At 36.6% G+C, this 144,179-nt stretch overlaps 1 long non-coding RNA gene across 1 annotated transcript; it reads left to right on the forward strand.

The window, feature by feature from the left end:
* The first annotated feature begins 57,061 nt into the window (after positions 1 to 57,061).
* Positions 57,062 to 112,112, forward strand: LOC120239109. The gene is made up of 4 exons (XR_005530368.1): positions 57,062 to 57,803; positions 66,626 to 66,741; positions 67,165 to 67,253; positions 112,008 to 112,112. It is a non-coding gene; the product is annotated as an uncharacterized LOC120239109 (long non-coding RNA).
* Positions 112,113 to 144,179: the final 32,067 nt, after the last annotated feature.

Raw genomic sequence — 144,179 nt, forward strand, 5'->3', positions numbered from 1 at the left:
ATGTGCAAAATATGTCATCTCATCCCAAGATCTCCCAAAATCTGAAACCATTACAACATCAGTTCAAAGTCTAATTCTGATCTGAATCTCGTCATCTTAAAAATCTCAAGTGTTATCAGCTAAAACATCTAAATTACATATGAGTGAAATTTTGGTTATAATCCGCCCTAGGACACAATTTCTCTCCTTCTTTGGGTCCTTCAGTGTTCAGGCTTGGTTTCTCTTCCTCCAGAAATTCTTGACCTAACCCACTGTTTTGGTTAATCTTAAATGTCACCTTAACTGGGCCATATGGTGCCCAGACATTTTGTTAAACATTTTCCTGGGTGTGTCTGTGAGGAGGTTTCTGAATGAGATTAACATTTGAATGGGTAGAGCAGAGTAAAACAGATTGCCATCCGGAATGTGAGTGGATCTCATCCAATCAATTGAAGACCTGAATAGAACAAAAAGATTGATTAAGAGGGGACCTCTTTGGCCTGACCGATTGACCTGAAACATTGGTCCTATCCTGCCCTTAGATTGGAGATACTTCATTGGATCTCCTGGGTTCCAGCTTGCCAACTACAGGTCTTAGGACTTCTCAGCCTCCATAACCATGTGAGCTAATTCCTTATAATAAAGGAATTGTACTCTCTCTCTTTTTCTCTTTCTGTATATATATATCTCTATACACAGATCTATATCTATTTATCTACATCTTTATCTATCATGTCCTATCGGTTCTGTTTCTTTAGAGAACTCTAATATCCCTATTATTTCTAGGGTAGCTTCATCTGTGAATTTATACCCTTAGCTTCCTCTCCATCTCTCTATTGAGCATATCACTTTATATTATAACTCTCCCTCGGTTTTAAGTTGAGAAAGAAATAATTGCCTTTCTTCCACGTTTTTTATACATAGTCATCAGTATAGTGCCTGGCACCTAGTGTACAATGAATGTTGAATAAATGAAAAAGTTAGGTCAAGTTTTCAATCAGAGATATATCTAGATTGCTTTCATCATGTAAGCCATTTCTTCATGTATCTTAGCTATAGTTGGCCCATATGTAACTTGTACTCAGGTAAACATCACTCAATGTGATTCTTAAGTCATTAAACCCTTCAGTCTATGTTATGTAGGAATTTAGTGTTTTCTGTTTGCCTATTCAGGTTAAAAGGTCTGAAGGAAATGGCTTTTTGATACACATTTCTCCTTTTTTTTAAGGTTAATTATTTATTTTGAGAGAGAGCCTGAGTGGGGAAAGGGCAGAGAGAGAGGGAGAGGAAGAACCCCAAGCAGGCTCTGCTCTGTTAGCACAGAGCCTGATTTGGAGATTGATCTCACAAATTGTGAGCTCATGACCTGAGGTGAAATAAAGAGTCTGATGCTTAACTGACTGTTCCACCCATGCATCCCAACACACACTACTCTTTAAAAAACTAGATATTCTAATATATTTGCTCATTTCCATTCCTAGTTTTGTATGAAAACAACCAAGGCCCAAATATGGAAAAGAACCATCACATGGACAAGAAATGTTCCTCTTCCAATCTCCTCAGCCACTTGTTCAAACTGAGACAATCATCTTCCCATAATAATTAAAGACAGAGAAGGCTATAGCTAAATAATTATCATGGTTGAAAATTCCTGATCTTAAAATAATTCCAATTAGAGTTCGGTCATAATTGCATTCATTGCCCTAGAGAAAATAAGAAACTTAAGTTAGGAAATGTTTTGGCATGTAGACATACATCAAGATTTTTTTCTTTTGTTGGGGTATGTGTATTAAGAACAGAATGGAATTTTTTTGAAGTAGGTCAATGATGGTTAAAATTACTGTTTGCTTCCCTATTCCTTCTGTTAAAAAATTTTTAAACAACACTTAAAACCAAATGTCTAGGTTTGTACACATCAATAGAAAATACAAGCAAGAAATAGAACACAGAGACCACTATTGATCCCTCTACACACAAAAGGAGTTATTTTCTTTGGTATTGGCTTTTAAAAGTGGTGTTTCCCCCTCCTCCCCACACCCCTTCAATAAAGAAGCCAACAATTCATTCTGTGTGAGCTAGAACTGCGAGGAATTATTGAAAAAGAAAATAAAAAGCATTATACCATTATACCAAAGAGAGAAACACATTTCGAAGGCCGACTTAGCTACTCTCTTGGATTTAGGTACTTGCATCTTTTACTGTGTCCTGAAAGAGTGAGGGTGAATACAAGCCTCTTGATGGTGCCTTGCACCCAACCAAATTATGAAAATCCCTTTTCTATAGAATTTGCTGCATTCCTTCCCTTTTATTCCCTGCATTGTTGTACCATAAATACCTAGTTTAAACTAACATGCAATGCCATTCTAGTAAGCCTCTGAAAAGCCATTCATTTAAGTACATGATACAGCAAGGGGAACAGGCGGTACCCATAATACTAGCATACTTGTCCATGTAAACAATGACATATTCCTGTCAACAGTGGATAATCACGATTCTATATTTTAAACTAAATTTGCAGGAAATAAGCTATCCTTCCCCTCTGCCCCCAAAGACTAATACAGTGTTTCCTACTTGCATATGAAAGTATCATTAAAGCATTTTTCTTAAAAAGTTACCTATGGTAAATATTTATCACAACGAGATTCAAGTATTTTTACATTTTTTTAAAAATTTTATTTTTGAGAGAGAGACAGAAAGACAGAGACAGAGCTTGAGTGGGGGAGGGGCAGAGAGAGAAGGAGACAGAATCTGAAGCAGGCTCCAGGCTCTGAGCTGTCAGCATGGAGCCCAATGAAGGGCTTGAACCCATGAACAGTGAGATGATGACCTGAGCCAAAGTTGGACACTTAACTGACTGAGCCACCCAGGCACCCTTGATTCAAGTTTTTATTAAAGCTTGGTCCTTGGTCCTCCCAACTAGTACTTCTTTCTATTTTCCTATCTTGTCTATTTTAAATAGAGACAGTTTTATGGTCAGTCTTCTTCACTTAATACAGTATCATAAACATTTAACTCTGCTGTTAAATGCTTTTCTTAATATCCCGTTGCAAAGATATGCATAATTACCATAATCATTCCATCTAGTTACATTTTTTTCTGTTATAAATCATACTGTAACAAACCTATTTGTATATGTAAATTTTCATAATTTAAGTAAGATAAATTCTTAGGAATAGAATGCTCTTTTAATGACCTTCTTTCCTGAATGTAAAAAAATTGAATCAGGATCCCAAATTTAATCACTTCCTTTCCAGAATGGATAATTAAGAATCTAAGCCTCCTTTTACACAATTACAAAACAGGCTAGTAATTCAGACTTGGGGTAAGTAGGCCCAGGTCTCAATTCTGTCTCCAATACTTGTGTGATCTTTAGGAAGAGACTCCTCTCCTACAGTTCTTAGTTCTCTCATCCTGAAATGGGAACAGTGACTTCTTTCTGGTCCAGCATGTAAAGAGCTTACAAGTCATTGCGCCACCCTAAGAACCAGAAAACGCTGAGGAAAAGGAAAAGTCAGCTTTTCTTACATTTGTCATAAAAGTGATGACACATGGCAACTGTTGCCCCTGAACTGGAGAGTCAGAGCGGAGGAGACAGGGAATCATAGTTTACAGAGCAGAAACCCAGAAGCGCCATGGGCACCAGTGCCGGTGTGGGGAAATGGGAGCTATAAGTGATGAACTGCTGGAAACTCAGTGTGCACGAGTCTGAGAGTTAAAGGCTCCAGGGACACCCCATCATTGGGAGGGAGGAGCTCACTTTTGTGAGTTTTACCTTCAAGAGCTCCATCAGATCCATATGGCAAAAAACTGTGAGAGAAGAGGAAATGGAATCATTCTGAAATGCATTTTTCATTGGGTTTGGTTTTTTTTTCTAAATTTATTTACTTTTGAGAGACAGAGAGAGACAGAGCACAAGTGGGGGATGGACAAAGAGAAAGAGACACAGAATCTGAAGCAGGCTCCAGGCTCTGAGCTGTCAGCAGAGAGCCCTATGTGGGACTTCAACTCACAAGCTGTAAGATTATAACCTGAGCCAAAGTCGGATGTTTAACTCTGACCGAGCATCCCAGGCATCCCAGAATATTCTGTTCTTAACAAGGACTGACTTCAAGAGAAATTATTTTACCAGAGCTTAATCTGTTGGTTTCGAGTATTCTAAAAACCTAAAAACGTGTTTAGAAGATTCGTAGAGCTTTAAAAAATACTCTGATACTGTAATGATGGATACATATCACACAGAGTGAACCCTAATGAAAACTGTGGTTTTGATGATAATGATGATGATAAGGTGATAATGATGCGTCAATATAGGCTCGTTGATTATAACAAATGTACCCCTCTCGTGAAGGATGTTGATAATATGGAAGGTTGTTTGTGTAAGGACCAGGGTATATGGCAACTTTCTACACAGCTTTGCTTTGAGGCTGAAACGGCTCTAGGAAATAAAGTGAAAATGTTAATTATTAAAACATCGGGAATAGTAATGTTTATTTGCCCATATAGGTGATTATGTGTAATTAGAAAATGTGATATCAATACATACATATATAAATTATTATGTTGCTATATATTCAAGGTAATTGTAATATTTCAGTAGTTAGTAAGCACTTGAGTAATGTGAAAATAAAAAACAATTCATGACAGAAGAGAATGTTAATGCAACTGGATTTCATTTAAAACTAGCTAAAACACAAGATCACCGCATGCTGGTGATAGTTATACAGTTGTTCTGGATGAAAAACAACCGAGTTTTTAGGAACTATTTCTGAGTTTTGGAAAACTGATGCTTCCAATTTGGAAAAAGTATTATTAGAAAAAGATGCCAATGAAAGAACAGCTCACTGATCTTTAAATTATGTTTTCGGCCTCCCTTGGGCAATAGTTTCTGAAACCTTGACATCCCACGTTTTCCTATATGGATTTGGAATATCTCCAGAAGAGCCAAGAATCAGGAGCATTTTAGAAAGGTAAAGGGCTATAGCTCTTGTCTTTAAGGCAGGTCTCTCTCCTAATAACTTTTCCTTTCTCCTCTAGCTTGAAACGCAACCAGTTTCCAACACTTGAAATATATATACAGTTCTAGCTGTTGTAAGACTATGTTAAATACAAATAATCTTTTTTCAGTGAAGGCTTCTACTAGATTCTTCTTTTTCACATTTGTTCAACTTTATTATTTCAAATGATTTTCATCTCGAGAATTAGCGATTAATGAACAATCATTTAGAATATGTCTTATGATAATTAGACATCCTACAGCTACGACACAGTATTTATACCTATGTGTCTTCCCACATAAAGTTTGCGTTTCTATTTTATTGTCTGCAATAATGGTTTATTTTACAAACTTATTTTAATTTATTTAAAATAAATGGATTCATTCACTGATAAGGGGCTGAATGAGGTATTTCAAGGAGGTTGAGGTGAGTGGGGCATGGGCACGATAATGACTTAACAGCCTGACTATACTACTTTGATGGAATAAAAGCCATTTAACTTGGGTTTTACTCTGGCACAATACTAACTGGGTTCCCACTGTTCAAAGATAAAATGAGCCATGTTAAAAATGTTAAGAGTTTAGTTGAGCAAAAGTCTATCTGACTGGGCAGCACCAAACCAGAAGTGGTTAGGAGTGCTCCCCTGATAGGAGGTAGGGAGAAACTTTGATAGAGAAAAGGTGGAAGGAAAGCAAAGAAATCGAGTGGTTGTAGCTTAAAGCCCAGTTGGATTTAAAAAAGCCCTTTGTGGTTGGTTGTCCTTAGGTTTTAGTGTCATGACCTTGAAGCATTTATGGGCTTAGATTTTTGGTTTGCTTATGAGTCCTCCACAACATCAGAGCCACCTCTGCCGAATGACCTTGATTGTGGGTTATTTTCAGTTTTCAGTTTTAAGTCTGAGGCATCTACAGATAATTTTAGAGTGAACAGAATCCCTCCGTTTGCACATAAGCTGACATAAGAAAGAGGAGTGAAAAATGAAAAGAAGAATAAGAAATATGGAAATGCAGTTGTGAAAACATATATGAATAAGAAGTGATTGTCAATTTGTTTAAAATGATTGGTAACATTAGGATTGTTGTTCAAACAAAAGGCAGTGTAGATGACATCAGAGGAAACTGCCACTGCTTGGATTCTTTATTTATCGGTAATCATCTATACAACTAGCAGAGTCCAGGGGACTGGCATGAAGGCTATAATTGGGCTGTAGAGCTGTACGATATGGCTACTTAGGAATTCAGAGATGATAACAGGTGTTTTGGAGCCCTGCTTTCAGGAGTATTTCATCGGCTTCTTGGAAGCATGGAGAAAGATTTGGTGCCAAATCATCAGGCACCTCAGGACTTTAGAGAGGAGAAATGGCTGTGAGAAGCTATGTAAAAGCATGTCCTGAGGTCAGAGTGCTGTGGGGGATTTTTCAGCCTATTTTTGGCCTCAGACACTAGCCTTGTGATCAATATGAAAAACACACAACATCGGGTTGTAACCTTTAATTCTCTTTGACCGTATTCCTTTTCTTACTTAATAAACAAGATTATAAAACTAAAACTTTGGGCAGCAATCTGTAAACCTAAAGAGCTAAAGGGCTGAAAAGAAAAGCAAGTTATCTCCCCACTTTAGGGCAGTAGCTCTGGCCCAAGGAATGAGAAGGGTGAGCTCAGGTGGTGAGATAGTATCTGTGTATTGAAAGTGTTAATCTTAAAGAAAGAAAACTGCCAGGTTTTTTTTTTTTTTCATAACAGGGAAAAACTTAGCATGTCTGACTCCATATTGCTTCTATTTTCCTTGCTGCTGTGACCTAGCACTTAGAAACTTCTGCAAAGCCCTGCACACAGGCATGCTACAGCTAAGATTTGCAAAACAGTGCTTCTTACCCAAAACCCACTTCGCCCAAGGAGATAAGGAAGGACTATGCTATGTTTAAGATTCACAGGAATGACCCGACCAGATTCCCGTATGCAAAGATCAACTGACTGAAGACAAAGAGGTTACATGGCCTTCCTTGGATGTCCACAGACATCAGTCTCTTTTGACTCCACCTCCCTCCACTTCCCCCTTTAGCAAACATAAAAGGAGCTCAAATTTCAAGCTGAGGGGAGATGGGTTTTTTGGAACCAGACCAAGGAATCTTCCATCTCCTTGGTTTGCTGGCTTTCAGAATAAAAGTATCTTTTTTTTTAAATTTCTTTAATGTTTTATTTATTTCCGAGAGAGAGAGATAGAGATAGCGTGAGCAGGGGAGTGTCGGAGAGAGAGGGAGATACAGGCTCCAGGCTCTGAGCGAGCTGTCAGCACAGAGCCTGACACGGGGCTCGAACCCACGAACCCTGAGATCATGACCTGAGCTGAAGCCAGACACTTAACCGACTGAGCCACTCAGGTGCCCCTAGAAGTATCTTTTCTTACCCCAACATCTTGCGTCTCAACTTCTATTGGCCTGCTGGGCAGTGCATAGAACAAGGTTGAACTCAGCTGAATTCTGCCAGCAAAAAGATAGGTTTAGTAAGGAGTAACAGAGAATTGCAATCAGGGACAAGTAAGTTATGGCAAAGCCATAGGCCAGTCCAGAGAACAAAGGAGAGATGCGCTGTTTTATCGAGGAAGGGTAAGTTGAGAAGGTTGTTATGAACCAAAAGTACATTGGAGTAAACGGGGAGTTGGAAGTATAGTGACTTCTCATTGGCTGAGTTGTGACAGTTAATTGGCTGAGCTGTTGCTGAGGAGAAGGAAAGCCCTTCTTCCTCTTGCCAGGATAGCAAGGTAGCATCCACCTGCAATTATGGTCCCTTTCTGCTTGATTTGCAAATGATGGTGAGTAGTAGGCCTGAGAACTCCCCCTGCCAAAATCTCAACTCCCTTTTAGTGAAGTTTCCCTTTAAGAATTTTTGCAAGAGCAGCAAGAGGACACCACAACAGGCTCCTTGGATAGTGAGCCCAAGAAACAATGAGCTAGAGGGTTAAGAGACCCTGTCGTAACAGTAAGGGGAAGACAGCATAGCTCTAAGCAACAAACAAAATGTGTACTCAAAAATTATCAAGCATGTGGTGAATTGAATTAAAAGAAGCAGTTAAGGAGTACCTGGGAGTCTCAGTTAGTTAAATGTCTGACTCTTGGTTTCAGCTCTGGTCATGATCTCATTGTTCGTGAATTTGAATCTCATGTCAGGGCCCGTGCTGATGGTATGGAACCTGTTTGGGACTCTCTCTCTCTCTCTGTCCCTCCACCTCTCTCTCTCACTCTCTCAAAATAAATAAACTAAAATACAAATTTAAAATAATCATGATGGGGGTTAGAATTGTTTCTTTTAACTTTTAATCTGGTATATTTAAAATTTATTGTAACACATTCCATGAGTTATCCCTTACTTTTAGAAGTGGGCTATCTAATATGTCAACTGGCCTACAGATTGTTAGGGATCACCTAGTGGCCCCTAGAACATCCTTTCAGTTGATATTGCCCCAGATCATCTCAGAGGAACTAGTATACAGTCCCATAGGATAAGGGGAGAGAGCTATTCAGTCTACATACCATACTAATAAAGCTCCTCAAAAATACCTGAAAGATGAAGAAGTAGAGGGTGTGGTGGGTAATTTTCATTGTTTTGGAGAGGCCACTGTGACAATGTTAAACCAGCAATAATTTCTGCCCATGACAATCACCCAAAGGCACAATGCTATGGTCATTTTCTGGGCTTCATTTTGCATAGTTCCTTAAAAAGAGGCAAATATTGGAATATAATTCTTAGATGATTTCTTGCTAACCTGCAAAGAAATTTTGTTGTGCATATTTTACATATCTACCCTGAAATTTTAGCCAATTTCCCCCAACGTCTGTTGGCAAATAAAACTCTCACTATTTCTACTAATACCCTCCACTTCTTATAAAATTAACATCTTATAAAATTAACATCTTATAAAATTAACATCAGATGCTATATGCTTGGGGTAGTTTTTAATAAATCAGTTTCCATTATGATGCTGTCTAAACATGGAAATACAGAGTTGCTGGCAAAGGTCATCCACTGGATCATTAAAATTCAAAAGAGTCCTAAAAGGGATGTCACTGGTTCATCGACATTTCAAGTTGTAAGGGTTTTTTTCTATAATATGTAATGATTACACGAGAATAAAGGACTGGATGGAAAGAGGAAAGTTTCATCTCAAGTTGCCCAGGTGTGCATCCCTTAGAGAGCCAAATAGGTTTCTGTGTATGTGGAGGTGAGGTGGGGAAGGTTGTAGTGTGATTCTCTTTAAAACAAACCTAACTGGGTTTTATCTTTATTGCCACAGAGAGATTAAAGAGTCTGCGTGAGAGGGAAAAGTCCCCAGGAAGAGTTAAGTTGCAGACCTCTCACTTCAAGGAATGTCATCTAATCAGGGTTGCAGCAAACCAGTCATATCAGATCTGAGGCTTGCCTTACAGAGGGACTCTTCAAAGACTTGCCTTGAAATCTCCGGGGCTCTTCAGATCATTTGCTCCCTGAGCAACTTCTTTGGCATCGATATTACTGCCCTCTGTTCCTGCTGAGTGCCGTACACAGCCCTGCGGTGGTGCGGAAACAATAGAAGAGTACTGTCTCTAGAAGAACCACTTCTTCATTCAAAACGGCCGAATCAAAATGCATACAAAAATGCATTTAGCACCCCCCAGGTTTATTGAGATATAATAGACATATAACGCTGTGTAAGTTTAAGCCTCATGATGTGTTGATTTCATACACATACACTGCAAAATGATGGCCACCAAAGCATTAGCTAACACCTCCATTGTGTCTCATAATTACCTTTTTTTTTTGCAGTGAGAACATTTAAGATTTACTCTCAGCAACTTTCAAGTATATAAAACAGCACACAGATTTTAAACTATAACCAACATGTTATTTTTCTGCTAATAGGACACCTTCCACTTGATTATCCGTTGATGGGGAGCCATGGACATGAAACAAATCTCAGTTTTGAATAATTACTAAATGTAAGTGTATGCTCCCTAATATTGAAATGAAGTTTATTTCTAAACTTCCATACATCAAGATATTCTCTAATGTTACCAATTATAAAGCAATGCTGTCATTGCTTTTACAAGAGCTTTCTTCTTTTTAAAAATTTTTTTGATGTTTTTTATTTATTTCTGACAGAGAGAGATAGCATGAGCAAAGGAAGGTCAGAGAGAAAGGGAGACACAGAATCTGAAATAGGCTCCAGGCTCTGAGCTAGCTGTCAGCACAGAGCGCAATGCCAGGCTTGAACCCACGAACCGTGAGATCATGACCTGAGCTGAAGTCGGATGCTTAACCGACTGAGCCACCCAGGTGCCCCTACAAGAGTTTTCTTCTATTATTTCAGGGAAACCTTCACATCCCCACTACACATTTCCAATTCCAGGAAGAACATCTGTGATTCTTCAGATATTTTCTTACATAATGTAGCTAGGTTGCTTCTTAGTCTACCCACCACTGTCAAAACCTTCTACAACCTTATCACATTTTAAAACATCAAAACCATAGACAAATATAATACACTGCATGTGATCTGACCAAGACAGTACAATAGGCTAAGTATGGTCTTTCTTTTTTTCTCAACGTAGATTAGGATTCTATGAGAGTTTTTGGCCACTTGTTATACATGTTGGTTTATATTGAGCTTTAGCTAGCAAAAGGATTACTTTTTCCAAGTGAACTGTTTAATCAACTTACTCAAAGTATAAGGCAGATTATTTTTGGTTCATCCTGACCAGATTTTACCTTGATAGTTGTTTCTTTTTTATTTAAAATTTTAAAAAATGCTTATGTATTTTGAAAGAGAGAAAGGGAGAGCAGGGGAGGGGCAGGGAGAGAGAGTCCTAAGCAGGCTCTACACTTTCACTGCAGAGCCCTATGCAGGGCTCAAACTCATGAACCATGAGATCACGACCTGAGCTGAAATCAAGAGTTGGATGCTTAACCAACTGAGCCACCCAGGTGCCCCTTTACCTTGATAGTTTTGACCTGAATCTTGATTCTTATGAGTTTGATTCTTTATCATCTATGTATCTATATGGGAATAAAACAGGGTAAAGTAGTAAGTCTTTTGCTGTCCCATTAGAAAATGACCTATGAATTGTTGTTAATCATTTTTGCAGAGATTATTCAACTGGCTACAAATTTATGTAACTGCATATGTTGTTCTAGCTTATCTTCAGGGGAGAATCCTCCCAATGCTTGCTGAATAGACTTCAGTGAATCCATTTGGCTTACTGGTGAGCACCAGCATTTTTTGTTAAATATTAACATGACATATACTTAAAATTCTACCTTAAACATTTCCAGGTATGTGTGTCAAACTTTTGGAATCTTTATCTAGAAATCAAATTTGTCATTGAGAATTTTTATCTTTTTTGAGGCCAACAAAATACATTTTAAAAAATAAACTTCATCAACCTATCATCAATGGTTTTCCACAGTGAGCCAAATGCCTTTCCATATCCTAGAATGTAATTCAGTATAAATTGCATAAGGCTTCCAGACCCTGAATTTTAATATAGGAGTTTAGATTTTAATATAGGAGTTTAGTTTAGAATGTGTGTGACTTTATTCAGATGACACATGTTCTTGGGGTCTTGGTTTGTGAGGATGATGAATGTGAAAACACTGGTAACTACAGTCATCAGTCTTGGATTGCAACTCCTGTTAATAATATATAATATGTTCGGGGCGCCTGGGTGGCTTAGTCGGTTAAGCGTCCGACTTTCCGACTTTCGCTTAGGTCATGATCTCGCGGTTCGTGGGTTCGAGCCCCGCGTCGGGCTCTGTGCTGACTGCCAGCTCAGAGCCTGGAGCCTGTTTCAGAGTCTGTGACTCCCTCTCTCTCTGACCCTCCCCTGCTCACGCTGTCTCTCTCTCTCCTAGAAATAAATAAAACATTAAAAAAACCTAAAAAATATATATATATGTTCATATTCATGTTTTTTCTTAAATTCTCACAGATAATTTTGTGAATGCTGCTGGTTAGCATTTCTTTCATCCTCCTTTCCCTATACTCTTGGAATTGTCCTCTATTAGCCACACAACTGAAATGTTATTAAAGGAAAATACTATTTAAATTATCAAAAATTAACATCATCTACACATAGACTCAAAATTCCTAGAGAACTTCAATCTGCAAGTCAATAAACTTCACTGACACCAGTGGTTTATACTTTTTCTCATGCAGTTTAGTGAGGCTTGTTCATAACTTTACTTCATTCAGTCTCTCTGCATTTCCTAGAATTTTAGTGCATGCACTAAACCCATGGATTTTTTTGAATTCACCTCAGTTGAATCCAGTTCATTCCTCTTTTGGCATTGGCTCCAGATCATTGTTTCTTTTGATTATCATCCCTTCTTTTGCCAAAAGTCACCTACTAAAGTGGACTATCTATGCTAATTCTAAGCCTGCAGCAGTTTTGTCTGCAAAAGTCCTTTCAAAACCATCAGAAAGAGTGGACCTTAACTCTTTCAATGGAAATTGCCATCATCTTCCTGATATTTCCATAGCTTTTTCTATTGGAAGAGAGGAAATTAGTCCTTCAACATAACATTTTAGAGTTTAGTTACAAATCCTTTTCACAGTCTACCATTTTAGAGTTTTATACTCTAACATGTTTTGGTAGAGTTTCAAAAGAAGGAAGCATAGATGATGTTAGGATTCGTAAAGCTTTGTACAATAAGCTATCAGTAATTCTTCTAAGAATGTCATTTACTATTATTCTCAAATTGCTCCACAACTTTGCCAATCATCTTTTTCTACCCTTTTCACATCTCTAGGCACTCAGTTGCAACACATAGAAGGGTATGTTTTGAAGGGCAAAAATTCATATTTAGTCCATAAATTTGGTTTGCTTTACCCATAGTTTTTTCCTCAGGATTGGGCAATCTTTAGGTTGTTCCCAAATATATAAAAATGATCATTCTCAGTTTAGGATCCTGTCCAAGATGCTTTAAGATTTCGAATCACAATACTGTTCTTGATCAAGTTTTGCATGTAACCTTCACCAGGGTGGAAAAATATAGGTAGAGAAAGATGGCAGTGACCTTCTATCTTACATCAGAAAGAAGAAAAATTGTTTTGTTATTTTCCCTAAAGTGAAAATTCTTTAAGTAAGTTGATTGAACTAGGGATTATTGGTGTTATGAGGGATACTATAAAGTGTGTGTCTTCAATAAAAGCCTAAATCTTTTAAATAAAATTTTATTTCAGCAAATTGAACTAGGGATTATTGATTATATGAAGGGCATAGTAAAGTTTTGTCTCTGTTACAAACCTAAATCTTTTTAAATAAAGTGTTTGGACCATTATGCTTTCACATTTGCTTTTGAATGGGTAATGACTATCAATCACACTCTTTTATGATAAGATTTTAGCATGGTCCAGAAAAGCACTTGCGTTAAAATGTGAGAATGAGTAGGAGTGATCTGTATCTTTAACTACTATTGTCATTAGCATTCAATGGTTCCTCTTAATACTTATAACTTGAGTGGCTATTATAAAATAAATTTTCAAGTGGAGATTTCTAAAGAATCATAGAAAAAAAGAAATGGGGTGTACAAAGGTAGAAACTACTCATGCAGGAAGTGCTTTTCCTGTCGTGGGACCTCTACAATTTTCTGGGAAATATTGCCATAAAACACTTGATATTTTTAGAATACTTTTACCGTCAAAATCTGCTACATTTTAACACTTCCTCTCTCTTCTTTAATTGCAAAAAGCAAACTACAGGCTTCATGTGTTTTAAATAAATGATTGCCTTCACCCTCCTCTTCTTCTGATTCCCACGTTTCCAAGCTTGCTATTTCTGGCCCTTTCTTTGGCCTCTTTTGGAGCATGAAGTTGTACCTGGCATGATCAAACTGGAGGGCCATTAGGTCACAGATACTGAATGGGTTCACCTCGGCTGGTGATGTTGATCAAGCAAGCGCATATGGTTGATCCTGGCTTTTAATTTATACTGAGACATTCCAAATTTATGTCTTTCCTGTATATATGGAAAGAATATTTTTTAAAGAAAGGACACTCAACTTTAAAATAGTGGGCCTTAAAATCAGCGTCATTATGATCATTACAAATACCATTTTTTTAAAAAAATGCCATATCAAGGTCAAGAGCAAACAGGGAGTTTTGGATTCTGAGAATGGAAACCCATATGGCCGGATCAAGGTCTCTAGGGACAGTGTATGTAGATCAAAACAGTGAGAGTGGAATTTTCCCTAGTTCTACTTCTATAAATAATCAACTGAATGCCCTTATATAAATAAATACTTCCCTCTGGGAATTACAGCATCATTAGGAATTTCTGAGTACTAATTCTAGTTTTGGCATCTATTCTCCATTCTCTTTTTAGCATCTTTCTGTCTGCTTGTCTTTTAAGAAGATATACCCTAGTTTTGAAAGGAAATGAAAGAGGAATCACAAAATCATCACAACTAATATGCATCCTCAAGAGCACAAGGGGATTACTGTAAGGGAAGGCAGGACAAAGGACAGGGAATACATTTTTACAAATAAACCGGTCATGATCATCTCCTCTTGGGCCTTTATCCCATTCCTCTTCTCTTAGTGAGGGATGTTACTAAGCCCCTAAAGGTGGTTCACATCAGTCCTAATCCCTTCTTTTTCCTAATTAGTTACTGTTGTTTTTAACATGGTAGAGAAGTTAATCTACAGCCCAACTCTCAAGTAGACAGGTATCCACCTCTCTTATTTTTAAATCATGACATCCCCCTACTTCTTCTCAATATGATTCAATACACAAAAGAAGATAAATCATTGCTAAACACGAAATTCCATAAACAAAGCACTTAGCTACAACAAATAAACAGGAAGACTATACTATTTTGGGAACAAGCCATCTAAGATAGGTACTCGTGATACAGTCATAAATTAGAAGACACTTTGATACATGTGAGAGTGTTAAATGCATGAGCAGTACTTTATATATACCTCAAATCATTTATAGCAATTTTACGACTTCATTAAGGGACTACTTTGTAAGGGAGTTCTGTGTGAAATCTTTGGCAAGGTGAGTAGTCACCTCTTTGCTGATCTGTTATAGATGTCAAAATTTGGCAGGTCATATTTTCTGAAATCATGGAATTATCCACGCTATAAAAGAATGATATTTCCCTGAATATCTTCCTCAGCTACTACTGGAGACCAAGTTGGGGAGTGGAGGTAGATTGCTGGAAAGTACTGTTTAATGAGACAACTTTTGCATATCTAGATCAAGGATCTATATGCCCACACCCTAGTCTGCATAGGGAGGCTGACCCCGTGGACTTATCAAAGGCTTCTTTGCATTCTGGCTTTTTATCAATTCTGATGGAAGATCAGCAGGTGGGAAGAGAAAGTGAGTACTGGATTTATTTTGCCAGATTCTTCCCTCTCAAGTTATTTGGTGTTGTCTGTGTCCCTCTCTCTACCACACACCCCAGGTCCTGTCAGGCTTTACACCCTTACAGCTACCCTCATGGGATGTCCCTTCAGTCCTAAGTGGTAACGACTCTGTACTGTTACTCACCCCTGAGTACTGTTCCATACCTTGTTGGTTTCCTTAAACCTTGCCTTTGTCAATCGTCCTTTATTAACCTTTCAAGAAGTATTCAAGTGAACATCCTTGGTTCTTGACCACATAAAGATTTGTGATATGGTAAAGATTAATTTTCATTAAAGACCCAGAGACTTTTCCTGCTAAAAATCATTCTGCCTTTGACATCTCTTTAGTGCCCTTGTCCTCAATTGTTTTGGACTACAGGGGAAAATTTACCTGCTAGGCTAAAGAATGCTGATCTCCTCCTACAAACCAAAGTAAATAGGAGGTTCAAGTAATGTCTTCCCAAAGAATTTCTCAGAGCTTCAAGAAATAGGAATGAGAGACAGAGCTGTATGATTTCATTGCCATGCTCAGGTTTAAAAGGTAGGTAATAATACACTCTGATTGGCAATAAAACCACAGGGAAGAATGGACATATCAAAACAGACTCCAAATGACGTGGTACATAAAGAGACTGGACACTGGAGAGAAATATTCCATGGCTTCATTGTTTACAGATCATTACAACATTTTTAATTTCATTCGTTTATTTGTTCATTTGCTCACATACTTATTCAACAAATATTTGAGTGTTTGATTGTGTTCCAGGTACCGAAATAGGTCAGAAGTACAGAATTGTAAACAAGGTAGTCCCTGCCCCCAAGGAATGTTGTGAAAAGGAACCACTGATTGAAATCAGGATCTATTACATCCCCTTCTAATTTGTTAAAGATTGTTCTCAATCAGTCTGTGGGGCTGCGTGGAGTTACACGCTTTGGGGCTCACTTTTTAAGTGTTTTCAGTGTTTTCAGCTAACTAGGCAAGACATCTTACTTAAGTCAGAAACTGCCACAGTTACTTATTATTTAAAATGCCCCCAAACACGTTGTCCTATTACAAAAGGTAAATGAAACTGGAAATAAATCTAGCCTCCCAAGTTTCCCAGCACAAACACCACGCGAAGAATATGGGAAAGTTTGAGCTCTGGTGATGTGTTCGTATCTCTTTTCTTCATGTGTCTCAGGCCGGCATCAGCACTGGCTATCCTGGGGAATTGCATGTTTTTCAGAAAGGAGAAGTCTATGTTATAGCTGGGTTTGGATCCTGGCTAGATCCAAAATTATGATTCAGGGAAGCAGATACAAAGTAGTTCTGGGGTTGCAACATTTCTGATGTTGCTTTTTTCAACTCTAGCAATTTGTATAGTCACTTTTACCTCTTCTCTTCCACACCTATTTAATCTCTGTGAGGTGGGAGCTGCTGATAGAGGAGGTCAGGTTAAAACTGCATATTGGTGCAGAAAGCATACTTTATCCTTTGAAACTTTATTGTTTTGACCGCGGGAGGTAAAATTAATTGTTTTTTTTTTTTCTTAAAGCGAAGTAATCAACCATTCTACTAATATTAGCTGCTGTGTTTTCAAAGTACATATTCTAACAACTGTTTAAAAGAATTTTTGTAGTTTTTTAAATGTTTATTTATTTTTGAGAGAGAGTGATGGAGGTGCAGAGAGAGAGACAGAGAGAGAAACAGAGAGAGAGACAGAGGATCAGACGTGGGCTCCATGCTGACAGTAGAGAGACTGATACTGGGCTTGAACTCACAAACCACAATATTACCTGAGCCGAAACAAAGAGTTGGACACTTAACCTTCTGAGCCACCCAGTTTCCCCCTGTTAGTTTTTAACATACCATCAAATGATATTGAATTTCTTAACTTACCAATTTAACAAATCCATGCTGCTCTCATGGTAAAGAATGCAACTAGGTAACAAAATTCAAACATGGTAAGTATGGGGGTCAGGTCCAAAGAAGCAACTGGAAAATAGTTATGTCCTGCTGATTCTTTTTACATACTCCATTTTCCATCTCAACTACTGGCTTTCCTTCCACTGTATCTTGGTTATGGTACCAATTAAGCACACAGATCCTATGTAGGCTTCAAGAATGGTTTGATGGTTTCTTAAGTATTTAATACTTTTTATAGTGTGTTGCATCTCCTTGTATTCACCTCTCCCCACCCCTCACAATATGCTGTGAGTTCCCTAAGTATAGGAATATCTCTCTCATTTGCTTTTGCAGGCATAAAAACGTATAACCAAATATAAACAGTATGTGATAAGGCAGATGCTCAGGTGAGTTTGGCTAAATTAATGAAGATGGATGCAATCTAGATTTTCTGATTTACTTCACAAGGGGTTATATTATTATTTTAATCAGAAAATTACTTTTAAAATTCCATTACATCTTAAAACAAGATAGAAACCTAATCATTACTAAGATTGACAGAGATAAAAAAAATTTCAAAAACAGAATAACCTCAACTTTATGCATCACCCTCTGTCTCCTAAAGTATTTGAAGAGAGACCATGACAAGTTGAATCTTGATTGAGATTTCATTATTTACTCTATAGCTTCTCTATTTACTTTTAACCTCTTTTAGGTACTCTTTTACCACTTAATTATTAGTTGAAACAAATCAAACATTTCTTTTTCTTGTCATAAGCTGTTAGGAAATATTTAATAAGCAAAATAATAAAAGCATCAAATAACATAGTGAATAGGAATTTATTTCTATTCCTTCTAGTACAGATCTGTGAATCACAGGGGGAAATAATTAATTGGGTTTGCTGTTGTTGCTGTTACTGTTGTTATTGTTGTTGGTGTTGTTGTTGTTGTTGGTGGTGGTGGTGGTGGTGTGTGTGTGTGTGTGTGTGTGTGTGTTTCCGGTCTGAGAAAAACTTGCAATATTAAAATAACTCTAGATCTGAAAAACATGAGTTCCACAATTGACTATTTTTACCTTCGTCAAGTCATTTAACTTCTGAGTCTTTCCTTTCTAATGTAAACTCATGTTGGATAAGTAATTCCCAAGGTTTTGTCTGCTTCTAACATTCTCCTTCCCATTTTTAGTACTGAAGTGAAGAGAAATGATAGAAAAATTCCCCACTGTATAAATTTCTCCACACATTATTTCATATTCACATAACATCCCTTGAAATGGACAAGGCTTGATAGAGAAAAAATTAAGGCTCAAACAGGGTTATTGAGTCCTTTACCCAAGGTCACATAATCTAGTTAATAAAACTCAAAAATAGAACACATGCAGAAACACCAGCTCCTCACCCAGTGCTGCTCCTATGCTAGCAACCTACTTCTCCAAAAGTCGCACATTGCACACACATACAGGTTCACAGAAACACACATACACACAGACTCCTTTCTTTCTTTATATGCACAGTGAGCTTGTATTGATATTGACATCCATAAGCACACAGCTGTATGGGTCAATTACTATTTACCTTGCAGAGAAGTAGAGGTATTTCAATTATTGGTTTTATGCCAATGTGTAGTCCAAGACCTCACACATGAGGGTAATTATTTGGAGAGCTATAACATGTCTGATGCGGTGTATCTTCCCCTCTTAGATTTATTATATTCTCCACAGGTAACTTGTACTGCAGCAATAAAATGAACTCAAGGTTGACTGGATTCTATTGTTATATATAAGTGAGAATAATTTTTGCACATCTTGGCACATTAAAACAATTTAAAATAAAAGATGTCATAATTGTCTCTAAGATTTTTGCTATTTACAATTTGCTGTATAACTTGGGAATAATAGCCCTTGTGATGTTCTTAGATTATAATTTTTTACCAAATTTGTTTTTACTCCATTGATGTACAAATGATCACTCTTGCTATTGTACCAGAACATTGCAGTTTAAAATATTAAATTTTAATATAAATGTTTCAGTACAATACTGATGCTCATAATCTTGTAATCAAGAGTTTTATGATTATCCCTGTCCCCTACCACCATTAGAAAGAAGATGACTTATAGGCATATGAAAATGAAAATGAAGAAATCAGGTTTTCCCTGATATTTTACTTTGTTCAAATAATTTAAAGCAGCTTACATTGAGTCATAAAATATAGAAAGATTCGATAATTTTTAAAAGTTAGGTGGAAGTTTCCAGTGGCCGAAAAGCAAACCAAAAATATTCAACAACATTAAGTCAAAGTATGACAGAAATACACCATTGTTTCTTAATAAAACCAGAGGGGGCTGTTGTTTATAAAACAGTTATATTTGAGGGCTATTTATCAAAGCAATACATTTAATTTCATATAATTAATTTAAAACCATAGCCAGGAACACAGCCCATTAAATGTCATGGCCAGACTGCTCTGCCCTTTGTGTAACCAAAATAGTATTCATAGTAAGTTGAATGATAAAAATAAGACATCTGGGTATAAAAACTGTATGTTGTGGCATAAAGATGTACATCCATCTCATTTTAAAGGTATACATATCAAACAATTAAGGGAAAACAATTAAAAGGTGAGTAAAGAGGTGCTGGTTCTGCACCAGAACCACTGGAAATCAGCAACTGCTTATTAGGATGCTACTCATAAGTGAGGGTTCTGAAGTTGCAGTAATGATCAGTGGTCTGTGTTGAGTTCATGTAGTTTTGCTGATTGATGTCAGTTAACATCCAAGACTCAGAGTAGGTCAATATACCTTAAACAATCATTTCATTATGGCCATATTTTGCTGAGGGTTTAGAATATATAATAGAATAGTTATGCCTAAAACCAACTTAATTTACACAAAAAAGATTGATCTGATAAAGTTTTTTGGCACTTAAATGAAATAAGAAAGAGTTACCTGACAGATACTTTAATACATGAATCTCTTGTCATTTGGGAGATTTAAAAAGGGGGAGAGGTTCTATATAAAACAAAGTCATATCTGAAACTAAAATACTAATTACAAAGGAATCTTCTTATAAGAATGATAAAGGTAAACAAATGAGCAATCATCAAAGCCCATCATCATAAGTGGTCTTTGAACAGGTCAATGAGTAGATTATCTTCCTGAATGTTTTATTCGTTTTAATCATTAGGAAGGATTGCTTCCAGAATCTGATGAGAACAGTTTGGGATCTACAAAAATAGTTAACCTTGACCTATAATGCTAGTAAGCTTCTCAGGTATACTAGGTCTAAATTGCCACAACTTCAGTTGGTAGGTTCAAACCATAGATAACTGATCCAGTTTATGCAAATAAATTGATAATTAAATTACACTCAGATTTGTACAGACTCTGCTAAATAAATTCATATTTCCCCACTTATTGTCCTGTTCGCAACAGTAAAGAGTGAAGGTTTTAAGAGGGACACATTTCTTAGGGGTGGATATTCAAAGAAACCCTCCTTGTAGTAGAGTTAACCACCTCAGGAACACAAGAAAAGTTAAGACACTGATCTAATAGGTTCTGCTTCTCAAACCTGGAAACAGCATGTATAAATCTCATCAAGTAGGAAAATCCTTGATTTAGTCATTCAATGCAGTATTTCTTGGATGGCTATCCTCCTTGTTAAGAAACAAATAAAAACAAAATCCCAAACCCTTTTTAAACCAGGCTTCTTGATGTGCACCAATAATGCTAGAGAAAAAATCATATCAAATTCCATCCCCACCAACATTGTATGCAAGTACATCTATTTTGAAAATTTTCTCTCATCTACTGAAAGACTCCATTGGGTGCTTATCTGTCTTTAATGTCTTTCTTTAATGCCTTATAAATTTACTTTTAACAAGAAGGTGGAATAAACTACAGATGGTCGTAGCTGCCAGAGCAACAGCAAGCAGTAAAACAAAGTTGTGTTATTTGACAGTTCTTGGCACAGCAAATGTCTAGAACTGTGAATAACTGAATCTCTGAATCTAGAGGGTGTCTGTCCCAAATGAATGGGCATTTATACTCAGTGAATTAATACTGTTGTCTGACTTGTAGAAAAAAAAACATAAAAGAATTGTTACTGAGATTAATATTCTTAAATACACTCAATGACTTTGAGTGATCAAAACAAATTTAACACTGATAAATATTTATAAATATTAAGACAAAATGGTAGCAAACACAAGAGTTTAATAAAAAATACATATAAGTTGACATAACTTTGAGGCTTTTGTTAGGCCAAAGAGTGGAGTTGTAATACTCTGAAGCAATTACCACACGTACACAAGGAGACTTAATGCCTGTCATTAATACAAATTGGGGATGAGTATGAAGAAAGATGGAGAAATGATCAAGAAAATGAGTCCTTGTTGCCTGCCAGTTTTTTAGATTGTTTTATATGGTCAGAAATTACAACACAAAATTCAACATGATGATTTAAAAAAGGATTTGGAGAGACTACTACCATTTAATAAGTAAGAAGTTGGGTTGCACTTTGTATTTTTCAAAATTTTTTTGATGTTTATTTATTTTTGAGAGAGAGAGAGACCCAGACAGAGCATGAGTGGGGGAGGGGCAGAGAGTAAGAGAGAGAGGGAGACACAGAATCTTGAAGCAGGCTACAGGCTCTGAGCTGTCAGTACAGCTCAAGAGCCCAATGTGGGTCTTGAATCCACAAACTGTGAGATCATGACCTGAAACGAGGTACACTTTGTATTTTTAACAGACCTGTAATGTTGAACATTTTAATGATATTTGGAGGTAGGTCAGTTCTCATTCCATTTTGTAAGAGTATTTAGCACTTTTTAAACTATCAGCAGCATTTGCTAATAACCTGCCGTGTGCTGAGTACTGTTTTGGTGCTGTGGTAAAATATTTTGCTGAAATTAATTATGTGCACAATTAATAGCTTTATATATATGGGAAGGCCTGAAGTGTGGCACAGATACAAACTGAAGGCTGGTGTGAGAAAATTAAGTTGTAAACAAAGAATGGAATAATTAGCACTTGAAGAGGATATGAGCTCTTTGTGGAAAGTCATTTTGAAAACCAAAAAGGCAAATTTCACTAGAGGGATCAGGCAGTATGTACAAGTAGATGAAACCAAACACCTCATATCAGTAACAGAAGGTGTTTGGGATCAGAGAGTTTCTATTGAAATTCATTTCCTACCAATAGAGAGAGGCCAAACTCCACTCTCCTTTCCCCACACATACATATTAATTACCCAGAGTACTGTTTGGAAAGGAGGGAAGGAAGAAAGGAAGGAAGGAAGGAAGGAGGGAGGGGAGGAAGGGAGGGAAGAACGAAGGTCTAGTTTGACTGATGATTATGTCCTTTTCTTCCACACATTCCACACTATTAACTGTTGAGAAAAATACTGTTGATTTTAGAGATTACCTACCATATCCTAACTTCTTTAAGATAAAGAAATTAAATTGTTGAACTGAATTCTAAATTTACCATCTCCTTTTAATCCATTTTACGTGAGCATTACCCTAGATTGGAATGGTCCAATAGAAATATCTATGATGATGGAAATCTGCCCAGTCTAATATGATAGCAACCAATGACATGTGCCTATTGAGCATTAGAAATGTGATTTGGTTGGGGTGCCTAGATGGGTCAGTCAGCTAAGTGCCAGACTTCAGCTCAGGTCACGATCTCATGGTTTGTGGGTTGGAGCCCTGCATAGAGCCCCACATTGGACTCTGTGCTGACCACTCAGAGCCTGGAGCCTGCTTCAGTTTCTGCGTCCCCTCTCTCTTTGCCCCTCCCCGACTTGTGCCCTGTCTCTGAAAAACAAACAAACATTTAAAAAAATTTTTTTTAAAAAGAAATCTGGTTCGGTCAACTGAGGAGGTGAATTTTTATTCTCATTAGATTTAAACTAAAATAGTCACTTATGGATACAGGCTACCATATTAGACAGCACAGCTCTACATTGCAAATACTTTGAAGTCAGGGGCTTTGTAATGACTTCATTTCTCACTGAATCGTGCACAAGGTGGAGCTCATAATACTCAAAATGTGTGAATTGACCCTTAAAATATTCAGCATTCATAAGACCAGAAACAAATGTGTAGCCTCCAAGAAAAATCAGTGGAAATTTAAATGATCCTTACCTTGACTGTTTAGAAAAATAATATATGATAATCATTGTATTCATTGACCTAGCATAAAGTATTTTTAACTGACTACAAAGTTCATGAAGGCGGTCATGAGGTTTTCTCCTTGATGTCTGTAGGCTTGGGTTTCCCCTTCTACTTTTCAGGGCATGAAGCCAGAAGCAGAACCAGAATCAATACCTATAGATTCTCTATTAATGTGTGGCCTGGAACTCTGAGTTTTATCTTGCCACACTGTCACTATACTTGCCACAATGGTGAGTTTTCATCCCTCCTAAGGCTCAGATTCTCTGAATTCCTAACAATTTAGTGCAATGGTCTACTGCAGGATTCTATTCTACTGCAAGAGCCTATTACACAATTTTTTGGCAGCTCAAAAGAAACAAAAGAACACTGGCTTCATTTATGACCATATATTTGCCTATGTTTGGGGAAAACGAGGTGTTATTTTGATAGAGGAAAACAAGAAAAGTGAAACTGTATTTTAAATCGTCCTTCTGTTTATTGAGAACTGCACACTGAGTACTATGATCACTGCAATCATACCACTGCAAAAACTGTAAGGAAATAAATTTTACTTCATTCTTGAAAAACCCACATTCTTTACATGCAATAATGATACACTGTTAACAATATTAAGTGTTAAAGTACACTCTCAATAAAGGAGGTGACACAGTTAAAACTGAACAATGAAGTCTGTGCCTATGTCATCTATATTAATCTTCTACTTAGTTTGACTTTTCATTGTTTTTCAAATCCTTTTAAAGAAATTCTGTATAGGTGATATTTTCATTTTTCTGTAAAAATATAGAAGTATATGCTTTAGTCCTGGAGAAATTCAGTCTCACGTACATACTATCAAAACAATATGTTTGGTGGTGCCAAGTATTAGGCATTAAATGGAACAAGACTGGCTTCCTCTAACTTTATAGGGTTCACTGAGGTAGAGGTCAATTGGGTCAAATATGGTGGCCTATTGTGTGACTATTGGTAAAATTTAAGCTCAGAGGGTGCCTGGGTGACTAAGTTGGTTAAATGTTGATTATTGGGGCCTGTTTGGGATTGTTTTTGTCTCTCTCTCTGCCCTTTCCCCACTCACATACATACAAGCACGCTTTTTCTGAAAATACATAAATAAACTTAAAACACACGCAAGCTCAGAACATGTGAAAAAAATGCATTGGCAGTTCAAAAGTTGGAAATGAAATGTTAACATTAGGAGGTAAGATGTTTAGAGGCCCTTAGGAAATGGGGAATAAGAAGCTGGTGGGGCGAGTGTAGAATCAATCCTCATTAAGTGTGGATTCTGTATGTGAGAATTCATGTGGTTTGAAACTTCCAAGTCAATACTCAACGGCACTTTCACAGTCACTTACATCCATGTGTAGAGCTGTGAAAAATTTGAGTGGCCTGATGCTAATGTCCCCACCCGAGGTAACAAGGCAACCCTCTGCCTTGTTTCAGCTCTCATACTATAAAGTGTCCTCTTTATGACCTATGTGGTATCCATTTTTCACATTTCTCTGATTTTTATTAGTAATCTCACTGCAGACAATGGCCACATTGTGTAGCACAGAGGTTGTGCCTAGTGTTTCTAAGGATAAGAGGGCTGTGAGGTGCCTGATGGATAAAATACACGTGCTACGTAAGTGTTGTTCAGTCATGAGTTAGAGTGTTGACAGAAATCAATCTCAGTGAATAAACAATCTATATTAAATAAGTTATCTTTAAACAGAAATACACATGATATAAGGTTATGTAAGGATTGGTTGATGAAAATGCTGTGACCAGAGGCTCACAGGAACCTAACCCTGTGTTTCCTCTAGGAGCAATGGTTTGGTATTTGCTAATTCAGTGTTCAAGGTGACTTTATAGAGCATGAAAACTACGAATAATGAGAATCAACTGTATGGGAGGAATGGGAAATATTAGAACATTTTATTTATTTTTCAAGGATTATTATTTATGTTCATAAAGGGCTCTTTGTCCTAAGCTGAGCATTAGGATAAGGAAGTCCTGAGAGCTTCTAAGACATGTTTTCCTGACGTGGTTCTATATATTAGCTTCAGTGAGTGCTGAAACAGCCTGAAATGAAAGACTAATTTTTATACATACACACACACACACACACACACACACACACACACACATATATATATATACTCTAGTGTGCATTTTGGGTCGGGGGTTATGCTCCAAAATTTCCAGTAGGTTTTCAGAAGTGTCTATGACTTTAAAAAGAATAAGAATTACTGCGGGGTGGTTTGAGCCTGAGGCCTATGGCTGTGGTACTTTATACAGAGCTTCAGTTGAGTTGGAGTTTGGATTTTGTTTGTCACTGCCTAGCAAGGATATGGCTCTGGGTATGGGAGAAGATGGAGCTTGAATAGTCCATTGAGTTCTCAAAGAAAGAAGATCATGAAATCTTCCACATCCGATGGCCCATCCAGACTGCTCGGCCATGAAAGACAACTGTATAATGAATTGGGGAATGTGATCCTGCATGCATATTTTCAGTTTACAAAAATTGGAGTCTTCTTTATTTCTTGCTACTTCACCTCTCTCTACCACTGAATAACAAGCAATTCATGATCTTTACCTGGCAACATCATTGGATACATCAAATGCATTAATCCTTTTGGACTAACAGTTTCCATTTAGCAGACTGCTGCCTTAGTACTGTAAATTATAACTTGCATTTGTAGACATCTTTTTACTCTTAAAGCATGCTCATATATTAGACCAAATTTGCACTGTGCAGGGCAGGTAGTCACATCTTGAAATGATGAGGGTAGTGATTAAGAGCACTGACTCTGTGATGACTCAGCCATTTACAACACCAAAACATCAGACTAATACTTCCCATTCCATATACTTGTTGAGTGAATTAAATGAGATAATGCAACAAGAGGACCACTTAGCCTAGTGCCTACAGATACTTAGGGCTTGATATATGTTAACTATCAATATACTCATTATTATATGACTCATTCAATCCTTTTTTGACTTTTAAATACACATTTGTGGAAACTAAGATCCAGTAAAGTTAACATAATTGCTCAAATCACAAAACTAAAGATAATATGGAATAAGAACCCAAGATCCTGACTTACAGGATGGTGGGCTTTCATATAAATCTTTCGTAAATACAGAAATTTGTCTCAATTTGACCATTTGCTCCCTGTGTTTTGATAGTTCTGGAATGCTTTAATAAAATGTAGACCTCGACAAAGCCTCAGGGGAGTCAGCATCCTGTTAACTGAACCTGGAGTTGTTTTGAAATCAATTGGTCTTATTTTTATTGCCAAATATGTCTGTTGATCATTAACTCTATGAAAAAGGCCATTGTTAGGGAAAAGTTTAAAACCTATTTCTCCCTCAAGCTAAAAGTGAGGACTGTGGAACACATATAAGACAATTACATCATTTATTCTTAATTTATTGACTTGCTCCATAAGCATCACTTTCATGCTTGTAAATCAGAAAAATTCTCATAAGGTGAAAGAGTCCACAATGTTTGATACATAACTGGGCTTATTGTTATGCAACCTTAGTGGTTGCTGAGCATTGGTGCAACTGGGTAGTACATGAGTTGTTTAAATGTAAAATTATTCACTGAAACATGGCATTACATTTTCAAATACACATCACCATTTTTAATGAAATCAGATGTTTTTCTCATGACATTAGCATCATCCTCATTTTACACATGGACAAACAGAGTAAATAACTAGCCCAAGTTCATATCATATATTACTGTATAATTAAGAATAAAAGCCAGAGTTGTTAGCTCTTATTTGAGAGTTCAGGCCGTTTTCCCCACTGCTTCAATCATGATGGAAGTAAATGAAACGAGGCTCATTAAAGCAAATTATTGTTGGCTTTTTTTCTTTTCACAAAGTGTGGGATTATATAGCCTTAAAGCTAAACCTACTGTTTAAGAAGAAATGGTTTCCCAGAGGCATTAGGCTAAAGGAAATAAAGTCAGATGGAAGAGTTGCAGGGAGTGGTAGACAGGACTGTTGTTCATTGCCTCACATTCGGCCCCATATTAACTGCCAGTATCTTCCCTCAAACATTGTGACAGCCAAGATAAAAGGTCTCTCCATTACCACTTCTCCCCTCCCTACCCCGACTCCATATTCTCCAGTGGCCCTTCTGGGAACCACTAATTTAAATGCCCTGGAAGCATGTACAAGAACCCAAAGCAACTGATTTTTGGTAGGAGTCCTTCTCCAAAAGCTCTTGAAATCAAGTATCCCTTCCTACTAGCCTCTGTATATTTTATTTTATGTGACCAGTCCCTTTACACACAAAATTTTAGTTTATGAAGAAATAAATATTAAAGTAAAGAAAGTGTTGTTATGCTGTCCTAAGACCTGGACCTAATGTTTATTTATAATGAAAGACAGCAGAGTATGCAAATCCAAGACATGTCACTTTGCATAAGGATTATTTTGAGCTGAAGACAATTTGTAAGAAGCTGTCTGCCCTTCCCCTAGTTGTCTGAAAATAGGACATAGATTTGCAAAGGTGTCCCCTCTGCCCTCTTTTACAGGGAAAATAGAAGTTAACTGTGGGAGACAACATTGGACGCTTATCACCCCAGAGAGGGCATCAGAGAAATATACATAACAAACCTTATTAAAACAAGACTTTATTCGCCATTTGTATCCCTATAGATTTGTCTTCCTGCAACTTGTCAGTCACTAGAAGCTCAAAGTTCTTTGTCTTATCACTTCCCCAAAGTTTGTTGTGCTTTTGTGAAGATGCTACATGAACCCAAGTTCTAACCATCCCTTAAGTCACTCATCTCTGAGTATTCCCATGTGTATGAGCAAAGCACATGTTAATCAACTTCTGTTTATTTGTTATCTCATGTATAGGGCCCTGGCCAATGAACCTAAGATGGATAGAGAGAAAAATACCTTTTTTTCCTACCATACAAAAACACTAAATGCCAGTAAATTGGATAAAATGACTTCAGTGGTTAAGCAGTTTTCCTTCCTCGTTTACTTTAATCTATAGCTGTCTCCTGTGTTTCTTTAGCTTTTTCAGAGTACAAACACCTTACACTTAACATCATGCTCACTAATTATTTGCATACGTATAATTCTCAAAGTTTATGAAAGGACCTTTCATATACAAAACAAGAGAAGCAGCAGAAGGGCTGTTAGAAGCTTGAGGAAGGTCAGAAATGTGTTCTCCAACCTGCAAAGTCACTTAAACACTGAAAAAGGCAAGCTACTCAATACCATTTCCACATTTATATCAAGGTAACTTACTGATGGAGGTTTAGGCAGACAAATAACCCAGGTGTCCCACGGCTATTCACCCCATCCAGACCTCAAGCCACAGCCTTTATAAAGTGAGGAGCATGGGGATGAGGTCATAGGGTAGTTATCTAATGTGGGGCCATCTGGTACCAGTCATCTCTACTAGTTATCTAAAGAGGAGCCTTCTGTGTGCCACTTTAGGGAAGATCACAAGACTTCTGCATCCTAGTTAGGGCTGCATTAACTTCATGCGGCCTGGAACACGTAGCCCAGGGGGAAGTCATGGTGTGGGTAAGAACGAGATGCCGAGCCAAAGATGCAGTCATTGTTATCAGCACACCTACAAGAGCAAAAGCTGTAAGGACAAAAAAGAGGCCTTAAGGCCATACAAATAATGCAGGAGATGACCAGCGCTTAAAGCTAACCCAGGAGAACTGACAGAGAATTACGGCAGCTTGTGCTAATTACACACTATCACAGCCTGGTGCTTCTCCTAAGTACACGAGACTTTACCGAGTCCCTGCTTATGTGAAGAAATGCTTTAAAAGCTGAAGTCAAGTCAAATTCCTACAACTGATGACTTGCACTTCTTCTCATTGTGTCCTATTCCCTTCGCTTGGTTAAATTAAAAAAAATAAAAGATCTTTCTTTGGAAATAATATACATATATTTAATGTTTATTTATTTTTGAGAGCACAAGCACAAACAGGGGAGGAGCAGAAAGAGAGGGTGGACAGAGGCTTCAAAGCAGGCTCTGCACTGACAGCAGCGAGCCCAATGCAGGGCTGGAAATAATATTTCTAAACATACCTTTAGTTAGAAGCAATTTATCTTAGTGAAAGGGTTCCAATATGGAGTAAGCCAGAGGTTTGTTTTTTTTATGCTTATTTTTGAGAATGAGAGACACGGAGTATGAGCAGGGGAGGGGCAGAGAGAGAGAGAGAGAGGGAGACACAGAATCTGAGAGCCAGCTTTCAATGTGGGAGTCGAACTCATGAACCGTGGGATCATGACCTGAGCCGAAGTCGGACGCTCGACTGACTGAGCCGCTCAGGTGCCCCATGACTGAGTTTTAATTTAGTTTCTTTGGGCCTTAGATTCTTCATGTGTAAACTGAGATATTAGGAATATCCTCATTTTTGTGAAGATAATCAGATTTAAAAGTATTAATATAGATCTGATACATAGTGAAAAATCAGCAAACCTGATTATATACACATACTTACATGTACTTAACATACATGAACTATATAGAGTCATTATATGTACTTAAATTAATATCGTGATAGTCCTGACAAAACTATGCCCTATGGCAAAAACTTCTTCAACATGTTGTCATTCACTTATATTAATTTTTTTAATTTCAGTTTTTAGAGGAATAACTACAATAATGAATGGCAGAATCAATATTTTAAATTAGTTCACTAGATTTTAAGATAGGTTTAAATCAGTGAGCTATGTTTTGGCAGAAATAAATAGAAAGGCCTATATGTCAATTTAAATGATAAATGGCGCAGGGGCACCTGAGTGGCTCAGCTAGTTGAGAGTCTGACTCTTTAACTTCAGCTCAGGTCAGGATCTCGCAGTTGTGAGATCCAGCCCCGTATTGGGTCTTTGCTGAGCGTGCAGCCTGTTTAAGATTCTTTCTCCTTCTCCCCATAGCCCTGTCCTGCAATGTGCTCTCCTCTTAAAAAACAATAAATAAATAAAGATGATGACGATTAATGGGGCAGTCAGAAAGTACTTCCCCAAAACTCAATATTGAGGTGTTGGGCGATAAACATAACCTTGAAATGAGTTCATTAGAATTTAGTTTACAAGCAAGTTACCCATTTTGGAAGATGTTCTCTATGCCTATCACATCATGCTATGGGATTATATTCTGTCTGGGCTCTATGATTTAGTAGTTACATTGAAAAATGAAATAAAATCCTTTACAAAATGGAGTGCCCTTTGTCATAGGACAAACAGCTAGATGAACCTACCATGGTTTAGTCTAAAGAAGAGACAACTTACGGAGATCATGCTTTGTTGTCTTCAAATATTTGAATGGGTACAATGTGAACAAATTTATTGGTTACCCACTACTATTATAATAGCTTCTAGCTGTGACAAATAAAGTTTTTTTTTTAAAGTGCTCAGAAATGGAAACACCTGGCTCAGTCAGTTAAGTGACTCTTAATTTTGGCTTGGGTCATGATCTCACAGTTTCAGGAGTTTGAGCCCTGTGTTGGGCTCTGCACACTGACCATGTGCAGAGCTTGCTTGGGATTCTCCCTCTCTCTGCCCCTCCCCCACTCACACTCTCTCTGTCTCTCTCATAAATAAATAAATAATAAATAAAACGCTCAGAAGTTATAATGTTTAAAGGCAAATTAAAGGAAACTCAGAGAGGCCAATTGATTTAGAGACAGATCTACAGATTTCTTCTGTCAAGGGTCAGATATCTGGTTATTTTATACTTTTTGAACTTTTTTTGTCTTGATTGCAATACTTAACTCTCATTGTATGAAAGCAACAGCAGACAAATAAATAGGTGTGGCTATGTTACAATAAATTTTATTATAAAAATAAGCCCTGGGCTGTGGTTTGTCGACTTTAATCACACACACACACACACACACACACACACACACACACACACACACACACATCTATACTATGGTAGAGGTAAAGGTATAAAATTCAGAATCTTCCGTTTTATGGAAATAGCAAATCATTTAACAGGAATTAAAAGTATAAGCCTCTAAGGGAGCCTGGGTGACTCAGTTGGTTAAGCATCTGCCTCTTGATTTTGGCTCAGGTCATGACCTCACAATGGTGAAATAGAGCCCCAAGTCAGGCTCTGTTTCCACTAACAGCACAGAGCCTGTTTGGAATTCCTTCTCTTCCTTTTTCTCTCTGTCCCTCCCCTGCTTGCTTATATGCTCTCAAAACAAACAAATAAATGTATAAGCCTCTAACTCAGGATATTTTCAATACAATCTTACATTTGTTGGGCTTACTTACTTATTAATTCATCCATTTATTCCAAAGACATTGAAGGGCTACAGAAACCCTGGCAGATTGCTGGTTATATCTCTTTGGCTAGAACTGTACCACACAACCATATCTAGCTACAAGTGATACTTGCAAAGCAAATATTTTATACACCAGCTCCAAGTTTTCTGAGCAAGGAAGAATTAGGAATAATACTGGGCACAAAACTAATAATCTGTGACATACTGACAAGTAGTTAAGTGATAGAAATGCATATGAAATCAAACAGTGAGAAAAATATCAATATTATACTTGATCTCGGGGAAGATCACCAGAGAAGGTGGAAATCATTCTAAAGGGATACATGCACTGATAAAAATATTGAAAATATAACAGTAAAAGATTTTTAGAAATCTTATGTTTCATGATTTGGAGGATTGGCAAGATGACTATAACACCTAGAGCAACTTACATTTCAATTAATCCCTTCTTAAACTCTTTTTGGTAAACTATCCAATTAGACTGGCCTACAGACAATGTTTAAACATCTCAAAAGTCATGTTTATCCAGGAATAAGTAGAGTTAAAGTAACATTTCTCATTTAATTGTGAAATTTGGGAGATTTCTGGCAAAAAGTAATAGGTTAAACACATGTGTATACTTGTCTTTTAGAAACCATAATAAAATGCAGGTCAAAGGATTTTATTTAATTAATTTATTTATTATTCTTTTTGAGAGACAGAGTGAGCAGGGGAGGGACACAGAGGGAAACAGAGAATCCCCAATCAGGCACCGCACTGTCAGTGCAGAGCCGATATGGGACTTGAATTCATAGTGAGCAGTGTGATCATGACCCCAGTTGAAATCCAGTCAGATGCTTAACTGACTGAGCTGGCCAGGTGCCTGCAAAGGATTTTTATTTTAGATGCATATATCCACAAAAAGTAAAACCAAAAGGGGAAAGCAGAGCACTAGCAGTCAGCTGCTGGGTACCTATAGGGCATCTGTCTGAAATCCATTCTGATCAGTCAGGTGCCTCTTCTGATTCATTGGCCCCCATAACATATCAATTATTAAATAATAAAATAATTAATTTTCTTTTCTGGGAGGGAGAGAGACAGAGCATGAGCTGGGGAGCAGGGAGAGAGGGAAACAGAATCCAAAGCAGGCTCTAGGCTCCGTGCTGTCAGCACAGAGCCCAAAGCGGGGCTCAAACCCACAAACCGTGATGTCATGACCGGAGTCGAAGTCGGACGCATAACCAACTGAGCCACCCAGGCGCCCCCATTATTAAATATTTTTATAGCACTCCTGTGGTAGCAACAAAGTTTTGAGACAGAAAGATGGGAAAAAAAAGTTCTACTTGATTGAGTAGCTCTGAAAAATCTTAATTCTAAGCTGACAGCAAGGAATAAAAACATGCTACATGATTTATCATAAAACCGCTAATAAATTCAGAAACCACATCACTTGCTAACTCTGGAGGTCAAAGCGAACATGAAATTAAAAGATAGAGGATTTGTAGAACAAGCTTGAGAAACAGTGAGACCCACATATCCCCAGTCACACCCGGCACAGTTGAACAGTTGCCTCTTCCCGACTACTATGGACTAGATTCCTTCTCTCCCCACTAGTTTGAACCTGAGGTTCGATTTCATGATCATGGCATTTGCAAGGCATAGAGCACAACCAGTCCAGTTGGAGTAGATCAGAAAACTCTGAAGACTTGTCTCCAAGGACTTGATACAATCCTAATAAATTTGGAACAATTCAGGGAGAGTTAGGGCATAGAAAGCCCAGTCAATGAAAAGCCAGTACCCTTAGTACCAACGAGGTATAAAGAAGGTTGTTCAGTAAAGGAAAAAGAAGCCTAGTATAAAATATAGCCCAGTCAATATTTACAAAAATATAATAATGGAAACCCTGAATATTGATCTAACAAAAGTAATGTTATAACTGTCAAGCATGGGGAAATTTGTGTATTAGGAAAGGTTAGAGAGTGAAAAAAAATGCTAAACCCACATTTTCCATAGAGGAATATAAATAAATAGATATTTTAAAAAGGTTTTTAAAGCACCAATATAACAATGTTATTTGACAATATGGAAGTAAATAAACATACACAAGTTAAATCTGGAGTGTGGGAAATGTAAGCGTCAGGGAGGACTAGTGACTGATTCCCATTTCATAATTCTTATGAAATGTTTGACTCATTAAATCGTGTGAATATATATTTTGGTTGAACACAAACACCAAATTACAAACTTAGGAACAGATAATGGTAGTTGTGGTTTATTATGGTATTTTCACTCGAGTTCACCTGAGTTACAGTCTGTCTTATTATTGCCAACACTAAAAGTAAATTAATCTCAGAATTTGTCACATACATTTGGGGAATATCTTGTTTTACAAGAAATATATAATTAGATAATTAGATAATTATAATACATATAATTAGATGCTTTATGCTTTAGTAAATACATGCTCAAAAGTTATTTATGGTCTAGCTAGCATAGAATTGCATTGTATTTAAAAAAGCCCTTTACTTCACTAAACTCTCATCATACCAAAGGCTAGCGAAGATCAATTCGGGGCATCTGTAGCTTTGTAAGAGACTTCAGGTTATGTCGACGCTGCATGCGATAGAGAAAAGTCAGCCCCCTTCATTTCATTTCATTCAATACAGAGAAATGAGTGGTGACGATGAGATTATATTTTCCCACTTCACTATAAAATTTGACTTCAAATAATATTTACTGAACTTGAGACTTGCTGGCACTTCACTCATTTCTACAAAATATACAAAATCATTATCCATAAGTTTCCTAAATGATTTTCATCGCTCCTTGTTTATTTGAAGACCTAGTTCATATTTTTTTCTCTTGATTTCAAATCTCATTTGAAAATACTTAATTTTCTTCTCACCTCATTATCAGTTTCTTTTTTTTTCTTCACTTGCTTCATTATTTCTAAACACTTCACCGAGCTTTTTGACACTCAGTTTGTAGGAGAGATGATTTGCTGTTTCAGTAAGCTCTTTGCTGGAATTTAGAGTACAGGAAAAATTACGGAACTATTAAAAGATAATGTTGTACAAGTTATTGGTGTAGAAAAGTTGAAGCAAAAGCCTTGCCTGTTTTCCCTTCCTTTGCCTTCTTTACTGTATACTCATTGGTCTTCCCTAGGTATTGCAACTCATTAAATTCTACTAATCATCATTTTTTTCCTAATGAAGGAGATGACTTATTGCTCTTGTTATTTTACCATGAGATGAGAAACTATAAAGCAAACACTATCAAAGATCGGTGAATTTAAGAGATCAGAAAGATATGACATCTTTTTAAAAGAAGTCAAGCTTTGGGGTGCCTGGGTGGCTTAGTCAGTTAAGCGTCTGACTTTGGTGCAGGTCATGATCTTGTGGTTTGTGAGTCTGAGCCCTACATCAGGGTCGGTGGTGAGAGCTTGGAGCCTGGAGCCTGCTTCAGATTCTGTGTTCTCCTCTGTCTCTGCCCCTCCCCTGCTTCATGCTCTGTCTCCCTCTGTCTCTCAATAATAAACGTTAAAAAAATTTTTTTTAAAAAGAAGTCTAGCTTATTACTTTGATGCCAATATACTTAAAGAATTTCCAAGCCATTCTGGGCCTGCCTGTCCTCGTAACACATATATACACAGAGCCATACACAGGACCATATACTGGTATTGCCACATGGACCACCGGTAAATGCCCCATTTTCCTCTTGGGCAATTTACATAGATACACTAGATTTGATCCAAGCCAGAAATCTTACCTATGTTATATTTGAATTCCAGTACATGAAAAGAAAGCAACTAGGTCTTGTGAAAATCGATGTCACCTTGAAAATAAAGTTTTCACATCAGTTTGCCAAAAAAGACACCTCTAAACAAGTTGCTTTTTAGCAATTAAGAATGCTCTCAGTAACCATTGATGGTTGGAGCATGTTTAACAAGAAGGATATCATTGGTATTGCTACTTTATGGCATTTCTACTCGTGCTCTCATTTCCTGTTGGCTTTTCCCTGGTGTGTGGCCCAGCAGCAGAGAAGTCAGTCTGCCGGTCCTCTAGCAAACAAGTAGAGGTGCCAGTCCCTTTCTGTCATCACCGTATGCAGCCCAGGGGACAGCAAATGGCTGAAGCTGAGCCCAATTAACTGAGATAGACTGGATCTTCGACAAGTGACGCAAGAGAGAATGGGTTTGCAGACTGTGCCCATGACCACCGAGGCCAGTGGTTGGTTTCCTAGTCATCTGAAGCCTTCTTGGCTCTTCCACTCACCAGGTCTAGTTCTGTAGCCTCCCTACCTCCACTGTGTCTCCATCTCTGCTATTTTTCCAGAATACCCTTTTGCTTAGGTTAGCCAGCATCAGTTTCTACTGCTTATAGTCAAAAACCCCTCAGTGATACAAAGGACATTTTGCCAGAAGCCTGACTGAGAAATGCAGTTACTATGTACTAGTTCTTATCATATAAACCATCCTATGATATCACATGTGCCTTGCAAAACAAAACAAAACAAAACAACAACAAGTTATTTTATGCTGCTATTAATCTTCAGTTAGCAGTGAAATCTTTGTAATGAGGGGCACCTGGGTGGCTCAGTAGGTAAAGCGTCTGACTTCAGCTCAGGTCATGATCTCAGGGTTCGTGGGTTCGAGCCCCGCGTCGGGCTGTGTGCTGACAGCCAGCTCAGAGCCTGGAGCCTGTCTTCGGATTCTGTGTCTCCCTCTCTCTCTGCTCCTCCCCCACTCATGCTCTGTCTCTCTCTGCCTCAAAAACAAATAAACCATATATATATGTAAAAGAAATCTTTGTAATGAGCAGGAGAATAGAATTGGAAATAGTAAATCACTTTTTCTCAGGCTGGGCCTGACTTTGCTCTATCTTTTTAATGATGCTACCTCTCAAATTCATTCGTTGGATCTTCATTAGTGGTTATGCAGGAGCTTATGTTCTTCCATTCAAATTGCACTCGTCTCAGAAATGAGCTATCAGTAGGCTCTTGTGATCCCTAGTCCAATGCAGTTCTGTCCATGTATATTAGCACTACTGAGAGGGAATCATCAGGTTTCTCTTTCTTTTATTTCCCTTGGCTACAGGGTCTGGACCGGCCATTGTTTCCTTTTGGACCTCAATGTCCACATTTCTAAATGAGTTCTAGCATTTTATAATTCTATAATTCTGTAATTTCAACAAGGTTATTTCCATAAATGTAAACACCTGTAATTGTAGATACGAATGACAGTGACATCTTTATATCTCTCTCTGCATTCAGATTTTTGCTTAATTTTATACTATTTTAATTTGAGCCATTTAAGGAGAAAAAGCTCATTGCCTAAGTAGTTGATAGCTACCTACACAGTTTTAGGTGAATGGACATATGAAGTCCTGAATTTCATAATAATGATAATAACAGTGTTATGTTTTGAATATAATTTTGTATTATAAAATATGTCATTTTTATTTATGCACTGTAAAAGCTACAATCTTTTAATTAATGGCACAGCTATAAGAAGTTACATAATAAGAATAGATATTTTAAAAGAGGCTATATTAAAATTAAAAAATACATAAATAAAACTGTATTATGAGACTTTTATAAAAATCAATTACCTTGGCTGTACAAGTCAATGAATTTGTTCCTAATTGTTAAAAATGAATACATTTTAGTGTAAACATTTTCTTTTGTTTGCTGAAGTTATTTTTGCACATATGTGAGTCAAGTAGCTCTACAATTAAGAAAAATAGTAATTCCCAACCCCTTTTTCACATTTCTATTTTCTCAGAGGCAAGCTTTTTTCAACTTTTAGCTTTTTAGCTCTTACTTTTGATAGTTTTCCTCCACTGGTGTTAATCTATTTCTTGCTCTTTTCATTTTAGATAGATAGTATATACTGACTTCATACGATGGAAGATGAGCATTTAGCTGTCTTTCACTGCCTAGGCCCCTACTGGCTACTTCTCAGCTCTTCTATCTTCTTCCCTCTAAAATTTTGGCATTATTTTGATTAAAACTATTCAGGGTACATTATTATGACTATGCAAGCACTGTTCACAGAGAAGCTATATATAATGGTGACTACTTCTTCTTTAAGCAAGTCTTTGTTTTGTCTGTAGCTAATTGTCTTATTTTGTTGCTGGCTCTATTTTCTATGTACTAATCCTTGAAAAATGCCCAAGACTTGAAAAATGTAACTCTCTGAGTTACATCAGATATTGTACCATTTTTATTTTCTCAGAGCTAATCTTGCTCCATGCTTACTCTTGCTGTCCAGTGGCTTGCTACATTCCTGATAGAGTCCATCATCCACATTCCAAAGTTATTCTTTGCCTCTTTCTTAAAGGAAAGAAAATCGCGTTTTCTTGATTTCGTGTCTTTTTCTTGGTTACTCCCTCATTGTAACACAGCATTTCCTTACAAGTTTCCTAAGAATGCATGGGAGATAAATATTGGAAGCTCTTGAATGTCTGAAAATGTATATCATTACCCTTGATTTGTCAGTTTGTCTAAGAAGAGAAAACTAGAGTCAAACTTTTTACTTCAGAGCCCCAGTTATGTCTTCATCATTTTCAGCTTCCAGCACTGCTCTTTTTTTTAAAAATTTTAAATGTTTTTTCATTTATTTGTGTGTGTGTATGTGTGTGTGAGAGAGAGACAGAGAGAGAGAGAAAGAGAGAGAGAGAGAGACCGTGAGCAGGGGAGGGTCAGAGAGGGAGATACAGAATCTGAAGCAGGCTCCAGGCTCTGAGCTAGCTGTCAGCACAGACCCCGATTTGGGGCTCGAACCCACGAACCATGAGATCATGACCTCAGCTGAAGTCCAACGCTTAACCGACTGAGCCACCCAGGCGCCCCAGCACTGCTCTTGAGTAGTCAAAACCCATCCTGTTTTTTAATCCTTTGTCTGTAGCTTATTTTATTTTTTAAGGAAGCTTTGGAATCTTTTATTTAATCTTAGTTCTAAACTTTTATTCTGAAGTGCTCTGGAATAAAATCATTCTTTAGCTTATTTTATTTTTTAAGGAAGCTTTGGAATCTTTTATTTAATCTTAGTTCTGAACTTTTATTCTGAAGTGCTCTGGAATAAAATCATTATATCCAATCAATGGGCACTTGACACTTCCAATCTTGGAATTCATGTATTTTAGTTCATAGACATTTTCTTCATTGTTTATTTCATGATTTCCTGTGCCCAGTTTTTTTCTATTCTTTCTTCATTAAACTCATCATTCAAATGTGTTTTTGGTTTTGTTTTTTTACTAGTTCCTTAATTTCCTTTTTTTCCCTGTTAAACTCATATGTTTGTCACTTTGCTCTGTTTTCTGGGAGATTAAGTTTATCTTCGAACTGTTACATTGAGGTTTTCTTTTTTGCAATCATATTTTAGTTTTTTAAGTAATTTTCTTATTCTCTGAGCCAACACATCACATGTTTCTCTTCTTGCGTCATGAATGCTATATCTCTTTTTATTGGAGGGTTTTTTAGTACATACATATTTGGATTTTTCCTGTCCTTACATAATCTGTTTCCTCTTTGTGCTTTCCCCCTGTTTGTATGTTTATATGTTTTCATCTTATCATCCTTTCTCTTTAAATGTTTTTTTCAAATTTATTTAGAGAGCGAGAGAGAGCGAGAGAGAGCATGAGCAGAGGAGGGTCAGAGAGAGAGGGAGACACAGAATCTGAAGCAGTCTCCAGGCTCTGAGCTGTCAGCACAGAGCCCGACACAGGGCTCGAACCCACGAACCGTGAGATCATGACCTGAGCCCAAGTAGGACGCTTAACCAACTGAGTCACCCAGGCGCCCCTCCTCCTATCATGTTAAGGCTTGAATGAGGTGCCTACTGATCCTTTGTTGTCTGTTCATATGTTGGGTAAGATATGAAAAATTGGTTTAAAAGCTACAGGTTTGTTGAATTTAGGCTTCACTGTGATGATTTGGTTGGAAACTTTTGTTGGCCAATGCCCAGTAATGATATCTTTTCTTCACATCTGATCAGATTACCTAAAGAAGAATAGTTGTGCCTAAAGTTACAAGTTATATAAATCTGCCCACAACCTTTGGAAACTGAATAGGGAAAGATACATGATCAGTTTCAATGTTGTCTCTATATCTATATGTATATAGATATAGGTGCCCCTGCTTGGGGCTTAGTACCCTTCCTACTACTTTGTTTACTGAAACATCAGGCTCTTTCCATTCTCCTCACACCAGAGGGTAAACCTCCAGTCTTATGCTGAGGTTTTAGCCCCAACTTTACCCTCACTTTCAAATATTTATGCTATTGTCATTTCTTGGGTTTTTAGGAATTCCGATGTGCAATTAGGAATGATCCTTCCTTGGCTTTCCCCCACTGCTTGATTAGGATTTAGCATACTTGCACCTTACAAATCAATTCCCATTGTACATTCCATATTTCAAAGAAACTATTCTTAATCTTGTTTGTTTCGTGATTTTTATCTTTTTGAGTTATGTTTTTACTGTTATTTTCTATTTTGGAAAGGAACAAATGTAAATATGCATGGATAATGTAACCATATAAACTGGAAGTTTGAGCATTATATTTTTATTTCAATAGAACTATAGAGCTACAGAATTTTATACCTATAATATTTGTGAAACTTTTTAAATTACCACTGTTGAGCCCTCAGCTTCCATAGAACAGAATATACAATTAATAAATTAACAGAATTCATTATATTTATATATATAAATATATATATAGTTCCTTAATTTCCTTTTTTTCCCTGTTAAACTCATATGTTTGTCACTTTGCTCTGTTTTCTGACATCTGACATCTGAGATGTCAGTACAGAGCCTGATGTGGGTCTCGAACTCACAAACTGTGAGATCATGACTGAACCGAAGTCAGACACTTAACCGAATGAGCCACCCAGGAGCCCCAAGAGGAAAGAAATATTTAAAAGAAACATTTAAGAAGTTTGTGTGATGTCCTTACACCGGTCAGAATAGTTAAAATCAACAACACAAGAAACAACAGGTGTTGGCGAGAATGTGGAGAAAGGGAAACCCTCTTGCATTGTTGGTGGGAATGCAAACTGGTGTGGTCACTCAGGAAAACAATAGAGAGGTTCCTCAAAAGTTAAAAATAGAATTATCTTATGATCTAGCAATTGCACTATTAGGTATTTACCCAAAGAATATTAAAATACTAATTCAAAGAGATGCATGCATCCCGATGCTTATAGCAGCATTATCTACGATAGCCAAATTATGGAAACAGAAACAGCCCAACTAATGTCCACTAGTTGATGAATGGATAAGGAAGAGTTTGTATACATATACAAATACAGTATTTATATTTGACTATTACTCAGCCATCAAAAAGAATGAAATCTTGCCATTTACAATGACATGGATGGAGCTAGAGAGTATTATTCCAGACAAAATAAGTCTGTCAGAGAAAGATAAATACCATATTATTCCACTCATATGTGAAATTTAAGAAACAAATGAAAAAAGGGAGGAAAAAGAGAGAGAGAGAGGCAAACCAAGAAACAGACTCTTATCTATAGAGAACAAACTGATGGTTACCAGAGGGGAAGTGGGTTAAATAGATGATGGAGATTAAGGAGTGCACTTGCTGTGATGATGATATAATCTTCACAGGCACTGGGTGACTTATTTAATTGTTGAATCACTATATTGTACACCTGCAGCTAATATTATACTGTATGTTAAATAACCGGAGGTTAAATAAAAACTTAAAAAATAGAAGTTTCTGTGATATAACATGCTTCCTCATTTCCAATGAAATTTACATTATCTACAGATACAGGTTGGATTTAATATTCTTAATAAAACAATGAGAGAGAATATATTCAGTGGTGGAAGATGTCATTTATATTCACAGTGAACACTTTTGAAAATTTTGTCAATTTACCCCCAATCTCTGTTTCCTCATATGTAAAATGAGGATGATACTTACTCCATGAATTGTTTAAAAGATTAGACATAAAAACTAAATAAATACTAGAGAAACACTAAGTTCTTCTAAGGCAGGTAGAGTCTCCAAACTTCTACCTGTTGTTAATGAGTACAAATTCCAAATTCAAAACCATATACAAATTTGGGACAGATTAAATTCACTACATATACTTCCTCTCATTTTGCCAAGAATCTAATTTTGGCAAGACACATTGGGTCTTAAGAATCCTCTTCTGTAACTACAGTCCATTTTCTAGGCATTCTTTTGCCAGGAATAAACAAAGGAAGATTCATTTTCAGAGTGCTTCATTAGTAAGCAGTGGACTAATGTTTAAATTTATTGTAACAAATTTCTGTGTCTGTAATATCTTGGATAGTGACTGACGACAGGACGCTCTACACAAATATTAACTGAATGAATGGATGAGGCAAAAATATTGCTAAAATTAAGCCGCTATTTTTTTCTAGTTTTGCCTTTAATTTACATTATCATTCTTCCCAAACTTATCTTTAAATATTTAGCTCATGTTAAGGCAGAGGTAGGCAAATGTTTATTTAAAGCATTAGATAATAAATATTTTAGACTTTGCAGGCCATATGGTTTCTGCTGAAGATACTGAACTCTTTTGTAAACAAAAGCAGCTATAGAAAGAACATAAACAACCGCGCATAGCAGTGTTCCAATAAAAATTTAGTTATAAACACTAAAATGTAAAGTTTATATAATCTTCACGTCACAAAACATTCCTTTTCTTTTGAAGTTTTTTCAATCATTTAATCATTCAAAAATTATTTTTAGCTTCAAAACTTGTCAAAAGCAGGAGTGGGCCAGATTTGTTAAACAGACTCGTTTGGTACCCCTTTATTATGGTGCGGTTCTCTGTTTAAAAGCATATGGAGAAAATTTGAGGGACAATTTCCTCTAATTGTCAGGGTAGCCATAGAGCAAATATAAGATATTTTTATTAGAAATTACAGTAAGGGGTGCCTGGGTGGCTCAGCCAGTTAAGAAACCAACCGGCTCAGGTCATGATCTCACAGTTTGTGGGTTTGAGGCCCTGTGTTGAGCTCTGTGCTGACAGCTCAGAGCCTGGAGCCTGTTTCAGATTCTGTCTCCTTCTCTCTGGCCCACCCCCCATTTGCTCTCTGTCTCTTTATCAAAAATGAATAAACATTAAAAAACCCTTTAAAAAAGAAATTACATTAAGATTGCTTTTCATGCTATTTTTAATAAGACCGGCATGGCAAACTTGGAATCCAGTTTGCTCAGGTATCATGGTTTCCATGTTGTGACAAGGATGTTTACCAATTTTACTCATCTTTCAAAATCCTCACTGGTTTCAGAAAACAAACAAATAAGCAATGATTATTTCCATTTTTTTACGCCTTTATCAAAACTTTAATCATCTTTAACTCCTCCCTTTCCTTGCATCTTCCTCCCATCCTTCAAAGCCAATCAATTCTTAAATCTTGTCAGCTTTTCTTTTCTTCAAGTCGTAAATATGTTCTTTTCTATCTCCATCCATTGCCTAGTTCAGGGCCTCATCAACAGTTATATTTTGTGAAATAAACATCTTATATACTCTATTTCTCTTCTGTCAATCACCTGTCTCCATAATCCTCTGAACTGTGAAGATGATACAAATAGGGACTCTCATTAGAAAAACTGCCACATGGTATTTTTTCCTTACAAGGACAGGCATAGGACATTTATCAAAATTACAAGACAAGTAGCTTAGAAATAAATACAAAGAAAATAGTTTTCAATGTCATGGGTCATGTCAGAAAACTGCATGGCTAGGTTGCATTTAACCTGAACCACTTACTCACTGAATTTGTAACTGAGCAATTGAAAAAGAGGCAGATCAAGATGGCAGGCAAAAAAATGACTAGCTTCAGGGATCAAAAGGAATCTCTCAATTATCTCTGTTTTTAGACTTAACTCCATGGGTGTCCCTACATAAAATTTTCCTGATGGATTCTGAATATCACATTAATATTCAGGCATCAAGACATAAATTTTGAAGTTTCTGCTCTTGTGATTTCTTGAACCTCACACAAATTTGTTAAGTCTTATTAAATGTAGATTAATGGAAAATAGCAACTTTTTTATGTCTCATTCTAGAAAACCACATTAAGGAGTAGAGGACACAACTGGCTGTCAGATGACTCTGACACAATGAATTTTAGAACAGTCCAAACATTGTCTGTGCCTAAGACACATTCTCCCAGGCATATAAAGTTAAACATTTAAGGCATTTGACCACATTATGAAGTTCTCTTGCCCCTAAATAATAGTTGGTTTGATATTTCCTCAGCAGGACTCTAACCTCAAGAATTCTCTACTTCCAGTCTTGAATCTCAACTCTAAACCTTCTAGACATTGTATTCATAGATTATCTTTTCTAAATTTATATAGTGGATTGTCTTTTGTTTTTCTACTTTGCCTCTGGAAAAAAATTCTGTCCTAGAGCCTGCCCAAATAATGAAATCTTCCCTACCTCTTTCGTGCCACTTCAAGCCCACACCTGCAATCCTTAACCATTCCCCAGAACTCCAGAGAAAGAGACATACCATTATAGATTTTGAAGTTTGTAGGAACCATGTGTTGGATTTCAATCACTATCCATTTTCTTGATAATTACCATGTGAAATGCCAAGAGGAAAAGCTGGAAACCAGGCTGACAATATTAATTTTTTTGATGGTATGAATAAGGTTGCAGAAGACTTATTTATCAAATTCCCAAATGACTCAACTCTAAGTGATCTAACATGAAAAGTGACAGAACTAATATTCAGAATAAAGAGTTGTCTTTGAATGATAGCTAAGGTGGTTATTTATTTCCTTGTTTGTATTGTATACTTTTTAGATGTATCATTTTTAATTAGAAAGAAATTTTTTAAAAATTTAAAGAGTATCAGAACAGATTGAACACTGGACTAAACACACCAAAAAATGATATCCAAAAAAATGTAAAAATTATTGCATATATATTTTATTTAAAAAAAATCAAAACAACAAACTTGTTATAAAAGTACAAAATGGTGGAGATGTATCTTGTCACCTATAATGGAAAGACATCAGCTATCAGTAAGTGAGGAAAAATTGATACCTTATAGGCAGTTCAGCTGACTTGAAAACAGAAAATTAATGATCATAACCTGATCATAGGATCCAAATAAAAGAAACAACTGTTAATGAAAGAAGATACTCAAATATTTTTATACTAATACATATTTGAATATGAATGTGAATGTAAATTAATATAAGTTTATTCATAATAAGAAATTCAAATTAAGGTTACGAAGACCAAAGAGTCTGATATCATAATATATCAGTAAAGGAATGGGGAAAACACTCATTTTTTAAATAAGTTTAAATTTGTGATACTTTTAGAGAGAACAGTTTGGCATCTACCAAATTTATAAATATACCCAGCTGTTTTGGTGAACTGTGCTGGTGTTCTAAATATTTGCTTCCCATCCCTATGGAGACAGACATATATATGCACACATTTACATCAAGTTTAAGATGAACTTTCACAGTGAACTCTAAGTAGAAGTGACATGCATTATTCTTAAGCAGTTTTAAGAACTATTGCATGGTTAACCATGTCCTCTTTTCCTTCTGTCAAAAATATAGTGTTTTGGAAAGGGATTGCTCCTTTAGCCTAGGTTCTAGAATGAGGATAATGTAGAAAAAAAATAAAGCTCACGTAATGAAGATGTAACATGAGTGAGAGAGAAACCTTTATTGTTCTAAGCTACTGTGAATTTGACATCAATTTGTTATTATAGAATTGGCTAATAACAGTTGTTCAAATTTTTATTCAGTGGTTCAAATTCTTGGAATTTATCCTTATTAGATTCATGAATATATAAAAGAGAGAGAGAGGAAGAGAGAGAAAGAGAGAGAAAGAGATAATTTGATCCTGTTATTATGCTTAACAACAAATGACTGGAGAGATTCCTGGGTGGCTCAGTCAGTTCAGTGTTCGACTTCAGCTCAGGTCATGATCTCACAGTTCGTGAGTTTGAGCCCCACATTGGGCTCTGTGCTAACAGCTCAGAGCCCGGAGCCTGCTTCAGATTCTGTGTCTCCCTCTCTTTCTGCCCCGCCCTGATTCATACTCTGTATCTCTCAAGAAAATAAATAAATAAGCATTAAAAAAAATGACTGGAAATAACCTAAATGTTCATTAGTAGAGAACTGGCTAAATAAAGTCTGATGCAATCACAAAAATACCATGAAGCTGCAGGAAAAAACAACAACAATAACAAAAAAAACCTAGTAGGCTTTTTGTATGATGTATTAACATGAACTGATTTCACACATATACTTACAGTTATGTAAATTAGTAGACAAAATATAGTTATGTGTTCATGCAGACTATCTCTGAAAAGTGGTATAAACTTGACTCTGTTTAGGAAAACTGGATGGCAGGTGAATAAGTTTGAAAAGGTGATTGTTCTTACTGGATGCTCCATTGTACATTTTTAATTTTGAGTGTTTCTGAATATATATAATGTATTCAAAAGAAAAATAAAATTGCAAATAGAAAAAAAAAGTTTCAGTGTTTGAATAGATCATATCTGGATTTTGGAGTTCTGATCTTTCCAATTATTCTATGCTATAATCAACCCTGCCTTTGTTTAACAATATTAACTTTCAGTCCCAGCTACTAAATAACCCTAACCATTTGTTATGTCTGAGTACAATTCCAGAGAGTTATGCAGTTTTGTTTTACTAATGTAGCTCTCGTGGATGTTTTCCCCTTCTCTGAATTGTGGTAAAGACGGTGCCCTGTCTAGAACTACTGAACTGGTGCACCCATTTTGCAGCTACTATGAGTATTGGTTGGTAATGACTTGCATCTTCACCGTTTTCTGGAAAATTGTCTTTGGCCAACAGGAGCCATCTTACCCTGGGATGCATGGGAGGTTATGGCACCCTTCCCAGAGGAGGTTTACACCCAGAGGTGACTGATACAAAAGCAAAACAGACAGACTGGCTGACAAAAAATGCTCAGCTCAGTTCTCATGGATCAGTTTGAAACAACTTTGTGTTTTCGTTTATGGTCCAGAGATTCCCATGGAACGAGGAGCTAAGGTAGCTTATTTATTTAGTTTCTCACCCCCCACCCCCTGCCCTATCCTGATTTCTTTACTTCCTCACCAGTTTCTTCTGATAGCTTTTGCTGGGAGAGACTATAGGATACTACTTAACAACATAACAAGAAATACACTTTGTGTATGTAGGTGAATGCATGGGTGTGTGTACACGTGCAGAGGGGAACCAGCATTATTGAGAAGGTCAGTGATGCCTATCCTTTGTTGGTAGACCTTACAGAAGAGCTGGCTATTAGTATTTAGCAGTAATGAAAACGGTAGAATCTTGGAGTAGCAGAGGCCAGGTAACAGCATTTAACTCTCAAAAGCTGGGTCATCATGGCAGCCAGGAAGACCTGACTTACACAGATTTATTAAAAACAGGCAATATAACATACGTTATAGGAGTAAGACAGATGCCCAGTCAACAGGGCAATATTTGATATATAATCAAAAGACATTAAGACTGGATGGACAGTCATAATCCCTTACTCATTTTCCAGATCTGATTCACAACTTATACTCAAAATCCATTAATTGAGAGAGGGACCAGTTTCCCATGAGAAAGGACCTTAAAACATTATAGAACAAAAATTTAGTAGTAAGTCTCCCAGTCTTTTTGTAAATAATCTATGCCATTTACTTGAGTCATATACTAAAAACAACGTAATGTCCAGCTATTTTGAAGACCTCTTCAAGTGATCTATTTCATACTGAATGAGTGTGGTAGTTTATGTTTTTTGAGGAATTGATTTGTTTCATCTAAGTTGTCAAATTTATGTCTGTGGAGTTTATTGTAGTATTCTTTATTTTTATTTGATGTCTGCAGGGCTTATAATAATATCCCCTATTTCATTCCCAATTGAATTCCCAATTTCTGTCTTTTTTCTCTTTTCCTTTATCAGTTTCCCTAGAGACTTGTCAATTTTCTTTATTGATCTGTTCAAAGAACCAGATCTTTGCTTATTGATTTTTTCTACACTATTTTCTGCTTTCAATTTCATTTGTTTCTGTCTTATTTTTATTATTTCCTTTTTTACTCATATCTGGGAGTTTATTTTGCTCTTCTTTTCTATGACCTTCAGATGGAACCTAGGTTATTCATTTAAAATAATTCCTCTTTACTTTTTAAAAATATTTTTTGATGTTTATTTATGTTTGATAGAGACAGAGAAAGAGAGAGAGAGAGAGAGTGTGTGTGCAAGTGGCGGAGGGGCAGAGAAGGAGATAACAGAATTTGAGGCAGGCTCCATGCTCTGAGCTCTCAGCACAGATCCCGACATGGGGCTTGAACCCATGAATTGCAAGATCATGACCTGAGCCAAAGTCAGAGGCTCAACCAACTGAGACACCCAGGAACCCCAAAATCTTTCCTCTTTCTTAATGTGTGTATTACATAATGCTATCAATTTCTTTCTCAGCACTATTTTAGTTGTGTCCTATAAATTTTGCATGTTGTATTTTCATTTTTACACAGTTCAACGTACTATTTTGGTTTTTCTCAAGACTTTTTCTTTGACCCATGACTTATTTAAAAGTATTATTTAGGTGCACCTGGGTGGTTCAGGTTGGGTTGGGTGTCCAGCTCTTCATCTCAGCTCAGCTCAGTTCTTGATCTCCGGGTCAAGACCTGTATAGGGCCTAGTGCTGGGCATAAGCCTATTTAAGAATAAAATAAAAAACTAAAAGTATATTAATTAGTTGCCAGATATTTGGAAATTTTCCTGTTACCTTTCTGTTATTGATTGTTACCTAGATTCCATCGTCATCAGAGAATGCATCTATAAGACTTCAATACTTTTACATTATTTGAGGTTTCTTTTCTGAGTCAGGATAAGGTTGGGTCTTGGTACATGATTTATTAGCAACTGAAAATAATACATGTTGTAATGATATTGAATGGAGTATTCCATAAATTTCAATTAGATCCTGTTGATAGATGCCATTGTTGATTTCTACATCTTTACTGATTTTCTAATTATTTCATCAATTGTTGAGAGAGGGATGTTAGATCTCCAACTATAGTTGTGGATTTGCTTATTTTTTCTTTCAGGTTTATCAGTTTTGCTTCATATATTTTGTAGCTTTTTTGTTTAGTAGAGACATATTTAAGATTGTTATAAATTCTTTTATCATTATATAGTATCTTACTCTGCCTGTCTTACTTTTGATATGAAGCCTACTTTGTTTGCTAATAATGTAGCTTTCCTTTTTATTGGTTTTCCATTCCTTTACTTTTAAACTGCCTATATTGTTATATTTGAATGGAGTTTTTAATAGAAAGCAAATGGTTGGGTCATGTTAAATCCACTGTGCCAATCTTTGTTCTTAATTGGTGTATTTAGACCCTTTATGGTCCTACCATTTTATATTTTGTGTTTTCTGTTTGTGTTTTTGTTGTCCTGTTTCCTTTTTACTATCTTCCTGTGAGTTACATATATATGGAAAGAGAGGGAGAGAGTGGAGTAGGGGCAAAGAGAAAGTGAGAGAGAGAATCCTAAGCAGGCTCCAATCTCAGCACAGAGCCCAACATGAGGCTGGATCCCATGATCATGAGATCATGACCTACGCTAAAATCAAGAGTTGGACACTTAACTGAGTAAGCCACCCAGGCACCTCACTAAATATTATAAAATTTAATTTTGATTTGTCAATAATGTTTTTTCAGAATAACTCTTTTTTATAGGTTTTTTAATACTTGCTCTAGCTATTATGTTTTATATACATAACTTGCCGTAGTTTATTAGTGTCACTTTTGCCAATTCTACTGAAATATTAGGAAGTTTATCTCCCTTTATGTCCTTTTATCTCCCTCATTTGTAATATCTTGTCTTAAATATTTCTTCTATATTCATTTAGAACCACATTAGTTTATAAGTTTTGCTTCAATCATCAACTATAATTTAGAAAACTCAAGAGCAGAGGACAGCCGATTGTATCCATGCATATTTTTGCTTTCTGTGTTCTTTATTCCTAATGCTTAAAAGTTCCTTCTTCTATTCTTTCCATTTTGTTTAGAAAATTTCCTTAGGTCATTCTGTTAGTGTAGGTCTATTGGTGACAGATTCTGTTTTCTTTTATGTAAGAGATTATCCCTTTATTCCAGATGGACATTTTCACTCGATTTAGAATTATAAGATTATATTTCTTCTGACACCTCTGGCCTCTGTGGCATTTGATGAGAAATCCGATGTCACTAGAATTGGTTTTCCCTTTTAAGTATGGTGTTGTTTCTCTGTGGTGTTGTTTTTACCTTGTTTTTAGTGTTAGGAAGGTTAATATGATATATTTTGGTGTGAATATCTTTGAAATTATTCTATTTGATTGTTCAGGTCTCAAATCTATAGCTTTACATCTCTTGTCAAATTTGATATGTTTCTGCATTATTTTTCTGAATACTTTTTCAGCCCCATTTTTTTCTCCTCTCCTCAGACCTCTAATAGCATAAATGTTAGATTATTTATTATGTTTCCACAGGTCACTGAGGGTCAGATTGTTTATTAGTTTGTTTGTTTGTTTCCCAGCCTATTTTTTCTCTGTTCAGATTAATTTATACTGTTCTAAATTCTGGTTTACTGATTCTTTCCACTGTCCCTTCATCTTAATATTGAGCCCTTTTACTGAGTATTTTGTGCTTTTTTTGTCTTTTTTTACTCCTAAACTTCCACTTTATTCTTCTTTATTTTAATCAATGTCTTTTTTAAGACTCTATATTTCTTTGCTGATATTTTCTGTTTTTTATTTGTTTCAAGCATGTTCATAATTCCCTGATATGAAATATTTGGCTGATATGAAATATTTGTCACTTAATTTTAACATCTCTGTTATCCTCATGTTGGCATGTACTGATTATCTTTTCTCATTCAATCTGAGACTTTTCTGTCTCTTGTTATGATTTTTTATTAAAATGTGGAAATTTGATTGAAATTGTTAAATGATAAGACTCTAGTCCTATAATTTATAAGACTGTGGATAGTATTAATTTTATGTTATAAGACTCTAATCTTACTTTATCTTTCTATTTCACTGGATTTCTCTGACACTGATCTAGGGCCTGCCTCTTTACAGTCAGGTGGAGGTAAAAGTCCAGGTACCCTACTCTGTCTCCATTGCTACCTAAGATAGGAGGGACCTCATTAGTGCTGGATAGTATGGAAATTCCATCCACCCATGTTCTTTTTACTAACACCACAGTGTAAAATGGCCTCATTACTGCTTGGTTGTAGTGAAAGTCTTGACTCTCCACTAGGTTTCTTCTGATTCTACCTTCCCCCCAACCCAAGGAATGGGAAGAGCATCTCATTACAGTTGCCTCAGGTGGAAGTTTAGGCACACGGTGTGGTCTCCTCTAACAATGAGGTGGGGGGCTGGCCTTATCCCCACTGGTTTAGGTCATGAAAGTTCCAGGTCCCTACTTGACCTTCTCTGATATGACCCTACTTGGGTTCTGGGGATACCTCATTACAGTCAACATTTGCTCGCAGAGGTAATGGTGGGACTACAGTCTTCTGTGCTGTTTGGATAGAGTAGAGCAGTTATTGTCAAAGAGTTTTCCATTTTGTTAGTCTGCCTTATTCCTGGTTCTTTGGCTAGAGAGAAGTCTTTTGTTGTTGTTGTTGTTGTTGTTGTTGTTGTTGTTGTTATCTGTATCCATTGGTGGTTGAGTCGCCAGCTTCTCCAGCTTCAAGTCTGGAAGATATGGACAAAAAAGAAAACCTGAGGAACTCACTACTATATTGTCCTTTGTATGCTGAAGTCAACTGGTTGGCCTTATTTTGTTTGTTTGTTTTACTCTTCAGAGTCTCTTATATATGTTTTACATATAATGCCCAGAGTTTTTAGTTGTACTTAGTTGGAAGAATAGGAAAAATTATATACATTCAATTTTCCTGGAAGCAGAAGTCTTTAGACTTAAAAAAATAAATCTTCACTGTTTTAGGATTTATGTTTCCCCTATTCAATCAAAACCAAATTTCATATTGTATTTCCCTCTAGAAACAGAAATTTTCTCACTCCTTCCTATTCCCAGAGGTTTAAAAATAAATCCTCTAGCCTTTTCTATTCCTCAAACTGATATTTCCCTATTCTGACTTTAATAAATGCTTTCATCAAGTAGCAGTTGATCAGATGGTTGTGTGACCTGATAGGGTGACACAGAACCTCTTTTCAAACTGACAGAATATTCAAAGCCTTTACTCTTTCCACCAGTAAAGCTGCTTTGTAAATGCCAGATTCTTTTAAAATTGTATTGCTTGCCAGTGCATGTATTATTCATCGGACTGAGATATCCCACACTGTCAGGGGGGAAATTGCAAGAAATCTATCTTTGAGCTTCTCTTTGATGCTGTGAGAAGATTCAGAATGAGTGGACTGGAAGATGATTGTATTTTTCCTTTACCTTCTGGTTAAACTGACAATATCTGCCTCATGCCTTATATTACCATATGACTTGTCACTGAGGAGGATGACCCTAAGAGCTTGAGTCACCAAAAAAATAAAGAAAAACCAGCTGTGTGATCTGCCACTGAGGAGATACTAATGGTGACAAATGGCCACATACGTGTCTTTAATTCTGCACATGATGCTTTCTGAATGGGGCAACGACTTATTTTGTAAAGTAGCAACAGCAGCAGAAGCTGAAAGGCATCTAAATATATTCTTCCCAGTACACAATTTATGAGGCCAGATCTTATTAGACTTATACAAAGGTAAGGCTAGAAAGGACTTCAGAGGTCACTGGATCATTACCCTTTCCCCCTCGTGCCGCACTATAAGGGAGGAAACCAGACAGCTTCAGTGACTTCCCCACCTAACTAGTGGCAAAACTAAGACTCCAACCTAGACAACCAATTTTCATCCAATATTCTTTTATACATACCATGTGGTCACCAATTATGACTTTTAAGATGCTGGTTAGTTATTCTGGATTAGAGCAGAAAATTATCAATGTACCTACCATAGAAGTGCCATCTATGTGAACTTTGGGAACTGATTCCCATAAGAATCAGGATTTCAATGACTAAGTCATTCAAAAACACCATGATGATGCAGAAAATGAGCTATGATTCATCCAATGGGTAGACTCTTCCCTGTGATGATCTATTCCCAAGATTTCTTTATGGTCAGCTGAAAAGTGAGCTGAAACTGGACCCTCTGAGGTCGCTATAAATCAGAGTGTAGCACCAGTTTACTTGTCTTCCAAAGTAGGTCCTAGTTGAGCAATAGTTGCAGGACTCCTTTCTGATTCCATTTTGGAGAGTGACTTCCAGCTGACCTATACCCTCCTGAAAGCTTAAATTGGATGTGGTTTCCAACTTCCTTTGCTATCCTAAATTACAGAGCTCTTCTGCACAGCTGGTTCAAAAGTTGTAGATTCTATACAGAGTTGTAAGAGTACCAGTGATTTATAAAATAGCTGTTTATACGTTTAAGTATAACCTACATAGATATGAAGGTTCCAATATGAGTTTGTACAACCTAGAAATGTTTTATAAAATATATTTGACATTAAAAGTCACTTCAGATTAATGTTTCTGTTATCATTCACTGTGAGGAAAAAAAAGAGAGAGGAATTAGGTATTTTTCTAATAACCATATTTTTCAGAACCCCAAATCAGGGCACATATTAAGGAAATATAATAAGAAATGAAACTTGAACTCTCAAAAGATCCAGATATTATGATTTTCAGAGACAATCATAAGCAGGATCTCATAGTAAAAGCCATTCTTTCTCAAAGTTCTTAATTATGGGAATGACTGGAACTAATCTCTTTAATTTTTACCTTAGTACTTTTTGAATCTTGCATTTCTGTTAGATCTTAGTTTTTGCAAATACATGAAAATCATTCAAATCGAATAGCACATAAAAAGTAATAAATAAATATTGATTAATAAGTAAGGAAAGGAGGAGTTCATGTAGTGGATAATAAAGGGTCCAAGAGGGGTTTTAACATAAGAGTTTTGCAAGACATTTCTCCCTGGGTCTCTTGCTTCTGCACATTTTCTGAGCATTTTTTGCACATTAATAGCTTTGTTCCTATCTTTTTGAGGGTGTTTGTATGGCTAACAGCCTTGGAAGATAGAGAAAGCATCTTCTTCCTTCAGGGCAGAGGAAAGATTTGTTTGCTCTTCAGGATAATAAAGATAAGGTTTCCTTCTAGGGTAAAGATTGGTCAGGTTTACTAACAGATCTTTTGGAAAACTGGGATTTCCTTAACTGGGGATTCCTCAGATGTGTAGTTATCCTGTACACAGCATCCACTTGGACAATGTCCCATGGAACCTGGGAGATGTGGGTGGGCAAGGGAAACTGGCGAGAACAATGTAGTAAATGTAAGAAATCTCTTTGTCCCTGACCCAGGGGTCTTATGTTTTCTGATAGTATCTATGAAACTATGGCTAACAACTTCACAGATTCAAAGACTAAAATTTCAAGGGCACCTGAGTGGCTCAGTCGGTTGTGTCTGACTTTGGTTCGGGTCATGATCTTGTGGTTTGTGAGTATGAGTCCCCATAGGGCTCTGCACTGACAGCTCAGAGCCTGGAACCTTCTTCAGATTCTTTGTCTCCCTCTCTCTCTGCCCCTTCCCTGCTCACACACTGTCTCTCACTCTCTTTCTATCTCAAAAATAAACATTTAAAACATTAAATTTCAGACCTTCCATAGTTCTTGACAAAAAGTAACATTATAAATGTTCAAATGCTACACTTTCACCCTTCTTAGCTATGACATCTACCTTAGTGATTGAAACTGAGTGGGCCTAATAAAGAATCCCATGGAAGACCGTAACTAGCCAAAGAAACAAGATTAAATATTATGCGGGTGGCTCATCTCCTAGTCAATTATGGTAATATATTTTAACTGAAGGCACCTTATCACATTTCACATTCTTGTCAAAGTAATACATAAATATGCAAATGCCACTGTTGGTGGTCTTGAATGGTAATGAGAGGGGCATTACCCAGCTAAATGCTGCCATGGGCACAACAGTTATATCCTCTGCTTTGCTAAATCCTGGGTGTTCTTGCAGTGGGTTACAGCACCCATCGACATTTCCTGTTCAGGACTATAATTTTATGTTGCCATGATGACTCTTTTACCCTGATTGTTAAACTTTTCTAAATATGGTTAGTAAGACATATAAAAGCATGGTGGCTTACAAGTTAAAACACTGAATCTGAATTCTAGAAAACGGAATCCTACATTGTTATCTCTGGCATCAGGCCATTTGGACACGTACTTCCCTGTTCCATAAAATATTGGAGATGTGAGTGTAAGGGTGAGTGCGGGAGAACAGCTGAATATAGATATGTAACTGAAATGAATAAACTACCTGGCAAGTCAGAGGAAATATTTGAACGGTGCTGTCAAAATGTACTTAACACTAGTCACATATGGCTGTTGAGTACTTGAAAGGTGGCTACTCCAAAACGTGATATGATATGGGCACCTGGGTGGCTCAGTCGGATAAGCGTCCAACTTCGGCTCAGGTCATGATCTCACGGTTCGTGGGTTCGAGCCCCGCATCGGGCTCTGTGCTAACAGCTAGCTCAGAGCCTGGAGCCTGCTTCGGATTCTGTGTCTCCCTCTCTTTCTGACCCTCCCCTGCTCACGCTGTCTCTCTCTCTCTCTCTCTCTCTCAGAAATAAATAAAACATTAAAAAAAAAACATACACACAAAATTTTGAAGACTAAATGTAAAACAAAATGTAAGTACTCATCAATACATTTTAGACTGATTACATTGTTGAGATATTAATATTGTAGGTACACTGGATTAAATAAAAACTATTGAAATTAATTTTATTTTTAAACGTTTTTTCCCAAGGTGACCAGAAAATTTTTACATTCTGTATGTAATTTTTTTTTTCTATTCTATTCTATCACTATTGAACAGAGCTATTCCAGACTGTTCTTTGTCATCATCTACCTTAGTAACAAGAACTAAGTGGCCTATACGGAATTTTAGGGCTGACCCAATAGTTATAAACTAAATGGTGTCAACTGTTATACACTAAATGAAAGAATTAAATCACTTGAAGGCTTTTAAATAGACCACAAGTTTCTTGAGGGCAAAGGTCATATATTGTCATAACCTTTACTTTTCCCTACTGACATGATTAGGCTCTCACTTAGCTCAATAATTTTTGCCAGTTGAATGAGTAATAAGAAAATCCAGGGGGAAAAAAACCTGCAAGTGCAGTGGTTCAATATATGAAGAGACTGTGCATATTAATTCTGAACAGGATGCCTGTATATCGCTTCTCTTAGCAGTCATTTATACTCTTCATCTAAGAAGGCAGACTTCCTGTACAATTTATCTTCTAATAAGTCTCACCACCTCTCTAGAGATATGGCCTGCAATGCTTGTTTTTCTTATGCATTATCTTCTTCTTTCAGAACATACAGAGCAGTCATGGGGGTTAATTAAAGTGGGACTCACTTGTGCACAGATGAGTAAGTTAGTGGATACGTAAGCCATAGAATTTTCAAATTATCTTAAGATCATGGCCTTGTAAAAGCACTCAATATTTTGTGTGTATAGAGACATAGAACATCCTAATAGAGAGGACAAAGCCTCTCAAAGAATCTCTTTGATGTCCTTGCTCTGTCTCCATACATTACTTCATTTGCTGGTAAGGAGTGATACAGTGAAAACGAAGCAATATTCCTAAAATTTAAGGTCCGTGTCCATTAGCACCCCTACATGTTGCAGCAGAAACTAATGGCTGGCATGTGAAAGGTAGACAGGGATGAAAGGACCAGTGGTAGGCTAACACATAATAAACATATTTGGTGTGTTTTTTTTTAGGTGCAGTGAATATTGATGCTGGTAGACGAAGGGCGATTGCCACACATCACTTTTAAATAATAGTTTCGTGTATTTATTGTGCTAGGAAATCTATATTATAAATTAGAGAAATTTTGGAGGGGAGATGTTATTCTTGTTTTATAATTAAAAATAAACTAAGTCTGAGAGAGATTAAGCTACCTCCTTAGGGACGTATTAATACTTGTCAGTGAAAGAGTCAGAATTTGAACCCATCTAGTCTAACTGCAAAACCCCATGCTCTTTCTAGTTAACCAATGCAACCTCCTCTCTGATGTAACAATGAAATCATTATGATAATGATAGAGGAAAAACACAAAGAGCATTGGGTATTATCCTTATCATCTTCCTATTTCTTGCCTTCCTCCATCTTTCCTTTCTCTTGCTCTCTTTCAGGCCGTTTTCCTGTTTGTCTCCCTCTCTCTTCCCCTTCCCACCACTCTCTGCACTTTCTTACTCTCCTTTCCCTTCTCCTTCCCTCCCTAGCAACTCTCCTTTTCTTAGTTCCTCTCCGTTTTCATTTTCCTCTTTTCCACTTTTGGAGACCTCAGCTTCAGTCCTGCCAGTACTGGTCCTCAGAGGACCCTGCTGTCTGGCTACTGGAAAAATGCAAATGGCGATTGTAATAACTGAAGAGGCAACTATAACCCCAAATTTCTTCAGAGACGTGAAGGCTTTTCCACTGAATCCCATGAATATTCTACCAGCTTTGAGCCCTAGAATGTTACAGCTTGGAGCTTCCCTAGCCTGATAGCCCCATTGCATACCAAATGGAACTTCAGCCAAAGACAGTGACTACCCAAAGGCGATCAAAATTAGTGGTGAAGAATCCTGGAGTTCTCATTTTCGTTTCTAGGAAGCTGTATGGAAAATTCAATAGGAATGTGAAAATGCAAACCTACTGACTAGCACCGAGTGAGGCCTGGAAAGGTGAAGTTCATTTTCTCACCACGTAAAGTTGTTGAGAAGATAAATGACATAATGCCAGTAAAATTGCTCAGAGCTCTTACAGACAGAAGCTTGATTTAAATGTGAGACAGTACTTATTGTCTGAATATTAAAGAACCACCTTTCACAGCCTCAAGCCAAGCCTGAAGAAAAGAATTGGGAATTGTTGGACTACACATCATTTTACGCCATTGAACTCAGATGATAAGAAGACCTCTCTTTATATATAATAAATGAGTATTGAATGGATGCCAAGCAGATGTCAGTTTTACCATTGTTTCTGCTCAATAGGAAAGCTCTTCTAGGTAAGTATAGAAGGTAGTGCCTGGACCCTTATAGACGCGGTAGATATATTTCAGTCTTGCCCTTCCTCTCATTGATTCCCCAGCTGCCCCTAAAAGAAAGTTTATTGCTGCAATCTAATCTGACTCACAGCTAGGCTCATCCTTTTATTCCAAAGTATACTTCAGTTGAAAGAGGTCTCTTGTTTTAGAGGAAAGGTGCTGGAGTAAGAGACAGAGCTGGATCCCGTACATGGTTGTCACCCTAACTAGCCAAGTGATTTGTACAAACCGTAGAACCATTTGCTTCCCTACTTTCTCATCTGTAAAATGCAGCAAATATTGGCATCGATCTCCAGAAATAAATATTAACAGAGATAATGTACATGAAGTTGTGTGCTCAGATTTTGGCACGCTGTGAGGCCCCGTAAATATTAGCTCTTATTATTGTTTTTGTTTAGATAAAAGTTTGTCTTAAGGTGTTAGGATTTACACTGTCAATATTTCTGCCTTTTGAAAAGCAGCTTCAGAAAATTGTGTTTATCACTCAACAGATCACAGCTCTGTGAACTGGAATTGTGTTTCAAAAGAACAGATTGATGCCTCACACACAGATGTCTTTCCCCATTCCCAAACCAACAGGGTAAAATGTTTTACAGACTGGATGCTTGGCACAGAGCAGAATTCTGAAATAAAACTCCTATTGTTTTTCTTCTCTTCTCTTCTCTTCTCTTCTCTTCTCTTCTCTTCTCTTCTCTTCCCCTTCCCTCCCTTCCTTTCCCTTCCCTTCCTTCCCTTTTCTCCTTTCCCTTCCCCTCCTCCTCCTTCTTCTTTCTTCTTTTCTTCTTCTTCTTCTTCTTCTTCTTCTTCTTCTTCTTCTTCTTCTTCTTCTTCTTCTTCTTTCTCCTTCTCCTTCTCCTTCTTCTTTCTTTCTTTCTTTCTTTCTTTCTTTCTTTCTTTCTTTCTTTCTTTCTTTCAAGGGAATTCCAGCCTTATTTATTTTCTTCCATGGGAGGGAAAAAAAAGGAGCACATCTGTTTGCAATAGTGAATTGAAAGGTCTAAAAATAAATATGTTTTAAAGAAAAGAAACAAAACTTTGTTGGCACTCTAAATCCAATCGACACAGGGAAATGTTTGTGTTAGAGAGGTTTGGCTTCTTTTAAAAAAGAAAAAAAGAGCAAATAATGTAGAATTATACAGTTCTAGTTAAGTGGTTTACCACATAAAAATGTGTTATTTTTACTCATCTGGTAAATAGTTTGAACCATGACATCATGTCTTAACATTTATATTTCAATTCTGAATCTACCCGGCATCTGTCCTTTGTTTTGAGAAAAGATTGGTGAGATATAAAAATTACTTCTTTGCTCTCATAATCAAAAATTAGAAAGTAAAAACCAAAGTGCAGGTAAGATATTTGTAGTTTGTGTTGGCTCTGCTCTTAGGAAATTCCATTGCCAGCTGTGGTGAAAAGTGCTTTATTTGGTTACATATTTTGGATTGTGTCTTCCCCTTTTTTTTCACTTCACATCAAAAATAAAAATCATCCATTGTAAAATAGGCTTAGAAATACTGCTGTGACCATCTCACAGAGAAGGGGACAATCCTGCCAAATGAGTTACATGGCAGTTGTCTCTTGGGAAGCCCAGATAAACTAAGATTAGGGAGGAACAGTGGCAGGGGAGTGATTAGGGTTGACAAGTAAAAGGGAGCGTAGAGGAACTGAAATAGAAAACAGATGGAGTAGATAAATATGGAAGGGCTGCTGGGGTATCTTGAAAGACAAACATTGGTTGCTCAGAAGAAATTGAGCTAGAAAATGCTAGAAAATGAGTTACTGACAGGAATTTGTTCAGGCAAAGAGAAGGAGCCCAGGAAAGAGAGAGCTGGGTTAAGAAGGATTTCTGTAGGTAAGGGGACAGGCTTGCTAGCTACAATCCCTTCTAAAAACAAAACAAAACAAAACAAAAAAACTGGAAACAAACAAACAAACAAACAATGACACAGAAACAATAGCCAAGTGTCTGGCTTGCTTGGTGAACCCAAGAAGTAAAATACACTGTTTTATTTGGATCAAAGGTATATACTTAAATGTCATTTTCATATCCTTAGTTAATTAAATTGTATTCACACTGGAGACAGTGTTTTTAGGAAAGTAATCTGCAGCAGCATGAAATGCTGGGAAGATAATTATGAATACTGAGCCCATGTGTAGTGGATCAAGCTAAATTAGGCTTTATAGTTTCATTTTACCTATCTAGAAATGGGTAAATGCATTACATACAACACATCACATACATAAGTATGCTTAAGTGTCTGGGAATACAAAGCCCTTGTTTTGTAATAAGGTATATTAGGCTGTCCCTGAAGTAATCTTATAAATAACTCTAGGCATTGCCTAATATTCCAAGCTTTCTACCTTCTCCCCCAATCAAAATTCACTGGGTTACACTCATTTGAGCTTGCAAGAGGATATACAAGATATTTTAAAATGCTATTTCCAGTGGGTTAGTGTGCTGAAGGCCATGGGGATGATCATGCATACTTTAATAGTCCTTTGGAAATCCAAAACTCCCCTAGAATGGTAGCACAACTTGAAATATATCTTCTGTTAGTTTTTAGTTTTTGATACTGTGATTTGGACATCAAAAATTTCAGTTCAAATAATCACTCAAAGAGCTATCCATATTTACTATCTCCACTTTCCCCCTGCTATGCACTCTATCTCTCTCAAATCAGCTAGCTCACTCCTTCAAACTGGCCTTTTGAAGGTCACCTGTTTTCAAATTTTCATTTCTCATCTTACTTGTCAACTTATCAACATTTGCCACAGTTTTGACATTAAAAAAAAAAAACCTCTTTGATTCTGTAAATCACTCTCCATGATTTTCTTCTACCCCTTTGATTCCTTCTTCTCACTATCTTTGGGTGGGGGTGAGGAATCTTCCTTATAACATAAGTATTTGAATTCTTCAAAACTCTCTATTACCATCTTTTTCGTCTGTCTCTACATTTCCTCCCTGAATGAGCACCAGCCACAGCCATGACTTCATTTATGATACAAAGTTACCTCTTCAACCCAGATCCCTTTCTGAGTCTCTAGCATATATATCCAACTATCAACATTTGTACTTTAATTAAACGATCTAATGATATTCTTAGAATTCCCATCTTAGTAAGCGACACCGGCATTTATCTGCTTGCTCACTCAGAAACCAGGATGCCAGCTTTGCAACCCTCTTCTTCTCCATACACTCTTTCATCAAGGCCTGTTAAGAATCTTCCAGTATAAGTTGTGAATCTGTCAATTTTTTCCTCTATATCTGCTGCTGCCTCCCTAACCCGAACTACCTACATCTCTCATCCTGGTTTCCTTCAAGAGTTTTTTAAATGATGTACCTTCACCTGTTATTTGTTGTTCTTGTTATTTCCAACCTATTCTCCAAATAGTTATTTAAGAACTATTTTTTTTTTTTAAAGACAGATCTAATCTTATCACTCTGCCTCTTAAAACTCTTCTCTATCTCCCCCTGGCTCTCAGATTACAGGTCTATTGGACTTAATATAAAACTAACACTCCTTATTAAGGTCCTAAGGCCCTGCGTGATCTCTTCCTAGTTTACCTTGAAGGCCTCATATCCTGATAATCTCTGACTTTCTCACCAGTGCTTCATCCTTGGGGACCAATGTTTTTGTTGCTTGACTCTCCAAATTCTTGCCTTAAGACAGAGACTCACATTTAACCCTCTGCTTTCATCAATTGACCATGACATGATGAATTCCTCCTCATTCTTTAGAGTTAATTTTTAAATATAGTATCCTCAGGGAAACTGCACTGTTTACTCATACCAATTTTAAGCTAACTTGTTTTACTTTTTCAGTATATCTAAGTAGTTTGCTTCATTGCTTTTATAACAATTATATTGAAATAATTTATTGTGCAATAATGTGTTTACTTTCTGTGTCCCTACTGAAATCCGTACTAAGAGTTGGATCTGAGCTTTTCTTATTCACCACCATCTCCCCAGGTCTATATTTTTCTATATCTCTCCTGCATCTTTAAAACTATATTTTCACTACTACATCTGGAATCATGGCTTTTTGCAGAAGGTCACAATAGATGGCTTTTAAATTAATAAATAAATGTATAAATGAATGCATGAATGAGTAAAATTATCTTCATGATGCCTAAAAAATGATAGGTTAGGAGTTACAAAGCACAACAGTCTTTAACTTATTCATGGGTGTGAATAAGAATGTGATGGAATCATATTGATTGTATTGTTTGTTTGATTACCTGTAAGGGGGAAAAAAAAAGATTTTGAGCATCAACTAAATTAGTACTCTTCTACATCACTATCAAGAAACCAGCACAATCTTTGGAAAGCAGTTGGCATTGGGTATTAAGAAAAATGCAAAAAATTACCCTCACTTTTTCTCAGGAATCCTACTTATAAGCTTCCTTTCAACAATGAAATTCATAGAATTTTATTTCATAAAATTAAAATTTGGAAAGAATCCAAATGTCCAAAAATAAGGCACTGGTTAAAAAGATTGTGAAAAAAAAAAAAGATTGTGGCACATTTATTCAATGGCATAAAATGAAAAATGAATACTTAAATACATACTCATATATGTATACACACACACACACACACACAAGTACTATGGCTACAACTTTTGAAAATATGCACATGAAAAAAAGTCAAACATATTCACACAAAGGATTAGGGTTGGTTGATTAAAATGGTAGAGAGGTTAAAAGAGATTATTTCATTCTATTTGTTAAACTCTGATATATTATTCCTGTGACAGGGTTTCTTTTATAAATCTGTTTACTTTTCAACCCAGTAGTTCACTGTTATCTGTCTTCAACTTTAATTTCTTCTAACTTCAGGAGCACCTGGTTGGCTGAGTCGGTTAAGCATCTAGCTCTTGGTGTCAGCTCAGGTCATGATCTCCTGGTTTTGTGAGTTCGAGCCCCACATCAGGCTCTGTGCTAACAGTGCAGAGTCTGCTTGGGATTCCCCCTCACTTTCTCTCTCTCTCTCTCTCTCGATAAACAAACTTTAAAATAAATAAATAATTTTTTCTAACTTCATAGGTCACATGGCAGAAACAAAAGTTACAATCTGTCTCTATTCTAACATGCATCACCTTCTGCACTTTGCTGATAAAACCGGGTGTGTTGCCCTAGATCCTGATAAACATTCTAATGGAAGCATTAGAAAGCATGATAGACCAAAAAAGAATGTTTATGCCCTTGAATAATGAGAACAATACAAACTGAAGTCGGACAGGAAACTGTTTTTTAGGAGGCAGAATCTTTGCTAAGATGGTTCAGGATTTCACAAGAAATTTTGAGTATCTGCATTTCATTTTTTTTTCTCTTAATGTCAACACTTTTCAAGATATTTTCTAAAAAAGTTGAGAATTTGATGAACCCATGTAACCCATATACAATTAAACGGATTAAGACTGATACATGAGGTAGAACTTCACAGAGCTTTTTTTGTTTTACTTAAAGTGGGATATGTTTTCTTCTAAAATTAAAGATATTCATGTTCTCTTTTAACACAGAATTGAAGCCACTTCTGAGATTTTAATTCAAACACTAATGGTTACACAAGAAACAGGAAAAGGCATTTAAAAATTCGGGGAAGAGGAATATATTTCATTTGCCTCCTATACTTTGATGAGTCAGGCAGAATTTTACCTGAAAAAAAAATTTAAAGGTCATGTTTAACATTCAGATATAATAGGGCATTTCCCCTCTTTAAGGATACTTTTTAACGAACATTTGAACTAAAAGTTCTTGCTTAAAATTTTCTTTTAAATTATGATGGCAATTTTCATGTAAGTGAGAGATTGATAACTATTTTGGTTCTGTTTTTGATGATTTTTTTTTTTAATTGGCAAGATTTCCAGGAAATGTCAAGCCTTTGTCCTTCTCATTTGTCAGTCTGCCCCGGGGTAGACTTTTTCTTCTTTAAATATTCATTGGCTTAAAATGTTAAGAAAATTACTCATAGCGTCTTGGAAAGTTTTTTTTTTTTTTCTCCCCTCCCCTTCATTCTCATTTGACACAGCCCGGAATTCTTAGGAAGTGCCTGCTGCTGAAGCCAGATTGACCCTAATGAGGCACATTTTCTTCTGCAAGGGCATCCAGTCTTGCAAAGGCATTCTTCATCGTTTGTTTAAGGCAAGTTTATCCACTTTCAGACCAAGCCAGAATGCACATAACATTTTATGTGTTTAGTGTAAGTAAGAGGAGGAGCTGCCTGGTATGTGTGAGACATCTAAGGAACACATCCATTTGGATTTATAGCAATATATTTTCTAGAACTGCTGGTTCAGTGAACTCAGGAGAGTGCTAGGTGTGCAGGGTGATTACATGGGTTCCATACTGGATTGAGGTCCCCAGAGCACAAAGGGCTCTAACTGACACTCCTAAGGCAGTGGGGGATGGTGGGGGATTTTTTAAAACTCAGAGAAAATTCTCTCAAGCAGAGGCAAGCTGATTCTTCACACTGAGATAGTATTTGATTATTCACAGCAGTGAAATTCCTGGATTTAGATGAGAAATTGGATTATAAACTGCCTCCAGGCAGGTAGAAGCAGCTTTAATCAGTTGAGCCAGATGCTTCCATCCCAGAGGGATAACCACTAAACAAATTAGAAAGGGAAGTTCATTGTCCAGGCTGGCCTCTTCTGTGTCACGTGAACCTCAATATATATATTTTCATTAGCTAGTTGTCTGGGGATCAAGAGCAATACCAAGAGAATTGGCCCAAGCTAAGCCCAAGAACAAAAGTTTATTTGGCAACATTGGGTATCGGGAGCCTAAATTCATTAAAAAATTGTTTAAGAATATATTCTGTGAGAAAATGTGTGAATCTTAATGATTTTATGATTCCGTCAACATACAGAAAATAAGTTCTTAGCAGGCAAAAAAAAAATCTGCCTTTAAAACAGTGACCTATTTTATATATTTTCTAGAGACATTTTATGAGTTTTCAGAGTTTTCCTGGTGTATTGTCAGAACTCTAATAAAAACACAAGTGCTCCAGATGTCCTACGATTTGCCTGAAAATTTTAAATGGAAAAAAAAATTATAAAGAAGGAAAGAACAATGAAAGCCATTGGTATTTGTATAAAATATTAGTTTCATCTGTCCAAGGCTTCAAAAGATTTCAAAGCTTGTTTTGTGTGCATGTATGTGAACAGTTTGTAATGAAATTTAAGAATCTTCCTGAATTAAGTAGAAATAATAGTTAAGTCTCTTTAAGAGTTAAATTATTATTATTGTTTTGGTCAGGAAAACCAGTTATAGGTTTTTTCCCACTCACAAACAAAATACCAAACCTGAGTCTCACCTTTTCTCTTGACCTTTTACATCGATAAAGAGACAAACATTTTGGGCACAATATTTGTCATTTTCAAAGTCAAGTATACTCTTCACAAAGCCCTCTAACCTAGAAAGAAAAGAACGATCAATTTAGTGTGTGCTATAGGGATTTAGTATAGTTTTTGTCCTTGCTTGTTATGTTTTATTTAGTTTTCTTAATTTTTCCTGTAGAGTACACATTTGCAGTAGGAAATAAATGAACTCTGAATTACTGTGGTAGCAAATGTTAACTACTTGTTGATTACACAATGAATTAAAAGGAACAGTTGAAAACTTTTTGAAGTTAATCCTTATAATTTGGAATAATAAAATTTTTGCCTCATCTTTCTCAATAGCTAGCACACACTCTTATATGCACACATCTCTTTCCCATTCTTTTATTCTCAAGATTTCCTAGTATCAGATGATGACACCCGGGAAAGGAACAGTGATTGTGAGTTCAGCAAGCCGTCCCAGTGAGGTTAAAAGTCACTTTTAACACAGTCCTAAGGAAAACAGAGTTGTCAATTTTGATCTAATGTTTGTAGTCTGCCATCAATGACACAATGACACACAATGCCATTTCTGTGTCATTTTGGACAAGCCACTAAGATTTTCTAGGGCTTCACAGCTTTTTTTACCTGCAAGTAGGGTGTTCGATTAGATTATTTGTTTCAAGCCTTTGTATTTTAAGACAAGGAAGCAGAATATATACAACCGATACAGTCAGGAGTTTTATCTGGGAGGGTTCCATGGGTTAGGATGTATGGGATGCAAGTTACTTATCTTTAACTTCTCTTCACACTTACTTTGACCTCTGAGGGATTTCTTCGGATCACAGTTTGAAAGCTTCCAGGGATGGATAATCTCCAAGGCCCTTTCTACCCATTATATTCTGTCATTATAGATGTTGTTCTGAAAGGATTTAAGAATTTAGAATTTAGAGCTCAGATGGACCTTAGAGTTTATTTGGTTCAGTTACTTCATTTTGAAGATATTAAAGCTAAACCACTTTTACCAAGTCCCCAGCTGTATCCACTAAAGTGTGCATCTTCAAAACACACTGTTAGGAGATTAACCATAATCAGTTCCCTAAAATTTCTGTGGTGAAAGGAAGTGGACATTACCCACACACCCTATCTGCAGAAACTGTCCAAGTTTCTTTTATCCCTAGGCTCATGGCTTAGGGTCCTGTTAAGGGCCAGAACATGGAGGATAAATCTGAGAAACCCACGACCTGAATGACTTGAAGAAAATCGATTTATCCTGTGTCTCCTCTGAGGTTTTCCTTCTGCTTAGGGGTAAAGTGTTAAACATCCAGACTGAACTGGGTCCCAGTTCTAGGCTTTCACATTTTATACGCATTTGGATCCTTTGTAACAAAGGTCATTATTGAAATCATTGTGAGTTATTTCAGAATATTCTATGTGTATAAAAGGTATACATTTCCCTTTTAGACTTCCCGATATGGTACTACTCTCTTGAGAACAAAGTCTGAGACTACAGAGAGGAAGGACTGTGTGAACTTCTACTGCTGAGGAGCTAAGGCAAAAAACAAAAATCAGTTACTTTGGTGAGCTTTCCTAGAATCTTGCCCGGTGTTAGAAATAGTTCTGCAACCTACATAGCACTTGTAAACTATGTACATGTGAGATCTTCATCCCTGAATACAACGCTTTAAACTGGGAAACTAAAAAACTAAGTTTTTAATCTCAGTCCCAACCGTGCTGTGTGGTCTTGGGCAAATCAATTAACTTTTATCAGCTTACTTATACATAAAATCAATATGCTAAAATTTGCTATCTGCTGGAGTTAAGGCAATTCTGTGAGAATAAAAAATAGATAGATGTTTTTAAAAAGATTCAAACCCTATAACCAAAAAAGATATTACTTTGAAGAAATCTCATGTGCAAAGAATTTCATGATTACTGGCAAGGAATGGTGAATTCATCTGTCATGACTGCCAGTAAGCAGTTTCTATTTTTATTTTTTGGAGGACATGATAAGATGTAACAATAAACATGGAACAGAGTGGCCCCAGGGAGAAAATTGCATTTCAAACAGCTCCTTCTGGACTCGCTAATGGTAAGCAAATATTATTTCAGTGGAGATTGACTATAAAATTAGAGATAGTTTGAAAAAAAGTATTTAACCCTTAAGAAGAATACATTTATTACATTTCCAGGAGTGTTTTAGGAAATTTTCTAGTCAGAATAGTGAGATGCTGGTATCATTTTGTTTTCCTTGGCATACTATACTAACGTCTTCATGAGGTCTCTTCAAAAATGAAGACTTAGTCATCTTTCACCTTGCAGACTGTTTTTACACATATACCACGTCAAGCAATTAGGTGTTCACTTGATGCTCACTCATTGGAATTTTGGCATATAATATTAACCTAATTGTGGCAAAGCAGTGGGGGGAATGAACAGAGCCATTTGATAAATTTGGTCAGGGCATGGCTTTGACAGGTAGAACATGTGAACATTGCTTTTTGGTCAATAGTAGAATTACCTTGTCCTTGTTCAGAAAGGGAAAAGAGAAGGAAGAAAAAAGACTGTTGAGCTTTTACACACATTATTTTCTTAGGTAATGTATTATGAAAGAGTCTTTCTCAAGTGCTAATGTATAAAAATTATTCTGTTGCAAATTTACTGAGGGAATAGTACTTAAGTTACTTATGTCTAGTCCCAATTAGAATCAGCCATAATTTTAACACTCTGGTCACCACCACCTAACAGTCTTATAATAAATCCCTGTTTTTTAAGTTAGTTTCCAAATTTTTTTTTAATGTTTTATTTATTTCTAGGAGAGAGAGAGAGAGACAACGTGAGCAGGGAAGGGTCAGAGAGAGAGGGAATCACAGACTCTGAAACAGGCTCCAGGCTCTGAGCTGGCAGTCAGCACAGAGCCCGACGCAGGCCCGAACCCACCAACCGCGAGATCATGACCTAAGCGAAAGTCGGACGCTTAACCGACTAAGCCACCCAGGTGCCCCTTAAGTTAGTTTCTATCATTTACAAAACAAATGATAACTGACTAAAACAATGGGATTTCATGAAAGATTTCTTTTGACAATGGAAATAAAATTTTTTCATAATTAGCTAATCTAGTTTATTGTTTGCATTCTATAAAGAAATAAACTAAGGCCCTGATAATTAAAATGATTTGTCCAAGTTCTCATCCAAGTTCTTACAAAGTTCTATTTACTGATGGAATCAAAATCAGAACTTGAACTTCTATCTTATCTTATCTTATCTTATCTTATCTTATCTTATCTGAAGAGAAAGCATGCAAGCAGGGTAAAGGAGCAGAGGAAGAGAGAGAATCTTAAGCAGGCTCCATGCTCAGCACAGAGCCTGACCCGGGACTCAATCATATGACCCTGGGGTCATAAGGACCTGACAAAAAATTGAGAGTCTTACATTCAACCAACTAAGCCACCTGGGTGTCCAAATCTTGAACTTTTAATAACTCTCCCTCAGGCTTAAACATACTTTCCCTTAACAAGTCAAAATTAACAAACTAGTCTGCTGGGAGCCACACTGGCCTCGCTGGATGACAGTCACAGTGAGGAAATGGTAGTGTTTGCACATCTCCTGCCATGATAAAGGAAAACTGGTATCTCCTTCTGCTACTTCTGGCTCATGTTGGAAATGAGGCTGCTGGTATTGACCAGGCCTCACAATATTCCAGATCAGACCAATATTCCCAACACAGATAGCTCATAAGGAAAAGCACGTTCCTGCCTTTTCCAAAGAGATTTCAGATGAAAACATTGTGGATGATTATTAAAAGGCTCTTCCTAAGGGCCTTGCAGATCCAAGACTTACATAATAAAGGGGGCTTGAGTCTGGCCCTGAGACAAAGAGCCTAATTTAGAGTTAAGGGCAGGTATCCACCCTCCACCCAATTGTTTCTGCTTGGAGCAATGGCCGCCCCCCTCCCAAGGCATTTGTTATCAAGTATTTGGAGTGACTTATCCTGGCCTTGAATATGCTGATTGCTCCCTGTGAAGGAACCTATTGAGGAACTCCTTGTTTTCTGATTATGGGAGCAAAGGTGTTTCCTGAAAGACCTGTTTGACCCCAGCTCACAGAGAAGTAACTTCACCCTTTTATACTAAAAGCATTGTCTGATATGCTAAAGATACCTTCATCCCCATAGGATAAGCATCTAAATCACCTATCTCACTACTGATAAAGGTTATGCAGAAGTCTTCTACACATCTATGTTCTGGGAAATTCTTACATATCAAAGAAGTTTGTTATCAGAAATCATTGTCTAAGGCAAATGCCACTTCTGTGCCATCCCCTAAACACTTAATGATAAAATAAAGTTGAGCCCCAGTCAGAGCGGAGATGCCTGCCTGGTGACCAGAAAGACTCTCAGGGCTTTGTCACCCCTCCCTCGCCGGCACCGTCCATCCTTCAGGGACCCCTGGACCCCGGCCAGAGCTAACCTCCGACACTAGTCTCTTAACTTGGAAATTTATGAAATAGTTACATAAAGGGGAATAAATATGGCCTCAGCAGTAGGAAGTTGAAAAGTGAAACCACATAGAGATCCCAAAGAAATCTACATGATTGCTTTGGAGAATCTAGTATTTCTTAGCCAGTAATGGTGAAGCCAGTTCACGCCAGGGGAACATGAATTTGAACCCTCTCAGAGTTCAGTTTTTAGGTGTAAGGGTGTGGATACCTCTACATCCATTCCACAGAGATGTAGGGGTGGGATGATCAGAAAACTTTTGTAAACTATGGCCTTGACAGAGAGGTACTTATATAAATAAAATTACAACCTAAAATAACAAAAGCACCTAAAATTACATTTTCTGATCTGCTCTTCCTATTCTTCCCCTGATTTGTCTCATATATGGGTCTTTTTGTTTTTTCCAAATAATGACTTCTTAGAGAGGGCTTTCCTGTTTCTCTACTTAAATACAGCCTCCCTCCTTACCTCTGTCATTTTCTAACAAATTACCATGTTTATTCATTAGAAGCAATGCAATGACCAAATCTAAAGACTCTAAATTATTTTCTTATTTGTTTATAATTTGTCAATCTTCACTACACTTTAGTTTCTAGAAAGGGAAAACCTACCCTATATTATATATGACTGTATTCCCAAGCACATAATATGTGCTTCTTGAATGAATGAGGGAAAAAATGAAGACAATGTAGACCATAGTGGTTAGTGATTTCTTCAATTATGCATAACAGGATAACACTGAGGTCTAGAACTATGGTTCCTATTTGGTAGTCCTCTGCTCTTTCTGCTATATTATACAGTGCTTCTCTTCTGTATATCTCTCTCTATCTATCTCTATCTCTATCTATCTATCTATCTATCTATCATCTATCTTTTCATACTTGTACCTATGTCCATCAGTCAGGCAGCCAAAAACATTCAAGTTTCCTTTCCAGTGAAACTCTAAAAGTACTAGGTGGCTTAGTCGGTGGAACATCCTACTTCAGCTTAGGTCATGATCAAACCCCGCAGTGATTTTGCTGCTGTCAGCACTGCACCTGCTCTGAATCCTCTGTCCTTCTCTCTCTCTGCCCTCCCCAGCTCATATTTACTCTCTCTCACAATAAATAAACAATAAAAAATTATAAAAGTACAATCAATACTGCCCACCTAATGATTTAAAACAAGAAAACAAATTTAAGAGAAACAAACAAATCTGGAATGAGTTCAGATGAAAAACAAGTAATTTAGGTGCTAGAGAGAATGATTTATGAGGAGAGAATAAGAGAACCAAAAAAAAGCAGAGTAGAGTCTACTTACTAACTGTTACAGAACACTGATGAAACACAGAGGACAGGGGAAAAAACGTGTACCGTCAAACAGAACAGTGCAACGCTACTAATCCATATACATAAGTACTCTCTCATGAAAACACTTGCAATATTAGATTTCTTAGCACCAATTTTATAGTATATGTGAATATCTATGCTGAAATTGACCATCACCCTTGACACAAAGGAGAATAGCAGATGCTAAATATAATTTCTGGTATAAAGGCCCTCATTTCCATGTTGAATTTACTCAAATAGTGTTTAATTTACAAAGAGTTCCCATTCCCTGCAGGGTGCCTCACAAAATAAAGGAGAGCTACTGTAAGTCTAATATAAAGAAGAAAAAAAAAAACCCCGAAAAACTAAACTAGGCTTGACACCAAGGCAATTTTCCTGGAAGTGAACCTACTGAATTGTGAAATAATCTTCCAAGTGAAGTAATTATGTCTAATTTTCAAAGGAACAAAGTTGGCTCTTAGTGTTTTGAGAACTTTTTCCTTCTCGGAAAGTTTTCAAAATTCCAAGCCAACATCTTATTTGCACCAATGACTTCTAGGAGAACTTTCACCTTTCTACTAATTCCAAGGACAAAAGGACTTGAAGAGGAAATGGTGAGGCAGAGTTGGTTTCAAAAATCATTTTCCCTCTTCTAGTGGAGAAGCCCATTGATCTTTTGGAAAAGGAATGAGGAAAAGAAAGGAAATGTGTGTCTTTTATTTAAAAGTGTTAGTCACATGTAAGATCTTTTAAAAATGTTATTCATTTTTCATTGTTTCTTTATTTTTAAAAAGATGAAACTAGGAGAATTTATATATGCTACAATGGGATAATCAGGATTGTTAATTTTATGCACACTATTTTCAGTGAACTCCTATGGAAAGGTACTAAAACAGTGTAGAACCCACCTTGTACAGAATTTTTAAAAAGAATCGTGAGAGCCACTTGAAAATTGTTTTAAGTTCAACAGTTCCCTGCTGTAATTTTGTCAGACACAGATGAGGAAACTGTGAAGTTAATATTTGGAAACCTTAAGAGACTTACTTATATTGTTATTCCTTCCCCAACTGTTCATTTTAAAAATATTTATTACAGAGCAAAGATAAAAATGAGGTCCTATGTGAATCATTTAGAATCAAGTTTCCTCATTTGTTTACAGAACAGAGTAGAAAACAGGGCACCTGGGGCTTGTTCAAGTATTGTTGTTCCTTCTGGGCATTCCGCTTTCGGCTTCTCAGTCTCCTACCTTATTAAAAAAGGCAAATCATTCAACTAGTATTTATTGGGTGTCTACTCTGTACTAGCTATTGTTCAGCTTACAGCTGTCTAGCAGCCAATCTCCAGGAGGATTCCCAATGACTCTTGTCTCCCAACTAGTCATGGCCTCGTGTAGTCCTTCCCACCTGGGTCAGAGTTGGTGTGTGTGACCAGTCAAGTAGTACGGCAGAGCAAAAGTGTGTGATTTCTAAGTGTAGGTCATCAAGCACATTGTCATTTCTGCCTAGTCCCTTTTGGGCCATTTGTTCTGGGTAAATGCAACAGGTATATGAGGAGGCTACTCAAAGTGTCCAGTGGAGCAGTCCACACAGTGAAGAACTAAGTCTTTCTGCTACACAGCAAGCACCAACTTGCCAGCTATGTGAGTCAGACATTTTGGATATAGATCTTCCTTGCCTAGTTAAGCCTTAAGATGACTGTAGCCCCCACAACACCCTGGTTGCAACCCTGCAATAGAGATTCCAAGACAAAAGCACCCATCTGGCTCCTCCCAGATTCCTGACCCACAGAAACAGTGAGAGAAGAAATGTTTATTCTTATTTAAAGGCATTAAATCGTGAGGTATTTTTTTTACATAGCAACAGAGGATTAATACAGCCTATTTTGTCGTATGAGAAAGAAATAAACATGTGGTAACTAATTATGTGATTTGTAAGATAACAAAGTATATGTACTGGAAGGACTTTAGGTTGTCTCTTTTGTTCATATCTAGAACAAAACTGTTGGATTCTCCAACTGCAACATTCTCATCTGAAAATGATAGATTTTTCCTTGTTTAATTGTTGTAAACAATTACTAAACTTAAGAGTTCAACCATTAATTTGCTATTATTAGTAATTTGCTTTGAACAGCATGGAGACCTTAAACAATTTGTATTTTTCAAAGTACTGAAATAGGTCTCTCCGGTAGTCTAAGAAATGAATGAAACAAAACTGACAGCAGCGTTACTTCCCATAAGAGTTGCAATTGATTGCAGCCAGACTCTATGAGTGGAATATCAAGATCTGATTTCTACTCAGTTATTTTCTGTGGGAGGAGATGTGCTGGCAGTAAAATTGACGTGGAAAAAAGAGAGAGACTTTCCTAATCAAAAAGTACACTCGTTACCTGTTCTGCAAGAGTCTATGGAAAACCCCCCAAAGAGGCCTGAGTCTCCATATTAGTAATAGACTTTGACTAGAGCTTGTTAAGTGAAGTTCTACAAAATTTCTGTCTTCTTTCTGAGATAGGCTGGGTGTCTGCAGTAAGGTAATATCTGCAAATCTTCTGCTTTAAGAGTTTCTTGGTTTAGAAATCACACTGACCAACTGTTTAATGTTGCCATAAATGAGTAAAGACACTCCTCATCAGTGTCTCAAATGAGCAATAAAGTTGCCACGGAATGTCCTGGGGAAAGTGTTAAAGGGTCAGAATACCCACCTAGAATGGCCACCTGGTTTAGCTGTCAGATTTCAGCTGCATGAGATCTAATCTCTTTGGCATGCATATTCATCTCTCCATCTATATACGTCAGGCCTGTTTATAATGAATCCCACCTTAGGGGAAAAAAAGGGGAGGTCGAGAAAAGGACGTCTGGTAATAATGGTTCTTGCTTAGGTTTTCATTTAATCATAAATTAAGAGAGAATTAGTTAAGATCTTCCTAACTGGTCTCTGTATCATTCATCATGTTCTTTAACTTCTCCCTCAATAAAATAGAACAGTACTATTTTCCTCAGAGCTAACAAGTTAAAGAGCACTTCATTCATTTGTGTTAAGCTTGTCTTTAAAATACAAACATGTATTTCTTTGGTTAGGCATGTTCGTAACTTATAATCTTTGTAAGTTATCATGTTCAGGGTGAGTGCATGTTCTTCTCAATACCTTGTGAGGATAGAAGGGGTAGAAATCTTGCCTCCAGTGGAGAGATGGTTATTTGGAAGCACTGTGTGGCATTGGGAAGCAAAGGGGGAGGGGGAGCTTCTTCTGTGGAAACTTTAGGGCAGCTCTAAGCCACAGGAGAGGGTGAACTTGGGTGTTGGAGGTGAGAGAAGGCCTCAAGCTCTGAGGGGAGTAAGCAGGGCAAAGTTAGTTACAGAAAACTGTATCTGAATCCAGATACTGAGAACCACAGGCATTCAAGCAGTTGTCTTCCCTTTGTTCAGGAATAAAAGGAAGCCATTTTAATGAAATTTAAAATAGTCATCTACTTACCTTTGGGAGTGTCCCTGGAAATCAGAAGAATAAGAGAAGAGAGGCCAGAGGACAGTTGGAAATTGTCCAAATCCAGGCCACCCTCTGGGCTAATATGCCTATCAAAGCAAATTTTCTCACTAGTATGGTTTCAAAACTGGTCTTAAAAGCCCTTGTTAATGACCTGGTAATTGTTTTAATAGCTTCTCAGTCAAGTGTGAAGTGCTGTAGTTGACATGTCAGCAATGTATGAAGGATGGCGAAAGTTCACTCCCCGGGTAGCTAGAGTATCATTAAACATTCCTGCTTACATTTTGGCTTACTTAGCAATAAAAGTTTATTTACTGTATCCATAAAACTTGTCTCTAGCTGCCTAAGGAAGTCTCCATTCAGGTTGGCTCTGTAAGAGGAATGTTGAAGGAATTTGTGACGAGCAGTGACTTTCCCTTTTCTGAGCAGCTTCTTCAGGGGGTGATGAAGTCATTTTGTTCAAATTCCCTCGTGCTCCCTTCATATGAAGAGATTCCCCCCCAAATCCCAGGAGGGAAATAACCTTTAAAAAGCATTTTTCCACAATTACATTTAATTGATATTCCTACATGCATTTATTTAAGAAAATATTTTAAGTACCTTTTATGTACCAGCTACCATTCCAAGCAATGGGGATGTGATACTGAGTAAAATCTATGGCATTAGGGACAACATATTCGAATGACAGAAACAGAATGTATGCATGTTATATGTGCATGTGCATGTATGCATATGGAAAAACACATATATACATGAGTAATGGTTATGTTCTATGGAGAAAAACAAAGAAAAAACAGAATAAGGAGAGTTGACGATATAATGGAGAAGGAGTTTTGTTATTCTATTTATTTTATTTTATTTTATTTCATTTTATTTAGGGTCATCAAGGAAGGCTGATATTTGAGCTGAAGGAAGTGAGGGAGCAAGTCAGGAAGATATCTGGTAGAATAAAGTTTTAGGTGGAGAAAAGAAGAACAAAGACCCTGAGAGAGGAGCAAATTTGCTGTTTCAGCGAAAACAAGAAACTCTATGTGGCTGATGGTGCGTAAGGAAGACAATAATACGGATTCGGTGAGGGAAGAAAGGAATGGAAGGAGGCAGATCTTGTGGGGCTTTACCTCTGAGTGAACTGGAAGAGTCCCAAGACTGAAATTACATTTGAAAGGAAGTCTCTGGTCGTCCCTGAGATAACATCAAGGGTGTGAAAGCGGAGGGCAGGGGGAGTTAAAGCAGAAGACCTCTGCAATTATCCAAAGGAGATACGGTGAGTTGGGATTGTGAGGGTGCAGAGAACAGTAGCTGATTGGTTCTAGGTATATTTTGGAGGCAAAACTGATAAGATTTGTCATCATACTGGTGATGGGGTTGGAAAGAAAGTGAGTAAAAGGTGACTGGAGAGCATTGACCCTGAGCAACAGCAGGATTAACTCTCTGTTAAAGAGGTGGAGAATACTGAGTACTTACTATGTGCCAGACATACTATGAAGCCAGTAAGTGACAGAGGTAGAATTGAAACCGTATATAGTAGATATTTGTGTGTGTGTGTGTGTGTGTGTGTGTGTGTGTGTGTGTGTGTCTAAGAAGCACCATATGCTTTCATCTCTCTTACTTCATGACAGCATATATGATGCTTGGAACTGCATGGGCTATTTTGTGATGATGATGTATCAGAGTTAAGGAGCAAGGAGATGGCACATGCAAACGTGGTCACTGAGAGTTGCATAAAGCACGAGCAAGATAAAGGAGAACTATGGGGAACAACTAACCCTTGGGAATTACATTTGCAGGGTGCCACGACTACCGATGGGCTTGAAAATGTCAGGAACAGAAGTGTTCATCAGAACATGCAAAGGTCGGGGCGCCTGGGTGGCTTAGTCGGTTGAGCGTCCGACTTTCGCTTAGGTCATGATCTCGTGGTTCGTGGGTTCGAGCCCCGCGTCGGGCTCTGTGCTGACTGCCAGCTCAGAGCCCGGAGCCTGTTTCAGTCTGTGACTCCCTCTCTCTCTGACCCTCCCCTGCTCACGCTGTCTCTCTCTCTCTCTCCTAGAAATAAATAAAACATTAAAAAAAAAAATTAAAAAAAAAAAAAAAAAGAACATGCAAAGGTCTGTGACCATAGCTTTGGGAGAGAGGTGTCCTATAGGAACTGTCACCAGGAGCATAGGTAGAGGAACTCAGTCTCTTGTCAACCTTTGCCTAAAATGGAAAGACCCAAGCGAATAAAAACCCCTTCTTTTTGCACTTTGATCTCCTACAGACACTGCTCAAACAGAAGCCATAGAGCGGTCAGTCGGTATCGTCCATAGAAGGCTGGTTTCCAGGACTAGAGCAGGGTGGGAGTGTGACGATCTCAGCTGCAGTGGAGAATATTGGGTGTGCTGGTAGACCTACAGAAGAAAGGGAACGAAGAAAAATGGCAGAATAGAAAAGTAGAAACAAATCTTAGTTCCTGATGATGGTCTTGCGTCACCCTACTGCATCCAGAATTACCAACTCCAGGCTTTTATATTTATATTTATATTTATAATTTGAGACTTACAAAAATAGCAGGTAGTTTTCATTACCCTCCACCCAGCTCCTCCTAATGTTAACATCATGCATACCCATCATGCAATTATCAAAACTAAGAATGTATGTTGGTATAATACTGTTAATTACACCATAGATTATATTTGGGGTTTTCTAGTTATTCTGTTAATATGTATTAATTCTATTCTATCCTAGAACTCTATTCCAGGATGCATTGCAAATCACCACATTAAATTTAGTTATTATGTCTATTTAGTCTCCTTCAACCTGTGATAATTTCTCAGTCTTTCCTTGTTTGTTTGTTTGTTTGTTTGTTTTTAAATAACCTTCACACTTTGGAAGAGTACTAGTCAATTATTTAATAGAATCTCCCACAATGTGAGTTGATCTAATGTTTTCTCATGATTAGGTTATACAGTTTTGGTCAGAAAAACAAAGAAACAACAAGTCCTTTTCAGTATATCTTATCAGCTCTATGATGTCACTATGACTTATTACCTAACTACTAAGTGATCTTATTGTGTACGATGGTAACATTGATCTTATTTAACGTGGTCTCAGCCAGGTACAAACTTCTTTCATGTAAAATGATAAAATATCTTTATTTCTATTATTTAAGTCACTCTTAGTTGGTATTTTCTTACTTGCAGATGGATATATCCTAACCAATACATCAGTCCTTCTTCATATCTTCCTATTCCCCAGGGTACCTTATTTACTATATGACAAAATGAGGAACTTAATCAAAAGTCCCTGAATTGTATATTTAGGACCTGTGCATATAGTAAATTATAAAAAACGAAAGTCACAGACTTGCTTTTTATCTCACTGACCTTTAAATTTTTGAAACAAAGTAGTACATTCATGATTTAAACAAGAAAACATTTAATGATTAAATTCAAGTCTGAAAGTTAGAAAGAATTAGGGGAATTATTAGTCCAAACTCCTGTATAATTAGAGAATCTTTTTAAAAATATTTTAAGGATTATGCATTTATTTTTGACATAGAGAGAAAAGGAGCTGGGGAGGGGACAGAGAGTGGGAGAGAGAATCTCAAGTAGGCTCCACCCTGTCCGCACAGAGCCCCACGCAGGGCTCAATATCAGGAACCTTGAGATCATGATCTGAGCCAAAAAAAAAAAAAAAAAGGTCAGAAGTTCAACCGACTGAGCCACCCAGGTGCCCCAAAAGAATTCTTCTAGAATCAGGCTTAAAGCACTAAAAATTACTAATTGTGTCCCACAGTATTGGTTATTAGTGTGGGAGCAAGGATGGAAGAATTCGGGGATTACACCGCTTCCATCCATGTTGGCATCAGTTGATTAACCAACCTTGGTGGAGCACAGATGTTCATCACTAAATGTTCATTACACAGCATGTATTTTCATTCAGACACGTTGCCTTATCTTTTCCAGAACATTTTAAGAGTGAATTCATTAGAGAGACACTAATAACTTCCTCAAGTTTCAGTGATAATACAACAGAACTTTATTTTTTATTCAAAAAAGAAGTCCAAAACAAGTGTTTCAGGTGGGCAGGTTGCCACTTCTGATATGCAGTCCAGGGTCCCTGGCTCCTCGTCTTTTGTGGCTCTTCCATCCCCTAGGGCCTGCTGGGTAAAATGTATTGGAGAAGGGACTCTTGCTTCTTGAAATCTCCCTTCTGGAAATGATGCATCTTATTTTCACTCACATTTCATTGGCCAACCTTTTCACATGGCCACACGTTGAAGAAGGGAGCCTAGGATATATAGCCATAGTGGAATTTTCCAGAAACATGTACAGAATCTAGTGGAAGATTACTTGTGTTTGTTCCTCAGTTAGCTGCTTCTGTCACAGGTGGCTGATTTAAATCGTTTTGAAATACAGATATAATATGTCTGGAGTCTTTCTCCGACCTAATGTGCTACTATGAGGTGTGAGAACTTTTCCTACGAAAAGCTGGGTAATAAATATTTTAGGCTTCTAGGTCATATGATCTCTGTTGCATGTAGTCAATTCTCATTCCAACGGAACACTATCTTAGACCTAATGCAAATGAATGAGCGTGGTTGTGTTCCAATAAACTTTATGTAAGGACACTGCAATTTTAAATTTCATATAATTTTCACAGGCTGTGAAATATATTTTAAACTATTTTTCCAATTGATTAAAAATAGAAAAATTTTCATGGTTCTCAGGCCACACAATAGGCTGCAGACCAGATCTCACCTACCAGGCTTTACTCTGCTGACCCCTTATCTACTCTCTTTTTTTTTTTTAATGTTTATTTATTTTATATTTGAGACAGAGAGAGACAGAGCTGGAGGCAGGGAGGGTCAGAGGGAGAGGGAGACACAGAATCTGAATCAGGCTCCAGGCTCTGAGCTGTCAGCAGAGAGCTGATGCAGGGCTCGAACCCAGGAACCGTGAGATCATGACCTGAGCCAAAGTCGGACGCTTAACCGACTGAGCCACCCAGGTGCCCCGATCTACTCTTTATAAAGTAAGATCAATGTATCATGATTTGATTTCAGTGAAAACTTGCTAAGTCTTAATACCCACTTATTTCTCCCAAAGTTCTGATAAATCATTTATTAATTGGAGTATATTTTGGAAATCACATGCAATCTAAGTCAACTCACTAAGTTGATTTCATACCTCATTAATTATCACAACAATTTATTAAGCACCCAAGATGTACAATCATTTTACATACATTATTTTAGCTCTTTGAAAAAATACCCTATGACATAGCTATTGCCATGCCCACTTTATCACTGAAAAATCCAAGGCTTAAAGAAGCTAAAAAGTATTTTGATTATATTTCATGCAGCACAAAATGTAAAAGTCAAAATTGAAACTCAACTTGTATATGATAAACCCCGGTCTTTTCATCACACAAAATTTCTCAGCCTTTGAGGTGGAAGCTCATTAAAAGATAATAGCTATTCTTTCATTCTTTCCTTTGATACCTGTATTTGGACTTGATTGCACCTTTTCATGTGCCTTTTATCCTTTTCAATGTGAGAATAATATTCCTTCCATGGAGCCAAAACTGCACAACTAATGTCATATGACGCTACGTATAGTTCAGTATGAGGAAAACTTTCTCAGTGTGGAGAGCGGCTCTAAAATCATAATGTCCATTATTGACAGAGTGAGCAGGAGAAAAGCCTGATGAGATAAAGCACATGCTCTCTCTCGAGAGAGGGTAAAAGCAAGTAGTACTTCAGTGGCTGTGCCTTTGAGTTCTGCACAAGTGCAGGCTTACTCTGTTACTAACCAGTATGACCTTGGGTAACATACTTCAGCTCTCAGTTTTGTAATCTCAGAATTGCTTATTGAATTTTAGACTCTGACTTTTTTACAAAGGGACTTTGAGGGAACATGGGTGAATAGAATCTAACACCTATTTTGCAAAACTCACAAGATTGCTAATTGGCATAAATTGCTTGCGAGTGAGGGCATGTGACAGAGCTTTGCAAATTGATACAAGAAATAAACTTCACAAATAAAAGCTATGTTGTGAATATTCTGGATTCCATCACAGATTATATTCAGTTAAGGTCACACCATACTTGTTCTCATTTTGTTGAATATAGAATCTTTAACAGGACTAATGCTATTTGCCCCTTCCCTCGTTATATAGATTTTTAAGCTGCTGAATCCATTCATCTCTGTTTATACTTGCCCTTTGGATAAAATTTTTCACTAATGAAAGTATATGCCTTTGCTGAAGAGCAAAGATTACATTTCATAATAAATCTACGTCCTTGAAATACTGTGTGAATTTTCAAGCATAGATAGTAGTGAAATATTATTTTGGAGGGTAAAAGTAACCATTTTACAGCTCATTGACCCTTCAATGGTGTTTTCATGGGGATGTTACGGGCAGGATGAGATGGCACAGCATCAGCAGAAGAGGCGAAATCAATATCTGTCTTCCATACCCCTCCCTATCTCATGCAGCGAAATTCAGTACAAAGAAAATTGATATGCGTGGTATTAAATAACTTAACAAGAAAGAGCTAGAGAAAATTCTTTGTAGCAACACATCCTGCAACACACAAGTCTCTCCTGGCAGACGATTTCCTTTTAACCATTTGAGGCTTCTCACATTTCCGCTGCAGCTGGAGCCCATCCCAAGGCACTTCCTGCCTCTTAGGATTTTGGCACAGGGCCTTGGGCCATTCCACTTGGCTCTCCTAGAGGCATCTGATTTGTTGCTATGAAGATCAGTTCTGTCTCTACTGCTGTCTTCATCGTAAGTGAAAGATGTCAACCTTTCACAGACAGCTATTCCAGCTTAGATGTGTGTGGGGATGAGAAGGGAGAAGGGAATGCCATTTTTCTTTATTTTTTTACACTAAACAGTTTAAATTTGTACTAAAGGAGAACACAAGCAAAGCCAATTTTCTTATTAAGTAAAAATGCCACGTTATATTTTGGGAGCCCTGGCCAAGATCTATCCAGAATCTATACTTCACCTAAATATCAGAGGAAGGGCATTGTAGTAAGGCTAACCTAGTAGCAGTGATTGACTTCTGTTTAGCTATATCAATCAGAATCTAAAATGTACATTTATTTGGACTTAGCAGTCCAATTTCTAGGAATTTTGCCTACAGACAGACTGAAAAACGTGCACCAAGAAATATATTTAAAGATCACAATGCTGGGTCATAAGGCCCCGTGGCAGCAATAGCCTGAGGCTGAGGAGCAGATCTCCTGTCCACTTCAGTCTCAGCTCAGCGTTCCTTATTCACTGCTGATAACTTCTTATTCCCCATAGGTACTTATATATGTGACACACATACATGCTTTTCAAAGGGCAACCATCTCTTTTTTTTATTATTTTTATTTGTTTAGTGTTTTATTTCTGAGAGAGAGAGAGAGACAGCGTGAACACGGGACGGTCAGAGAGAGAGGGAGACACAAAATTGGAAACGTGCTCCAGGCCCTGAGCTAGCTGTCAGCACAGAGCCCGACATGGGGCTTGAACTCAAGAACCATGAGAAAGTGACCCTAGCCGAAGTCGGACACTTAACAGACTGAGCACCCAGGCGCCCCAAAGGTCAACCATCTCTACAACTATCAGAACAAGGAATGAAGGAAACACAGCCTATCAAAGAAGGCAAGAAACATTGCCAAGATTATTTCCTTTTGTGATGGCGACCTTTTTGGTTTTGATGAAGCCAGTAGTAAATGAATATATGGAGAAATACAAAGAAAGAATACATAGAAGGATAAAATTAGAAATCTTTTCACTTTCCCCCCAGTATTAGCAGTTTTACATATGCCCTTCTGGTTTACATTTCTAAGTGTTTATGTGGATGCATATACATGCAAGCATGGTTTTCATAAATGGTATCAAAATACACACCTTGTTCCATGGCTTACTTATTGACTTAACATTAGAGCCCTTTCTATATAAGTACACATAAATCCACCCCACAATTTTGATAGCAGCAAAATACTTAGAGTGCAAATTTCATTAATTTATTTAACCATTCTATCATTGGTACATATTCAGACTGTTTGAATAATTAAAAAAAAAAAAACTGGAAACAGACCCAATGATTAAAATTGTGTCAATAGGTATATTAAATATATTTTTCAGTTCACACACATTTCCCTCTCTCTCAGTTGCCTTCTAGCTAAAATTCAAAATTGTCCTGTGCTTGGTTCTATTGAAAATACTTTCTATGAAAACAAAGAAACAACAATTTCTAATTGCAGAAAACAGTCTCATAGATGAACAAATAAAGGGATTGATTTGATTCTGCTTTGAGTTTCAGGAATTCCAGATCCTTCTGTTTCCCATCCCACCCTTTCCTTCCATCATTCAGTTCTGTTTTTCTGTTTTCAGGCTGACATTGTCTCCATGTGGTGATCCAAGAATAAAGAGAAAAAGCCTCTCTTACTGGTTTTCTTTTTTTTTTATTTTTTTTAATTTTTTTTAATGTTTTATTTTTTTAATTTATTTCTAGGAGAGAGAGAGAGACAGCGTGAGCAGGGGAAGGCCAGAGAGAGAGGGAGTCACAGACTCTGAAACAGGCTCCAGGCTCCGAGCTGGCAGTCAGCACAGAGCCCGACGCGGGGCTCGAACCCACGAACCGCGAGATCATGACCTAAGCGAAAGTCGGACGCCCACCCAGGCGCCCCTCTCTTACTGGTTTTCTTATGTAAAATCCTAGAGGAATCTGATCAGCTAGTGAAAAAGGCTGAATACTCTGGTTGGTCATTCTACTGTACTGGGTTGAATTATGTCTCCCAAGAGTTCACATCTTTCTGGAACTTCAGAATGTGGTTTTATTTGGAAATAGGGTCAGCAGCCATGAACTTAGTTAAGATGTGGTCATACTAGAGTAGGGTGGGTCCTTAATCCCATATGAATGGTATCCTTATGAGAAGGGAAGGGGAGACAGGGAGACAGACATATACAAAGGGAAGACAATGTGAAAACACAGGGAATTCACCATATCCCAATTTGCCAGAAAACAGACAATAGAATATAGGCATGGAATTGATTCGCCCTTGAGGTCCCTTGAAAGATCAAACATTGTTGAGCCCTTAATTTGGACTTCTGTCCTCCTGAACTATGATAGAAAAATATTTTCTTGTCTTAAGCTACCCAGCCTGTGGTACTTCATGATGGCAGTCCTAGGAAACTAACATACCCTCTAAAACTATGGGAGTTGGAAAGGGACCATTTTCCAAATAATTCAGATGTTATTACAAAATTGCTAAGGAGAAATATTGAACCAACCCAACCAAACCAAAGCAAGCAGATAAACACCAACACCAAAAAACAAAATTTAATTTTATCTGGTGGTAGAACCTTGAAATATACCCCAAACATTTTCAAACCCCGTGTAGCTATGTTTATTCATTTGGTATTTTTATCCCATCCACTTCGACAAATATTTTAGAAAATTCACATAAAAGTAACAACATAATGAAATCACAAATGTATAAAGAAAAGCGAAAGTCAAACAACAATGGAAGGTAGAAGAGGTAGAATGATTTCAGTAGAACACAGCACTTAAAGATATATTTCCTGCTATTTGTCAAGGAGAATATGAGTCCATGCAACTTTTATCATCCAATGAAAAAAGCTAACCTGACTCTTTAGAAAGAAATGACCTTTATTCCTACCCATGAAAAGAAATGTGTACTCAAGTAAATTCAGAATGAAACTAACCTTCAGGAAAATCAAAACTCAGTCTCAAATTAAATTCCAGAAGCAAGAAAAATTGAATCCGGAAGAAAGCAACATCTTCCAAAGCTTCAAAACATCACTTCAATCTTTCCTACATAATATTTGACACTCAAAACAGAAAATTACCAACTATACCAGGACTTATAAAACAAGCAAACAATAGGCCCATTGGAGAACTAGATATTGCAGTTATCAATCAGAGATTTTTAAACAAATGTAATTAACAGGCTTAAAGATGTAAATGACAAGATGATAAATTTCAGGTAAACATAAGACCTAAGCTTTCAGAAATTTAAAAAGTGGACAAACAAGATACTAATGTGCCTTTACAGAAGGAAGGTGGAGTCTAGGTGATACCACAAGGGGAGTTTTAGGAGAGTTTGTATTGTTTGATTTACTGAACTGCTTGATGTGTTTCCTCTCTGAAAATTAATAGAGTGGCACATTTCCTGTGTATATGGTATACGTCAACGTTTTTTTTTTTTTTAAATGTATATACTACTGAGTGTCTGAAATAAATACATATTCTAGTGTGATTGAAAGGAGGTAAGCTTATCACTGTCTGTGATTTCTAGACATGAATGCAATTTAGCGAGAGAGGCCTGATGCCTTACTGAAGGATAATGCTGAATAGATAGAAAAGGCAGAGATTATAGTCTAGAGTAGTAACTCAATAACTATTTATTAAAAGAATGAATGAATTGCTAATTTATTCCTCCCACTGGAAAAGGTGGTACATATACAGGACTGCATAAATAAACATAAGCATTTATGTTTTAGATCTCTTTAGAGTGTCCAGTTCTTTCACATATAAGGACAGAACAAATTATATAGTATTTAAATTGGGAGAAAAGAAGTAACCTTTTCATATTAAGCCCTTTCTTTGATTTATTATGTATTATATTAAAATTTTTAAAATTTTCTTGCTTCTCTGAAAATGTATTATACATACTCCCTGGCTTATAGCTACACAGAGATCAGCTAATGGGAATATTCTTGTTAGGATCATACAGATGATATACTTGTGGGCTTGCTGAACATAGTTCTCAACATTCCATGTCAATGCCCAGGCCAGTTAACACTAGGCATGTGATTTAACAGATTTTCAAGAATGAACAAGTTATATTTCTCTTGTTTATTTAAGGCAAACTAGAAGAGTCTCTTATTTTGATTGAGGAAAATAAGTATTGACAAAAGAAAAGCCTAGTGGCCTGTTTAAGAACCCCAGAGTTGAGGGAAATTTCCCTTTTCACCATTTTAAATGAAGGATTCCCTTTAGAGTTCAATATATGTTCCCAGTGTGGTTAAAGCAAATGCTTGAATAACATTTTAAAGAAAAAATCAACACTCTTTGTCACCCTACTTCATAAAAAATTCACAAAGGAATCAGTTTAGAGAAAATAAAGATTAAAAAAATTGTGCCTGGGTTGTATGCCAGGAAAATGGGTCACTTATGGATACATACATAATCATTCATTCAACAGATATGGGGAGTCCCTGCTGTTTGTAAATTAAATTATATGACTCCCTCAACTGCCTATATCTTAATGGCTTGAGGGTTTATATACAGCACTAAGCTAATAATAGAACAAAATGATTGCAGAAAAATATACTAAAATAAAATGGCAATGAAACGTATGTTTAAAAGTACTGATTGGATATTCATATGGGAAACTATAGAAGAGGAAATCACAAATTGAAGTGTGCCTTGAAAGATGGGAAGACGTTGGGTAGGAAGGCGAGGGCCATTGATTGTTTTTTCCTTTTCTTAGATGAGGAAGCAACGTATGAAAGCTCACGTACATGTTAAGTTTGGGGGGAGAATAATAAGAGAACTCTGCCTGGAGTGGAGACATAAGATACTCATGGAATACAAAATTGGAAAAAGATTATGGGAAAAAATATTTATGCAAGGCAAAGTAAAGTGTTTGGATTTGAGACAAGAGAACAAATGAAGGCAACTTGGAGTAAGAGAAAAATGATAAGGTTTGAGGTAAGAGGGACTTGGATTTGTATTCTAGCTCTCCTAAATATATATGTGTCCTTTTCCTCCTTATGAAGAGAAGATAATATTATCAGGTAGTTGTATTGTGAGTCTTAACTAGAATAATATGTATAGAGTGCTGAGCCAAATAAACCCTTAATACATATTAAAACATCATCCAACTCTTTCATTTTATGCTATAAGGGGTTTATAGTCTACTATAAGTGGTTTATAGTCTATATAGTACAAAATTTTTGAGTTGGATAAAGACTTAATGAAGACTGTATTTAAGGAAGATAAATCTGATAGCAATTTGGAAGTCTTGGAGGAAAGGAAGCTGGCTGGTAAAGCCATTTTATTGGGGTGGGAAATTTGAACCCCCTCAAAAACATATGTATAAAGAAGATGTGGCATATCTATACAATGGACTATGACTCCGTCATCAAAAAGAATGAAATCTTGCCATTTGCAACCTTGTGGATGGAGATACAGTGTATTATGCTAAGCGAAATGAGTCAGTCAGATATAGACAAATACCATATGATTTCACTCATATGTGGAATTTAAGAAAGAAAACAGATGAACATAGAGGAAGGGGAAAAGGGAGATGGAGGGAAGCAAACCATAAGAGACTTTTTAAAAAGTTGTTATTTTTAACAATTATTTACTTTTGAGAGAGAGAGAGCACGAGCAGGGGAGGGGCAGAGAGAGGGGGAAACAGAATTTGAAGCAGCAACCAGGCTCTGAGCTGTCAGCACAGACCCAGACTTGGGACTCGAGCCCACAAACTGTGAGATCATGACTTGAGTCGAAGTCCGATGCTTAACCAACTAAGCCCCCCAGGCACCCCAACCATATGAGACTCTTAACTATAGAGAATAAACCGAAGGTTGATGGGGGGAGGTAGGTTGGGGATGGGCTAAGTGGGTGATGGGTATTTTTGCGATGAGCACTGGGGTTATATGTAAGTGATGAATCACTAATTCTACACGCGAAACCAATTTTACCATCTATGCTAATTAATTAGAATTTAAATAAAAACTTGAAAAAAAATGTAAGTACTACCATATAGGCCCTCTGGGGAGAGTTACATGAGCTTCTGTTGACAAAAGCAGTCCAGACTCCAAAAAGGTTAAATGTACTATGGAAGATGCTAGACTATGAGGAAATAAGGAAGAGAAGTAGAATATAATAATAAGATTTGATTACTTTATATGCAGATTAAAAGAGGAATTGAAAATAATGCTGAAATCTTAATCTTGTGTTACTGGGAGCATCATAATACTGTTTCCAGAGAGAGAGGAGTCAGTTTGGAAGGAAAGGTTATATGTTTGGCCTTAAACATGTTGCATGTCAGATATTTGCCAGAATTGCTAAGTAAAATCCTGACCAGACAGAGGTTTGCCTGAACTTGAGATGCAGGTCAGAGCTGGAGATAAAGATCATTTATGACAGAGCCTCTCAGATGATATTCCTGCTCCAAGGGTACATGGCTAGAGCCAGGGGGTGCATAAAAGCCATGGATATAATGAGACAAATTTTGGAAGTATATTTCCAAATATAAGGAAAATATTTAAAATTTTTCACATTTCAAAAAAATTTGTCATGCATGCTTGTAGTGAAGTATTATGAAGTAGAAAATACATACCATTTTTAAGGTTAAAACACAGGATAGAATGAATCTGAATTAATTACTGTTGCTGCCAGGAGGAATTCAGAGAAAAAGATTGTGAGAAAGCTGCAATAGAAAAAGCTTAATTTTCTGAGAGTGTGGAAATAAAGTCAAATGAGCAGAGGAGCAAGGAGTACCCCACAGCTGGAAGATAGAAGGAAGAAAGTCCAAACAAGGAGAATTGTCAAAAAGGCAAGAAGATGTATCAGAAAAAGAAAGTGTCAGAACCTGAACAAAAGAGAATTTGACGAATAGTTTGTCAACAATGTCAAAGGCAGCAGGGAAGTCACATAAAATGAGTCACCAGGCACTAGAGTCCTGTTCCCAAACAAGCCTTTAGAGTGGATTATGTTACCATGCTAAAGGTGTATGTAAAAGATGTTTAGATCATGTTCTAGAATAAGGTTTAACGGAGAAACTTTTCTAGTTGTAGAACGCCCTTCAAAAGATCAATAATCAATCATAAATGTGAATCCCTTGGGCAGATCATTTATTTTACATGCTTTTTGCTCTATTCATCACAGCAGCATATGACTCAAATCTTAGACTCAGACAATCTCATCCAGTTTAGAGCTGATTAGAACTTGAATACTGTTGAGATTGGAATAATTTATAACCTCAAAACTTGGCACTTTAGGGATGATGGGACAAGTAAATTTTTGTGGCTTTTCGACAAAATGTCTCAAATACTCAGAGCTCTATTATCCAGCATCCTGCATTCATCAAAATGAAAACAAACAAACAAACAAAAAAGGTGAGAAACAAATCATATTTTATTATTATTGCTGTTGTTCGATTAGGAAAACAATACATATCACTCTAACATTTCTAAGCTGCTAAAACTGCAAATAGGCTGTAAAAATACTGCTGGAAGCCGCTGCATTAGAAGGAAATGCTCATCATATAGCCACTTTGCCTACTTCTCTTCTCATTTCTCCAGAAAGGTGCAAAAGTATGTGAGTGTTTGGGGGAAGGAGCCAGCACTAAACTAGAATCCTGCTTTCACTGTATTTCTCTCTTGACTTGTACAAGGGATCTTCCTTCTGTGCATCTCAGATGGCCTGTCTGTCAATATGTACGCTACCCAGTTTACCACTCTGGGCCTCACTGTGGTGGTTTATGATAGGCAAGCAATTACATCTTTCTTCACAACCTTATTGTGAGGATTATACTTGATAACATCTCAACAAGCGCTTAGCATACTGCAGGCATTTGGTGGAATCAGTCGGAATTCTTTCCAACCTTAGAGATCTTTGCGAACAATCAAATGACATAAGCCACCATGTATTACTTTAGACATTCACATATGATAAAGATGAGTTGAGAGGGGAAAGAAAAAGAAGGAGAGAGGGAGACTGAGAGGAGTTGAAAAAGATGCCTCTCATTAGGAGGTTATATTGAAAAATTACAGACTAAAGGCTAAAGCTGGAACAGAGCTCCATGGCAGATACAGAAGAGAGACAAAATCTGGCAATTGGGGGAATGAATTTCATATTATAAAGGATTTCAAAGTCTTCGAGATTGAGACAGCCACTGTTGGGATATAAATAGCTTGTTTAAAATTATCTTCCATGAAAATGATGAACCTAAGGGTAATAAAAGTGACATTTAATTATTAAAGGTATTAATAACTCTGATTTTCTAATAAATACGGCTAATGTTTCCCTTTAGATAAAGTTCTAAGGAAACACTTATACAAGAGAGCATTTTTTTCTTGCCAAGCCAAAACGTACATAGGGTTTCAAATGTTTTTGACTCTGATCTATGTATTTAAAGAGCATAAAATAATACTTTGCCACTTTATGTACAATGCATGCTCTTCTATTCCAAATGACTTTCTATACTCGCTAATGAGTCATGATCTGTACTTTTCAAAACAAAACAAACAAAACAAAATCCCCAGGGGTGACTGCGTGGCTCAGTGGGTAGCTTTTTGGTTCGGCCTCGATCATAATCTCATGATTTGTGAGTTTGAGCCTCATATCAGGTTCTATGCTGATAGTGCAGAGCCTGCTTGGGATTCTCTCCCTCTTTCTCTCTGCCCCTCTCCTGCTTGTGCTCTTACTCTCTCAAAATAAATAAACTTAAAAAAATATTTTTAAATCCCCAGATTTTTTTAAAACAGATCACCACTAAAGTACAATGGTCTCAGAAATGAACATTAGTTTAAAAAAATCTATTTATAAATTACGAGATATAAATCTCTAGGTAGATTTAATTAATTAGAGGGACAGCATTTCCTGCAGCAATACATATTCAACAACCAACCATTTAATCAGCATCCAACCTGTATTCAACATCCAATCCAACCCACATTTAGTATCCAGCCAAGGTAGGTCCTTTGTTCTGAGAGGTATTAGATGAGAGAGTGGTAGGTGTGTGTAAAAGATTATGTCCACTCAAGGGGGATGAAAAAAACAGAAGAAGCTCATATGTACTTTGGGTTTATTATGCAAAAAGAAAGACTATTACATGAGTCTCCAATTTAGATTTCTATTTAACTCCAGTGCTATAGGTCAATTATTTGAATTAGTTTGTGGCAAATTATAGAAATATATTTGAAATGAAATAAAACTAGAGGTGTATTATTACTATCAAGAATTCTTATATGTTTTATAAATCTCTCCTTAGAGAAGCTTTTAATATAGTCTAGGGATTCTGATACTGATAGGTGGAAAATGCAAATGACTAAACACAAATGAGAAATTATATTAATGGCAGTGAGTGGTATTCATGTAAGGAAAAAAGTGTTGTACCACCAAATGAGGAACATACTTTATTGTGTGCTCATAAAGGACTTGAAATTATGGGTTAAGTGACTTTTTAGCTTAGATTTTTCTGACCATCATTCTTTTTTCAATATTTCATTCATTGATAAGATTATTTTGAGAGTGTACATCTTGAATTTTGATTCAAGAAAATTGACATGGTGTTTTTGGGTTTATAAGAGTAGAAATACTTGCCCATTCTTTTCCACTTAAACAAATTCATGGAATAGATAGAGTAAAAAGAGATGTTGAATTGAAGAAAGGAGAAAACTAGTGCTCCTGGGTTGCTCAGTTGGTTAAGCAGCTGACTCTTGATTTCAGTTCAGGTCATCATCTCATGGTCATGGAATCAAACCCTGAGCCAGGCTCCATGCTGAGTGTGAGGTCTGCTTGGGGTTCTCCCTCTCTCTCTGCCTCCTTCCCATCTCCCCACACCTCCTCTCCCTGAAGTCTCTCTCTTTCTCTCTCTCTCTAAATAAATAAGTAAACTTAAAAGAGAAAAAAAAAAAGGAGAAAACTTGGAGTGCAGGACCAGAGCCCATGCCAAAATGGTAATGTAGGTGGATTTTGTCCTGGCACTCAGTTTCCTTCCCTTTCTGTATCCCTTGACCACCTTATAGAGCAGCCTAAACCCATCATCCCCACCAGCACAGACTCTGAAGTGAAATAAGTCAGGGTTTGAAATCAAAGTTGATCATTTATTATCTACCTGGACTGGGGAAAATGGTGAATTCTTCTAACTTTTGCAAATTTGGATTAAGGGAGAATGTATAGAGACAGCAAAGAGTTGCCAGAAAAGATACAGCACACTCAATTAAATTTTAATTTCAAATTAATGATAAAAAAGAACAAATAATTTTTTTCATATAAACATGTACGAACTAATGCATGGGACATGCCTACCCTAAATAATCACTTATTGTTATTTGAAATTTGAATTCAACTAGGTGCATTCTATTTCATCTGGGAAATCAACTTGTAGTTCAGATGAATGATGAAAAACAACAAATAATTTATTTTATGTATGTCCCCAATATTGCATGGGATATAATTATATCAAGCAATTATTCATCATTTATCTGAAATTCAGATTAACTGGGTATTCTGTATCTTTATTTGCTCAATCTGCCAATTCCTTAGCTAGCATGGTTTCTGGCACATAATAAGAGCTGTAAAATTTGTCCAGAAGAAGAAAGAGCAAAGGCTTTTGTAGATAAATCTGGATTCAAATTCTGCTTCTATGAGAATTTTAATTTATTTATAAGATCTTAGCTCTGACTTTCCCAAGGCATTGGCATGTGCCCTGAATCTCTACTTTATCTTCACCATCAATATGACACTTCTCTCAACTGGTTCCTGCCTTGGAAATAAATCTATTTACGTTATAACAGAAGTCTCTAAGATCTCACTACCTAAACTCTTAGGAAGAATTTTCTATTCTCACCTTTTGAGTAGCTTATTATTGACTCCATCTGTTGTCCTGGAAGAAGACATCTAAGAGAAGGCTCCTCTTCACAGTACCAGTCTTTTCTTAAGTGTATGGGCAGGGAGAAATTCCTGGTGGTGGTAGGCAAAAAGTCAATCAACTACCATTAGTATTAACATGCGGGGCACTCAGAAATCTGAACATTTAGGAAATAGCATGATAACATTTGCTTACGGTTTGGTCAATAATTTTGCTTGGCATGTTCCATAAGTTTCTCATTAGCAATGCATAGACCTACCTGCACTCTGTGTGAAATTGCAACAATAGCAGTGCTTTTCCATAACAGCCCCACTATGCGTATCTGTGATACACTGTCATAACGATTTGTTTCTTAGATGTGTTCTGAACAAGTCAGAAAAAGTAATCGAGGGCCTTCAAATCCAGTGAGTATCTAACACAGTCACATGGCCACATCAGCTGGTGCAGATTTGGAAATTATCATCCAATTAGTCCTTTACCACTCTAGCTTGATGGGGTGGTACATCATCCTAAAGGAACTCCTCTAGGTGACCTAACTTCTCAAGGGTAGGCATTAATTGGTCACTTAATATCTTGGTTTTGTATAGTAAACATTTATTTGTTTCCAGACTTCATGAGCTGACATTTCTTACTAATATACATATATATGCTTTGTCATTTAAACTTAACAATCCTACAAAATATCATTATCTCCAGCTTGCAGATGAGAAGAACTGAAGCAGAGTGAGGTTATATAACTTTCTCAGGATCTCAGTTAGTAATTGATGGAGGCAGTTTCAACTCAGGCAAACCCAAGTTAGAGTCCACATTCTTAACCCCTATGCAATGTTGCTGGCTACTCTTGGAGTAATATATGGCAATAATGAAACCATTTCCTTGTGTAAGTATCACTTCCATGGAATAAAGCCATTATTTACTGAGAACTGAGAGTTGGGTGGGTTTTTTTTTTGTGTTGTTTTCTTTTCTTTTTTTTTTTTTTTGGTAATGGGATCTAAGCCAGAGTATTTCATTTTGAGTGGTGCTATTCATCACCTCAGGCTAAGAGTTAGCTGGATACCTCTGCCAATTGTCAGTGATTCAATATACATTCTAACAGAGGTTTTATTCAGTCATTACTTTGGATTTGTTTTCAAAGCTCTACTTCTACTTGCAAGCTATCTGAGTTTCTGTTTGTTTGGTTTGGTTTTACAAAGGGACCAACATAATGGATACTTTAATGTTAAAATTATATTTAAGTCTAAACAGAGAAACTTGATTTGGGACACTGAAATAAAACATCCAAGAAAGGCCTTCTTTATAGATTTAAACCCTCAAATTCTCACTTTAATTTGCAAGAGAAAAGTTATTGAGCAAGAAGATATAAGTGATTTTAACTCTGTTTAAAAATACAATGAAACTAAAAGAGTGAGAGAGAGAGAGAGAGAGAGAAACTTTTCTTTCTAATGTACATTACGTGGCCAAAGGGGGACCTTCACTAGCTACCTGAAGGAAATTAGCTGTTGGTTTCAAAATCACTCTTTCCAGCGAAGTTGGGTGTGTGACTCAGATTTCCACACCAAGGTAGTCCTTGAGAGAAGATTTTAGCTGTAGAATAGGTTATGTTAAATTCTTTGGTATCACTTATTATTTCCTTCAGGCAAACCACATGTCAGAGAACCTCAACCTGAAAATGACACAGGCTACATGTACTTCTTCCTCTTCCTTTTCAAAAGGTCCTTTCTGTCTGTCAGTTTTCATGTGTGCTCTTGATTCCTATCTTTTTATAATAAATGTACTTATCAGAATGAAAAAGTCATTTCAATCTTTAGTTGCAAGATCTTTTCTTTCCATCTCCTGGACAGATGAGATAAAATGTGATTCGAAACTAAACATATACAAACTGCTGTACAGATTTTGAGGCTTTTCAGATGTCTTGAATAATCAAAGTGATGAGACAAACAAGTAAGAAAAATAAGAGAACAAGAAGTAGCATAATTTGGGGACCCAGTGTACCCTTCATGCCGTGGTAGGTCTTCTACATACAGTATTAAATTTAGTTCTGCACCTAAGGCACGTGAAGTTTGGAGATATAAAAATAACTTTTTCCCAATTTTGCGTATGATATAAATACAGGTACCAAGATTCTAAATTAAAATAAAAACTCAGAATCTGTGATATCTCCATTATACCACTATTAGGAATTTGGGCACTGTATTTAGGGCTAAACCTTCTCAAAGTGCCTGATGAAATGGAGACCCCTCCAAGCTTCTAGAAAGTGGAAATTTAAAAAATCTTAATTTCTAAAAATATTTTCAAAGTTAATGTTCTAATCGTGGTCTGGCATGCTTAAGAGTCATTTAATTGGGAAAGCACATCATTAACCTTTGATACATGAGACTCCTGAATTATTTCACACATATTTAGGGCCAAGTGTTAAGCATTTTGTTTCAAACTTAAGATATATGCTTGGAAATTAGGTGGACCAAGCCTGGAACATAGGTTTCATATTACACCTAGAACTTTCTGGATTATAACCTATTTGGCATTATGCCACGTTTCATAATTGTGTTTTCTTTTTTCATAAGAACCACAGTTTCCTATTAGACAGGAAGTGATAGATTACGGTAATCCATGTGGCTGTTGCCTGTCCCTTGTCATTAGCACTTGTTGCAATACAAAAGAAAAAGTATACCCTAATTGTGGGATGTCTTTTTAATGTTTCATATACATGGGAATTGAGCCTTTTAATTCATTAATTTATTCAATTAATATTTACCTTTTTGAGTACTTTATTGAGAGGTAGACTTGTACAAAGCACTAAAGATATAATGGTGAATAAACAAAGTCTAATGGGGGAGATACTAATCAAATAATTAGCAGTAATTGTAAAATTGCAATTGTGATAAGTGCTAAGATATACAGCGCTCTGAGACAAAGGTGTAGGGAAACTAATCTGTGCAGAGAGATTGGGAAAGACTTCCCTAGTGCAGTGAGGATTAATCTGAAATCCAGAGGATGAACAGGGGTAAATTAGAAATGGGGGGGAAGATAAGAGGGTTTTATCTTTTGAATCCCAGTTGGGGGTAGTGATGTTGGTTGGGGAGAAAGCCAAGGAGCACAATGGGCTGGAGATCAGTAAGCAAGATGGGGGGTGTGGAGATCAGGGCAATCATGAAAGATTAGGTGGGAGATGAAAGGGTTTCAGGGCTGGGCTGGGCTGGGATTCAAGGAGTGACAAAATCAGATGTGTGTTGAAAAGGATTGCATATATATCTGTAGATATAGAGGGAAAATGCAGGAGAGGGGATAAGATGGAGGTGCAGAGCCCACTCAAGAGGTGTTTCCAGTAGTCCAGTCTAGGAGTGTCGGTAGCCTGGCCAGGGTGATAGTGAGGATGGAAGTGTAGATAGAACAGATTGGTGATGAATTACATATGGAAAGATGGAGGATAAAGTTTAAGATGACTCAGATTTCTCACATTATAAACCTTACTTATACTTCGCAGATAAAAGCACTGCTTCTTAAATGCTTCCAGAAAAACATTTTAACCTGAGAAAATGAGTAAATTACATTATTCAAAAAAATACAGATTGCAGATGAAAGATATAATGCAACCTGATCAGAGCTCTCAAAGCTAAAACTTTGGCATGTTAGCTAGGAAGCAAACTAAACATTCCTTAAGTTATGTTTAAGAGAGAATTATGTTCTTTAGCATTTTTACTTCTATAGGTTTTTCTCCCTTTCCATTAAGTAAAGGCACCTATTCAAAGCAGAATAAATTTTGTCATTGTGCACTGTATTAAATGAGCAGTTATTTGTTCACTTGTCACTGAATATGGTGGGGGCTGAGGTACCTAACTGTTTCTCCTTTTTACTTTCTTTCTTTTCTTTCTTTTCTATTCTTTTCTTTCTTTTCTTTTTTAGAGAGAGAGAGAGAGCATGAGTCAGGAAGGGCAGAGGGAGAAAGAGTATCTTAAGGATGTTGCACATGTAGCCTGACATGGGACTTGATCTTATGACCTTGAGATCATGACCTAAGCTGAAATCAAGAGTCAGATGCTTAAACTGAGGCACCCAGAAACCCCTCTTCTCTCTTTTTATCCTGAATAGTTAAGAGAAGCTTCATATTTTTCAAGTCTTAGCACTTTTTTTTTAATTGGGAAATTCATTTAATGAAGGAATATAGTTTTACATAAGGTTTTAGAGACTAGTAAGAGAATTAGCGTATGTAATTTATTACAAGCCTAGCTTAACATAATCTAAACTCCTAAAGATGGTGTCAGTAAAGAAAATTATTAGAGGCCATCCATTCATGAACATAGATGCTTCCCCTGAGTTTAAGACTCATAGATGGCATTTCATCCCATGTGTCTGGATATGCGTCACTGAATTATTTTGGTCCTCCTACCTATGAACCATAGTACATAAATCCATAAATAGGAGTTAATAATAATTTAGCTAGAAAAATATTGGTGGGATCTCTCAAGTAGTCATAAATCACTATACAAAACAAAATTAATATATATTTGTTTAGACTAATCCAGGAGTCTCTAACTGCAATTAGGCAATGCTAAAGATATTATAAGTTATTATGCTTTGCAGAGGAAAGCAAAAATTAAGGAATGGCAAATATTTAGGTCACAAGTAGAAGGAGGATATAAAATCACTACTTTTCCAAAGGTTGAGAGAAAAAAAGTGGAGGGGTGGTAGAGACAAAATTTGAGTTTTTGTGAAGGTTTCCTGTTAGTTGTCATGTTTAAAATATTGAATTCCACCTAAGAAGTCAAATCTACATTTCTTTTTAATATATCAAATATATCCAGCTTCTAAGTGATTATTAATAATGCAATAAATAAAAACAGCACCTTTAACCTCAAACTGGTAAGATCAATAAGATAAAAGAAGACTGTAGAATTCAGAGAGTAACATGAAAGATGGATTTTTTACTTTTAAGAAAATGTCAATGACTACCAAAGGTCCCATTGACAGAGATCATAGTCTGATTATTTAGGGATAGGGCCTGGGAATCAGTATTTTTAAGGTTCCCAGTGCTTCTGATGTGTAGTCTATCTTGAGAACCGCTATCTCAGAGATGGTTACTATAGCTATAAAAGATGTGTACAATGAATGAAACATGCTCTGTGTAGCTATCAGTCTATTGCTAAAGGTTCCTGGATATAGTGGGACTATACAGATTCTTTGTTCTAATGAAAATGGCTACCATGTTTAAAAATGGATTTGACAAAAATGTTCTTGTTTTTAATTTCTGCTATTATAATAACCTTAAAAAGAACCTGTGACATTGGTATTAGTGTTATCCTTATTTTAGAGACTACAAGTGAAGTTTACAGAATAGAGACAAAGCAAAAAAAAAAAAAAAGACAAAAAAATTAGACAAAGCTAATTTCTAGAGGCATACATTTTGAAGGTGGTAGGTTTGGGATTCTAGCCTAATCTGCATGATCCTGATGACTAGGCCTTTGAGCTTTCCTAGAAAGTTATGCTGCCTGTCCATTGTGGGTGTGTTTTGGAACACTATCCTTGTCTCAAAACGATGTCAGCCTTTTAGAGAAAACAAATAAGTAAAAATCAAGAGAAAATTGATGGGGCACCTTGGTGGGTCATTCAGTTGAACACTGAACTCTAGATTTTGACTCAGGCCATGATCCCAGGGTCATGGGATCAAGCCTTGCATTGGGCTCTGTGCTGAGCATGAAGCCTGCTTAAGATTCTCTCTCTGTCTCTCTCTTTGTCTCTCTCTCTCTCCACCTCCCTCTCTGCCCTCTCTGCTCATCACATACACTCTCTCTCTAATAAACAAACAAACAAAAATCAAGAGAAAAATAAAAATTGGGAGGATTGTGGATACCTACATGTTTGTATGGTGCTTTGCATTTTCAGAACCATGTTTCTTTGCAATTGCCAAAGGAGAGAGGGCAACTGCAATTTGCCTCTATAAAGTTAAGGGGTAGTCTTCATAGAAGAAAAGCACAGTTATGAGAAACTTCAAGAGCTCTATTTGAAGGACTTTCCCATGTGGTTTCTCTTATTCAACATCCAAACCCATCAATTTAGATCAAAGGCATTTAAAATATCTAATATTCCTGCCTGTGAACTAAAATCTGGACTTGGACTTGGGCATCTGAAGAATTCAGTTGCCTTTTGGCCTGTGATTTCAATCTTTTCCAATCATACCTCAAATCCTTTATTCTTGTAAAAAGAGTCAAGAATTGAGACTAATTAGTTTCTAACCACATTTAAGACTTTTGAAAAGTGCTACTTATACATTATATCAACATTAATTGTTATATTATAGCACCCAGCCTGATGTCACACCCATGCAGGCACTTTGTAAATGTTACTTGATGGTTTGATAATTTTGTAGGATTAAAAACCTTAGCACGAAAAGGTGGCTGTTATTACCTGGGATTTAGGGGAATATAAGATTTTGCAAATACAAGGCACCTCTTCTTACTCTCCTTAAGTGGTTTAACATTCATAGGACATGGTTTACTTTCCTTTTAAACCTTTTTAAAACATGCAGAATCTAAAGATAGACTAAAATTACAGTAATATTCCATTCCGAGTGGGATAAGCAATAAGAATACTCATGAAATGCATTTGCTAAAACTTATTGAGAACATAGTTTGCCATAATACAGAATCTATTTAATTATATGGATTCGCTTAAAGGCCACAGCTACTCTTGAGGAAGGTACTGCTATCATTTATACATTTCCAGTGAGGAAACAGAAGTTTGAGGAACATGTCTAGGGTCATCCATCTAGTTAGGTGGCAGGGCTGGAATTCAAACTTAAGGCTAATGTGAACCTGTGGCTTCAGAGGGTCTAAATTTAGGGGAGTTATCTTTAAACACACCAGCCCAGGACATTTGCAATATTCTCTCTAAAGTTATATAATTGCCTGAAGCTTCTATCGGCTATTTGGAAACAAATGTGAACACATGTGGTTTCTTATGTCTATTCTTTAGTTAATTAGATGTTTTGGTAGTTGTTATCTGCTTACACAGAAGGCAGAGAGATACAATTGTACAATACAAGGATACTCACTGACCATGAAGAATCCAAATCTTTAACGTACATAGTGGAGCTATTACGTCACTCTACTTTTATACTTTCTCCTTAAATGCTCACAAATAAGCGATTAGCTCATTTAAAATGGCTTGGGATAGAAACAGCAATTGATGTTTAAACCTTACAACCAAGCCAGATCTGTGTAAGAGGCTATTCTCCCTTATTACTATCTTATTTTGATTGTATCAGCAAGGGGGAATCAATAGGTCAAACAAGACCTGTGAATTAATGTTTACTTGTACATATGCTTTCTGGCTGAGAGTGGTAATGTTGTGATTATTAGGAAAGATACTGTCATTAAGTAAGTGATAATAGTTCCTAAAATAGTTTGAATGCTCACGAAGTACTGAGCACTAGTTTACGTGTTTCACATGGATTATCTCACAACCACCCTATGGGAGGGGACACTTATTGAGTCCACTTCACAGGTGAGGTGATGTAACTTGCCCAACATCGCACAGCTAGCAACCAGCAGAGTCACCTAGGTATTCTGACTAGGGGCTCACTCTGAATCTCTAAATGCTCTTAGCAGGAAGTTCTGTTATTATTAGAAGTCAAATGACTACATTATAAGCAATATAAGTTAATTGTTTTAGAACCAGAAAGTCCCAGTTTCTATTTTTCATGACACCATTTATCAATCGATGTTCTTGAGCCTGTTAACTGAAGGTTGACTGAAGATAACAGCAATACCTACCCCATAGGTTAGTGTGAGGTTTAAAAAACTAATTCATGTAGGGGCACCTGGGTGGATCAGTCAGTTAAGCATCCGACTCTTGGTTTTTGGCTCAAGTCATGATCTCATGGTTTTTCAGTTCAAGCCCCCACTTTGGGTTCTATACGGATAGTGTAGACCCTGCTTGGAATTTCTCTTTCCTTCTCTGTCCCTTCCTGGCTTGCTATCTCTTTAAACAAACAAACAAACATTTTTAAAAAAACCCTAATTCATGTAAAGCAGTTTAGCATGGACACTAGTAAGTACTCAGTTGTTTATACTTCTTTTTCTTATTATTAAATTTATCTGACTTGTGTTTCCCTGAGTTGATTCAGGCTCCAAAAATATGTAACAAATGTACTAGGCAGGTTTGACTGCTTTCTTGAAGTCTTGACCCGGCAGCTTGATGTTACTCACCAATTTAGTACAACTTGGCATTTGTGGAGGCTCCTTCCCACAACAATAATTGATCTCACACAGATCATCAGCCAACTTGTGAACTGGCACAGACAGAATTAGAAAAACCACAAGTTTCACAAGAGGAAACAGGTCGGCAAGTGAACAGTCTTGCCCTAGGACAAACTTGAATTCAAGAAGGGCAGAGAATTAGCACCAGGCAATCTGGCTAAACAGAGGAGCCATTTCTCTTTTCTGGAAATCCTGACAACCTGAGGACTCAAGGAGCTAAAGACTCAGTAAGTCCAGGAAGAAGGAAAAGATTACGAGGAAGAAAATATGGCGAGTTTTAGAGGCCGACACAGGCTGTTGTTTGGTGCTGGATGTTTTCCAACCACATTAAAGTTCTCTGCATTAGACTTGCTCGGCTGTGTTGGCAAAGTCTGCCTCACAGACGAGGCCTCAAGTCAACTGTGCTCAGTGGAGAGGAGAAAAAACAGCAAGACCACTGTAACTGGCTGTGTTTCATTAACCCAAAGGCTCTAAGGAAAAAAAAAATAAAGGTATTCATGATTTGCACATGATGATCTAACAAATTTTAGAAGAGGATATTTTTTATTAAGGTTTTTTGTTTTGTTTTGTTTTGCCAAATACATGTAAATTGACAGCTACATTTATATAAAAAGAAATTCATGTATATATTTCTGGTACAGAAGCTTCATTGCAATATGTTCTGCTTGGTTACTATAAGTATCATCACATTGGGTCTGGCCTCCATCCTGCCCTACTCATCACTACCTTCCCCCTACGTGCACTAAAAACACTTGTTCATATCACTTCAGTTGGGAACTAAAAGAGAATAATTTCAGTTTCATGAGTTAACTGAGATAAAGTGGAGAATTTTTTTTATTGGAATTCAATAATATATACATTATTGGAATTCAATATATATATACCCACATAAATTGTCTTTGATTTGTTCTGGAGAATGCTAAAAAGTAGATCATCAAATATATAAACTTGATGGTTTGTTTTCACCTAAAAAGAAAGAAAGTTTAAAAAAAATAATAAAAAAACCTCATTTGCCATAATCATGACATTCACTGAGGATAGGACCTGGGGATGCATTGTATGCTACATGTTTGGATGGGAATTAGATCACATTTTCTAGTTCAGCTTCATAGTTTCTTGATCTTTAAGGTAGAGTATTCTTTCCAAAGGACATGAAATAAAGTGAACTTTTAGTAAAGATGTTTCAGCAAAATTACAAATCAGAATGCTTTAGACTGAATGTTTGTGTTCCCCCCAATATTTGTATTTGTATATTGAAACCCCCACCACAAAATGTTATTTGGAGATGGGGCCGTTGGAGGATAATTAGGGTTTGATTAGGTCTTGTGGGTGGGGTCCTCACTATAGAGTTAATGACATTATAAAAAGAGTAAGAGACAGGAAAAGCTCTCTGTCTGTCTCCAACTGCATGTGAGAACATAATGAGAAGATGACTATCTGCAAACTAAGAAGAGAGCATCACTGGACATCACACCTGCCCACAGCTTGATCTTGGACTTTCCAGCCTCCAAAGCTGTGAGACATAAATGTTTGTTGTTTACATTGCCTGGTCTGTGGTATTTTGCTATAGCAGATTAAGCAGATTAAGACAGGAAATTAGGCTTATTTTAGGCAACATGATAACTTAGGTCAAATTCACCTTTGCTAAGTTTCCTTCTACCTCTGTCAGGACAGCCTTTTCCATCTGATACTCCTAATATTCCGCATTTCCTAATCCATGTCAGAGGCTAAGCTGAGTATTAGAAGGTTAGGGAGGACAGACTGAAGGGTTTTGCCTTTCAAAGATTTCAAATTTAGAAAATGAGAAAATTTTCAGGAGGGGGCCTCTAAACTGCAGCTATAGAGTTCAGTTTTCAGTAAGTTAGGTTTTGAAATAAATTACAGTTTAAACTACAGCTTTGACACTTCAAGTTTTCTGTCAGCAAATCACTTTAAACTCTTTTGAGCTTAGTTTCTTTATACAAGAAAAAAGGGGAGGAGAATAGCAATAGTGTAGCTATTTCATGTTGAGAATTAACTGAGAATACTGGCAAGCACTGAGCATCATGTCTCGCACATAAAAAGAAGTTTTAAAAAAAGAAGTTAATAACAAGGCTGATATTTTGCCGAAGGGGTATCTGACTAGTATTCCTTTAAATTTTAATGTCTACGTCCAGAAACACCACTTGCTGGTGGGAGAGCTCACCAGACCAGTCACAGGTTATCAGAAGTTGATGAAACCTTAGAGATCATCCACTTGAAGCCACATGGGAAAGGAGACTCAGTGGGATGAACCAATTTACCTTGGTCACATGGTAGGTAAGAGACTGAGGCAGGTCTTCTTACAACAGTCTCCCTTATAGTTTTTTCATTTCACTGAGAATTCCTGAGTGTCTAGGGAATTAAGGATGAGAACTTTCACTTTGAAGTCAAGTAAGCATTGACTTACGGCATTGATCATTAAATATGTGTATTTTGCATAAGATTTAATGTTGACTCTCAAAGTCTCCATTTTACCTAATCATTTATTTATATAATATTCATTGATCAGTATTTTCATTAAGATCAAAATGTTATCCTTCATGGTAAATAAAATAAGTTTATGAATAATTACCTGCCGTTTCTAAGCCTCAAATCTGTTTAAATGCTGAGATGAGATCTGGTTCAATGGACAGACAGACAGCCACACACACACACATACACACATACACACACACTCACATACACATGCAATATAGCACACAAATATCTTAAAGCCATAAAGCATGCTGAATTATGGTTTCTGCTTTAGTTCAGGAAAGAGAGAGATTAGGATAAGTTTTTGTGGTTATTGTTGCTTTTAAACATTCTTATTGTTTAAAGTCAAAAACAGTGAATGAATCCAACCTAAAGACAGTTGTTGGCCAACTTTTTTTTTTATAAAGAAACAAATATGAATATTTTAGGCTTTGTAGTCCAAAAGATAAATTCTAGGATATTGTGTAAGTACTTTATAATAAGAAAGAAAAGTAATTTTTCACAATTCTTTTGGCAAAATTCAAATAAAATAATAGTAATAGTAATAGTAATAATAATGGAATGATCTTTCTGTAATCCAAGTCTATTATTGAGGAAATTGAATTCTTTCATGACAGGGATGACATTTTGTGTAGTTGAGGTTCAAATTATTGTTGCTTATCACCAAACTGATTGTAAACACCTGTCTTTAATAATCATTGTCATTTTACAGTCCCGACAAAAACAGCCTAGAGAAGAAGAATAAAGCGCTAAAACAAAGTCAGCCCACTAAAGGAAATGAATATTATAGGGAGGATAAATAATTGACCCCAAGGGTAGGGTGGGGACAGGGATGGGAAACAAAACAGAGAAAGGAAACGAAAAAAAAAAAGTAAGGATTGAAGAAGACACAGTAAGAACATATAATGAGGCAGCTCCAAGAAATGATTTCATATAGGAAATTCAAGAACTAAATAACACTAGGTCATAGATTAAAACACAATTTCTGAATCTTGCCTCCTTAAAGTTCTTACTTTTAGAATATATATTTATTATCACATCTAAGTCTTTCCTTCTTCCAGGATTTAAAAGACTTCTAAAACAAACAACACAATAAAGTTCCTGCAAGTGAATGTTTCAGTAAAGTTGGAAAAATATTGTCATCTGAGTTTAGTATTAGGGAGCAAAGTAGATTATAAGAAAATATTCTAATTTCCAAGCTTCATGTATAAAATGATCAAAATATACCACCCTGACATGCCACTTTACCGTAAGGATCATTTTGAGTTGATGGCAACTGAGGAAAAAAACAGGCAGGAAAGGCTCTCTGTTCTCCCCCATCTGCCTAAAATCAGGACACAAATTCCCCTTGTAAAGATGCCTTCCCCCTACTCTTTCCATACCAGAAAGAAGACAGCCCTTATCATGAGAGATGAGAAAGTACCAAGAGGAATCTGCATAAACAAACTTTACTGAATAACTCTTATCTACCCATACATTTGCCTCCCCAGTTACTCCGCCTAGAAGCTCCAGGGGAACAGTAAATTTTTTTCATTGTCCTGTCACTTTGCCACAATTTATTTTTCTTTGTTAAAATGGTATTAGCCCTTGAATCTAATTGCTTCTTGGGGCTTTCATTTCCTTTCTTGGTGCCCCTGTGCTCATACAATCAAAATTTGTATTTCTTTTCTCCTGACAATTTGCAATCTTCAGTTACAGAAACTAAAAGGTTAGAGGAAAAGATTTTCCACCACTACATATGATTTAAATAATATAGAAAATATAGCAGAGTCAAAGATAATACCTGTGAAAAACATCTTTCATTGTTGGAATGTGCGGGCCAAAGGCAAGGAGCAGTTGCTAGAGGATGAAGGCCAAACATTTAAGAGGCAACCATGAAATATCTCAATTTTGTCCCTTCCTTAGCTTTATTTTCCAGCTACTGTTTTTTGTTAATCTGAGTAGATAAAATTTTTTTTGTCTCTCCCACACCACACTAAAATTTTAAGTAAATTCTTTCCAACTAAATTCTCATTAAGACAGTATGATTCCCATGGGGCGCCTGGGTGGTTCAGTCAGTTAAGCCTTGGACTCTTGATTTTGGCTCAGGTCATGATGTCACGGTTGATGGATTCTAACCCCGCTTTTGGCTCCGCACTGACTTGGAAATCTCTGTTCCTCCTCTCCCCAGACCTCGACTCTCTCTCTCTCTCTCTTTCTCTGAATAAATAAATAAATAAATTTTAAAAAAAGATAGTATGGTTCCCAAACATACATACCTCATACTTTTCACTTTTAAAAATGTGTTGTGATATAATGAATAAGGATGGTATCTTTATCCAGGTCCAGCTAGTTTTGAATCTTGGGAACATCAGTAGCCTGTGAGATGTCTTTTAACAGGTTTTTCAGCTTATTATTGATTTAAAAAAATCTAATGTGAGTTCTCAACTCCTAAGGTTATTATAATCTAATAAGATAATGTGTATAATATATGTAAAATCAAGTTTATCAGGTGATTTTAAAGATTAAAAGAAATCAACCTTTCATATTCTAAAATGCATTATGGTTTTATATAAATTACACTGTCTTAAAATAGACAGTTTGAAAAATCAAAAATTAAAAATTAGTGTTATCATGTTAAAGGACTATAGCCATCATCTCCCTAAGAATATTCTAAGTATTAATTTACTTTTCCAGAATATCTGCTATCTAGAAAATGCTGATAATCCATGAACTTCTGCTTCAATCAGGCTATTGCTTCCTGAAGGGAAACTTGATGATCTCAAGGGGCATGTATAAGCTTTTTAATGTTAAAATCAAAAGTCATAAATTAAAATTTATTTTCACCAATTCCACTATATAATTAATTATACAATATAGCAATATAATTATAAGAGAGAAGAATAAAATTGTAGCCACCATACTTTCCAGTTTTTAAGCTATATTACAAAGTGATAGTAATCAAAATAGTATGTCTTTGAAATAAAAACAGACACATGGATCAATAGAACAGAATAAAGAGCTTAGAAATAAAACCTACAGACATGGCCAACTAATTTATGACAAAGGAGCAAAGAATATGTAAGAGGGAAAGGATACTCTCTTTAGTAAATAATGTCGAGAAAACTGGACAGTCACATTCAGAAGAATGAAACTGGACCCTGATCTTATACTACATACAAAAATCACTTCAGAAGGAATTAAAGCTGAATATAAGACCTGAAACTATAAACCCCCTGGAAGAAGATATAGGGAGGAAGTTCTTTGTGATTGGACTTGGTAATGGTTTTTTGTTTTGTTTTGTTTTGTTTTTGCATTTGACACCAAAAGCAAAGGCAAAAACAAACAGAGTAGGACTATATCAAACTAAAAAGCTTGTGTACAGTAAAAAAAATAACTATCAACAAAATGAAAAAGCAACCCAGGAAATGAGAGAAAATATATGTGCAAATCATAGATCTGGTAAAAGGTTAATATCCAAAATACATATAGTACTCATATAATTCAAAGAAAAAAAAGCAATCCAATTAAAAAATGGACAAAGGACTTGAATAGGCATTTTTCCAAAGAATACATATAAATGTCCAACAGGTATAGGAAAAGATGTTCAACATCACTAACCATCAGGGAAATGCAAATCAAAAACCACAATGAGATATTGTTTCACATCTGATAGAATGGTTGTCATCAAAAAGACAAAAGATAACAAGTGATGGCAAGAATGTGGAGAAGAGAGAACCCTTGTGCACTCTGTATGAGAATATAAATTGGTGAAGCCACTATGGAAAACAGTTTGTGGTAGAAAATAGAACCACCATATGACCCAGCAATCCCACTTCTGGATATATATCTGAGTGAAACAAAATCACTATCTCAAACACAGTTGCACTTCGATGTTCATTGCAGCTTTACTTATAGTAACCAGGACACGGCAACAACTTAAGTGTCCATGGATGGGTGAATGGATAAAGAAAATGTGGTATTTATATACAATGGAATGTTATTCAGCTATAAAAGAAAAAGAAATCCTATCCTTTGCAACAACATGGATGGGCCTTGAGGACATTACGCTAAGTGAAATCAGACAAAGTCAAATACTGTATGTTCTTACCTTTATGTAAAATCTAAAACAACTAAAGTCATAGAAACAGACAACAGATTGGTGGTTGCTGAAGACAAGAGAAAGAGTGTTCGAGAAATTACTGTAGATGGTCAAAAGATACAATTACAAGGTGTGGTTCTGGAGATGTAGTGTACGCTATGGTTAACTATAGTACTGTATGTTTGAAAGTTGGTAGGAAAATAGATCTTAGAAGTTCTCATGATATACACAAAAAATTGTAAGTACGTCACGTAATATGTGTTGTCTAAACTTATAGTGGTAATCTTTTCCTATTATATACTTATATCAAATCATTGTGTTGTATACCTTTAATGAATACAATGTTATGTGTTGAATATATATCAATAAAACTGAAAAAAATTCCAATTAGTGAAGAAGGGAGCACAACTATTCACATGTTCTTTCTTAGCAAACTACCTTTCTTATTTGTTATGTGAGTACTGGTTTAAAAGGTAGGAGGAGGTAAGAAAAAAGCAAATATAAGAAAATCCTGAGTAAATTTAAGTATGCAATTCTGGTTTCCATTTTCATCTCACAACTGGGATTGGCCTTGCATAATTTGCGTTGCCAAATGTTATACCAACCACTTTCAAACATCTCCAGTTTTGTGATGGTGGTGAAGTGTACATATATATATATATGCACACGGGGGCCTGTACAGTGGGTGTGGGGGTTTCCCCAGGGGCCAAAGGCCTGGGCTAGTTCAGTAGCAACTGCTCACTTGCGCTATATCTGGCCACGTGCACGCCCCCTAGATGCAGACAGCTTGGAACTTTAAAGCGGTTCAAGTTGGTTTTGTTTGTGCTGATTAAAAAAAAAAAAATGTTTCAATGAGAAAATTTGGAGCACCTGGGAAGGATATGGTTCCTTTGCTTCTCGGGGAACTGTAAGGCCTCATCTCTAGGAATCGCTCTCTGCTCCACTTTCCTGAAAACTGCCTAAACCTGCCCAAGCGGCCCGAGGAGGTCTGCACCCTCTTCCACTCTCGGCTCCGCCCATGGCTGGGCCACTGTGTCTCCCTGGGACCTTGCGTGCCGGGAGGGTTGTTTGGGCCTTGGGCCGAGCTGCCACTTCCTGTACACCTGGCACTGCCCACCCTGCTTATGTCTGAGATCGTGTATGTCAAAATAAAACAGCTAGAAACTGAATATATATATATATATACACATATATGTATATATGCATGTGTATGTACATATATATGTATATAAATGTGTATGTGTACTTATACATATATACATACACATGCATTCTGAGTATCAACGTTATAAAAGATAAAAATTTTCCTTTTTTCCTTTAGACCAGTCTTTTTCTGAACTTAAAAAAACCTTTTTGCTAATTACCAAGCATCTTTTGATTCATTTAGAAGTTCTCATGACTTATTATTTCTTTGTTGTTCTTATTTCAATAAAACAATTAAACAGACCAAGCTCTCCTTGGCCTCTCCTTCTGTCCCCAGCCCTCATCTTTGTTTCTGTCCTCCAAGCTTATCTTCTTAATTTCTGCAGGTATCTGTGTTAAGAGTATAATAATTGCTTCATATGAGCCCATAGAATCAGACATTTCTTTATTCAACAAATAGTTAAGTGCCTGCACAGTGTAGGCAGCAGAACTTGGATATTCTACCAACATTAACTGTATGTTTCCAGAGGAACAAAGAGCTCCTGTCCTCTCTCAATGGGACCAGTGCTCAGAGCTATCATCAAATGGTTGGGATTAAATAACTGTGTGGGGCATCAAAATTTTCACCTGATGCCCTCATGCGTTGGTGATTATAAGATGGTTTGTTGAAGTTAGAGAAGTGTCCATGACACAGTTTGTAGCTATTTTGCAAAAACTTAAGTGACCTATGCAAATATCAAACCAGCAATCTTTGATGCATTACCATGGGTCTCTAATCAATTGATTTGACTAGTGCAGATATTTTTATGTATTGATCTACCAATCTGAAGCACTCAGCTTCATTTAGATGGATCTATCTCCATTCTCTTTTCTTCACCCTATTATCCTCATCAAATCTATTTACATGAAAATATGGTTTACATCCTTGGGATCTTGGCTTTGCTCCTGACAGAATTTCTGCCTTGTCAAGCAGTTAATGCTTTCCTAGTGAGTTGATAGGATGTCAAGGACGTTGTCTAAAACAGTTGACATTCTACAAATCTGGAAATGCCGATTTAAGGCAATACACTGGAGAATTCAAAAGACTGGTCTAATAAATGGTAAAGTCATTTTATCATCAACAAAAATTCATTGCATTTTTTCCACCTTCTGCTATTTAGACTAAAGTAGCAGCAGCAAAAGTTTAACAATACAATACTAACAGATGGAGGAATTTATGAGTGCAAAAAAAAATGCTTTATAATCACCCAGATTTTAAAAAAAGAAACCATGGATGAGATACTCTCAAAATACATGCAGAATTGCTTAAGTATGATTTTAAAAATTCTACAGACTTTTTTGCGCTACAGAGGCTGAGCTTAGCAAAATGATTGTGGTATGAGTTACATTCTGTTATCATAATTTTACTCAGTTCTTTTCATGAGGAAAAATGGGGACTACTAAAAGTCGGCTCCAGTGACTAATGCGCGTGCTTCTGCTGAATTACCACACTTACACACATTTTATTAGGGCCACTTATTCCCCAACTATTGTAACGTGGACGGTAAAAATTTACCAGAAAGAAAACAGGAAAAGAAATGATGTTTTATTTTACTTATCCCACTGGAACAGGGAGCAATTTAAATGTACAGATGTAAAGCATTGCTTCTGAGCCAGCTATTGGTAATTGCTGCTGTCTTTAAATAACGAGCTATTTAAAGTGCAACAGTCATGCACTCACTGGTCTAATTTGTATTGCAAGATATTATAAATACATTAGTTTCCTAGAGAAGAAAATTTGCCATCAGTATGCCTTGAGACTCTAATGCAGAAAGAGAAAGGTTATATTGACAATTGCCCAAGGTGATGGTAGGTGTCCCTCCCACACTTGCATTAATGGATTGAGATTCAAGGTAGTAATTATGTAAAAGAGGGTGGGAAACATGTTTGCTAATAGTCTAGTAGAAACATACAGAGGCCATACATCCACAACTTTCATCACAAGTGCAGGCACAGGAGTAGACAAGAACCTCAGAAATCAGTCTGAAAAACACTAAAATTCACTTTAGCATAGGGACTTCAGAAGTCTTTGGATGGGTTGAGGGGAAAACATCTCTTAGATATTCCCAACATGAAAGAGGCAAGTGAACAGTTATGGGATGGACAGACTTTAGATGCTGCTGAAAATTTACATATTCCAAACCTACCTTCTGCTTTTTTAGTTTTTTCTTTGGGTTCACAAAGTGAAAGAAAAACTGACAGTTAAGTGAAAAGTCAACTAGGTAAGAAAAATGGAAATAATTATTTTGTTGTTAGTGGTTCTTTTAGTTTGTAAGGCATAGGCACCGCTTAACTTACCTCAGGAATGGGGCTTTATGGTGGAAAAAAACCCCACAAGGGATATAGGAAATACAGCCGTCAGAAACCAGGGAGGCTTGGACATCTGTTCGCACTACCCTAGACACTCTACCATCAGAAACTTGGGAGTTCAGCATTTTCTGCTTTCAGATATCTGCTGCCTCTGCTTCCCTTCTGTTCTGCTTATTTTTCAACTTTGCATCTTTCCACTGTGTGGCTTCTGCTTTATGAGTAGTGCCTTTGCCTCACCGGCTCTGTTGGGTCCCTCTCAGCTCTTCTACTCTCTTCCATCTTCTTTGTGTGTGCCGTGGTCAGACTTCCCTGGAGAAGATCAGACTAGGTTAGAGCTAGGGTCAGTCCCATCCTAGCATAGAATGTCTCCATTCTGCAGAGCTTTTCTGCGAAGACATCCGTTGTACACTTTGGTTCAGGCAATAATTACGGATCCTACAGTTTTGATGAGACAGCAGTGTGACATGCATGGTACAAAGCACCTTTACCTCCATGTTAAAGAACTCTGCATTGTGATTCACTTTGTCTGGAAAGCTCTTTTTTAGATACCCATGTGTCTCCTTCCCTTACCTCCTTCAGTTCTTTGCTCAAATACTGTCTTCTCAGTGAAATCTTCCCTACACACCCTATTTAAAATGTAACTCTACCTTTCTAACACTTTCCCACTCACACACACTTCCTATCCCTCCTTTCTTCTTTTACTTCTTTATTTTCCTTCTAAATATCTATTGACATCAAACTGTACACACTTCTCATTTACTTTGTATATTGTATGTCACTCTCTACTACAATGTAAGTATCGCAAGTAAAGGAATTTTACTTTTTTTCCATCAGTAGGTACCCAGAACCTAGAACAATACCTATCACATGATAGCCATCTGATAAATGTTTATAGAGTAAGCATGTCCAGTTTGAAGAGGGTTCTAGCAAAAACTGAAGATGGAACTAACATGGAGAAAATTGTAAATACAAGTCCCAGTATGTTGTAGCAAACCCAGAGATTAACAGCCCTTATAAGAGCAGAGGTAGTGGTCCTCAGGAAGATGATCTGTGGAAAACAAAACTCAATATAATATCTGATTAGATATCAAATTTTGGGGAGAAAAGTGAGTCTATGATAAAGACAGTACAAAGAAAAGGAAAAGAAAAAAATGAGAAATTTGGGGGAAATTATAAAAGAAGGAGGACACAACCAAAGTGTATCAGTGGTTCTGCAAAAAGCAATGATTATATAGCTTGTGGTGGAAATGCAGTAAGAGGGTCACAATTATTCTCACCTCCTGTTTTTCATGGTGTTGTGTCATCTCAACCCCCTTGATGTGAAAACTGTAACTTGCTTCTAACTAAAAACGATGGTAAAAGTAATGAGATCCCATTTCCATGATACATTGCATAAAATTGTAGTGTCTGTCTTGCTAACTAACTCTTTTCCCTTCTTAGCTTTGATGGAGTAAGCTGCCATGGTATGATCTGCTCTACACATAGACCCCTATGGTGAGGAACAAAAGACAGTCGTTGGACATCTCTTAGCAAGAAACTGAGACCATCCGTCCTACAACCTGCAAGGGATTAAATGCTACCACTAACCACGTGAGGTTAAAAACTTATTCTCCATTTCAGGTTTGATAGAAGACTTCAGCCCTGCCCCAAACCTGATTGCAGCCATGTGAGATACTCTAAGGCAGAGAACCCAGCTAATCGTGCCCAGACTCTTGATCCACAGAGACTGTGAGAAAACAATGTGTATTATTTTATACCACTAAGTTTGTGGTAATTTGTTATGAAGCAAGGTAACTAATACATTCTATAATAATTTAAACAGTTTTCATTGATTTCTGTATTTAAGAATCAGCCTATAGACAAAGAACAAGAGAGAATGAATGAGGATCTACAACAGAATTTAAATATTTTCAAACGTGACATTGTGAAAGTAAGAAACCAAGACATGGAGCAGATGTAGGAAAGAGAAGGAAGCAGAGTGAGAATGTTCATCATTTCATCTAATTATGTGAAGAGTTAGGTTTACATAAAAAGGAATAAAGGTGTAAATATATTACTTAAATTTATGAAAGGAAAAAAATTGAGGAACTAAAACTATTATTGGATACTTTGAATGAATTAAGTTCCCAACTAGTTTTGAGAAGAAGCCTACATGGTAAGTAAAGAAATGTAGTAGAAGCATACTATTTGGCAATCTAGAGGTAACTAACAGTAAAAACAACTAAAAGAGTTGAAAGCAGTTGCCTCTTGCCATGGGAGAATAAAGCAATGGAACATTGATTTTCATTTTTCCCCAAACTATTTAATTCAAAACCTATATATGTTTTATTCTGTAAAAATACGATCACAAAAAAAAATACATAGAATATGAGTGGCATTATTTAATCAACTAGAAATAATGAGTATTTTATTTCTAAATTCTAAATATCAATTCTGGCTCACTAAGAACTTGAGGATTTTCTACTTTTTTCCTAAACTTTTGTTTTGCTTAATAATTCAATTTTTCTGAGGGCATAAACAATATATGATCATCTCAAATAATTTGAATAAATATAAAAATATTATAAACTAATAGAGTACCTGAAATTCTGTCACCCTGGGATAACTACTACTGTCATTTTGAGGAATATATATATTTTTTCTTCTCTCTCTGCATACTTAACACACATGCTCATCCTCTTCCCTTACATAATTTTAATATTTCTTAATAGTAGCAGATCAGCAAATTGCTTTTAATAGTGGAAAGGATACTGCTCCACACCCCATGCTTTCCACAGCTGCCTGCCTTTTTATTTTACTTCATTGAGAAAAGTATTCATAGACATATTGTGTGTTTCTCTCTTAAATGTTTCATGTCTTGATTTTGTAACTGAGATAATACATGCAGATAGTTGATCTGAATTTCTCTTAGGATATGAAAAATTAACTACGGTAGTGAGTTAAATAAATATATAACTATATGTAAATATGTATCTACGTATAATTTTATGTGAAGAGAGTTTGTGGTTAAGAGGGATTATTCAATATATACACACAAATTAACACACGGCCACACAAATTTATACACGACTACAACATATACACCATCTGGCAATCTCAACCATTTGAAAGATAGAAACAATTAGAAAGGAAGCAATTATGATACCTCATCCATCCCAATAAATGTCATAAAATCTGTACCCATTATTCAGAATCCATTAAGTGGTACTTCGTCTACATTTATTTTTAGTCACAATTCTAATAAACTTCGTTATCTGATCTCAAGCAGACTAAAAGCAAAATCTTAAGGGCGGTCATTACCAAGGACTGTAATCAGCAGATACAACATGTCAATCAGTGTGGGAACTTCGCTGTAATTAATTTTAAGGTTTATACTTCAAAATGACCTTTGAAAATATGAAAGCCCATTAAAAATAACTGATGTTTGAATTATGATCCTGAGTCACCAATGAAAGGTTAAACTATTTTCAGTTTCCATTGTTGAAGAAAAAAAAAAGATGAAATGTCTAAAAATAGTTCAGAAAGATTTTAATTCAGAGGATTAACATTTTAAGCAAAGTTTTGCTGCTTTACTGAATAACTATCTGATCAGTAGAGATAAAATCACTACTACCACCACCAATCATTATCATCAGCATCAACATTTCTACTATTTATTAAACTTTAAACATTTTATTTATTTACTTGCAAGGCACACTGGAAGCTACTTGACATGTTGATGTAATCTAACAGCCACCCTAGGAAGATGTTATTACACTTATTTTCAGATTAAGGAAAATAAAGTTTAGAAAAGATAGAACAGAAAAGGAAGGAATGAAGAAGTGACTTGCCCAAGTTCTCACTGTCAGGTTCTTTGCCAAATTTGAATGTATGTTCATCTTCTAATCTTATGCTTATTCCTCTTTTCTCTCTTGACTCTCTGAGTCGTTCCTCACACACCTATAGTCTTAGAGAACATCTCTATTCAGATAACTTACACATTTATATTTCTACCAAAGACTCCTCTTCTAAACTCTAGATTCATAAAACTGATGCCTATTAATATCTTCTCTTGAATGCCTCTGTAAGTAACCTCACACTGACCTTATCTGCTATTACCCCTGGTCCTCTTCCAAGGACCCTCAACTCAGTGATTGGCTTCACCACACATCCTGTTACACAATTCAGGACACCAGGGGTTGGTCTGACAGTCCTAACAGGTGTCCCTCCCTCAGATTTCTCATACCACCACCACCACCTTACATCAAATATTACCTTCTTAATATATTGTCTCCATCTCTACCATTACCTCCAACAGTTAAAAGTACCATAATGAATTTGTTCCTCAACTGCAATCACCTCTCACCTAGTGATCTCTTTTTATAAAAAGTATATTTAACATTGTCACATAAACAAAGCTTTCCATTGCACTTAAGATAAAAACAAAACCTGTCCTCATAGCTTGCAAGGTTCTGCATGGTGTTGGCTCTTTCTACCTTCCTACTCTTTTTTTTTTTTAATGTTTTATTTATTTCTAGAGAGAGAGAGAGAGAGAGAGAGAGAGAGAGACAGTGTGAGCAGGGTAGGATCAGAGAGAGAGGGAGTCACAGACTGAAACAGGCTCCAGGCTCTGAGCTGGCAGTCAGCACAGAGCCCGACGCGGGGCTCGAACCCACGAACCGCGAGATCATGACCTAAGCGAAAGTCGGACGCTTAACCGACGAAGCCACCCAGGCGCTCCATCTACTATCCTACTCTTACCTCACACCACATTCTTCCTTGGTTTTGTTCTCCAGGCATGCAGATCTTTCTGTGCTTTTTCTTTATTTTGCTTTCCCTCACACTAGGATTTTTTTTCTTCAGTGTGGCAAGAATCGATGTTTTTTTAAAAATTATTTTTTATTTTTTTATTCTTTTAATGTTTTTTACTTATTCCTGAGAGAGAGAGACAGCATGAGCAGGGGAGGGTCAGAGAGAGAGGAAGACACAGAATCTGAAACAGGCTCCAGGCTCTGAGCTCGCTGTCAGCACAGAGCCCAATGTGGGGCTTGAACCCACCAACTGTGAGATCATGACCTGAGGCAAAGTCGGACACTTAACCGACTGAGCCACCCAGGTGCCCCAAGAATCGATCTTTTTAAAATCTATTTAACCCTTCTTGAATTTCAACATATCATTTTCTTCATGGATGCCTTCCTAGATCTTCCTAAATTAGTCCAACTTCCCTTTTATAGAAATTCATAATATCACCTACACTTCCTTTGTTTCACTTGCTCATTTGAATTTTTACATATATTTGTATTCTTATTTGCCATTCCCTTTAGATTGTAAAGTCTATGAAGAAGGGGAAATTCTCTATTTTCACTCATCATTTGCTATGGTCTGAACACTTGTGTTCCCCTACCCCCAAATGTATATGTTGAAATCCTAACGACCAGTGCGATATTATTAGGAAGTGGAATCTTTGGGAGGGTGTGGAGGCCTCATGAATGAAAGTGATGCCCTAATAAAAGAGGAGCTAGAGAGCTTGCTCACCTCTTTCATAGAGAGGGCACAGGGAGAAGATGGCAGTCTGCAACCTGGAAGAGGGCCTTCCCCAGACACTGAACCTGCGAGTACAGTTGTGGCCTTTCCAGCCTCCAGAACTGTGAGCAATAAATTTCTATTGTTCATAAGCCACCTAGTCTATGGTATTTTGTTATAGCAGGCTGAACTAAGGCATCATAGCAGCCCTACTGTATTTTTTTCTCTTTTCATTTTTGTATGTCAGAGAGAAAGCATGAGCAGGGGAGAAGCAGAGAGAGAGGGAGACGGAGAATTCCCAGCAGGCTCCGTGCTGTCAATGCAGAGCACACATGGGGCTCCATTTCATGAATCATGAGATCATGACCTGAGCTGAAATCAAGAGTCAGACACTTAACTGACTGAGTCACCCAGGTGTCCCTCCAGTGTCTTTCTGACGGTACCTAGTACTTAGAAGGTGCTCAATAATGGTTTTAATCTTGTTGAAAGAATCAACCTTTGCAATCTTGTACAGCTAATTTTAAATGCTTCTCAAGATGACAGATTTAATGAGTGTGTATGCCTGACTATAGATTCAGATAATATTGATGAATTCTTAGAAGGATTGTTCATCTCAAAGAGATACTGAAAAAAAATAGCCATAGAGAAGGCAGGAGAATGAGATTCTCATTCTCTAAGATAATACATGGTCTTCTTTCTTCACTTTTATATATATTCTCTGTCTATTCCTAAGGTCAGTTTCCAACTCAGCTACTCAGAAGAACTTGTACCTGTCTGGGCTACTTCTTCACAACATCATGTTTCAGTTGGGAAGAAAAGGGTAATTAAAGCCATCTGAATCTTCATCTCTAGTTTTGATTTGATTATCCCTCACTGTTCCATAAAAAGTTGCATAAAATAATTAGCAAATGAAACATAAAAATAAAAAATAAATCTTTGGAAATATAGTGCTTGGTTATGCTTCATTAGCTTTAACCACTAACATGGTTAAAGAAAAAAGTGTGCAAAACTTTGACTCAACTCTACAAATGTCTTATAAAAACAGGTGAGACTTATTTTGGTTTGAGGATATAAACAAAAGTATCTACTCTGATTTAAAATAAAGTTTATGACCAGTCTATTTTTCCTTACATGTGCTGTTAAATGCAATGAGTATTATCAACTCATGGGCTCTGACTTGAGTGAATGGTAAGGAGACCATGTCATGTGGATTGACATAAGTGTAATCATCCCATGCAAAGATGCTCATAGGTTTAGTATATCTAGCCAATGATTCAAAACACTTTATAGATTGTAGTTAAAGTGGAAAAGAAGGATAAAAGTTTTATAAATTGCTTTAATTTACAAAAAAAGAACCCACAAACAAACAGAACCTCTCTTTTCTTTTTGAGATGACTTTTAAATGTACTTCAGATGTTTTTGGCAAACATGAAAAACATTCCAAAGTATGTCTCTTGCGAGACCCAGACAATGCAATTGCTGAAGCCTCAGCTCTCAATTGCCTTTATATAATTCTAAGTTGGCAGACCAGGCTGGAACACTTATCAATTAGAATTCATTCATAGGCTCTGTGTTCTGTGTTTTGTAGGAAGGTATTGTATTCTAGTAGAAACTCCTGTGAACAGAGGCCACACAGATCCCACAGATAACTTAATCTCTAATTTGTTATATTGGAGAATTAGAAGAATAATGCATTTATCATAGCATTGATGGGCAGATTAAATAAGAAATAATTTGAGAAAGTATTTGGCATGTATTAAGAATTCAAAAAATATTAGCCTGACACTGGGCTTGAACCCACAAACCATAAGATCATGACCTGAGCCAAAGTTGGACACTCAACCTACCGAGCCACCCAGGTGTCCCATGGGAGAGAGAATCTTAAGCAGGCTCCACACTCAGTGAGGAGCCACACATGGGGCTCTATCCCATGATCCCAGGATCATGACCTGAGCCAAAATTAAGAGTTGGACACTCAACCGACTGAGCCACCCAGGTACCCTGAGTTTCTTTTTTTCTCTGAGAGATAATTGTATCAGAACATGGGTTAGATCACAGGCTCTTTCATGTATGATTAGGAGTCAAAGTTAAAAGCAACACTTCACAGAGGTCAACCAAAGACATTTTCCAAATTCATTTATATAAAACTATTGTTGCCACCATAATCAGTTAATTCCTGTTACACAAAGAAAACTATTTTTTTATTACAGCATAATAAAGAGCTGCAATTGGAGCAATTTTTTCTGTCTGGATTTACCTTTTTAATAGCAAAAACAGTGGTTCTCTTAGAAATTAAGCAAAATATTATATTAGTAGTCATAAAGGAAGGATGGAAGAAAGGAAGGAAGGAAGGAGATATGAGGCATTAGGTAATTTTATTCATACCTCATCCCGTTGGTTTTCTCAGTGACCTCACAGAGCTCATCTGCTAAATTTAAGCCAGCGATATCCTGTATTTCATAAGATTTGCAAGAAGAAAAGGGAAAAAAAATAAAATTATTTCTACAGTATTAAATGTGTCCTGAAAATAAAAGAGACCATCATTACATCCTCTTTGTAAGTTATCATATTTCAAAAGCAAAGCAATCATTGTCCCTATGACATTTTCTGTTACTCTTTGCTTTAGGACCTCAAGTTGGCTTTATACTCGTGCGCCACGAGCGACATGTGACAGTGAGCTCTAAACTTCTCCCTTAGTATAAGTCAGTATCAACACTGTTGCTTTTTGCTATGTGGACATCGAAGTTAAGAATGAAACTTAACATTCTGTTTAGTCTCTCTCTCTGATTCTTAGTGTTTTATTTGTTAAAAAGAAAAAGTAAAGTCATCTAAGAGATATAGATAACAAAAGAGAAAAAAGAATAAATTCAACTAAAGTTTGTGATATATAGTTAGAATTTGATTGTACTGTGATGGGAATTGAAGAGTTGTAGGTATAGAGAGAAATGAAACTTCCAGAGATGTGCCTACAGAAATCAGAACACACACACCAAAAGTGGCACAGAAACTGCACCTATATACTGAGAAAAAGAACATATATTCAAAACAAAACAAAACAAAAATTTAGGAACAGAACTTTGTATCTAACTAGAGACAATTTAGTCTTGTAAACTTTTAATTTTTTTAATGTTTATATTTATTTTTGAGACAGAGACTAAGCATGAGCAGGAAAGAAGCAGAGAGAGAGGGAGACACCGAATCTGAAACAGGCTCCAGGCTCTGGAGCTATCAGCCCAGAGCCTGACGCAGGGCTTGAACTCATGAACCTGGAAATCATGACCTGAGCCGAAGTCAGGCACTCAAATGACTGAGCCACCCAGGTCTTGTAAAGTTTTAGAGTATAATTCATATTTTTAAGTTGCAGTTCTATAAGTAGAGGCATATTTCTTTTGTACTTGTTTGTTCTCATGGCCAAATAGAATTTAATCAAAGATCAACAACCTTCCCCCACCCCTTATATCTCCAAATTTCCAACCTCAAATGTATAAATAATTGTGGTCTGATGTTTAAACACAAGTATTAAAATGAACTTTACTTGGATTTTAGCCTAAGTATATATTTATGTTAAATAAAATAAGATGTATCTATTTCACACATATTATGAAACATATTCTTCACACATATTATGAAACTTTTGTGGCTTATTTTTTTGTCCCTTTATCATCTTTAATAGTTGTTCAACTCGATGGTTAAATTAGTTAAGTATTTTTTCATTGCAAGGAACAGCTGCTCTATCAGATTATCTGTGGTGCTATGGGTTGGTTTATCAATGAATCAGGAATGTATCTTATCTCAGCATTGAGGCCATCAGGTCTCAAAGGAGCTGAATCTGACTCTGGACATTATGGCAGCTCCAGTGGTGCAAAAGCCCTGGTAGAATTCTGCCATTCTGGACACTTCTCTCTTCTCTGTCGCTGCCTCTCTCTGTGTGCTTTTTCCTTCCAAATTGCTGCTTGTGTTTAATCATGGCTGTTACTGCCTCATAGCATCTGCATATCTCGTGTTCCTGTGTGTTTCTCAGTTTCTCTGCTTTTCAGCTGTACTTGTGTGAGTCTAATGCAAAAATTGTAAAAGAAGAAATGTTTTAATTAATTAATCATCGTCTTTGTGGGACTTGTGTCGGCACCTAAAAATGGCTGTGTATAGCTCAGAGACTGGTCTCAACTCCACTTAGTTGAGACTATGGTGATCATGTCACATGCTATAAGATGTGGAGACCTATGTGTTAAAGGACGGTCTGCACTTGTTTTTACCAGAATGAATCAGCAGGTATGGTGAGTTCTCACAGTCACTGCCTGTGTAATACAGTAGCATTTATGTATTTCGTGAGTTCTAAGCATTTTACAATTGATATTGCCACACTCCATAATTTATGGAAAATTCTGCTTTGTCTCCTAGATGTCTTTGAAGTGAGAAGCACTTAGGAAAATGCTTGTGTTGAGTGCATCTTATGTACAGCATTACTGTGAGAGGTAAGCTATTAAATATCTACTGATCCCATTCATATGAGTTTATACAGCTTTCACTGAAAACTGAGTTCCTGAATGTCAAGTTCATTACACTTGACATCATGACACACTGCTTTTAACCGTTTTATTTAAGAATTAAATTAATAAGTTAAGATGTTTTGTGGTTTGCGGAAAAGATAATAATACATCACATTATGGTTAGTTCATTCTTACATTTAGGGGAAAAAAGTAAACAAATGTACAGAAAAACAAAACAATTATTTTATAAAGCTTCAGTGAGGTCATACTTATAATTCTGCATTTACCTATGATGACAAATCTTCAAAAAAAAACCTTAGTAGCTTTAGGACAAGCCCAATAACAAAGAAAAAAAGCTTCTTCAGGAGAAATACTGAACAATACACTTTTTTTAGCCTGGAAAAAATAAAAGTTAAGGGCAAACATAATGAATATGGAATGATTTGCCAAATCCCAACAATAGAACTTGTTCAAATGATGTTACTCAGACAGGAGATACAGGATAGAAATATATGTAAACTTAAGGTTGATTTATAATTTCTTAAAAAGTAAAATCGCTAGAGACGGTGCAAGAAAGTTTAAGATATATAATGTATTAGTAACATTTATTAAACTTTTTTCTAAGTATAAAATTTATACATCATCATTGTAAAAAATGTGGAAATGTGGGAAATGAACAGAGAATAAAGGAAAGTTAAAAAACAACCTATTCTGAAGTGTAACCACTTCCAAGCCAAGTATATATGACATTGCATCCACATTTTTGAAACTGTTTAAAAATTCAGAACATAAAAAATCCTCTATGCCATAAAAAACCCTTGGCAAATGTATTTTTAATCACTCCATATTTCAATAAGGCATTAGTTTTTGATAAATTTTATGTTTTTGATTATTGGTGACATTAATCTTTTTTCACATGTGTCAGCAATTTATATTCCTTTCTGTGAGAACTGTTCATGCAATTTGTCCAATTTTCTACTGGAATCATGGGCAGTTCTTTAGAATTTTTTAGTTTGATATCATAGAATAAAATTTGACCTCTCATGAACTAGGTTTTGGTCCATGAATGAAGCACTCTGTACCAAAACGATGTGTTAGGATGAAACCTGACTGAAGAAGTGATACACACACCCAGACAAACACACACACATTTCTTTATTCAGAAACACACACACACACACACACACACACTAGACATGTGTATTCCAGTGACTGATATTTGGGCAAGGGGGAAAACTCACCTTCTCTGCCTCACTGTTCACACAGTTGTGTTATGCACAATCATCAAAATACCCGATAGTGTCAACTTCTTTCCAGGCCATTTTAGCAAATGCCGTTGATACCCTGTCTGATATTCCATCATCTCTCTGGAGCTTCCTTATCCACTATGGTTTTCTGTGTATCTCTCTCTGTCCGAGGGTTTTCTCTCTCCCCTGAGCCTGCTTGGTCCATACAAAGTGGAATAGACCCAGCAATGCCAGGGAATCAATGCCTCATGAGAAACCAACCCTCGGTCAACGGCAGACAAGAGTTGGTGGGTCACATCCCAGCTTCCTTTTCCTCAGCGCGACACTTCTGTTTTTTTCTTTATACTCCCTCCAAGGGGTCCCCAGTGGGATCCTCATATGACAATGGATAGCCCCATTCATGAGTGTACTTTTCATTGTCCTTCTTCCCTTTTCTCACTTCTCTGCTCTCTCATTGTATTCCCCTCTCAAATAAATCACTTGCATAGAAAACCTTGTCTATGAGTCTGCTTCTGTAGGAACCAAATTATTATGGTCACAGACAATAAAAAATGGTGGGCTTTTAGAACAAGTCTTCTAGAATAGAATCTGAAGTCTTACATCACCAAATCTAATGCAAAAAGAAAACTATATGAAGTTTTATTATTGTTGTTGTGCTGTCATCGGTGTTTTTACCAGGCTTTTTCACTGCTTGTCCCACCTGTGTTCCTGATGTGGTGTTCAGGTGTGGCAGCCTGGTGGCCAAGAAAGAGGCTCAGAATAAACATTTGTAGATGTTCTTTGTGTCCTGTCTCCATCACTAGTCTATCACTCAACCTCCTAGAGCCTCAGTTTCTTCAGCTATAAAATAGGGGTGCAATACCTGCTTTCCCAATCTCACAGGCTGTTTGTAAGCCTTAAATGAGATTCTTTTGGGAAGAGCGTTTGCTACGCAATTGTTTAGGTGATAACAAGAGCTGGTATCAAATTTATGCCAAAGTTTTCCTCTCTCCCTCACACTGCCTTTGATTTAATGTTTATGTGTCTTTGATCCCTTTATGTAATGTTCCTCAGAGTTTCATGTGCTCAACTTTAGGACTTGAACTTTAATGAACTCATTTATTCAGCTATGGATGCACAAGACTGATAGTTCACAGTCATTGCAGTACTAAGAGAAAGGCAGAGTTGAGCATTTTCTTTGTGGAGATCTCTGCAGAGCAAGAGCAGCAGCCCAGTAGCGCCTTCACCCATGGTTTTGCTTTCCAGGTTTCAGCTACTCACAATCAACCGTGGTCCGGAAACAGATGATCCTCCTTCTGTAATATGGTATGTCAGAAGGCCAATAGTAGCCTAACGCCGGGTCACAGTGCCTATGTCATCACACTTCCTCTTATCAAGTAGGCATTTTATCGTCTCATATCATCACAAGAAGAAGGGTGAGGGTAGCACAGTATGATATTTTCAGAGAGAGAACATATTCATATGACTTTTATCACAGTATATTGGTAAAATTGTTCTATTTTATTATTAGTTGTTATCGATCTCTCACTGTGTCTAATTTATAAATTAAGCTTTATCTTAAGTGTGTATGTATAGGAAAAAATAGTATATGTAGGACTTGGTATCTGAGGATTCTGGCATCCTCTAGAGCTCTCGGGATGTATCCCCAGCAGATGGGGGGAGCTGCTGTGAGGTTCCCCCACAAAGAAAACTGCCTGACAGACACAAGAGAGAAGTCTGCTCATAATACCGGATGGGTCAGGAAATTCAAAGCATATAGTCCTCTCACTTGAGAGCAGTTGGGGGGTGGGGGGCAGGGATCTGCTACCATACCATGTTGGAGCTGGAAATTCTTGCTTCCTCTAGAAGCAGCCATTTGGAATCACTATTGCTAAAGCAGAGAGATCCAATTCCAAGCATCTGTCTGTAGCAGAAACACCTGACAGCTTTTACAGGAAATGCTTTTCCATAGAGCTAAGACCTGATTTACCTGTGGGCAATCAGCTCAGATACAAAGATGAGCTCTCTACCAGAGAAATGCTGAAGAGGAAGGAGAAATGGAAATAAATTAGATCTTTTCGTTATTCAAGTCATTTTAAAAATAAAACGGAACTTTTATAACTTCTGTTTTTAAAGATTACAGAATTGTTTTTGTCCCACAGCAGAGGGGGAGCAATTGAGTTCAAGTTACAAGGTGAGGAAAAAGATGAAAGTTTAGAAAGCCTTAGAACTTTGCTGACTTACAGGCAGAGGGCTGGGGAAAGGCTGAAAGACAGGAAATCATGATTACTATTTGTGCCCTATTTCATAGTTTCCACTTTGGTTAAACTAACTGGAAGGAAACAAGTGATTAGGTTACTTGTGTCATCACTTACATCAGTAGTTTTATTTTTGAAAAAAAACATCATTACCGTTTCTTATTCAAGGAGAACGAGAATGAGAATCATTGTCCAATCTGATCTTGGTCTATGTCACAAGCTAAATGCTTTTGTCGCCAAGATAGGGGCATATTGAAACCTGCATTGGTGTGTACAGGAGTTTGAGCAGAGTGGTGGCTGTGAATTCAGTACCAGAGTCCAGAGCTTACAGATCACAGTAAACAAACTGCCATCTCTGAAACTGTCTCCAAATCTGGTTTTGTTCTCTGTCTTTCCTGCAAGAATTCTCACAGTCTCAGTACAAAGTGTTTTCCATTTTACCAGTGCAAAAGCTCTTTATAAAATTTCCCTTTCTTTTCTATATGAAGACTATTCATCCTTTCAAAAAGTCCCCTGATTAGGTTCTTTTTAAAAAAAACAAAATATGGGATCCCTGGGTGGCTGGGTCAAGTGTTCAACTTCAGCTCAGGACATAATCTCATAGGTCTGAGCCCCGTGTCAGACTCTGTGCTGACAGCTCAGAGCCTGGAGAGTGCTTCAGATTCTTTCTTTCTGTCTGTATGTCTGTCTTTGCCCCTCCCCTGCTCACACTCTCTCTCTCAAAAATAAACATTAAAAAATAAAACACAATAAAACAAAGAAACCTACTTTGTGGTAGCCATTGGACTGGATGTCATATACATTAACTCAGGCTCATGTGAAGTAGAAGTTTTTACCTGGTTATGCAAGTGAAGAAACTATTTTCCTCCACTACTGAGAATCTGCAGCATAAAAGTTAGCACTTAACTGTGGCAACTGTATTGTTTAATCATCATTACCAGTGGATTTACCTTTGTTCTAAACAGAGTTTTCAAGTCTTTTGTAGACTGATCATTGTGGAATATTGAGTAGAGGTCCAATAAATGCTTCTAAATTGTTATATATCAGGTTTATCATATTATAATTCAATATGACTTTATTCTTATTTTAAGATTTTCAGTGGGCAGGAAATGAAAAGGTATACACAAATATAAAACCTGATTGTCAGCTATATGGCATCAGTATAAAATAGAATCTCACTGCTTTCTCGTACAATGTTATTGGAAATGGTGTGGGAAGAAAGGTTGTGGCATCCAGAAGAAAGAACTTCAGCTTCATAGTCATAACTGTGTAAAGAAGAAAGGTCTTGAATCATTTTTTTTGAATATGTGTTTATTTTAAGAGAGACAGCATGCAAGCAGAGGAGGGGCACAGAGAGAGAGAGAGAGAAAGAATCCCAAGCAGGCTCCACACTGTCAGTGCAGAGCATGCACAGGGCTCGAACTCATGAACAGTGAGATCATGACCTGAACTGAAATCAAGAGTGGGACACTTAACCTACTGAGCCACCTAGGCACCCCTGAAATAATTTTATTTATTTATTTATTTATTTATATTATTACATACTTTTTTATTTTTTACTTATTTATTTATTTACAAATAGTTTATTGTCAAGTTGGTTTCCATATAACACCCAGTGCTCATCCCCACAAGTGCCCCCCTCCACGCCCATCTCCCCCCCCAAATCATTTTAAAGAAACCTAGGAAAGTATAAACCACCTTTAGGGAAAGGCCAGTTCCCCTCACCCTCACCTTCCAATTTATTCTGGAGTCATATTTTTTTTAAATACGTTAAAAATTAATTGCTAGAAAATGAAGTGAAAAAAGAGAAAACAAAATATAAATCGCATTTTTTTAACTCTCAGATTCAATAGACAAAATTACCTTGCCAAATTGCCATGAACGCTTATTTCTAACAGCCCTCTAACTGTCACTGACTAATAACACTGTGCAGCAACCACAGTCTGCAGACCCACCCTTGGAGAAGGAAGGAAATAAATCTTAATCCTATCCAGAGAACAGCTGCTTATCAAGTACAAGTAACAACAACAAAAACCTCAAAACAACAAAGAAACAAAAACTACATTACTTTTATTTAAGTCCTGGTTCTTCTGAGCAGGGAAATAGACTTTGGGTAGCATGTCAGTGCAAAGATTGGAGCACCTAATTTTCTCTGCCTTTCTTTTTTCTTTGGTTTTGTTTTGGGTACTAGAAGCCATCGTCTTTTCCCCTCTTATTCCACTTTGTCAATAATATCCAAGCCTTTAAATGTAAATCTCATAGAGTTTTTTTTTCATATTTTCCCTGATTTGGGTATTCTTAATAAGCAATGTCTAATTAGCTTTTGTATTTTGATTTTATTACGGATTGTAAGAGAGTAGGTAAATCTTATTTTATATTAAGTACTTCATAATGCTTTCAAGAGTTAGTTCAAAAGAAGCTTTCTAACCACCAGTAACAACAATATTAATGGGATTTTCTTAGTATGGCAGCCATCACATTCTTTGAAGTCAATGCCAAACTTAATTTAAAAGATGATATAAACGTGTGAATTCAACAAAGAAAAAGGGAGATTGAAATAAATGTTGTTGACGAATACCTCGGGACAATTGGGTCAGGGTGGGGGCTGCTTGGAATTCTCTTTCTCCCTCTTTCTCTGCCCCTCCCTGGCTCATGCACACTCATTCTTTCTCTCTCTCAAAAATAAATAAACTTAAAAATTTTTTTAAAATATCTCAAGTTAGTTGAGCAATCATTTCTCCAATATGTATGCATATCTATAATTAATCAAATAGCAACATAAGTCTTAACATTGCCATCTGGTGGGAGTGTCAGTGCAATGATTATACATACATAGTAGAGGTTTGAAGAATAAATAGTAGCTAACATCATAACAAAGAATGTCTTCCACATAATTGTTTCCCACTACATATTTATAGAGTTCCTATATAATTCCTAGTTTCATCAACTCATTCTCTTTCAATAAATCTGAACTAAAGGAGAAGAAAAGTAAGAAAATTTTGCTCAATGACATCTAGGTATTAGAGAAACCTTTATATATATTCTCCCAATATTGATTTCATCCTTTTGAGATGGACATAGAGTTTTTCTTCATTCATTACCTATAAGAAACTAAGTTCAGCTGGGTTACTTTCCTGCCTGAGGTGCTGCAGGAAGATGTGAATGGTGCAAATAAACAAAAATAGCCAGGAGCTGTGCTTATATGTGTGTCCACTGAATATTTTATTATTATTCATATGCATGAAAAGCTAAGAATTTACCATGATGGAAACTTGAAAATTTTCTGACAAGTATTAATCACCTACTTAGAATGTAGAACAATAATTTACCGTTTGTAACAATAATTAAAAGTTTAATGGTCGTTACATGTTTCGCTATCATTAGATGATAAGAAATATCACACATTTGACTTTTATGGGATTTGTTAACATGCAGCATTTCAATCATAAATCAAATGAAATGATTTGAAATGCACGTATAATGAACAGATTATAGAGGTCATTGACAATAATCGAAGATTTGTACAAAGGGTAAAGAAATTGGGAATATGGCATATCTGACAACCTCAATAATGTTCTTGAGTTCATGTCCTTGGAAGTCGACTGTGGGCATTTGATTCTTCATCCTACTGAACATAAATCTTGCTATACAGAGATCAAAGACTACTTGTCACTTAGGTAAGAAGTTAGCAAGTGGAAACCAGTTCTCTGGGAAAAAGCAAGTACCTCTGTTAGGTAGAAAAGACAAGAGGAGTGGTGAATTGCTCTTTGTTTTCTTCTTGTGCTGTAAGCATGCACAGGAGCAAGGCCTTTCAATGACTGAAAAATGTCAATTGGTCCATAGGGGACGAAAAGAAAACAAGCACATAAAAGCAAATCATAATAACAGAAACTTCAGATAAGTCTCCGGTGAGGCATTGAAACATATTGTAATAAGTTGGGAATTTCCATTTTGCTAATATTTTCCCTAGTTTAACCACTTTCTTCTATAATACCACAGCAATAATAAATGTTTCAGTGTTGATTAATGAAGGGAGCCAAATATAATAGAATTCAGGGGTGAGTAGAACTGATATTTATCTTCCCTTGAGAGACACGATGGGAACTCTCCTGTGGTGATATGGACAGTCATCTCTGTGCTCTTTACATTATGTCAGAGAGTAGAAATTAGGTATTTTCTTTTCTACTTAGTATTCTTTGTAGACTTTTACTGAAACATTTTGGGGGGAAATGGGCCGCTGCTATTGGTATAGACCTTCAGTTTTGAAGACCATCTTGTCACTATTTTGGAGCACAGAGCTGTTCTAGATGACCTAGGAGGACATTTCTAACTTTGATTCTAGAAATAAAAGCTATAAACAAGTTTTTTCTTACAAACAAATGTAAATTATAATCCAAACACCTTATTCAATCTCCACGCATGACTGTTGTTACAAACATCGAATTATTGAAGGTAATCATAAATATTTTTTATTTTATATTCTTTAGTTTACTTTTGAGAGAGACAGAGACAGCATGAGAGGGAGAGGGGCAGAGAAGGAGGGAGAGAGAATCCCAACCAGGCTCCATGCTGTCAGCACAGAGCCTAATGCAAGGCTCGAACTCACAAATCGTGAGATCATTACCTGAGTTGAAACCAAAAGTCAGACACTTAATGGACTGAGCCACCCAGGCACTCCTATAAATGTTTTTCTTGAAATCTTTGCATAGTCAGACATTTTGAAAACTAAAGAAGCTACTTTCACAAAGGAAAATAAACAATAGACATATGCTTTATATATGTAAATAGTTAACAATTGTTTTGCTTTGTGTATAGTGTCCTATTCATAATGACAAATTTACAATTTTCTATGAGTTTTATTACACTCTAAGTAGTGCTGCTTCAACATATATTTTAAAGCTATGTGGAGGAGTAAAAAAGAACACTATTTCATAACTTTGCCTATTAACATTGAGACTGGAGGACAGGTAGCTGTCTTTTATTAGGTGCTGTGTAACATACCCAACACGGAAATAGTTGCTTAACATGTATGATCTCATATCATAGTTATGGAGACAGACAACATTGTATAACAGAGTGGTAGGAAAAGGTAATAAGAACATTTGGATTCAAGTTAGTATGCAGGCATGGGAGAGGCTGAATGGAGCAGAAGAATTCAAGACTAGTAAATCCAGTTTATCAGACTGGTCTTTGACATGGAAATTGAAAGTATTCAAGATGGTGGAATCCTTAGCAATTGGCTTACTTTTTCTTGACACTCAAGTCACAGGATACCATATGGAGGAGATTATGAGCCAAGATTCATATGTTTCAATGAATATGGAAGGGAGTTCAGGAATCTATAAATGGTTGTGAAAAGGGATATAGGAACGTATGTGTCTTCAGTCAGTGAAATGGAAATACTTTGAAGTCGGTACTAGAGTCAAGGGCATGAAGAAGTGTTTGAGAATACTGTGATGTCAGGGCTTGTTGAGGTCCTGAGATCATAATCAGACAAAAACCTGTCTGGGTGATAACCTGAAATCATGGAAATATGAAACTGTTTTTCACAGATGACTGCTGAAAAGTGCCTTTGCTGCAGGTATCTGGGGAGCTGTTCGAGGCTTGAGGATAGCAGAGTTTGCAGTCTGGCCCATCGCTGCTGAGGCTGGTGGAAACTTTGCCTGTCATCTCTGTGAGGAATGGGCCCTGTGCAGGTTGAGATCTGGGTGAAGTCTGATGTCCGGTGAAAAAGGAAGCCTGTGACGTGGACTGATTCATGCTGAAAGCTGTGAGATGGGCCTTGAGAGAACGACCACACCAGCAGTTGACATCTGCCCTGGATCATGTGAGAGCAGCCACAGTCTCAGACAGCTTGCTTTGACCGTGATAGCATTTACGGAAACTCCTCTGTACCAGGCATTAGGCTAAGCATTTCACATTTGTTCGTTCATCAATTTCTCTCACCAGTCCTATCACATTCGTGGTGTTCTCTGTGCTTCTCAGATGAAGAAACTTAGGCTACAAGTTGCAGAATGAAAATCGAAACAGGCCTTTCTGATGTCAAAGTTTGAGCTTTAACTTCCCACATTATACTGCTTCTCTAACTAAAATTCTCTTTGCTTTGAGCTCTTGTTGGGGGTACATATATGTTTTCGCTATACTTGTATTTAAAACACTTGGGGCTGATGCCAGATTTCAGTCTTATATTCCCATATATATTCTGGAAGGTAGAACACTTAACGGAGTGAAACAAACATTTCATATACTTTCCAGAAAAATAAAACTGCTTATTATTGTTTTATCAGTCTCTTAAAAATTAGAATTGGTAGTGACAAATCCAATGATCTTTTCTGAAGTGAAGAAGGGACTTAGGAAACAATCAAACCTGGGAGTAGAAAAGGAGATGAAGAAATAGAACTGAAGTACAATTTCCTCATTAGCCTGTCCTGGAGAGCCTTCTAGAACTTATAGAAATCTCTCCCTTTGTTGAGATACCAAATGGGATTTTTTTTCAATTTATAGGCCAATCAACTTTGAATGTACCTAATAGTACCTTGTAAAATTTAAGCAGTTTAAACAGCAGGCCTGCCCTGATGTGATTGGTTTTCTGAGTCATTGCTTCTTTAAAAGACTGAATTGATCTTTTCTATCTTGACTCTCGTAGAAATCTGAAGGCTTTTTTTTTTTGGGGGGGGGGTCAAATGACAAGCACTCTGCCTATTAAACTACTTTCTTTGATTTTTGAGGACAGATTTTTTAGACATAGCTTGAAAAATAAATTGAAATATTTTTTTCAAAAATGACTCACACTAAAACCTTTAAAAATGGCCATTAAATGTTATTGTACTGGTAGCCTGGCCATGAAATGGTCTCGGATTTGACTGTCTTTTACCTTCGTGTTAATACATAGTAGGAAGCCTGAGGCATGCCGAGAAAAAGAATTCCCAGAGTGAGAGGCCGTCAAACTTTGTGACCAGTTTTTAACAGTAAATTTTACTTGTCTTAGGTGAGTTTTATCTTCTTATCAATGATTGTAAGTAAGCATTGGAGAGATTGGGAAGTGTCTCTGCATAAGAAGCATATGATGCTGGGGGCTAAAAGACAAATTATAGCCCTAGATTGTTGTGACGTTTCTTCCATTACCAAAGTAATGATCCTAACAGAATTTCTTAGTAGTATGTGGTATTGCTCTCAAACTATTTCTATGTACAAACTATTTGGTTTCTGATTTTTTTCTCTAAAAAAAATTTTTTTTAATGTTTTATTTATTTCTAAGAGAGAGAGAGAGGCAGCGTGAGCAGGGAACGGTCAGAGAGGGAGATAAAGAATCTGAAGCAGGCTCCAGGCTCTGAGCTAGCTGTCAGCACAGAGCCCGACGCAGGGCTGGAACCCACGAACCGTGAGATCAGGACCTGAGCCGAAGTCGGACACAACCAACTGAGCCTCCCAGGTACCCCATGGTTTCAGATTTTTTTTCTTGCCTAGCCAAGAAAACATGTCATCGCTCTGGCTTATATTCCTTCTCTTTCATTTTAGGCTTTTATTTAACAACTGTCATGGGGATGGGTGAAAATGGTGATAGCCCTTTTTTTCACTGCTACTGAAGTTGTGGATGACAAGTAACTTTAAGGTTTTCTCTGACTAGATATATGAGTGCGGATGTCTTCTTTTTCTTTTCATCTGTCTTTGTCATTCTATTTAATGTATTTGCCTCATAGGCACTGCATGTGAAAGAATTCAAAGTAGCAAGCTTTCAGAAAAGGAAGTTCAAAGAGTTTAACTAAAGTAGGGCAAGGAATTATAATGTTATTGTTGCAGGAAGAGGCAGCCTTTCTATTTGTCCATCCTCCTCCCTGGTGAAGAGAAGATCCTTTTACATAATAACACAACAAAGGTATGCCATGAGAGGCAATTCGATTCAGAAAAATAAAGATTTATTTTATATGCACTCAACACTGAAAAATGGAGCCCCCCCTAGAATGGAGTGGGAACCTGATTGTCACAGGGCTCAAGCAAAGGGGTTTAGGAGATTCTACAGCTTGAGATATTAAGAGCTGAAACAGCATGAAGCCTGGAAACTTCAAGCAAAGTAGGTAGAATGGGAAGCAGAGAGGGAGATCAGGTAAGCAAGAACTTCCAGTTTTCCATCCAAGACAATGCTAAATGGATTGAAGTCAATGCAAACAGAAAATAAGGTATGTTTATCAGTCTCTAGATTCTCAGTGTGTTTATGGTCTTCCTGAATGTTTTTCAGGATTTGCTTGATGTAACTACTATTTTACATTGGTATGGGGTATTGAGGACCAAAATGCAATCTATTGGGAATCAAATGTACAGTAAATTCTATTTAAAGCACTTTATATTTGTAAGATATGATCTGAATAGGACTTTGTTGATCTCTGCATTTTCTTTTTTCTCTTTTGAATCTATGTTGAAGCTCTGTTCTGTTTCTCCCATTCCCCATCTGCTCTAATATATCTTCAACCTTGGCACCCTCGTGAGTTCTTTCTTGACCCCAGATACCTATGGCTTAATTCTGTGATTCAAAGTTTGTATCCTCCTTGCTGGTGGAATATTTGCTGCCCTGAGCCAAATATTTGGTTTCTCTCTGGGGACCCTGTCTATGAATTGCCCTTGTGGTGACAATGACCCAAGTCCTGCTGTGGCCTTGGAGGATGAAGCCCTGAGAAAGAGGGCCGCTTTGTAGCCCTATGACAAGCCCTATGAGGAAGATATTTGAATGAGACAAATGAAAAAAAAAAAAAGATTAATAGCTCTATCATTCAATATCACTTAACTTGTCCAGTGGAGGGGAATACCTGTGTGATTTAATCCACTGGGTTCTGGTCCACCAAATAACAACGGTGGGTTCCGCAAGGAAACATCTTTCTAAACCTCTCATCTTTCCAACTGAATTTGAGTTCCAAAGCTTTCATAGGCAAGTTCTTTCAAATCCTGAAAAACTAAATGTTGTCTATGTTACTATAACACTGAGAACAAATAAAGGCCTTATTTACTTTTATGACAAAGGAATTGTCCTCCATCCTGAACCTGATTAAGAAGTCACAAAAAAGCAAACCACAATATAAAGATGCATAAATAGTAAATAGTAAATGGCTAAATTTAATCTTACAGAATATTGATGGACTAATGGAAAATGGGATTTATTCAGGAATGTAGAAATAAGTAACTAAAAGTCAATTAAAATTATATAACAAACACTTGACCAAAAGAAGAAAATCAAAATATTTTATAATAAATGTCATAAAATGTTGAATAAAATTTTAATATGTATTTCTGATTTTATAATCAGAATTTTATAATTCTGATTTTATAATCTTAGTAAATCTGATTTTATATATATATTTTTAAATATAATCTGATTTTATAATCTTAGTAAAATGGGGGGAAAAAAGAGCATTCCTTAACCTGACAAATATACATTTTAAACTAGCCAGCATCATATTTCAGAGTTGAATATTGAAAAAATTCTCATCCCAATAAGCAATAGAATGTAGGAAAACATCACTGTTGTTTATCATATTCTTAAAACTTTGAGATGGTAACAATTGACAAAAAAAAAGGTAAGAATCATACATTAGGGAAAAGCCAACAAAATTATCATTACTTATCATTAATTTCATAGCCTGTGTGCCAACACAAAAAAAAATCTAGTAGATAAGATTAGAAATAGTTAGACAATTCAGGAAAATGGCTTACAAAATTATTTTGTTTATATCTAGTAGTTTTTCATAATGCCAAATATAAATTAGAAAAATATAATGAAGAACATACTATTAAAATATTGGCAAAACCCATAAATGACTAGAAATAAACTTAAGAAGAAACTTGAGGGGCGCCTGGGTGGCTCAGTCAGTTAAGCGCCCAACTTAGGCTCAGGTCATGATCTCATGGTTGGTGGGTTCGAGCCCTGCGTCGGGCTCTGTGCTGACAGCTAGCTCAGAGCCTGGAGTCTGTTTCAGATTTTGTGTCTCCCTCTCTTTCTGACCCTCCCCTACTCATGTTCTGTCTCTCTCTGTCTCAAAAATAAACTATAAAAAATTTTTTAAGAAAAGAAGAAGAAACTTGAGAACTATAAAAAGAAAACTTTAGGAGCACCTGGGTGGCTCAGTCGGTTGAGCATCTGACTTCAGCTCAGGTCATGATCTTCTGGTTTATGGGTTCAAGCCCCACATCGGGCTCTGTGCTGACAGCTTGCTCAGAGCCTGGAGCCTGTTTCGGATTCTGTGTCTCCTCTCTCTCTGACCCTCCCTTGCTCATGCTATCTCTCTCTCTCTGTCTCGGAAATAGATAAAAACATTAAAAAATTTTTTTTAAATAAAAAAAGAAAACTTTAAAATCCTATTGAGTTACAAACAATATCATTTTTAAAGCATAAACTACTTTAATGAAGTAAAAAATAGATATATCAAAAATTAGACAAATTATAAGGTACAGTTTGATGAATTTCCACACAACAAACACATCCACATAAACTCCAAAGCATTAAGCAAGTTGAATATTGCCATTTAGAGTTATGAAAAGTGAAGAGTTAACACTTTTCAATTTTATGATGTTCTGAATATGATACCGTATAGAAACTATATACCAATAGACCATATTTTGAATCTTTTGTTTTTAAATGTTTATTTATTTTTTGAGAAAGAGACAGAAAGAGCATTGGTAGAGAGAGGCAAAGAGAGGGGTAGTTGGGGGAGAGAGAGAGAGAGAGAGAGAGAGAATGAAACTCAACCAGGGTCCTTCTGACAGCATGGAGCCCAGTGCAAAGCTCGAACTCACAAACCATGAGATCGTGACCTGAGCCAAAATCAGAAGTCAGAGCTAACTGACTGAGCCACCCAGGCACCCTCATACTTTGAATCTTTAATTCGGATCTTTCCTGGGCTGTTGACATATGGTAGGATCCTCTCTCTTGATGTTGGCAGTAGCAGTCAATGGCAGCTACCCAGTCAGCCCCACCAGCACAAGGGTAAACAACAGATACACTTACAATCATTCTGTATTTGTACAACCATCCTGTTTTTCACTTTCAGTACATATTCAGTAAATTACTTGAGATAATCAATACTTTATTATAAAATAGACTTTGTGTCAAATAATTTTGCCTAATTGTGAGCTAATATAATTGTTCTGAAAATGTCTAAGGTGAGTTTAGCTAAGCTATGATGTTTGGCAAGTTAGGTATATGAAATGCATTTTGACTTATAAAATTTTCAACTTAAAATGGGTTTATCAGGACATAACCCCATTTTAAGCTGAAGAAGATTTGTATCTACAATTTGACTAGAGTTGATTATTATGTGTTGTGTGATATTGGGGCCAAAATACTGTATAAATATATAAAATATTTCCATCATTCCAAAAAATCCCTTCAATCCTCTTTACAGACAAATATCTTTCCTCCATTCCTAGCTCCTGGCTACTAATGATCTATTTTCTGCCTGTAGAATTCATACAAATGGAATCATATAATATTATCTTTTGCATCTGGCTTATTTTATTTACTATAATCTCTTTGAGATTTGTTAATTTTTTTCATGTATAAATAATTAATCCCTTTTTACTTATTGGTAATATTGCATTGAATAGATATACCACTACCTATTTATTTTTTTTATTGTTGGATGGATTTTTGAGTTCTTTTCAGTTTGAGGCCATTTTACATACAGCTGCTATGAACTTTTATATAGTCTTACACACACATGTTTTCAATTTTCTTGGATACAATGCAATTTTGACATGATCCAGACTGAGATCAAATGTCACAGGCTCCCAGGGCTCCCAGGCCACTCACACTTTTAACCAAGTGACTACAAATTGAGGTTCCCACTAACCTCTCATGACAATTCTTTATTTATTTATTTTTTTTCATGACAATTCTTTAGAATGACTCACAGAACTCAAGAAACTCTGTACTTGTAATACAATCATTGTTGCAAAAGGATACAAGTCAAAACCAGGTAAAAGAAGAGACACATGGACCAGGTACAGAAGGGTCCCAAATATAAAGCTTCCATGTCCTCAAGATGCATCAGCAGCCCAGTACATCAATGTATTTCACCAACTCACTTGAGCTTCAGGTGTCCAGAGTTTCTAATGGGGGTTCATTACTTAGGAACGGTTGATTGAATCATTGGCTACAGGACTAAATTCACTCTTTGGCCTCTTTCCACTCCTAGGAGGTTGCCAGTTTGGACTGATATCAAATAGACCTAAGACACAAATGCTCTAGGGGTGCCTGGGTGGCTCAGTTGGTTAAGTGTCTGACTTCGTCTCAGGCTATGATCTCCTGGTCCGTATGTTTAAACTTCATGTCAGGCTCTGTGTTGACAGCTCAGAGCCTGGAGACTGCTTCAGATTCTGTGTCTCCCTCTCTCTCTGCCCCTCCCCCGCTCATGCTTTGTCTTTCTCAAAAAATAATAAGCATTTAAAAAAGTTATTTAAAAAATGCTCTAATGCTCCAACCACTTGGCTGGTCTTTCTGACATGGTTAGCTTCTATCCTAAAACCATCTAGAGACCCAGAATGAATCACCTCATTACCATAATCTCAAAGGGTGAGGTCCATCATGAATAACACAGGCACTTCTAGTACAAGGGAATTCTGAGGATTTAGAGGCTCTTTTCCAGAAGCCTAGGACAAAGACCAGCTAAGTTCTCTATTACACAAAACTGGATAATATCTAGAAATGGAATTATATGTTCCACTTCATATGAAACTGACAAACTCTTTTCCAAAATGGCTGTAAATTTTTTACCTCTGTTATTCTTCATATTTGCTATTACTTGGTACAGTCAGTTCCTACATTTACCAGTTTTACTTCGTGTACAGGTGTGTCACATAACAAATTTGATTTGAGTTTCCCTAAGGATTAATGATGCTGATAACTTTTCATGTGCTCACCTGAAATTATTAGATTTTCTTTGGTGAGATGTCTGTTAATATTTTGGCTTTTTTTTCAATTAGTTGTCTTTTGGACAGGTTTGTCCTATATTTTTCCTTTTCTTTTTCTGTCTTATATAACATTTATTGAGCTGTAATTCACATATCATATAATTCACCCATTTGAAATATAAAATTGAATGGTTTTTAAAATATTTAATGTTATGTAACCATCACTACTGTTATGGGTTAAATTGTGTCCCATCTTGCCTCCCCCTATTCATATGTTTGAGTCTTAGCCCTCAGTATTTCAGAATGTGACCCCTTTGGGGATGGCTAATTCAACATGACTGATGTCCTTATAAGAAGGGGAATTTTGGACATAGAGAGATACAAAAAGAGAAGGTGATGTGAAGAGGAGAACATGGCCATCTACAATCCAAGGACAGGGACCTGGACCTGACTGTCCCTACAGAAAGAGTCAAATCTTCCAACATCTTTTAGATGTCAGACTTTTAGCTTCCAGACCCATGAGACAATAAACTTTGTGGTTAAGTCACCCAATATGTGGTACTTTGTTACAGCAGCTTTAGCAAACTCATACAGATATAGTCAATTTTATTATCCCCCCAAAAAAACATGTACCCCCTTGAGTCACTCAAAATTTCCCACAAAACCCTGTTGCCTCCAGGCCTAGGCAACAACTTTCTACTTTTTGTCTCTACAGATCTGCCAATTCTGAATATTTCCATACTTAATTTTGGGGGGAACTGACTGTTTTAAACACTGGCTGCATTTGTTACATGAGGGTTCCAATTCTCCATATCTTTGTCAACATCTGTGTCTTTGATAATGGTTATCACAGTGGGTAGGAAGTAATGTGTTATTATGACTTGTATTTCTCTGATGAATGATAATGTTGACTATCTCATCGTGTGTTTATTGGCTCTTAAATATTGCCTTTAAAGAAGTGTCTATTGTACATTAAATTACCTTTCATCATTGTTGAAAATCAATTTCCCATGTATGTGTGGGGTTATTTCTGGACTGTCTTCTGTTCTTTTAACATATTTGTCTATTTCTTTTTTCTTTTTTTTTTTTTTTAACTTTTAGTGTTTATTCGTCTTTGAGAGAGAGAGAGAGACATAGAATTCAAAGCAAGTTCTAGGCTCTGAGCTGTCAGTACAGAGCCTGATGTGCGGCTCAAACTCACAAACTGTAAGATCAAGACCTGAGCTAAAGAACAACACTTAACTGACTGAGCCATCCAGGAGCCCCTTTATTTGTGTATTTCGATGCAATGATTTTACTGCCTCTGTCTCTTTGTTGATTTTGATGTCAATACCATACTGCCTTAATCAGGGCCAGGACTAGGTGAAGCAAGTAAGGTACCTAAATTTAGTGCATAAAAATATTTTTATTCATTTATTATTTATTTTTAAATTTATATCCAAGTTAGTTAGCATATAGTGCAATAATGATTTCAGGAGTAGAATTCAGTGATTCCTGTCCAACAGATAATAGCCAGTGCTGATCCTAACGTGTGTCCTCCTTAACACCCCTTGCCCACCAGCCCCATTCCCCAACCAAAACCCCTCCAGTAACTCTCAGTTTGTTCTCTGTATTTAAGAGTCTCTTCTGTTTTGTCCCCCTCCCTGTTTTTATTTTTGCTTTCCTTCCCTTACATTCATCTGTTTTGTATCTTAAATTCCACATATGAGTGAAATCATATTATATTTGTCTTTCTCTAACTTATTTCGGTTAATATAATACACTCTAGTTCCATCCATATTGTTGCAAATGGCAAGATTTCATTCTTTTAAATTGCCGATTAATACTCCATTGCATGTATATATACCACATCTTCTTTATCCATTTATCAGTTGATGGACATTTAGGGTCTTCCCATACTTTGGCTATTGTTGATAGTGCTGCTATAAACATTGGGGTGCATGTGTCCCTTCAAAACAGTACACCTGGATCTTTTGGATAAATACCCAGTAGTGCAATTGCTGGGTTGTAGGGTAGTTTTACTTTTAATTTTTTGAGGAACCTCCATACTGTTTTCAGAATGTCTTCACCAGCTTGCATTCCCACCAGCAGTGCAAAAGGGATCTTCTTTTTCTGCATACTCATCAACATTTGTTGTTTAAAGCATAAAATTGAAGGAGACACTCATTCTCAGGTTTGTAAAAATGCCAGCCCTGGACTTATGTGAGGCTGAGAAGTGTCATACTGTAAGTTTTCAAACTCTGTCCTTCTTTTTCAAAGTTAATTTGGCTATTTTAGATCCTTTGAATTTCCGTATAAATTTTAGAATCAGTTTATCAATTTCCAAAAAAACCAAAAGTTACATGTTGGGATTTTGATTGGAATTGTATTATTGCATTGACTATTTGGGGAAAAGTGACATCAAAAATATTCAATCATCTAAAGATGATTTAGGTCTTGTATATTTTAATGTATTGATCTTATGATCTATGACCTAGATGAAATCACTTACTAGTTCTACCAGGTTTTAAAAAATTTTTGTAAATTCAATAGAATTTTATACATTGACAATCATATTGTCAAAAAACAAAAACAGTTTTGTCTCTTCCTTTCCAACCTGGGTATCTTTTACTCCTCATTTTCTTCTCCCTCCTTCTTCTTCCTTATTATACTGCTAGAACCATACCTACCCTATTAAATACAAATGGTAAAGCAGAAATTCTTTTCTATTTCTTGGTCTTCAAGAGATATTTAGTCTTTCACCATTAATTGTAAAATTAGCTGTTGATTTTTTATATATGAATTTTATTAAGTTGAGGAAGTACCTTACAGTTCTAGTTGACTGAGAACTTTTATCAGGAATGAATGTTGGATAGGGTCAAAAGATTTTTTTCCTTATCTCTTAAAATGAGCAGATAGACTGTCTTCTTTCTTTTTAAAAAATTGTTAGAAAGGTGAATCACATTGATTTATATTGAATGTTAAATTATACTTTCCTGAGTTAATTGCTTTGATCAAGATGGATTTTCCTCTTTGGGGCTCCTGGGTGGAGTCAGTCAGTTAAATGTCTGATGCTTAATTTCAGCTCTGGTCATGATCTCACAGTTCATGAGACCGAGCCCTACATTGTGCTTGGGATTCTCTCTGTCCCGCTCTGGCCCTCTCTCCCAGTATTTCTCTCAAAATAGATAAATAAACTTAAAAATATTGAAAAATAAAGATGAGAATGAATCTTTTTCAATATTTTTTTGGACATGATTTGCTTAAAGTTTGCAAGGTCTTTTTGCATCTATGTTCATAGGAGATATTTGTCCATAGTTTTCATTTCTTATTAAGCTGATGTTGGTTTATAAAATAAATGGGGGTATATTAATTTTTCTTGATTTTTTTTGTGTGTAATAGAATAATTATTATAGACTTTGTATTATTTCTTCCTTAAATGTTTGGCTATATTCATGAGCAAAGCCATCTGGCCCTAGAGCTTAATGTGGCCCAGTCAACAGGAGTTTTAACTAAAAATTTAATGTATCTGATACTAATCTACTGAGACATCTATTCTTTATATAATGAGCTTCAATTGTTGGTGTAATTCAAGAAATTGTCTATTTCATTTAACTTGTAGAACTTATTGGCATAAGTTTTCTTTCCCTGGCTCAGATAGCTTTCTTACACATAAGCACTGATCATTATTCAACCTAATAGTCTAGACGGAGTCCCACTGAAGATGGCTGGGGTTCTCTTTCTGTGCATCTCTCTCTCTCCCTTTCTTTTCCAGAACTCTTCTCTAGAATACTGTCCTCCAAACTCTAGCTACACTGGTGGCCCAGCATCATCACTTCAACTCAGACAGCTGCCAGCATCTGCCTTGGTTCCTCTTCCATGCCCTGTGGCTTTGAATTTTCTTTAGGTGGTAAGGTAGGTAATCAGAGGGCTTGACTGTTTGTTTTCTTTCTCTCATGGGTCACAGTCCCTTCTTGCCTGATGTCAATATCAAGAGAACTGTTGTTTCATGTACATTATCTGGATTTTAGATGTTTTAGAAATGGAAGTTTATTTAGTCAATGTTTATTTTGGCCAAATGCAGAAGTATTCTACAATATACTATAAAGTTAAAGAGCAGTATTCAGAGTACATACATAATAAAACAAGTACTTCATACATATACAAGTAGAGAAAAAAGCTAAAAATACCAGCACCAAAATGTTTATGATATATATTTTCAAGTATCAATATTGCAGATATTATCTTTTTTCTATTTTCTAAAATTTTCCAGAGACCATATATTGATTCTACAATAAAAATAAGCCACCGAAGTATAACAATAGAAAAATAGAATTAAATTAAGAGCTCAGAGATGAACACAGCTTCAAATATAGAACTTTCAATGCAGCATAATGTAGGACAATTATTTTTCCTCTTTATTCATCATATTTCTACAAATGGAAGGCTGAAATTGCATTTGATTTTTTATAGCGACAATATCTCATTATTGACTTATTTTGAGTATACAGTCAACAAAAACTCCAGATCTTTTCTCAAGAATTGCTTTTCAGCACAAATTTTCTGCTTCCATTCCTTTTTATTGAGAACAAGTATAAGCATCTTTTGTATAAGAGCCATATTACAATTATTTGATAAAAATAAAATCCAATTAAAATATAATAACATGTGTGTCCACATAATTTAAAGAGCTAAATAATTAAAAAATAAATTACCCCACCCCATATACTACTGTACAATGGCAACTGCTTTCATACATTTTAGCTAGTATTTTAGGTTTTACCTCCGTATTGAAACACACACACACACACACACACACACACACACATTACTATTTCTTGATTTTTTAGTTTTAAGGATTACTAAAGTGAAAAGTGAAATTCTAATATGACATCCATGATTTTTGTCTCTTAATGCCCACATTTTTGTGTGACCCCTTTTCTTGAGTTTGAATTTAGTAGGGATGTACAATTGGCTTCTAACTATAGAATATGGCAAAATTTATAGACTCTGACTCCTGTGATTATGTTACATTATAAGCAAAAGTGCAAGGATTTTGTTTTGTTTTGTTTTGTTTTGTAATTAAGCCCCTTATTCAGTTGGCTTTAAGTTATTTGAAAGGGAAATGTGGGCCTGACATTACCAGGAAAATATTAAAAGAAGGTCTAGAGGTATGTGACTGGAAGCATCTCTCTTTCTCTCTCTATCTTTCTCTCTTCTCTGTCTGTGTGTGTATGTTGCTAAATTTGAAAAACAAAGCTGCCATGAATTTTGCAACTGTAGGGAAATGAATTCTGAAAACAATTTGAGGGAGCTTAGATATGGATCCTTCCACAGTCAAGCCTCCAGATAAGAGTACAACATGCAGAAAACTCAGCTAAACTGTGCCCTGACTTCTGACCTACAAAAACTGTGATAAGTGAGGGTCATGGTAACATTTTACATAGAAATTGGGTAAATTGTACAGGAATGGTAAGTTTGTGTAATTTCATATACAGAAACAGAAATACATATCTTGAATCCTCCTATCTTTTGAATATAATTGTGTAATAATTTGGAATTATGTCAGTATTTAGTGTTTGTAAAATACTATTTGTAACTGAGCCATTAAAGATACTGCATGTCTTTTAATAATTGTAACTTTTTTTCCTTCTTAGGTTTGAATGTAATAGTCATTAACTTAGCCTCACACTTGCCCCAAGTTGTTAAACATTCTTTCAAAATAGTCACTTACACTAGGTACTTGATCAATTTTCTCCACTTAAAGAACATCTACAGGATCCCTCTGACCTGCTTTAATTCAGACTGTGTGACCTTTGCTGGGCGCTATCTTCTATGGATTAATTCACCTAATTTCTTGAACTGGATAGCTTCCTTTTTAAAGGTCTGCATCTTACTTTTGATATAGCACATCTTCCAGTAACTTCCTGGAAAAAAAAAGCAACATGGAAAGGGCTTTTTATTTTTTTACTATTATTTTTAATTAGAGGGGGAGAGAGAGAGAGAGAGCATGAGCAGGGGAGGGTCAGAGAGAGAGGGAGATACAGAATCTGAAACAGGCTCCAGGTTCTGAGCTAGATATCAGCACAGGGCCCGATGTGGGGCTAGAACCCACCAATTGTGAGATCATGACCTGAGCTGAAGTCGGATGCTTAACTGACTGAGCCACCCAGGCGCCCCTCTTCTCATCTTTCTTTTAGAGTTCTGTAAGAAAATGCTTAGCATAATATACAAGTCTAGTTAGAAAGTTATGAACATGAAAAGGAGATGTGTCCAAGTCAGTCGGTTGGTTTTCTCTCTGTCTCCCTCTCTTTCTCTCTTTTTCTTCTTAATATTTTAACTGTTTATGTTTATTTTGAAATAACTGTAGGTCTACATAAAAGTTTCAAAAATAAAACAAATGGTGTCTCATCCATTGCTCATATTTCTCAAACATTAATATTCAACCACATTAACTTTCTTTCTCCTTCTTTGAACCACTTAAGAGTAAGTTGCTGATATGATACCTTTTCAATCATAAATACTTCAACATGTATTTCTTACAAATAAAGATTTTCTTTTCCATACCACAGTGCAATTATTAAAATCATGAACATGACATTGATAAAATTATGATGATCTATCTAATTTAGAGACCATATTAAAATTTTACCAGTTGTCATTTTATGTATATAAATATATATAATATTAAATTATATATATATAATAAATATATAAATTATATATAGATATATATAATTTATTGACATGTTAGCAACATACAGTGTATACAGTGTATTCTTGGTTTTGGGGATAGGTTCCTGAGATTCATAGCTTACATAGAACATCCAGTGCTCATCCCAACAAGTACCCTCCTTAATGCTCATCACTCATTTCTCCCCTCCTTCATACCCCCATCAATCCTCAGTTTGTTCTCTGTATTTAAGAGTCTCTTCTGGTTTGCCTCACTCTCTGTTTGAAACTATTTTTTCTCCTTCCCTCACCGCATGGTGTTCTGTTAAGTTTCTCAAATTCCACATTTGAGTGAAAACATATATTTGTCTCTCTCCGACTTATTTCACTTAGCATAATACCTTCCAGTTCAATCCACATTCAATGCAATCTCAATCAAAATTGCCCAGGATTCTTCTCAAAACCGGAGCAAACAATCCTAAAATCTGTATGGAACCACAAAAGATCCTGAATAGCCACAGGTATGTTGACAAAGAAAACCAAAGCAGGAGGCTTCACAATCTCGGACTTTAGCCTCTACTACAAAGCTGTAATCATCAAGGCAGTATGGTACTGGCATAAAAACAGACACATAGACAAATGGAATAGTATAGAGAACCCAAAATTGGATCCACAAATGTATGGCCAACTAATCTTTGACAAAACAGGAAAGAGTATCCAATAGAAAAAAGACAGTCTCTTTAGCAAATGGTGCTGGGAGAAGTGGATAGT

Source organism: Hyaena hyaena, unplaced genomic scaffold, assembly GCF_003009895.1.
Source record: "Hyaena hyaena isolate Hyena2069 unplaced genomic scaffold, ASM300989v1 scaffold_225, whole genome shotgun sequence".
Taxonomy (NCBI): domain Eukaryota; kingdom Metazoa; phylum Chordata; class Mammalia; order Carnivora; family Hyaenidae; genus Hyaena; species Hyaena hyaena.